Source organism: Patagioenas fasciata, chromosome 21 (genome assembly GCF_037038585.1).
Source record: "Patagioenas fasciata isolate bPatFas1 chromosome 21, bPatFas1.hap1, whole genome shotgun sequence".
Classification (NCBI taxonomy): Eukaryota; Metazoa; Chordata; class Aves; order Columbiformes; family Columbidae; genus Patagioenas; species Patagioenas fasciata.
Genome location: NC_092540.1, coordinates 8032461 through 8175365, shown reverse-complemented (window position 1 = coordinate 8175365; position 142905 = coordinate 8032461). Strand labels below are relative to the sequence as shown.

The 142905-nt window shown below is 53.1% G+C and overlaps 3 protein-coding genes across 9 annotated transcripts; all 3 read right to left on the bottom strand.

Annotated features, from left to right (window-relative positions):
• Nucleotides 1-22185: 22185 nt before the first annotated feature.
• Nucleotides 22186-40513, bottom strand: LOC136110852 (dynein axonemal heavy chain 9-like). The gene is made up of 7 exons (XM_065854544.2): nucleotides 40214-40513; nucleotides 38771-38945; nucleotides 35640-35813; nucleotides 34049-34256; nucleotides 29265-29430; nucleotides 25132-25234; nucleotides 22186-23888 (listed from the first exon to the last, which is right to left on the bottom strand). The coding sequence occupies exons 1-7, from the start codon at nucleotides 40399-40401 to the stop codon at nucleotides 23433-23435; spliced, it is 1470 nt and encodes a 489-aa protein (XP_065710616.2). The 5' UTR covers nucleotides 40402-40513; the 3' UTR covers nucleotides 22186-23432.
• A 298-nt stretch (nucleotides 40514-40811) lies between these two features.
• Nucleotides 40812-46871, bottom strand: LOC136110904 (dynein axonemal heavy chain 9-like). 2 transcript variants are annotated; one of them, XM_071817849.1, is made up of 6 exons: nucleotides 46650-46871; nucleotides 46207-46345; nucleotides 44029-45002; nucleotides 43151-43274; nucleotides 41630-41757; nucleotides 40812-41151 (listed from the first exon to the last, which is right to left on the bottom strand). In XM_071817849.1, exons 1-3 carry the CDS (start codon nucleotides 46706-46708, stop codon nucleotides 44487-44489), a joined length of 714 nt encoding a protein of 237 aa, XP_071673950.1. In that variant the 5' UTR covers nucleotides 46709-46871; the 3' UTR covers nucleotides 40812-41151; nucleotides 41630-41757; nucleotides 43151-43274; nucleotides 44029-44486. The 2 variants fall into 2 exon arrangements, with proteins under 2 accessions (XP_071673950.1, XP_065710693.2); XM_065854621.2 differs by lacking the exon at nucleotides 43151-43274.
• A 2250-nt stretch (nucleotides 46872-49121) lies between these two features.
• On the bottom strand, nucleotides 49122-105905 carry LOC136110874 (dynein axonemal heavy chain 9-like). Of its 6 annotated transcripts, XM_071817703.1 has the most exons (29): nucleotides 105714-105904; nucleotides 99528-99724; nucleotides 98716-98874; nucleotides 97844-97924; nucleotides 97103-97233; nucleotides 95259-95470; nucleotides 94832-95065; nucleotides 92156-92323; nucleotides 90159-90275; nucleotides 89284-89434; nucleotides 88190-88304; nucleotides 86294-86362; nucleotides 85220-85346; nucleotides 83076-83331; nucleotides 80994-81235; nucleotides 78106-78241; nucleotides 76883-77079; nucleotides 76364-76788; nucleotides 74148-74370; nucleotides 64784-64950; nucleotides 63547-64417; nucleotides 60391-60521; nucleotides 59157-59283; nucleotides 55612-55763; nucleotides 54275-54400; nucleotides 53404-53643; nucleotides 52153-52313; nucleotides 50964-51120; nucleotides 49122-49561 (listed from the first exon to the last, which is right to left on the bottom strand). In XM_071817703.1, exons 1-25 carry the CDS (start codon nucleotides 105864-105866, stop codon nucleotides 54373-54375), a joined length of 4869 nt encoding a protein of 1622 aa, XP_071673804.1. In that variant the 5' UTR covers nucleotides 105867-105904; the 3' UTR covers nucleotides 49122-49561; nucleotides 50964-51120; nucleotides 52153-52313; nucleotides 53404-53643; nucleotides 54275-54372. The 6 variants fall into 6 exon arrangements, with proteins under 6 accessions (XP_071673804.1, XP_071673803.1, XP_071673805.1 ...); XM_071817702.1 differs by lacking the exon at nucleotides 54275-54400 and having other exon boundaries at nucleotides 49123-49561; nucleotides 105714-105903; XM_071817704.1 differs by lacking the exons at nucleotides 54275-54400; nucleotides 97844-97924 and having other exon boundaries at nucleotides 49123-49561; nucleotides 105714-105902.
• Nucleotides 105906-142905: the final 37000 nt, after the last annotated feature.

Here is a 142905-nt window from a genome sequence, read left to right as displayed (position 1 = left end):
GGAACCCTTTGTCCCCAGGGTCCATTGTGAAATCCTGGGGACCCCTCTTTGTCCCCACGGCCCACTGTGAGATCCTGGGGACCCCCTTGTCCCCAGGGCCCATTTTGAAACCGTGGGTATCCCCCTAGTCCCCAGGGCCCACTGTGACATCCTGAGGACCCCCTTTGTCCCTAGGGCCCATTGTGACACCGTGGGGACCCCCTTTGTCCCCAGGGCCCATTGTGACAACCTGGGGACCCCCTTTGTCCCCAGGGCTCATTGTGACATCCCAAGACCCCCCATTGTCCCCAGGGCCCATTGTGACGTCCCAGGACCCCCCGTCATCCCCAGGGCCCATTGTGACATCCTGGGGACCCCCTTGTCCCCAGTGCCTATTGTGAAATCCTGGGGACCCCCTTTGTCCCCAGGGCCCATTGTGACATTCCAGGACCCCCCTTGTCCCCATGGCCCATTGTGAAATCCTGGGGACCTCCTTTGTCCCCAGGGCCCATTGTGACGTCCCAGGACCCCCCTTTGTCCCCAGGGTCCATTGTGACATCCTGGGGACCCTCTTTGTCCCCAGGGCCCATTGTGACAGGGTGGGGACTCCCTTTGTCCCCAGGGGCCATTGTGACGTCCCAGAATCCCCCTTTGTCCCCAGGGCCCATTGTGACATCTCAGGACACCCCAATTGTTTCCAGGGCCCATTGTGACGTCCTGGGGACCGCCCAGTTGTCCCCAGGGCCCATTGTGGCGTCCTGGGGACCCCCCTTTTTCCCCAGGGCCCATTGTGACATTCAGGGAACATTGTTTTATCCCCAGGGCACATTGCGACATCTCAGGACCCCCCAATCTTCCCCAGGGCCCATTGTGGCATCCTGGGTACCCCTTTTATCCCCGGGGCCCATTGTGACATCCTGGGGACTCCCCTTGTCACTGGTGACCCATTGTGACACCATGGGGACCACCCCTTTCTCCCCAGTGCCCATTGTGACATCCTGGGGACCCCTTTGTCCCCAGAGCCCATTGTGACATTCTGGTGAGCCCCCTTTGTCCCCAGGGCCCATTGTGACATCCCAGGACCCCCTTTGTCACCAGGGCCCATTGTGACGTCCCAGGACCCCTCTTTGTCCCCAGGGCCCATTGTGACATCCCCGGACCCCCCATTGTCCCCAGAGCCCATTGTGACATCCTTGGGACCCCCATTGTCCCCAGGGCCCATTGTGACATTCAGGGGACAGCCTTTTTCCCAAGGGCCCATTGTGACACCATCGGGACCCCCGTTGTCCCCAGGGCCAATTGTGACACCATGGGGACCCTCCTCGTCACTGCGGACCCATTGTGACACCATGGGGACCTGCCCTTGTCCTCAGGGCCCATTGTGACATCCTGGGGACCCTCTTGTCCCCAGGGCCCATAGTTGCACCCTGGGGACCCCCTCTTTATTCCCAGGGCCCATTGTGACATCCCAGGACCCCCCTATGTCCCCAGGGCCCATTGTGACACCATGGGGACACCCCTTTGACTCCAGGGCCCATTGTCACATCCCAGGACCCCCCAATTGTCCCCAGGGCCCATTGTGACATCCTGGGGACCCGCCCTTGTCCGCAGGGCCCATTGTGAAGTCCCAGGACCCCCTTTGTCCCCAGGGCCCATTGTGACATCCTGGGGACCCCCCTTGTCACTGGGGACCCATTGTATACACCATGGGGACCCTTCTTTGTCCCCAGGGCCCATTGTGACATCCTGGGGACCCCCGTTTGTCCCCAGGGCTCATTGTGACATCCCAGGACCTCCCATTGTCCCCAGGGCCCATTGTGACATCATGGGGACCGCCTTGTCCCTCTGGCCCGTTGTGGCACCGTGGGGACCTCCTTTGTCCCCAGGGCCCGTTGTGACACCATGGGGACCCCTTTTGTCACTGTGGCCCAATGTGACATCCCAGGACCCCACTTTGTACCCAAGGCCCATTGTGACACCGTGGGGACCCCCCTTGTCCCCAGAGCCCATTGTGACATCCTGGGGACCCCCCTTGTCTCCAGGGCCCACCGTGGCACCGTGGGGACCACCCTTGTCACTGGGCCCCATTGTAACACTATGGGGACCCCCCCTTGTCCCCAGAGCCCATTGTGACATCCTGGGGACCCCCTTGTTCCCCAGGGCCCACTGTGATGTCCCAGGACCCCCCCTTGTCCCCAGAGCCCATTGTGACATCCTGGGGACGCCCTTTTTCCCCAGGACCCATTGTGGCACCATTGGGACCCCCTTTGTCACTGGGGCCCATTGTGACTTCCCAGGACCTCACTTTGTCCCCAGGGCCCATTGTGACTTCCGGGGGACCCCCTTTGTCACCAGGGCCCATAGTGAAGTCCCAGGACCCCCTTTGTCCCCAGGGCCCATTGTGACATCCTGGGGACCCCCCTTGTCACTGGGGACCCATTGTAACACTATGGGGACCTCCTCTTGTCCCCAGAGCCCATTGTGACATCCTGGGGACCCCCTTTTTCCCCAGGACCCATTGTGGCACCATTGGGACCCCCTTTGTCACTGGGGCCCATTGTGACGTCCTGGGGACCCCCTTTGTCCCCAGGGCCCATTGTGACGTCCCCGGATCCCCCATTGTCCCCAGAGCCCATTGTGACATCCTGGGGACCCCCATTGTCCACAGGGCCCATTGTGACATTCAGGGGACAGCCTTTGTCCCTAGGGCCCATTGTGACACCGTTGGGACCCCCGTTGTCCCCAGGGGGCCCATTGTGACATTCCAGGACCCCGCATTGTCCCCAGGGCCCATTGTGACATACTGGGGACTCCCCTTTGTCCCCAGAGCCCATTGTGACACCGTGGGGACCCCCTTTGTCCCCAGGGCCCATTGTGGCATCTAAGGACCCCCCAATTGTGCCCAGGGTTCATTGTAACATATCAGGACGCCCCATTGTCCCCAGGGCCCATTGTGACGTCCCAGGACCCCCCTTGTCCCCAGGGCCCATTGTGACATCCTGGGGAACCCTTTGTCCCCAGGGTCCATTGTGAAATCCTGGGGACCCCTCTTTGTCCCCACGGCCCACTGTGAGATCCTGGGGACCCCCTTGTCCCCAGGGCCCATTTTGAAACCGTGGGTATCCCCCTAGTCCCCAGGGCCCACTGTGACATCCTGAGGACCCCCTTTGTCCCCAGGGCCCATTGTGACACCGTGGGGACCCCCTTTGTCCCCAGGGCCCATTGTGACAACCTGGGGACCCCCTTTGTCCCCAGGGCTCATTGTGACATCCCAAGACCCCCCATTGTCCCCAGGGCCCATTGTGACGTCCCAGGACCCCCCGTCATCCCCAGGGCCCATTGTGACATCCTGGGGACCCCCTTGTCCCCAGTGCCTATTGTGAAATCCTGGGGACCCCCTTTGTCCCCAGGGCCCATTGTGACATTCCAGGACCCCCCTTGTCCCCATGGCCCATTGTGAAATCCTGGGGACCTCCTTTGTCCCCAGGGCCCATTGTGACGTCCCAGGACCCCCCTTTGTCCCCAGGGTCCATTGTGACATCCTGGGGACCCTCTTTGTCCCCAGGGCCCATTGTGACAGGGTGGGGACTCCCTTTGTCCCCAGGGGCCATTGTGACGTCCCAGAATCCCCCTTTGTCCCCAGGGCCCATTGTGACATCTCAGGACACCCCAATTGTTTCCAGGGCCCATTGTGACGTCCTGGGGACCGCCCAGTTGTCCCCAGGGCCCATTGTGGCGTCCTGGGGACCCCCCTTTTTCCCCAGGGCCCATTGTGACATTCAGGGAACATTGTTTTATCCCCAGGGCACATTGCGACATCTCAGGACCCCCCAATCTTCCCCAGGGCCCATTGTGGCATCCTGGGTACCCCTTTTATCCCCGGGGCCCATTGTGACATCCTGGGGACTCCCCTTGTCACTGGTGACCCATTGTGACACCATGGGGACCACCCCTTTCTCCCCAGTGCCCATTGTGACATCCTGGGGACCCCTTTGTCCCCAGAGCCCATTGTGACATTCTGGTGAGCCCCCTTTGTCCCCAGGGCCCATTGTGACATCCCAGGACCCCCTTTGTCACCAGGGCCCATTGTGACGTCCCAGGACCCCTCTTTGTCCCCAGGGCCCATTGTGACATCCCCGGACCCCCCATTGTCCCCAGAGCCCATTGTGACATCCTTGGGACCCCCATTGTCCCCAGGGCCCATTGTGACATTCAGGGGACAGCCTTTTTCCCAAGGGCCCATTGTGACACCATCGGGACCCCCGTTGTCCCCAGGGCCAATTGTGACACCATGGGGACCCTCCTCGTCACTGCGGACCCATTGTGACACCATGGGGACCTGCCCTTGTCCTCAGGGCCCATTGTGACATCCTGGGGACCCTCTTGTCCCCAGGGCCCATAGTTGCACCCTGGGGACCCCCTCTTTATTCCCAGGGCCCATTGTGACATCCCAGGACCCCCCTATGTCCCCAGGGCCCATTGTGACACCATGGGGACACCCCTTTGACTCCAGGGCCCATTGTCACATCCCAGGACCCCCCAATTGTCCCCAGGGCCCATTGTGACATCCTGGGGACCCGCCCTTGTCCGCAGGGCCCATTGTGAAGTCCCAGGACCCCCTTTGTCCCCAGGGCCCATTGTGACATTCTGGGGACCCCCCTTGTCACTGGGGACCCATTGTATACACCATGGGGACCCTTCTTTGTCCCCAGGGCCCATTGTGACATCCTGGGGACCCCCGTTTGTCCCCAGGGCTCATTGTGACATCCCAGGACCTCCCATTGTCCCCAGGGCCCATTGTGACATCATGGGGACCGCCTTGTCCCTCTGGCCCGTTGTGGCACCGTGGGGACCTCCTTTGTCCCCAGGGCCCGTTGTGACACCATGGGGACCCCTTTTGTCACTGTGGCCCAATGTGACATCCCAGGACCCCACTTTGTACCCAAGGCCCATTGTGACACCGTGGGGACCCCCCTTGTCCCCAGAGCCCATTGTGACATCCTGGGGACCCCCCTTGTCTCCAGGGCCCACCGTGGCACCGTGGGGACCACCCTTGTCACTGGGCCCCATTGTAACACTATGGGGACCCCCCCTTGTCCCCAGAGCCCATTGTGACATCCTGGGGACCCCCTTGTTCCCCAGGGCCCACTGTGATGTCCCAGGACCCCCCCTTGTCCCCAGAGCCCATTGTGACATCCTGGGGACGCCCTTTTTCCCCAGGACCCATTGTGGCACCATTGGGACCCCCTTTGTCACTGGGGCCCATTGTGACTTCCCAGGACCTCACTTTGTCCCCAGGGCCCATTGTGACTTCCGGGGGACCCCCTTTGTCACCAGGGCCCATTGTGACGTCCCAGGACCCCCCTTTGTCCCCAGGGCCCATTTTGATGTCCCCGGACCTCCCATTGTCCCCAGAGCCCATTATGACATCCTGGGGACCCCCTTTGTCCCCAGGGCCCATTGTGACATTCAGGGGACAGCCTTTGTCCCAAGGGCCCATTGTGACACCGTTGGAATCCCCGTTGTCCCCAGAGTCCATTGTGACATCCTGGGAACCCCCTTTGTGCCCAGGGCCCATTGTGACATTTCAGGACCCCACTTTGTCCCCAGGGCCCATTGTGACATCCTGGAGACGCCCTTTGTCCCCAGAGCCCGTTGTGACATCTAAGGACCCCCCAATTGTGCCCAGGGCTCATTGTGACATCCCAGGACCCCCCATTGTCCCCAGGGCCAATTGTGACGTCCCAGGCCCCCCCCTTGTCCCCAGGGTCCATTTTGAGATCCTGGGGACCCCCTTGTCTCCAGGGCCCATTGTGACATCCTGGGGACCCCGTTTGTCACTAGGGTCCATTGTGGCACCATGGGGATGCCCTTTGTCCCCAGGACCCATTGTGACATCCTGGGCACCCCCTTTGTCCCCAGGGCCTATTGTGACAGGGTGGGGACTCCCTTTGTCCCTAGGGCCCATTGTGACATCCTGGGGACCTCGTTTGTCCCCAGGGTCCATTGTGGCACCATGGGGACCCCCTTTGTCCCCAGGGCCCATTGTGACATCACAGGACCCCCTTTGTCCCCAGGACCCATTGTGACATCCTGGGCACCCCCTGTGTCCCCAGGGCCTATTGTGACAGGGTGGGGACTCCCTTTGTCCCCAGGGGCCATTGTGATGTCCCAGGATCCCCCTTTGTCCCCAGGGCCCATTGTGACATCTCAGGACACCCCAATTGTTTCCAGGGCCCATTGTGACATCCTGGGGACCGCCCAGTTGTCCCCAGGGCCCATTGTGGCATCCTGGGTACTCCTTTTATCCCCGGGGCCCATTGTGACATCCTGGGGACCCCTTTGTCCCCAGAGCCCATTGTGACATCCTGGTGAGCCCCCTTTGTCCCCAGGGCCCATTGTGACATCCCAGGACCCCCCTTTGTCACCAGGGCCCATTGTGACGTCCCAGGACCCCTCTTTGTCCCCAGGGCCCATTGTGACATCCCCGGACCCCCCATTGTCCCCAGAGCCCATTGTGACATCCTGGTGACTCCCTTTGTCCCCAGGGCCCATTGTGGCACCATGGGGACCCTCTTTGTCACTGGGGCCCATTGTGACATCCCAGGACCCCACTTTGTCTTAGAAGGTCACTGATCGGACTACTGGTACATCCTGACTCTGCTTTCTCAATAAACATTGAAGAACACCTGGGGTTTGTTTGCTCCAAGGGAAAACTTCCCTCCCACGGTTCCTGGTTCCCGGTCCTGTTTCCCGGTCCGGTTTGGCTTCGCTATCAGAACAGCTGCTGCCTCCACAGCCGCGCTCAAAGTCCCCGTTGTGACACCGGGATGGCGGGAGAAGGGGGGTGGCGGGGGCGGCAGCGGCGGCGATTGGGGGGGGCAGTCGGGGCTGGGCGGACAAGCGGCGGCTGCTGCGGCTCCTCAGGCAGCGACAGCAGCAGCGATCGGGGGGACGTGGGGGGCGGACAAGCGGCGGCTGCTGCGGCTCCTCAGGCAGCGACAGCAGCAGCGATCGGGGGGACGTGGGGGGCGGACAAGCGGCGGCTGCTGCGGCTCCTCAGGCAGCGACAGCAGCAGCGATCGGGGAGACGTGGGGGGCGGACAAGCGGCGGCTGCTGCGGCTCCTCAGGCAGCGACAGCAGCAGCGATCGGGGGGACGTGGGGGGGCGGACAAGCGGCGGCTGCTGCGGCTCCTCAGGCAGCGACAGCAGCAGCGATCGGGGGGACGTGGGGGGGCGGACAAGCGGCGGCTGCTGCGGCTCCTCAGGCAGCGACAGCAGCAGCGATCGGGGGGACGTGGGGGGCGGACAAGCGGCGGCTGCTGCGGCTCCTCAGGCAGCGACAGCAGCAGCGATCGGGGGGACGTGGGGGGCGGACAAGCGGCGGCTGCTGCGGCTCCTCAGGCAGCGACAGCAGCAGCGATCGGGGGGACGTGGGGGGCGGACAAGCGGCGGCTGCTGCGGCTCCTCAGGCAGCGACAGCAGCAGCGATCGGGGGGACGTGGGGGGCGGACAAGCGGCGGCTCCTCCGGCCGCGGCCAGGACGTGACTTCGCCGGCACCGGGGCCCGAGACCGCGCGCTGTGGGGCTGCGGGGCGGGTGTGGGGCCGGGGGTCTCCGGGGGTCCCGCAGCGGCCGCTGTGGGGCGGGATGGGGCGGCTGTGGAATTACCTGTGGGGCACTCATGGGGCTGCTGTAGGGGTCTTAAGAGGCATGTCTGGAGCACTTACGGGGCGACTATGGGGCAGGTGCTGGGCTGCTACAGCGGGACCTGTGGGGCACCCAGGTATGTGCACCCAGCACCGCGTGCACGCACACGCAGCTACACACTGATGTGTAAGCAAACACGTGGCCACACACACGCACACTTCCACAAGCGTGCCCAGTCCCATCTATTGACAGAAAGGCGTACGTGAAATGTACTGACATGCTTGAGGGTAAACACGTGCGTGGATGTTTGGCACACTGCACACACGCACACGTCTGAACGATGATGCTCCAGCTTTAGCATAAATGGAGCTGACATCAAGGCACTCACATGTGGACAGACCAACGTTTATAGGCACTAAGGCTTTCGCGCACAGGTTCGTCCAAGAACAGGCACATACCTGCAGGCACCTCCGAATGTGTGTTCTGTGCATTCTCTTAAGGGACGCTAGATGGCAGCAAAGACCATGAAATTATTAACCTCAGTCTAACCCTAGGTTTATGACATTTTTTCTTACTATAGATGCGTTTGATGCTAAAAATTCCCCCAAATTGTAATGAATATGCGATAATTGTGTGAATACAAGCATCGCAAGAGCATCCAGTTTTTGGAGCACTTATGGAACATGATAAAGCCAGGCAGAGCCTGACAAAGCGCGACAGAGCCCATCAGGGCTTGACAGAGCCTGATAGAACTCAACAGGGGCCGACAAATCCCGACAGCGCCTGACAGCGAACAGTGGAGTCTGGCAGGGCCTGACAGAGGCTGTCACAGCACGACAGAGCCAGAGGAGCCTGACAGAGCCCAGCAAACCCGACAGGAATAGACAAGGCCTGGGTGCACAGACCTGGGTGCGTGTGGAAAGGTTTCTGCCTGTTTTCCAGTGAGGAATGGTGTGTGTGCACGTGGACAAACAGAAGGCGAAGCAACTCGGTTCCAACACTGAAGAAGGCTGTACAGTCACGTAGACACGGGGGCTGCTCCGCTCCTGCTCTCCTGCTCTCTTGCAGGACACAGAGGCCTCAGACCCTGTTCAGTTCAGTTCAGTTCCATACAATGTTCACTGACTGCAAGAAAATCCCTCAAATCCCCCACAATGTGGGGCTCAAAAGGGAGTCCCCCTGAAAAGAGGGGGTCACAGTCCAAAAATGCCTGAAAATTCCTGGGGGAGGATAAAACTTATTAAACCCTGTAAATATGAGCGTGAGAATTTCAAACAGAGAGAAGTCTGTCGTTTGTATTTATATATTGCAGAATGGTATTCATGTAGATATAAAATGATTTTAAAATAAAACCCCTTTTCTACTCTGTTATATAAAGGATTTTAGAATGTAAAAAATTTCTGTTGATGGTTTTAAGAATACAAACATCTTATCTATTTGTAGATTAAAAAGTGAAGGACTTGAAAAAGAAAAAAATATCTAGATAGGAACTTAAAATAGAAAAAAGTGTGAGTAGGCAGAGCTATGTATAATTACTACGTGTTACATAGTCTAAATAGGTAATAAATATCATCTATATATATCCACTCACACCCGTATACATACCTTTAATTTATTAATAAATGTAAATCGATATCCCAGTCTAAATATATATAATTGTAAATATGTCAAAATCTGTAAATTTGAAAAGATACCTGAGTGTTAAAATGGAAGTTTAAATGTATTTAAGTGTAAATAGACACTGGATCAGAGCGCAGCGCGGGACAAACGGGGACGGGTGATGATAGGCGGAGAGAATGGAAATTGACGTGCTTAGCTGGCCAATCAGATTGCGGAGAGGGAAGAGAAGGGGCGGGCCGCGGGGGAAGGGTTGTCTCGAGGGCTTCCCAATGCGCATGCGCAGAAATGGGCGCTGCGAGGTGCACGGGGCGCTCTCGGCGGCCACGTGCGCGCACCGTTGGAGCCCGGAGCGGACTCGCTGCGCCGCTGTTTCTGCGAGGCCCCGGGGAGTGCCCGGCCCGGCCCCGCCCGGCCCGCTCCGCTCCGTCTCAGAGCCGCCTGGAGAGCCGGGTCGGGCAGCCCCTTCTCGGCTCCACCTCTTCCCGAGCTAAGCCACGCCCCCTTGGGGCCGTGCCATGTTGACCGCACCCTCTCCCTACCCCAAGAAGCTCCTCCCATGGGGGCGTGCCCCAGAGAATGCCCGCCCCCAGACCACCTCCCATGGGGCGTGACACAGAGGCTCCGCCCCCCCGAGGGGCTCCCCGTGGGCGTGCCCTCTCAGTACCCGCCCCTCGGCACTGACCCCACCCCATGTAGGCGGGGCCACAACCAGCTGCCCCCTCCCATCTGTGACCCATAACCAACCCCATAGCAGCCCTATGGCTGCCCCACAGGTCCCGCTGTAGTAGCCCAGCACCTGCCCCATAGTCGCCCCATAAGTGCTCCAGACATGCCTCTTAAGACCCCTACAGCAGCCCCATGAGTGCCCCACAGGTAATTCCACACCCGCCCCATCCCGCCCCACAGCGGCCGCTGCGGGACCCCCGGAGACCCCCGGCCCCACACCCGCCCCGCAGCCCCACAGCGCGCGGTCTCGGGCCCCGGTGCCGGCGAAGCCACGTCCTGGCCGCGGCCGGAGGAGCCGCCGCTTGTCCGCCCCCCACGTCCCCCCGATCGCTGCTGCTGTCGCTGCCTGAGGAGCCGCAGGAGCCGCCGCTTGTCCGCCCCCCACGTCCCCCCGATCGCTGCTGCTGTCGCTGCCTGAGGAGCCGCAGGAGCCGCCGCTTGTCCGCCCCCCACGTCCCCCCGATCGCTGCTGCTGTCGCTGCCTGAGGAGCCGCAGCAGCCGCCGCTTGTCCGCCCCCCACGTCCCCCCGATCGCTGCTGCTGTCGCTGCCTGAGGAGCCGCAGCAGCCGCCGCTTGTCCGCCCCCCACGTCCCCCCGATCGCTGCTGCTGTCGCTGCCTGAGGAGCCGCAGCAGCCGCCGCTTGTCCGCCCCCCCACGTCCCCCCGATCGCTGCTGCTGTCGCTGCCTGAGGAGCCGCAGCAGCCGCCGCTTGTCCGCCCCCCCACGTCCCCCCGATCGCTGCTGCTGTCGCTGCCTGAGGAGCCGCAGCAGCCGCCGCTTGTCCGCCCCCCCACGTCCCCCCGATCGCTGCTGCTGTCGCTGCCTGAGGAGCCGCAGCAGCCGCCGCTTGTCCGCCCCCCCACGTCCCCCCGATCGCTGCTGCTGTCGCTGCCTGAGGAGCCGCAGCAGCCGCCGCTTGTCCGCCCCCCACGTCCCCCCGATCGCTGCTGCTGTCGCTGCCTGAGGAGCCGCAGCAGCCCCCGCTTGTCCGCCCCCCACGTCCCCCCGATCGCTGCTGCTGTCGCTGCCTGAGGAGCCGCAGCAGCCCCCGCTTGTCCGCCCCCCACGTCCCCCCGATCGCTGCTGCTGTCGCTGCCTGAGGAGCCGCAGCAGCCGCCGCTTGTCCGCCCAGCCCCGACTGCCCCCCCCCAATCGCCGCCGCTGCCGCCCCCGCCACCCCCCTTCTCCCGCCATCCCGGTGTCACAACGGGGACTTTGAGCGCGGCTGTGGAGGCAGCAGCTGTTCTGATAGCGAAGCCAAACCGGACCGGGAAACAGGACCGGGAACCAGGAACCGTGGGAGGGAAGTTTTCCCTTGGATCAAACAAACCCCAGGTGTTCTTCAATGTTTATTGAGAAAGCAGAGTCAGGATGTACCAGTAGTCCGATCAGTGACCTTCTAAGACAAAGTGGGGTCCTGGGATGTCACAATGGGCCCCAGTGACAAAGAGGGTCCCCATGGTGCCACAATGGGCCCTGGGGACAAAGGGAGTCACCAGGATGTCACAATGGGCTCTGGGGACAATGGGGGTCCGGGGATGTCACAATGGGCCCTGGGGACAAAGAGGGGTCCTGGGACGTCACAATGGGCCCTGGTGACAAAGGGGGGTCCTGGGATGTCACAATGGGCCCTGGGGACAAAGGGGGCTCACCAGGATGTCACAATGGGCTCTGGGGACAAAGGGGTCCCCAGGATGTCACAATGGGCCCCGGGGATAAAAGGAGTACCCAGGATGCCACAATGGGCCCTGGGGACAACTGGGCAGTCCCCAGGATGTCACAATGGGCCCTGGAAACAATTGGGGTGTCCTGAGATGTCACAATGGGCCCTGGGGACAAAGGGAGTCCCCACCCTGTCACAATGGGCCCTGGGGACAAAGGGGGGTCCTGGGACGTCACAATGGGCCCTGGGGACAAAGGAGGTCCCCAGGATTTCACAATGGGCCATGGGGACAAGGGGTGTCCTAGAATGTCACAATGGGCCCTGGGGACAAAGGGGGTGCCCAGGATTTCACAATGGGCCCTGGGGATGACAGGGGGTCCTGGGACGTCACAATGGGCCCTGGGGACAATGGGTGGTCTTGGGATGTCACAATGAGCCCTGGGCACAACTGGGAGGTCCCTAAATGTCACAATGGGCCCTGGGGACAAAGAGGGTCCCCACGGTGTCACAATGGGCCCAGGGGACAGAGGGGAGTCCCCAGGATGTCACAATGGGCTCTGGGGACCAGGGGCGTCCCGAGGATGTCACAATGGGCCCTGGGGACAAAGTGGGGTCCTGGGAGGTCAGAATGGGCCCTGGGGACAAAGGGGGTTTCCAGGATGTCACAATGGGCTCTGGGGACAACAGGGGTCCCGACGGTGTCACAATGGGCCCTTGGGACAAAGGCTGTCCCCTGAATGTCACAATGGGCCCTGGGGACAATGGGGGTCCCCAGGATGTCACAATGGACCCTGGGGACAATGGGGGGTCCGGGGACGTCACAATGGGCCCTGGGGACAAAGGGGGTCCCCAGGATGTCACAATGGGCCTTCAGTATAAAGTGGGGTCCTGGGATGTCACAATGGGCCCTGGGGATTAAGGATGGTGCCCTGGATATCACAATGGGCTCTGGGGACAATGGGGGGTCCTGGAATGTCACAATGGTCCCTAGGGACAAAGGGGGGTCCCTTGGATGTCACAATGGGGCTGGGGACAAAGGGGGTCCTGGGATGTCACAATGGGCCCTGGGGACAAAGGGGGTCCCCAGGTTGTCACAATGGGCCCTGGGGACAAAGGGGGTCCCCACGGTGTCACAATGGGCCCTGAGGACAAAGGGGGTCCCCAGGTTGTCACAATGGGCCCTGGGGACAAAGGGGGTCCCCATGGTGTCACAATGGGCCCTGGGGACAAGGGGGTCCTCAGGATGTCACATTGGGCCGTGGGGACAAAGAGGGGTCCCCAGGATTTCACAATGGACCCTGGGGACAAAGGGGGGTCCTGGGACGTCACAATGGGCCCTGGGGACAAAGGGTTCCCCAGGATGTCACAATGGGCTCTGGGGACAAAGGAGGTCCCCAGGATGACACAATGGGCCCTGGGGATGACGGGGGGTCCTGGGACGTCACAATGGGCCCTGGGGACAATGGGACGTCCTGATATGTTACAATGAACCCTGGGCACAATTGGGGGGTCCTTAGATACCACAATGGGCCCTGTGGACAAAGGGGGTCCCCACGGTGTCACAATGGGCTCTGGGGACAAAGGGGAGTCCCCAGTATGTCACAATGGGCCCTGGAGACAATGGGGGGTCCTGGGATGTCACAATGGGCCCTGGGGACAACGGGGGTCCCGACGGTGTCACAATGGGCCCTAGGGACAAAGGCTGTCCCCTGAATGTCACAATGGGCCCTGTGGACAATGGGGGTCCCCAGGATGTCACAATGGGCTCTGGGGACAATGGGGGATCCGGGGACGTCACAATGGGCCCTGGGGACAAAGGGGGTCCCCAGGACGTCACAATGGGCCCCAGTGACAAAGGGGGTCCCAATGGTGCCACAATGGGTCCTGGGGAAAAAGGGGGTCCCCAGGATGTCACAATGGGCTCTGGGGACAAGGGGGGGTCCCCATAGTGTTACAATGGGTCCCCAGTGACAAGGGTGGTCCCCAGGATGTCACAATGGGCCCTGGGGACAAAGGGGGTCCTGGGACTTCACTATGGGCCCTGGGGACAAGGGGGGGGTCCCAAGATGTCACAATGGGTCCTGGGGACAAGGGGGTCCCCAGGATGTCACAATGGGCCCTTAGGACAAGCGGGGTCCCCAAGGTGTCACAATGGGCCCTGGGGACAATGGGGAGTCCTGGGACATCACAACAGGCCTGGGGACAAGGGGGATCTCCACCCTGTCACAATGGGCCCTGGGGACAAAGGGGGGTCCTGGGATGTCACAATTGGCCCTGGGGACAAAGGGGGTCCCCATGGTGCCACAATGGGCCCTGGGGACAAAGGGGAGTCCCCAGGATGTCACAATGGGCCCTGAGGACAAGGGGAGGTCCCCATGGTGTCACAATGGGTCCTCAGTGAGAAGGGGGTCCCCCATGGTGTCACAATGGGCCCTGGGGACAAGGGGGATCCCCAGGGTGTCACAATGGACCCTGGGGACAAGGGGTTAGGGGGTTGTGTTAGGGGGTTGGAGGATTAGGTGGTGCAGGATTTGGGGGTGCAAGGATTTTGCGGGGCCTGATTTGTGGCTGCAGAGTCTGGGGTTGCAGGTTCCAGGGGTGCAGGATTTGGGGGTTCAGGGTTTAGGGCAGTAGGATATTTGGGTGCAGGAGTTTGGGGTGCCGGGTTTGGGGGCCAGGATTTGGGGTTGCAGGATTTAGGGGTGCAGTGGTTTGGAGTGCAGTGTTTTGGGGTGCAGGGTTTGGGGAAGGAGGATATGGGGGTGCAGGGTATAGGAGAGCAGGATCTTGGGGTGCAGGGGTTTGGGGTGGGGGGCTTGGTAGGGCAGGATTTGGGGGTGGAAAGTTTAAGCGGTAGGGCTGGGGGTGCAGGATTTGGGGGTGAAGGGGTTGTGGGGTGCAGGGTTGTGGGGTGCAGGGTTTGGGAGATCGGTACGTGGGGCTGGAGGATTTGGGGGTGCAGGGTTTGGAGCAGCAGGATCTGGGGGTGCAAGATTGGGGGTAGCAGGGTTTTGGGGAGCAGGGTTTCGGGGTCAGGCTTTAGGGGGACAGGGTTTGGGGGGCAGGGTTGGGAGGGATGATTTTGGGGTGCAGGGTTTAGGGCAGCAGGATCTTGGGGTGAAGGGGTTTGGGGTGAAGGGTTGGGTAGGACAGGATTTGGGGTGCAGGTTTTTAGGGTGCAACTTGTGGGGGTCAGGATTTGGGGTACAGGGTTTGGGGGTGCAGGGTTTAGTGGTGCAGGGTTTGGGGGTGCAGGTCTTGGGGAGGCAGAATTAGGGTGCAAGACTTGAGGGTGCAGGGTTTGGGGGTTTGGGACATGGGGCTGGAGGATTTGGGGGTGCAGGATTTGGGGTGCAGTGTGTGGGGGTGTGTCCTGGTTTTGTTAAAAACAAGTTTCTTTTTTAGTGAATTTGCCTGTCAGCCAAAGCCTTCATGTCAGCTGCATTTTCCTGGAGAACCCAACACATGTTTTGGTTAAACCCAGCAAGGGAATGCAAACTTATTGATAAGCACGGATGGACATCTCGCGAGAGGGGCAACGAGAAAACTGATGTCCGAGAGACTGACCAACGGTGAATAACATTCCATTCACGTGAATACTTCATAGAAAAGTGGGAGATCACGAGGATCTCGCCCCTTTTCCCTTTTTTTCCTCATGGCCGACATTAGGAGAGGACCTTGCTGGTCGTCCCTGCGAACGGAGGCCAGTGAGAGACTGAATCCAGCTCCGGTTGGCTGCAGAGTCTGATCCAGGACTTTGGGTGCTGGCTCTGCAGTTGCTGAGACTTACAAGATTGGTTTTGTATATTTTGTATTATTTTCTCTATTCTTATCGGTAGCATTAGTAAAACATCTTTAACTTTTCCAACTCTCTTCTCTCTGTCCTTCTTTCCCTCCCGATCGCCTGTGCTGAGTGGGAAGGGGGGAGAGGGAGGGGCAAAAGGGGGAAGTGGGGGGGAGAGGAGGTTGACAACACATCTGCCAGGGTTTGATTGTCACCCCGCAATCCTAACCCTCGACAGATAATTGGCACCCAACGTGGGGCCAGAGAACGGGGTAAATTTGGAGATTTTTGGCTTTTCTACTGCTCTGACGTACCTTTCAATTTTCTTGGCACGGTGCTAGCTCATAGAGTTGTGATACTCGCGCGTCTGTTTGATTCGGATATTATTTAGTCGTGATGAGGATCCTGTGTGGTTTGGCACTGGTTTATTTCATTATACTGCAGCCGCTAATGTATTTTTACTCGTTTTTGCTTTACCTTGAAAAACCTCCAGGAGAGATTAAAGAGCAGAATGGCTCTACATTTGCTAATTGGTCAAGCGAATCTTTAGAAAGGCTGACTAACAATACTTTTGTGATTTCGCTGGGACAGTTTGCAAATGTTTTAGAGAACTTTGAATACCCTTGGAGCTTTGATAGAACTGTGATGGTGTTATCTGGTTTGCTGAATGTGTGTCAGTTTGTGTTACTGTTAAGAGAAATGAGGTTCAATAGGAGGTTTGCGTCTCTTCTTAGTCCTGAGATTTGCGGTGCGCCTTCGGAAGCTTTAGCAAAAAGCACTCCTGGCCGCTCGAGAAAAGGCAAAACAGCCAAAGCTGCTGCTGCAGCCACTGCCCCCCCAACCGCGGCTTCGCAGGCTGAAGCTCCAGCTCCTCCGCATTGCTCCTCTGCCAAGGGCGCTGCAGATAACGTTACTTCTCCAGCCTCAAAGGCTGACAAGGCAGCCCCCCCGCCTTCACACACTGGGCACTGTTGCTGCTGTAACCACAGCAATCACTGTGACAGTCATTCAGACTCTGGAAATGAATCAAATGATGGTGAACCCATATCAGCATCAGTTGCTGGTTGTAAGAAAGTCACTAGAAAGACCACCCGTGCAGCAGGTGATGGCACAGGGCCAACATCAACCCAAGGGGCATCATCAGGACAGGGAGGAGATGAAGTGACCACCACTCGGTCCTTTTCTCCAGGTGAGCTGAGAGACCTGCGAAAAGACTTCAGTCGTCGTGAAGGCGAGAATATTTTAACCTGGCTGCTGCGATGCTGGGACAACAGGGCAGAAACAATTGAATTGGAAGGTGGTGAAGCCAGGCAGCTGGGATCTCTGTCAAAAGATTCCACCATTGATAGGGCAATTTCAAGAGAGTCTAATGCCGCTACTCTCTGGACCCGACTCCTGGCAGCTATGAAAGTCAGATTTCCCTACAAGGAAGATTGTATATCCAAGTTAGGGAAATGGAATACTATGGAGAGAGGTATCCAGTTCCTGAGAGAATGAGCTGTGCGAGAGATCATCTATCTAGGACCAAACAGCCAAGAGGGGACAGACCCAGATAGAATCAATTGTACACGATCTATGTGGCGCAGATTTGTACAAAGTGCACCACCTGCATATGCTAAGTCATTGGCAGGAATGGTCTGGTCAGCTAGAGGTGCACAAGAAATTAATGAAGTGATTGAGCAGCTCCGGAACTTTGAGGACAGCCTTGCTGGTTCTCTACGGGCTTGTGTCTCCGCTGTGGAGAAACTGTGTGAAAAATCTGATGACCGGTTTGAAAAGCTGTTGCAAGAAATCCAAGAGCTCAGAGCAGACTCGTACCGTTCACGACCTGCACAAACCTATGTTTCAGCTGTTAGGAGAAGGCGTTTCCAATCTCGAGAGAGAGGGCAGAGACAGCCCACAAAAAGAGGTTCACTGTGGTTCTTCCTACATGAGCAGGGAGAAAACATGAACAAGTGGCATGGAAGGCCGACCTCAGAACTTCAGGAACGAGTACGTGAGATAAAAGGAAAAACTCCTAGGAAGGTGGCTGCTCCAGTTTACAAAAGGAGCAGAAGAGATTCTGATGCTCTTGAAGGAACCTCTAATTCACACCCAGAAACTGTGCAAAACAGGAATTAGAGGTGCCCTGCCTCCAACCAGGTGGAGGAAAGGGATAACAGAGTTTATTGGACTGTACAAATACTATGGCCTGGTACAACACAACCCCAGGAGTACAAAGCTTTAGTGGACACTGGTGCTCAGTGCACAATAATTCCTTCTAATTATAAAGGAACGCAATCCATCAATATTGTTGGAGTGACTGGGGGATCCCAGGAACTGACTGTTGTAGAGGCTGAAATGAGCCTAACTGGAAAGAACTGGCAAAAGCATCCCATTGTGACTGGTCCAGATGCTCCGTGCATCCTTGGCATAGACCACCTCAGGAGAGGGTATTTTAAGGACCCAAAAGGGTATAGGTGGGCATTTGGTATAGCAGCTGTGGACACTGAGAAAATTGAACAACTGTCTCATTTACCGGGTCTTTCAGATGACCCCTCTGTTGTAGGACTGCTGATGGTTGACGATCAGCAGGTGCCAACTGCTACCACGACGGTGCATCGCCGGCAATATCGCACCAATCGAGACTCTGTGATTCCTATCCAGAAGCTGATCCGTCAATTGGAAAGCCAGGGTGTGATCAGTAAGACTCGCTCACCTTTTAACAGCCCAATCTGGCCAGTGCGTTAGTCTGGTGACGAGTGGAGACCAACTGTAGGCTATCGTGGCCTGAATGAAGTTACAGCACACTGAATGCTGCTGTGCCTGACATGCTAGAACTGCAATTTGAACTGGAGTCAAAGGCAGTGAAGTGCGATGCTACAATTGACATTGCTCATGCATTTTTCTCTATTCCTGTAGCAGCAGAGTGCAGGCCGCAGTTTGCTTTCACCTGGAGGGGCATCCAGTATACATGGAATCGCTTGCCCCAGGGGTGGAAACACAGTGCTACCATCTGCCATGGACTGATCCAGACCACGCTGGAGCAAGGTGAAGCTCCAGAACACTTGCAATACATTGATGACATCATCGTATGGGGCGACACAGCGAAAGAAGTCTTCAAAAAAGGTGAGAGAATAATTCAGATTATTTGGGATGCTGGTTTTGCCATAAAACGAAGCAAGGTCAAGGGACCTGCACGAGAGATCCAGTTTTTAGGAATAAAATGGCAAGATGGCCGTCGTCAGATCCCAATGGAGGTGATTAACAAAATTGCAGCAATGTCTCCACCTACTAATAAAAAGGAGACACAGACTTTCTTGGGCGTTGTAGGTTTTTGGAGAATGCACATTCCTGACTACAGCCACATTGTGAGCCTCTCTATCGAGTGACTCGTAAAAAGAACCAATTTGAGTGGGGCCCTGAACAACGCCAAGCCTTTGAACAAATGAAGCGTGAGATAACTCATGCGGTGGCCCTGGGACCAGTCCGAACTGGACTAGGTGTTAAAAATGTGCTCTACACCGCAGCCGGAGATAATGGACTTACCTGGAGCCTCTGGCACAAAGCACCAGGAGAAACCCGAGGTCGACCCTTAGGTTTTTGGAGTCGAGGATACAAAGGATCTGAGACCAACTATACTCCAACTGAAAAGGAGAGACTGGCAGCATATGAAGGAGTTCGAGCTGCTTCAGAAGTGATCGGCACTGAAGCACAGCTCCTCCTGCACCTCGACTGCCGGTGCTGAGCTGGGTGTTCAAAGGGACGGTTCCCTCTCCACATCATGGCACCGAAGTTACATGGAGTAAATGGACTGCACTGATCACGCAACGAGCTCGAATTGGGAGTCCCAACCGTCCAGGGATATTAGAAGTGATTACAGACTGGCCAGAAAGCAAAGACTTTGGGATGTCTGCAGATGAGGAGGAAGTAAAACGTGCTGAAGAAGCACCACCATATAATCCGCTTTCAGAGACTGATAAGCAGTGTGCACTGTTCACAGATGGATCCTGTCGTCTGTAGGAAAACATCGAAGGTGAAAGCTGCTGTGTGGAGTCCCACACGACAAGTTACAGAAGCCACTGAAGGACAAGGTGAATCCAGTCAGTTTGCAGCAGTGAAAGCCATCCAGCTGGCTTTGGACATTGCCGAACGAGAGAAGTGGCCAATGCTTTACCTCTATACTGACTCATGGATGGGAGCAAATGCCTTGTGGGGGTGGCTACGGCAATGGAAGAAAAGCAACTGGCAGCGCAGAGGTGAAACCATTGGGAACCACGCTGTGGGAAGACATTGCTGCTCGGCTGGAGAGCCTGCCTGGGGAAGTTGGTCATGTAGATGCTCATGTGCCTAAAAGTCAAGCCACCGAGGAACATCGAAACAACCAACAAGCGGATCAAGCTGCTAAGATTAAAGTAGCTGAGGTGGACTTGGACTGGCAACATAAAGGTGAACTTTTCCTAGCTCGGTGGGCCCATGGTGCTTCAGGGCATCAAGGTAGAGATGCAACATACAAATGGGCTCGTGATCGAGGGGTGGATTTAACTATGGACACTGTTTCACAGGTTATTCATGAATGTGAAACTTGCGCCGAAATCAAACAAGCGAAACGGTTAAAACCTGTATGGTATGGGGGGCGATGGTTAAAGTGTAAGTATGGAGAAGCTTGGCAGATTGATTATATTACACTTCCACAAACACGTCAAGGTAAGCGTTATGTACTTACAATGGTGGAAGCAACCACTGGATGGTTGGAAACATCTGCCGTACCTCATGCTACAGCCCGAAATACCATCTTGGGCCTTGAGAAGCAAGTCCTTTGGTGGCCGGGTACGCCAGAAAGAATTGAATCAGACAATGGTACTCATTTCAAAAACAGTATTATAGACAATTGGGCCAAAGAACATGGTATTGAGTGGGTATATCATATTCCATATCATGCACCAGCCTCTGGGAAAACTGAAAGGTGCAATGGTTTGTTAAAAACTACACTAAAGGCACTGGGTGGTGGGGCCTTTAAAAACTGGGATTCACATTTAGCAAAAGCCACTTGGTTGGTCAACACCAGGGGATCAACCAATCGAGCCGGGCCTGCCCAATCAGAAATTCTACGGACTGTAGAAGGAGATAAAGTCCCTGTAGTACACATGAAAAATATCTTAGGAAAGGCAGTCTGGGTTCCTCCTGCCTCAGGCACAGGCAAACCTATTCGTGGGATTGTTTTTGCCCAGGGACCTGGCAGCACCTGGTGGGTGATGCTTAAGGATGGAGAAGTTCGGTGTGCACCTCAAGGGGATTTGATTTTAGGTGAAAATATGCAATGCTGAACTGTACGATGTGAATTGCCGCACTAACAATGTTTAATAAGTGTCTTTCAGATCAAGACAATGGTGATGAAACCAGCGCTGGCTTCTTCGAGTGGCGCCCGACACCTTCTTGGAAGTTGGTGTCCTTAACCCACCAACAGGGGTCATGAGATGCACTTGGACCATTTTCCCTGCCCTGGGAGACTGTGGTGACAAAATGAACTTAATGAACTTTTCAAAGGATGGTCCACTGATTAATTACTCCTGTGTATATATGTACATATGTATATATATATATATATATATATAGTAGTAGTGATTAATTAGATTGTATTGATAGATTGTATTGATAAGGTTTAAGTATTCAGTGAATGTCATATGATAAGGGGTGGAATGTCCTGGTTTTGTTAAAAACAAGTTTCTCTTTTAGCGAATTTTTGCCTGTCAGCTAAAGCCTTCATGTCAGCTGCATTTTCCTGGAGAACCAGACACATGTTTTGGTTAAACCCAGCAAGGGAATGCAAACTTATTGATAAGCACGGATGGACATCTCGCGAGAGGGGCAACGAGAAACTGGTGATCGAGAGACTGACCAACGGTGAATAACATTCCGTTCACGTGAATACTTCATATAAAAGTGGGAGATCACGAGGATCTCGTCCCTTTTGTCTCTTTTCCCTTTTTTTTTTTTCCTCATGGCTGACATCAGGAGAGGACCTTGCTGGTCGTCCCTGCGAACGGAGGCCAGTGAGAGACTGAATCCAGCTCCGGTTGGCTGCAGAGTCTGATCCAGGACTTTGGGTGCTGGCTCTGCAGTTGCTCAGACTTACAAGATGGGTTTTGTATATTTTGTATTATTTTCTCTATTCTTATCAGTAGCATCAGTAAAACATCTTGAACTTTTCCAACTCTCTCCCCTCTGTGCTTCTTCCCCTCCCGATCGCCTGTGCTGAGTGGGAAGGGGGGAGAGGGAGGGGCAAAAGGGGGAAGTGGGGGGGAGAAGAGGTTAACAATACATCTGCCAGGGTTTGATTGTCACCCCGCAATCCTAACCCTCGACACTCTGTCTACAACTACCTAATAGGGAGTTATAGAGAAGACTGAGCCAATTTTTTTTGGAGGTGTATAGCAAAAGGACAAGAGGTAACAAACTGCAGGAAGGGAAATTCCAACTGAAATAAAAATATATCAGCTTCACCGTGGAGTGGGTTTAGTGGTGTGACAAGGGTCGGAGAGGTTATGGGAACTCCAGTCATGGAAACATTCAAAACTTGGCTGATCAGCCTGACCTGACTTTGAAGCTAGCACTGCACAAGAAGGGTTTGGACAAGAGAGTGTGAGCTAAATTATGAGTTTATGAAGATTGAATGAAAGTAACACATGGAAATGCATTCCCGGAGTCCAGAGCTTCTTTCACACTCAATTTCAGGAAGAAAATTGTGTTCCCGTAGGGACAAACAGGATATCAGGAGATCTCAAAAACTCAAGAATATTTAATGTGAAGGAATAATCAAGAATGAATCCAAAAGGTAAGGAAGGATTTCAAGAAAAATTGGACCACTATTTCAATAAACATTATGAAGCCCAGGAGCCAGACTCCCCCACTCCTGAAGCCACGTGATAAACAAAACAACACCTGAGCTCAGTCGCTGCTCCTGCCCCAGCATCCAGACCTGGCAGGACATTTCCTAATATCCCACAACCTGAGCACCTTTCAAGCAGGTTACAGTTAAAATTAAAGCTTCCCATGGAAATGCTGCTTTTCTCTCTCTGCCTTTCAAAGCACAGATTAACTAGAAGTCAGGAGTTAACACGACCCACATCTAACATCAAAAGCTGCTGATGTTTAGCTGAGCGTAAGTGACAGGTCTGATTCTTTCTTGGCACAAAAGAGTTATTAACTTTTTCAAGGCCCTGTTTTTGCATTTCCCACTACGTCATTACTTCAGTTCTTGTGTGATGGACCAGACCACAAGGCACCAAACTTTCAGTACGTACTTAGGAGAACAGGTGTTAAGAAGGACAGCAACAAGTTACAAACCGGGGTTCTACAAGAGTTTATGGTGTTCCAAACCTCTCGATTCGGCTGCTGAGAACCTTCTCAAATTTTACTAATCAGCCTTAAACTCTGAAAGGCTCTTTGAGCAGTAATATCTACTGCTTCAAAGTATGAGATTTCAGGGGAAAAAAAAGTCTCTCCGTTGTTGGAAGAAAATATTTCTAAATCTGAACAACTTCCCCTTGGTACAGAACTGGCTCTGGTGGAAATTCAGTTTTAGCAATTAAGTCAAAGCTGGGTTTGATTCAATTATCACCTTTTTAAATGCCACCCTTCATGCACATACTGAGCATCTGACCATCAAGAAGCTAAGAGGACATGCCAGTACAGGCCAACAAGCTAAGCTGGATCTAACTTCAGGGCCAGTAACCCACTAACTATCCACCACCTGCTTCAGTACAATAAAATAATTTGCCTGTGTGGTGGAACAGTGCCATTAATCCCCACATTTACACGTGTGGAACTGAGGCTCCCAAAGATGAGCGCAGCTCCATCGCACTCACCATCAGTCATTTAAGTGCTGAAGTCGGAAGCCCAAAGCTCCCTTCAGCTGGTCCCTTCTACAGCCAGAGGGCGTTTCAACCCACCCCAAACCTGCACATCCATCTGGAACTACTCATCCCTCCCCGCTGACCACAAGAGGCTGGAAAGTAACTAAGCTTCTCAAAGCCATGGGCAATGGTTCTGGAATCCATCCAAAACTAACAAGGAATTAAGGAATGGCCTAAGGTCACCCACTTTACTCAGGGCACACACGTGCTGTGTCATTTTTAGGTAGGAGACTGCATTCTGCCCACCAGAGCTAGAGGAACACAGCTCCGCAGCCTCTTGTAGCATCGGGACAAGCTTCAAGTCCCACAGGACAGCAACTGCACTTACTTGGAAGATATTGGAGAAGTCTCTCAAGTTGAAAATGTAGTGGAACTTGATGGCTGTTGGAAGGAATGTAGCGGCTACTTTCTGGTGCAGTCCCAGGGCAAGGGCAATCAGCTGCTGAGCTGATTTTTGCACAGCCCCCGAGAAATTTCCACTTGTCAGGTGCTGCGTTAAAATGGTGCTATAGATCCTGGACAAGGCATCCTGCCCAGGGATGGACAGCGCGAAGACACAGAAGTGACGCTGAGGGAGAGAAAGGAAGGCATGGAAAGGTCAGAGAGGTAGAAAAACACCTTTCAAGCAAAATGCCCTTGGGGATTTGCTGTGATAATCTCATCTAGGCTCCCTTTCCCATGAAATGCTGGACCAGATGATCTTTTGAGGTCCCTTCCAACCTGGGTTGTTCTATGATTCTCTGATTTGCAGTCCACCTGAACAAGGTTATTTCCCTCTCCCAGTTTGCCAGCAGAGCTCAGGTGGGAAGTGACATCACTCTGCTCACTAAACCAGGGATTTTCAACTGCATCTCACCAATGCTACACTGGAAGTGCAGTCCACTGAAGAGCCAAAGGGCTCTGAAGGTCCCACCGACCTCTGACAAAGCCCAGTCACTGTCTCTATTAAGAGCAGCCCCTGGAAGGTGCCATCTCCCAGAGGACCTCTTTACTAATTTGGAACTTGCAAAGTTGCCCATGGGACACTTCATTTTAACTCCACACCTTGCTGAAGAGGAGCCAGGGTCCAAGCTGACTCTGGTCATTAGGTTTCTCCATGATGAAATGAATTTTGCTCACTGCTACCCAGTCCCTCCATCGGTTGGCAGCTCCCAAAAATCAAAGTCTAATGTTTAAGATCTCTTCCCAAATCTTCTGTTATCAGCAGCGCTTGAACTGCTTTTTGTTTGGCTTGGGGTTTTTTTGTTCGGTTAGGTTTTTGGGGGGATTTGGTTGGTTGGTTGGTTTTGGTGTTCTTTGTTTTGTTGGTTTTGTTTGGTTGCTTGGTTTGGGGTTTGTTGGGGTTTTTGTTGTTGTTGTGTTTTGGTGTGGCTTGGGTTTTTTTTTAGTTTTGTCTGTTTTCTTCGTTTGGGTTTCTCCCCCACACCTCTTTTTACTGACAGCTGCATCAGACAATTCTGGAAAGCAGGCGGCGTTAATGCACCATGCTTCAGAGCTAAATACGAGCTAAATGAAGGCAAAATCTGCCTGTATGGACCAGAAGGTTGTCCTGAAAGTAGGTGTTAAGCTGGCTGGCAACTTTTGACTTCCTCCTCTGACGGAGCTGCAGAATGCGAGGAAAAACAAACAAGGGAATAAGGGACCCAGTTCGGTGCTTCACTATTAGGAATCACAGTCACTCGACAGATTCGTGCCATTTGTACTGATAAAACAACAGCAGGATCTGCCAGTGGTTGTCCTCTAACCTCACGTTTAAATGATCCACCCCAAAATAAACCCAGCGATGCACCTGCCGTTGTGCAGGGCTTTACCTGCAGCCGAGGGTTGATGGTGAAGCTCCCCGCCGTCGGGTTCACGCACGACACATACTGCACGTTCGTGATCTCCTTCAGCGACAGCTTGGTCCGGTCGTACCTTCGGGCAAAACACAAGCAGCAGCACAGTGACCACGGCCACTGCCTCTCTCAGTACGTGTCCCTGGGCTGCCAGAGGCCGCTTGTCTTCAGGGGGTCAAATTCTGCGTCTTGCCAAGATGAGGCCCAGGCCCAGGTTGCCGGCCTATCTGTACACGGCCTGGCACACGCGAGTCCTGCTCCTGGTGGAAATCCTTCAGCTTCAACAACCTGTAGCTAATATTTCTATCAGTAATAAGCACTGAGCAAAGCCCCTGGGCCATACTCTTCACTTGCATGGAAATGGCAGAAAACAGCAGGAGTGTCTCTGGTTTGATCCCAACCCGGGACAGGGTGTGAGAGACTACAAGGGTGACTCTCAAACACTGTGGCAAACCCAGCCCTGCAACACCCAGTCATGGGAGACGGGCCATCGTGAGCAGGTGAATGGTGATTTACATGTCAAGGCCGAGGTGACAGCCACAGACAAAGGCTGGGTGACACAGGCAGTGCTGTGTTGAAGGACACGCAGCCTGTGCGCTGACAGGCCCGACACGGTGTCAAGGCCCAGGCTGAGAGACCCTCCGGGCCTCCCCCATCTTCCACAATCACCCCCAGTGACGCCTGCACAAAAGCCCAGGTGATCCCGAGGGCTATAAACCCTATAAAACCTGTGCCAGCACGGGCAGGGTGCCACCCTGGGGACCCTTCCACCCACCGGGCTGACCACGGGAACCGAACCACACACCACAGGGTGCTGAACCCTGACTACAGACCCAAGCATTCCTGCATAGGAACTGGACCTGAGACTACAAACCCCTCAAACACACCACGGAGCCCTAAGGGTGGTGAGACCTTTCCTTTCCCTTTCCTTTTCCTTCCCTTCCCATTTCCTTCCCCCTTCCTTTCCCCTTCTTTTCTTCCTCTCTCTTTCCTTCCTATATTCCTATTTCTTTGCCTTCCTTTTTGTGAGTAATACAGTAACATAAGGTTTAGAGCCCCACTTGTGCCACAAAACTCTTTCATGTGAATCTTTTCGCTGCTAAACTGTTTATCGATTGAGCTTAAGTAACATAAATCCTTCTGCCACTGAGTCATTTGCCAATTGGACCAAGCTACAAAAAATAAAGGTCTTTTGTTTGTGGACCTTCAGGATTGTATGTACTTTTTTCCAACCCAGGGGACTGACAAATCTCAGTCACACTTCCCCCAACCATAGCGCCAGGTGGGACATGACAAGGGTCAGCAGGCGGCTGCTGCCGGGGGAGGACAGGGAGTCCTGGGCTCCCTGGTTTAAGAAGGACAAGGAATTACTGGAGAGAGTCCAGCGGTGGCTACAAAGATGCTAAGGGATCTGGAGCACCTTTCTTGTGACAAGAAACTGAGAGAGCTGGGGCTGTTGAGCTGGAGAAGAGAAGCTGAGAGGGATCTGATCAATGGGATCAATATCTCAGGGTGGGTGTCAGAGGATGGACCAGACTCTGTTCAGTGGTGCCCAACGCCAGGGTGAGGGGCAGCGGGCACAGACTGAAACAGAGGAGGCTCCATCTGAACATGAGCAGAAACTTGTTTGCTGGGAGGTGCCAGAGCCTGGCCCAGGCTGCCCAGAGCGGGTGTGGAGGAATTGAAAACCATTCCAGTGGTTAAAATTCAGACAGTCAAGAAAACACACCTTCAATGAAAATAAAGAAATAATGGGAAGGGTTATTAGAATGGAGTCGTGAGACAGGTAAACTGAGCCTTGGCAGCTAGGAAGTGTCAGGTAGTCTGTAAACCCTGCCGTACCCAACCAACGGGGAACTGGGGAGGGAATTTGCAGTTGGGATTAGGGGTGGATATAAGCAGTGGCTTTTTGCCCTGTTTTGTGTGCCTACCTTTAGGTGGAACACCCGACCTTGCAAAATCGTTAATAAAATATGCTTTGCTGAGAGATCCTACCTGAGCCTATTATATTGGTGAGATGATAACTTCCTGCATGCAATACAGTGCCCAGTGGGCACTGCTGAGCACATGGGCAGAAGGCCTCGATGTGTCTGGGAGGGGACCCATGGCATGCTGCATCCGCCCGCACCTCGCTGCATCCCCTGTACGTTGCTGCATCCGCCCGCACCTCGCTGCATCCCCTGTACGTTGCTGCATCCGCCCGCACCTCGCTGCATCCCCTGTACGTTGCTGCATCCGCCCGCACCTCGCTGCATCCCCTGTACGTTGCTGCATTCGCCCGCACCTCGCTGCATCCCCTGTACGTTGCTGCATCCGCCCGCACCTCGCTGCATCCCCTGTACGTTGCTGCATCCGCCCGCACCTCGCTGCATCCCCTGTACGTTGCTGCATCCCCCCGCACCTCGCTGCATCCCCTGTACGTTGCTGCATCCGCCCGCACCTCGCTGCATCCCCTGTACGTTGCTGCATCCCACCGCACCTCGCTGCATCCCCTGTACGTTGCTGCATCCGCCCGCACCTCGCTGCATCCCCTGTACGTTGCTGCATCCGCCCGCACCTCGCTGCATCCCCTGTACGTTGCTGCATCCCACCGCACCTCGCTGCATCCCCTGTACGTTGCTGCATCCGCCCGCACCTCGCTGCATCCCCTGTACGTTGCTGCATCCGCCCGCACCTCGCTGCATCCCCTGTACGTTGCTGCATCCGCCCGCACCTCGCTGCATCCCCTGTACGTTGCTGCATCCGCCCGCACCTCGCTGCATCCCCTGTACGTTGCTGCATCCGCCCGCACCTCGCTGCATCCCCTGTACGTTGCTGCATCCGCCCGCACCTCGCTGCATCCCCTGTACGTTGCTGCATCCGCCCGCACCTCGCTGCATCCCCTGTACGTTGCTGCATCCCACCGCACCTCGCTGCATCCCCTGTACGTTGCTGCATCCGCCCGCACCTCGCTGCATCCCCTGTACGTTGCTGCATCCCACCGCACCTCGCTGCATCCCCTGTACGTTGCTGCATCCGCCCGCACCTCGCTGCATCCCCTGTACGTTGCTGCATCCGCCCGCACCTCGCTGCATCCCCTGTACGTTGCTGCATCCGCCCGCACCTCGCTGCATCCCCTGCACGTTGCTGCATCCCCCCGCACCTCGCTGCATCCCCTGTACGTTGCTGCATCCCCCTATGCCTCACTCCATCCCCCACACCTCGTTGCATCCCTCTGCGCCTCACTGCATCCCCCTACTCCTCGCTGCAGCCCCTTGTGCCTCCAACGCTCCCTCGCAGCTCCCTCACCCTCTATCTGCCTGACTTCCCTGACACCCACAGCCCAAGATTTCTGCCTCCGCTCCACTGTCTCTGTTCCTCGGAAGCTTTTGGCAGAGCTCAGGCATGCACACAGCTGAGGAGAGTGGAAATTGCAACGCGTCCCTGCCCTGTATTCCCTGTGGAGAGATGCAAATATTCATGTCCCACACAGAGCTGCTGGCTAAAGTGTAAAACACACCAATCTCCTTCCAAAACAGTCACTGCTTTTCCTTCAAATCACCTCTGCCTAGATAACGGTTGTTTGCTGCTGCCTGACAGAAGACAATGTTAGGTGCTCACAGCAGGGGGGTTCACCCCAGCTGAGGCCAAATCCACAGCCGCCTCTGCTCTCAGCGTCGCGGGGCAGCAAGGCCGAGCATCGCGCTCCCCTCGCAGGCTTTGCACTGGGACCACAGTCACAAGCCACAGCAAGAGCAGAGCAAAGCTCCTCTCAACCCAGCTATGAGTAAGCAATCAAGCGGTATTAAAGAAGCGATGGACAACGTCCTCGGACACACGGTGTGAACTGTGGGGTTGTCCTGTGCAGGGACAGGAGCTGGACTCGATGATCCTTGCGGGTCCCTTCCAGCTCAGGACGTTTTGTGATTCTAAGTGAATTTGTTTGCTGGGGACAGGGGAAGCCCTGAGGGTGCTCAACTCTCAGTTCACCCAGAGCCTCCCAACCAGCTCTAGCCCAGCAGTATGCAATGGGAAGAGGGACCCACGCTTTGAGATTCTCTCAAACCCACTCCCCAGCACTGGAGCTGAACAAAAAGGTCTCCGACAACCAAGCCCAAGCAGGCTCCTACCAGTGGCCGTAGTCCAGGTGCTGCCGGATCAGCGTATGGGGCTGCACTGTCCCGTAAGCGTCCACCTCGGGCATGTTGAGATCATCAATGAAGTACACGAGCTTTTTGGTACCTGGAGGGCCATAATTCCTACCAGCCTTTTTCTCCAGAGGTTTCTCAAGCATACCTGTAGGGAGGCAGAAGTGCAAAGCTCATCTACTGGGAGAGCAACTGCTGCAAAATAAAAATGATTTCTCAGCCCAGCTCAATGCTGTGCTGTGTGTAGCTACAGCGGCCCCTCAAGGAGCTGAGATGTCCCCCAGCTGCAGCTGTATGAGGAGCAGCTGAGGGGCCTGGGGGTTCAGCTGGAGAACAGGAGCTGAGGGGAGACCTTCTGATCTCTGAACTGCCTGAAAGGAGCTTGGAGCCGGGGGGGTCGGGCTCTGCTCCCCAGGAACAAGCGCCAGGAGCAGAGGAAATGGTCTCAAGTTGCACCAGGGGAGGCTGAGGCTGGATCTGGGGAACAATTTCTTCCCCAAAGGGCTGTGGGGCATTGGAACAGGCTGCCCAGGGCAGTGCTGGAGTCACCAGCCCTGGAGGGTTGGACAGACGTGGAGATGAGGTTCTCAGGGACTAGAGTGCTAGAGCTGGGTTACGGTTGGACTCGATGATCCTGAAGGTCTCTTCCAACCAAACTGATTCTATGATTCTACAGTGCAGCTGGGAGCCCTGCAGGGACCCTTGGTCAGCACTTTGGTTTGACTTAAATCAGAAAGCTCTCAACTCTTCCTTCCAAACAAAAATACAACAAACTTCGTCTGCTACAAAACATGTCTACCTCAGAGCAAACAAGAGCTTTTCATGCAAGATAAAGCCTTTTGAATCTCTTCTGCATAATTTTTTAAACGAAATCTTGCTTGCAGAGGTGGCTGTGCCAGAGCAGTGAGCATCCCCTGCTGCCTGCCCCGGCGATGCGGCAACTGCAGCGTGGCCAGGGCAGCAGGCACTGGGCGCTGCGATGGAGAAAGGGAGACGGATGCTGTGGGCACAGAAGCCCACGAGCAAAGCTGCTGGTTTTGTGAATATATGCATCTTTTACCCTGTTAGACAAAAATAGGCGATCTCAGGGCCAAATTCCTGGACATCTTCAGAACAACCAACATGACACTTTTATTTAAATGCATCAAATAATCATAAGTTCCCTGATCTTCTCACCAGCGTTACCCAACCCTCCAGATAATGTGACAAGACTTAATTCCAACACGAGCTGTCAAATTACCACCTGGTTTCAAGTAGGGTCACGCACACGCAAAGGAAAGCACGGAGAGAACAGTTTCGCATTTCAAAGCCTTGGAAGACTTTAATTTGTTTTAGCAGAAGGCTGGGGTCATATGTTGCTCTAGCTCATAAAACGTGGGGAATATTTATAATCCTGGGCTGATATTTAATAAAAATCTCCCCACGTCGCTGCACATCATGTTCTATAGGTTATTGATTCCTCTGATTGCAGCCCAGGCAACCTTTACTGTCTCAGTAAGTGGAAAAGCAAACGGAAGCAACGCTCCTCTGCCCAGACCCCGGGTGGGTTTTCTGCCCTGTGCTTACTCGAAGAATTTGTTTCATTAGCAGTTTTGGGTTGGCAACAGACCTATAAGGTGCTATAAAGCAGCACACGGTAAGTAGCAATTCTTTGTAATTAGGGAAGACTGGCAAATGTAAACGGGACTGGGAGTTTTTTTAAGCCATTTATTATCACGTGCAAAAGTTGTTAAGGAAGATTTATATTCCGTTGGTTTGTTTCAGATCACAGACCTTTCAAAACGCTGGGTTTTTCCTGCTTGGGTGCACTGCAGACAGCTCGCCTTGCTCACCACTCAAAACGCAGCTGATTTCTTGTCACAGACAGGTGCTGCACAAAGGAATGGATTGTGCTACGAAAAATGATGAATCTTTCCTCAGCGGAGCCTCTCTCCCCGTTCAATAAAACCACGATATTTGAAATTTCTGGTAGCAAGTTAAATTAAGTGTTTCAAATAAGCATTTAATTTAAATTTAATTAGTCCCTAATTAACATATAAAATCAGCCCTTTTTGAGGTTAAACAAGTATGCAAGAGATTCATCACACTGAAATGCAATTACTGGGGATCAAGTGACATGTTCGTGGAAGTGGTATTTTAATTCAAAGCCGTATCTCACAATAATAATAAGGGGCGGTGTGTCTGTGTGAGATCCTGACACATACTCAAACCAGCACCTCAAAGAAACAGTCTGGACACCTCGTACCTTCTGGTTGGTGAGCAAGGGAGAGGGAAAAAAAGAACCCAAACAAAAAAACCCACAAGATTTATTGCAATTTCTCTGAATGACAGAAGTCAGGGCTACATCTGATGGAGGGGCAGAGGCCCAAGAGGGCACGAAGCAGAGCGAGGCCCAGGGCAAATGCCACAGAATGTGGTATTTAGTCACAATAAACTACAGAAAATCCCCAAACTGGCCCCAGGTTCAGGCAGAGAGAGTGTTGGGCTCCTTTTAACCCCTGTGCACACGGCGCTTCTGGAAGCCACAGGATGCAGGGATGGGTTGAACAACAACTCTGCTTCCCCTAAGGGCTGCATCTTATACATCTCTGCAGCAACAGGCACCTTGTCTAAGGAACTACTGGAACTCAGGTTAGGATCTTTTTTAAGTAAGAAAAAATCCAAAATTACTTTGTGCCCATGTTTTACAAATTTAAAGATGTGCCTGCTGGGGAAAAGAATAAAGCAGCCAAGTGACAAACTACACAAAAAGGGACAAATTAACTCTAAAAAATGAGCAGCAGGGATCCAGGCCAAGCAGTATAAATCATGCTTCTCAATGCAAATCTCACCACCACATCTTCATCCACACACAAGACAACTTGCTCCTCTGTGCAGGGGAAGAAAATCACTGACTCAGCCCACAGCTCATGACCAGGGACACGGTGCCAGGTCTGCCTGTACAAATAACACCTGCACACACTCGCCCATCCAGCTGGAGACAAACGGCTGCACATTCACAGAATCACAGGATCCCAGGCTGGTGGGGCTGAAGGGCCCTCTGCAGATCCCCCAGTCCAAGCCCTGCTCACGCAGGGTCACAGAGCAGATCACACAGGTGGGTCCAGGCGGGTTTCAATGTCTCAGAGAAGGAGACTCCACACCCGCTCTGGGCAGCCTGGGCCAGGCTCTGGCACCTCCCAGCAAACAAGTTTCTGCTCATGTTCAGATGGAGCCTCCTGTGTTTCAGTCTGTGCCCGCTGCCCCTCACCCTGGCGTTGGGCACCACTGAACAGACTCTGGTCCATCCTCTGACACCCACCCTGAGATATTGATCCCATTGATCAGATCCCTCTCAGCTTCTCTTCTCCAGCTCAACAGCCCCAGAGCTCTCAGTCTCTCCCCATAAGAAAGAATCTCTAGGTCCCTCAGCATCTTTGTCCCCCACCCAGGCAGCTGGACAGAGAGACAGACAGACAGACAGACAGCCAGACAGCTCAGCCCATTTAGCAGCTCAAGGGCATTTTGCAGAGACCCCAACACAGGGAAAAAAGCAAAGGGGCACCTGGGAGGGAGGAGGGAGACTGCAGCCATCACACACTAGCAAGACCCAAAACCCTTCAGACCTGCCCCAGAAAGCTGCCGTGACTCCACGACACAGCCCCAGGTGACACAGCGTGGGCTGAGCCTGTGCTGTCACCTCTGCGAGTGGATCAGTCCCACAGGGCAACTTTAAACTCTGACACCTTCCTTAAAACATCTGCAGTGTCGGGAGCCCAGCAGAGCACAGACAGGGGCTGTGATGCTCATGGCCGTGAGCGTGTTCGCCCCAGGGCCACCTGGCCAGGAAAAACCCACATGGTGAAGGTTAAAACCTTGGTCTCACTGGTGCTGGTCCTGTAGAGGGAGTAAAGGGATTTCAGGACACTTGGGTCAGACCAAACTCCATAAAGGAAGTTATTTTGGTTTACAGTGACCCACAGCTGTTGTTCAACTCAAAACAAGCAAGGTTGTTTCATTCCTGATTAATAAATACATGTAGAAAATTATCCTCTCTCTTTAGGTCAACTGAAAGTGAAAATACCATTCCAAAATGAGTCACTTTTCAACAATTCCCTCTTTCTCTTCATCTGTGAAAAGACTACACAGCAGAACTGACCTTATCCTGGTCTCAAACTTCATCTTTCACTGATGTGCCAAAATCCTCATCAAAGATATTCTCATGGGCTTCCCCAGGTCAGAGCCTCCCAGGGTCAGCAGCCGTGTCCCCTGGGGCGGTGGGATGTGGCACCCGCTCCGTGGGAGCACACGGGGCTGCATCAGGATGCGGGGGACAGCCCAGGAACCAGCAGCACCTGCACATCCCCATTAGCACTGTCCTCACTGACAACTGGGATGCAATTCCCATCATTGCACTCTGAGGACAGCTTAGATCCCAGCCAAGCAACCCATTCTATTCAGCACGGGCTTAAATTCAAGCGTATTAAAGACACACCTCAAGTCAAGTACGAGCTGTGTGCTGTAGAGAACAGCAGCAGATTGAAGTGTGTGCTTTGCACAGCCCTGAACCAGAGTCGTGGTGTTCAGAATTCAATCCCTCATGTTGGGAAATGCCATTTTCCATAAAACCAGGAGTCTGCGGACCAGTGAGTTTCACAGTGGGATTTAAGAGGCAGTGGGTGCCAGTGCAGTGCCCACAGTGCACACCCAGCTCCAAACCCCGACGGACACCCCAGGAATTTGGTGACCTGCCAGGCAGAAGTCCCACATCTCAGCCATTGTCTTACCTTGCAGCATGGCAGAGGCGGTGTAGTAGTTAAACGGGACCTTCTTCACCACATAGGCGTCTGTATCCAGTGAGCAGAGCTTGTCCCCCACCAGCACAGACTTCCCCGTGCCGGCGTTGCCCACCAGCATCACGGGGCGCCGGCGCTCCAGGAGCCTGTCCATGAAGTACCGCACACGGACCGTCTCGGTGGTGGGCACCAGGCAAGCCTGAGAGGGGCAAAACGAGCCGGTAAGTGCACCCATCTGTGGCACCACCCCACTGCCATGTTCTGAGGAGACATCAAACTGGGAGAGCCAGGAATGAGTGCGGTGACCTGAGTTTCTAGATGGCGCTAGGAAGGGAACAATACACTGCTACCAACCATTCAAGTCAAACTATCTGTACAGACGAAACAATGACAGCGGGATGCTGAGAGCAACATCTGGATCTCCCCGCAAACACACATTTTGCTAAAATGGTAACAATTTTTACAAGTCATCTGCTCACTGTGGCACCTCTAAAAGGAAAGAAAGGCATAGCTGGCAAACGCAATTCACTACCTGCAGCAACTCTCATTTTTCGTCCAAATCATATAAACAACCCTATTTTCAGCCACGCAGAATGACGAGATGGTGTCTCAGGGACTTTGTCACTACGTTGTCCCACATCCTGCTTCTCTCTGCAGGCCAAACGCACCTCCATCCCGCACCCTGGGCACACCAGCCCTGGCTCATAGGTGTCTCTGAGCCTGCGCCTCATGTACATCACTCAGCTCTGGAAGATGGATGGAGGATGAGTCTTCACAGTCAAAGTACAGTAAAGAAAGATGGGTAATTGAGTTGTACTTCATAAAGAATGTGTCAAGGGTTTTGATTGTGGGGTGACAATACAACCATGGCAGATGTGTTGTTAGCCCCCTCTCCCCCACCTTCAGCCCCTCTCTCTCCCCCATTCCCACTCAGGACAGGTGATTGGGAGGGAAAGAAGGATAGATAGAAGAGAATTGGAAAAATTAAAGATGTTTTACTAATGCTACTACTAAGAATAGAGAAAATAATACAAAATATACAAAACCAATCTTGAAAGCCCCAGCAACTGCAGAGCTGGCACCTGAAGTCCTGGACTGGACTGTGCAGCCAACCGGAGCTGGATTCAGTCTGTCATGAGGCCTCAGTTCGCAGGGACGACCAGCAAGGTCCTCTCCTAATCTTGGCCATAAGCAAAATGGACGAGATCCTCGTGATCTCCCACTTTTATATGAAGTGTTCACGTGAATGGGATGTTATACTCTGTTTGTCAGTTTCTTGGTCACCTGTTTCTCATTGCCCCTCTCGCGAGATGCGAATCTGTCCTTATCAATAACCTCACATTCCATTGCTATGTTTACCAAAACATGGATCTGGTTCTCCAGGAAAACGCAGCTGATACGAAGGTTTTACCTGACAGGCAAATTCACTAAAAGAGAAACTTGTTTTTAACAAAACCAGGACGGAATGCCATTCTTATTATGAAGTGCTTGACCTCGAATGAGACTTCAATTGAAATGCCTGCATACAGTCACTAAAATGCATGTGCTCTTCCCAGACAAAACACGTGCAAGGTTCACATACCTGTAAGGGCATTTCTGGATCAAATTCAAACTGAGGAATAAGTTTAGACCAAGGTTCAAACTTCTTCGTTTCTGGATCAATGTAGAAGTCAAAGACTGTGCCCTGAGAGGGAAACTTGATAGTCTTGAATTCTGCCACCCACCACTTGCTGAACTCCACTCTGCAGTCCACAAGCTATAAGACAAAAAGTGGAGAAAATACACTAATCTGGATCAATTAATTAGTAATGGAGAATGTTATCTATCCCAGTCCACCAGAGCGGGATTAGTCCTTAAAATATATTCCACAGCATAAAGTTCTTATCATTTTTCCTGCTATTAAGCCTAATTTTTCATTTTCTTCATTTCTGCTCATCAGTCCTATTTATTCATCTAAATAATTCATCCTCTGTGTTGATCACTCTTGGTATGTCTGAGACTAGATAGATGGATCAATTTGAAAAAGAGAAATACGTGCCTATGACTAAACAGACCGCTTGATTGATTCTTGGTGCCTACTTCTTCCAACAGACAAGGACACAACATCCGTCTACATCTGTGCTCATGGTCAGTCACAGCATGCATACCAAAGCCTTTCCTCACCAATCACACCACTCTATTTAGAGTGAGTTGTTGTCTTCTGGCTTCTTTTCAAGCCACAACGTTTCAGACAAGCAGGACTGCAGACACCAGCGTACCAAAGCAGCAGCGAGGGTCTGCCCCTTTGACCCCGCCGTGATTCTGCGCTGCCACATTCCCCTCAAAGCACCCGTTTCCTTGCTTTTCCCCATTGTATCTTTCTACACATGGAGATTTTGGAGCATCTGAATTTTTTCAACTGGGGTGACAGTTTTGCTTTAGATGCTGGGTCAGGACTCACAAAATGTGCTTAGTCCCCTCCTCTGCCCTAGGTCTCCTGTATGACATTGGGCCAGCCATTCTGCCCAAACACCTTCCCATGTGGACAATGGGAACTGGAGAGAGGTGGAGGGGAGGAGGAGAGGAAAATTGCTGTGAGAAAGATGTTTGTGAAATACCGGACACATCATTCAGCCCGTTTTAACAGCACAGTTTGTTCCTGGGGTGTCTGCGGGTCTCTCCTCCCCATAGCCATACAATGTGGGGTCACCAACACATTGTCCATAGGCTGCTCGGCCTCCATAAGGAAACCTGGGTTTGTTGCTGAACTGAACCAAGTGTCCTCCATAAAGCCTCCTGAGCCACAGTCCCTCAAAAGACCAGTGGATTTGAAAAACACATTAACAGTATCCACGATTTTGCAGACTCATGCTATTCAGAGAGGCAGAATCCCTGTAATTCTCCGTTCTCCTGTTGTTCTAACTCCTCAGCAGCGGCAGCAGAGTAGCCCGCAGTGGAGCGGGACGTGCGTGGCTGCTAAAAGCTTTCCCACAAGGGTGCCCTTACCCCGCACAGCCAGACCGCCTGCAAGCGCGCTGTGCCGCGCTGCCCGCCCTCCCTGACCCCGCGGTTCAATGGAGCCACTCCAGCCCCAGCTCTATTGCCAGAACGGTGTGGAATTCAAACCACTTCCTTAATAAAAACCCCATATGGATTACCGCTAATTTCAGAGCCAGGAAATGGCAAATCTATCATCTGTTTTTATACAGGGGCCCCGCTACCCACCAACAAGCACCGAGTAGTGGGAAGCCTCCCAGACTGTTTCTCCTGACATTTCGGCCGCGAAAGGTCAGCGCGAAGGGCACCTTCGGTGGAAAGCAATAAACAGATTTTATATTGGATCATTTTTCATCAGGCTCCCCATTGCTCGGACTGCTGTATCCTCGCACTCTCAGCTCTGACATTTACAGAGCATCGCGGGCAGTAACGCACAGCCAGGCTCCCGGCGGAGCCTCCCGGAGGGTCGCTGTGCCTGCAGCTGCTCCTGCAGCCCACCCAGAGCCACTACCGCAGGCAGGAGCCCGGCCTGATGCACCCGAGACTGACTGTGCGGCACGGGGAACACAGCGGCCAGCTGCCACAGCACCGCACACCAGCATACTTGCGCTTGTACTGCTGAAGCAAAGACAAGTAGTGCTTCCCAGGCTTTATTGTGCTTTGTTTTGTTTCTTTAAGTCATCCTAGACTGGCAACACTAAGGCTGAGTATTTCCCAGCTGGCACATGGGAAATGGAGGCTCCACAAGGACCAAGGAAGCTGGTCTCGCACAGGTCATTCAATGGTCACAAGGTGCGATGGCACCAAGTGAGCACCCAGCTGAGCTTGAGCTGTGTTGTTCAGCACTTCCTGAAGCATCTGATCCTTGGCATGGAGCAAATCTGAAGAGACCAGCAGACACTCTAGGTCTGGCGTTAAGGTACATGAAAACACACAAAGAGACCCCTGGGAGCACTTGAGCAGCCATCAAGAACGGCAGTGCCTCCACCCGAGCTGGGGAGGGGTGTCTGGTGTTACATTCGTGGAGAGACCTCCCGCATAGTCCAGACAACACAGAGTTTGACACAAGCCCAGCGGAGATCAGACGTGGATCTCCAAGCCCTTGACAGCAGTGCAGTGTGGGCAGACCCAGACATCAGGACTACACACTTTAGATCTGAGGATAAGGCGTCCTCTGACTAGGGGATGCAACCACCCAAGAGTAGGTGTGCCCCTGTGGCCACGAAAGTCAATGGCACCTGGGGTGCGTTAGGAAAAGTATGACCAGCAGGTCAAGGGAGGTTGTTCCTCCGGCTCTGCTCTGCCCTGGTGACAAAACACCGGCTGGTTTGTGTTATGTAGCACGTCTACCTGTGCAGTCAGAAGGCTGAAAGACTGCTCCACTGATACATCCATCTGATAAATCGGTCTTAATTTGATCACATTATGCACATCCACAGGCTTCTATAAGTTAACCTTATGCTTCTCCCCAGTGAAATGCATCTGCATAAGCAAACATCCCTCCACCTTTACCACTGACCCCTCAGCTGTTCTCCGGTGGTGTTACACCCTGGATAACGAGGCCTTTCGTAAAAGGAATTGTAGTGTTTCTAGTTTATTATCACCTATATGAGAGCCCCAGGAAAACAGCATTACTGGCATAGCACTATGTTTCAGAAAGTATGAAGAAATCAAAACAACACAAAACCACACAAACAAACTGTGTGAAAGATGCTGAAGAGGCATCTTCCGTCTTACCTGATCTCGAAACATTGATCCACCAAAGGCCCAGACGGCAGCAAAGACAAAGTAAAGTTCATAAAGCTCCTTGGGACAGTCAGGAGGTGTGTTCTCCTCTGCCAGGAGACATTCAAGGAGGTAGCACAACATCTGAACCATACTCTGTTCAGGAAGGGGAATAATCTTCTTAAATCTAAGGGATGGAAATTAGAAAGCAATACGTCCATCACAACCCAGGAAGACTAGAAATGCTCTTTCAGAATACTGGCATTCTGCTTGTCAGCGGTACGTGTCCTATTCCCAGGTACAATAAAGAGAACACCCATTCTCACACTCAGACCCGCTGGCACCGGCACATATACAAGTAATAACAATAATCAGAAGTTTCAAGCATTTTAAAACTTTGATCTTCTTGAAAGAAGCAGAATGGAAGACTTGCTAAAGGCAATGATTTCCTGCGAGCACGATGAGTTCAAAAGCGGTCAAATAGAGGAGTAATAAAATAAACCCTTTCATCTTGCCATTTTACATTCATTTAAGCTACACTTACAGAATTCCAAACTAATATTGTAGCTGCACTGAAGTCCTCCATAAAGTAATTATAGCTATTTGAAAGGTTGGTTCTACGATTTCTGAATTAAGCAAGCTACCAAAACACTCAGCTCAGGGTTGCCTGCAGCTAATCCCGTGGATTTCACGCTCTGAGACAATGTTCAGCAAACAGAATGGGAAACGTCCGATTGACTTTGCTACCAACAGTCAAAACCAACTTGGTCCCACAGAGAGAAGTTCCCTAGCACAATGTTTAAGTCCTGATTCCAGACCCTTCTGACACATCCCCCTTTTGGCTGACATCTCCCATGCTCACTGATTTTTCTTTTGTTTTTAAAGGAAAGTGCAACTATAGGAAGCAAGTAGAGGATGGGAGATGCTCCCTTAAGTTTTCTGGGACTCTACTTTGGCCAGTCCTCACCACAGTATGAGAAAGAGAATGGTTTCACATGATGATAAGCAAGAACCACATGACTTCCCTGTGGACACTGCTTTAAAGCCAAATCAAGCCAAGAAGCACTAGGACCCTTCCAAATACCCAAGTTCTTAATGAAAAATAACTTGTGGAGTGGGCTCAGGTCTAGCCTGACACATCAGGAGGCTGAAAAGCTTTCTCTTTGGGATCTGCCGGAATTATTTTCCAAGAGATAGAGAGTTGATACAGGAAATACAATAAAAATCAAATCAAAATCAGATGAAAACCAGATCTGACCAACACGATACAGGCAGGAGCGTCACTTTGCCCACCTCGCCCTGCTGGTTCTCTGAGCTTAAGCCAATGACGCTCAGGGCTTCCAGGGGCAAGGAGGATCATGTGCAGCACAACCCAGCGCAGCACAGCTGGGCTGGACAGTGGCAGGTGTCCCCATGCCCTCACCACGGGTGACACAATCACTCATCAGATGGTACCTTGTTCTGAGGGTGTCCAGGCAAATGGGCAGGTACTTATCAAACAAAATGGTCAGGTTGGCTCTTTCGGACTGGATCTCTCGCCTGTCGATCCAGCTGCTCACTGGAGGATTCCAGCCCAGATCCGACGGGTTGATGTACAGGATCCCTTTAGGCCCAGGGTAAGAGAGAACATATAGTAAAGACATAGCAGAAACTGTTCCTTTCTTCCAGCAGAGTTTACCAGGTACTTTCACACAACTAAAACCCTATCAAATATGACGGGACGTCCCATTACCTGCCCCCTTTTCCTGCCCCACTGCAGAGTAGAGACATGAACAGTGAAGAAACTTCACCCTTGAAACCACGGCGCTTTTCATGACCTTGCCCTAAATTCAGAACATTGTCTTGTCTGAGCAGTTTCATTGCCCTGGGCCCCATTTCCCCATGTGTAAAACTAGGGGACACCTCCATTCCCTTCTCCCATACTTCATGCACTTCTTCAGAAGATCAAGAACTCTTTGAGACAGATACTGTCCTTCTCCTCATAAAGTCCATCCAAAGGGCTTTGCACAACAGGAGCACTCAGCAACGCTGAAGCCATGATCACCCACCAACAGTCAGAGTGCTCTGGGTAAATCTCCAGGATGATGACAGCTCCACATGTGCATTTGGGGTCAGGATCCTCAGTTTGTCTGTCAGAAACCTGCCCTGTCCACCCACGGCCGCTGTGATCTCAGGTTGGGTACTTGCAACAGGAGTCAAGTTGGCCAACAGAAGACTGGTTAATGGCACTAGATCCTCCTGGGTTCACGGCAAATCCCAGTGCGGAGCTCAGGCCAGGACTCACCCGCTCGGGACACGGTTGCTGGGGTGGCTGTGCGCAGGTGGCTGATCTCAAACACCAACCGCATCGTTGGGTTCAGAGGGATTCTCTCATTGCTCGCCAGGGTCAGCACCTGCATTGGGCAGACAGACAGACAGACAGAATGACATCTTCCCCAGGAACAGGAACGAAAAGCATTCAGCACTTTGCACTAAAAAGCTTGGTTGCTGCCAGCACAGTTCCTTGAGGGAATGCAGCTGATTTCCAGCAGGTAGTAGAACTGTCTTCCATGACTCAAAGGAACAGCACTCCCTTCGAGCGGCGGAAAAAGGTGTGGAATTATGACCCCACCCTATTTTTGAAGGGCCTGGAGTTACAATCAGGACATCTGTGATTATCCATGAGCCCAGTTCCAGGAAGGGAAATTACAATGAAACCATGATTTGAGCTATTTCCCCTCATGCACCATTTTCTATATGTGATATTGTTTGGTGTATCTGAAGAAACACAACCGCATTATTCTAGGAGGTGTTATTTCAGCATCTGCATTTTTAGGCTGAACCATGCCATGCAGTCAAAGAATATCTCCTTCTTTAACTTATATTCATTACCTTATTATCATCCATCACAGTATTAAGAGACTCAATCCACATTGGATCAATATCTCCATCTAGTACCATCCACTTGGGACCGTCATGCGTGACGTTGGCCAGCTCTCGCATGATTGATGAAAACAGGCCTGGGAGGGTGACAGGAAGATGGTGATGAACACTGAACTTGACACCTGCTCTAACGGTTTTCTCCAGCAACACAGTAAAAATTACTCTAATTAATGCTTTCCTCTCAAACATGCAAAACTCTATGTGCCTATACGTAAATATTACTATATCACAATACGGTTCTAGTTTGCTTTAAAGTGAAAAAAGGGTTCTCAGTTATCACTACTGAAAATGATTGCAGACCTACGCACGAGCTTCATTCCCACCGAGAATCATAAGGGATAAGAAAAATGTAGAGTAGCTACTCAAAGGCAAAAGGCGGCATGAGTTATACAATGCAGAGAAAACCACCTGAATATGCCTAGGAAATCCTTATAAATATTTTTTTGTGGCTCAAAGTATATCAGGGCAATCAAGATGCATTAAACGCTGGGTCATGGCTTTAGTGAGACTGAGGGGAGAACAAGCACAGAATGACATTGAATGACAGAACAAAATGTTGGTAAAATCAAGGAGAGAGAGGATACAGAGTCTCAAGGGGAGTAAATAATGAATGTTAAGAAGACCACGAAGGCTGGGAATAGAGCAGCAGCACTGCAGAGCAAATGAAAACTCCACAAAACTATTGCTCTCCTCTACATGTGAAAATACCTCGGGAGATGCTGGTCTTCATGAGAAAACATCAGGCAAACATTAAAAAAAAGCCTCTCTTCCAGTGAATTGTGACAAGAACTCTTTTTTTTTTTCTTTTTTTCTCCAGGACAAGCTATTTCTTTGTGATCCAGATCAGGAACAGCTGGTGGCACCATCTGACTGAAGACAAAGCTTGTGCTCAGCAAATGCAGAACGGCTCACCTGGAACAGGTGTGTGATCCCGAGACCGGGTCAACAAAAATAACGCTTCAGCGCCTCTGCCTCCAGCCAGTTCCTTACGTGTTGGACACACGCCTTGGGAACCACTCCGACATTATTAGCATCAGAAACAGTTGCTGTCTCAGGGCACCAGGGCTTCCCTCGGATACACCGCGGCAGCGGGGAGAGGAAAGCGCCTCTGTCCTGACCTTGTGCATCCACAGCACACGGCTCTCTTGGGGTTTAAAAGAAGAGTTTTGTTCTGCAAAGAACACTTTCGGGATTCCCATATGGGACCTTTTACCACCTAACATGTAGGACCTTTTCAACTTCTGATAATGTGACAGGATAAAACTGGGGAGTGGAAAAGCAGGGGCTGATCTGTAAGGGAACAGGTCACCTCTTGCTAGGCTGTGGTGAAGATTGCCTTGCTGGTCTTTGACAACATGAAACAACATTTTCAGGAATGGTTACTGCAGAAAATATCTGCCTTGAAAGCTCAGGGAGGAGTGCCACTATTTCATTTAAACCATCGCAGGCCAGAAACCACTGGACAGTCACCTGTAAAATGTCCCTCCTGCTGTTCGGTGTCACCGCTGCCCTCGATCTGCAGCCACTGCTGCAGCCAGTCTGCACAGTTCAGGCTGTACCCTGCACGTCCCTCTGCCACTTTGATTTAGGCTCCCTAATTACAATTAGAAAGAAATTAACCTGGCATTGGAGCAAAGCAGGGGGTCGGGAAGGGTCCATGGCGGGGCCAGGGGAGGTGGGTGGCAGCTCATCTGCTGCTGTGGATGATTCATGGTCATGTCTTCCCTCACCTCCCCCACACCTCCCCAACCCGCCGCACACGTAAATCGAAGCTGCCTTTATGTATCAGTCACAACCCAACATTTCCACTCCAGATTTTCTGTAATCTTCCAGCAAGTTTGAAATGTTCCTCAGGAGTAAGCAGGATCAACAGCTTGGCAAACGCTGGTGTGCTACAGAGATCGGGCAGCCATACTGAGTGGAAAAACTGACGTTAAGGCTGCTGTGCGTGCTATCAGCAATGAAAACCTGGGGATGGGACATTTTTTGGGGTCCCAGTGCACACCACAGTGCAGGAGGGACATCTCTTCCATCACTGGTCCAGCCAACTCCCAAAAACTGCCTGCCCCACTTAGGAACTGGTAAGTGTTGGTATTAATGGGCATTAAAATTATTCTTAGGGCAATAGGATCAAGTAGGCTTATGCTATATTTCCCATTTGAAGATCAAAGAGCTAAAACATCCTGTGTATCCTTTCAACAACAAACTGTCATGTGGCTGTAGGCAGCAGACAAGCACCTGGGCTCTCAGACCTGCACATGAAGAACCAGTCACCCTGCTGCTGCTCGGGAAATTCATTAAAAATACCCGTCTTTATCTACACATTTCAGACATGAAATGACATTTACCGTCTTTCCATTCTCTTGTTGCTGGGTTAATGATGCCAAAGAGCTCATCATTGGTGACTGCCTTGGGGTTGAGGTCTGTCCAGACAGGACGTCGCTTCATTATCTGGTAAGTCCTGTTCAGGGATCTCATCACCTGAGACTTGCCCGTGCCCGCGTTACCCACCACGAAGACAGAGTGCCGGACCGTCAGCAACTCCTCCAGCTGCACCACCTGAGAAAAACACTCCCAAATTTTAGACAAAGATGCCAAACTGAAGTTCAGGTCTATAAAATAGGTCCCACTGGGCCACCTCTTTAGAAAGACGTGACCCTGAGACACAAGCAGATTTGACAATTGAGTTTGGTCCAGCCACTCTAATCACAATGGGTGAAATCCTCAGCCTGCAGATAAACTTTCAGCGCTGTTTATACTTGACAACCACCACCTGATGAGGCCCTGCTCTCCAGGGGCTACACTTTCATGAGCCTACAAAAGTTGGCCCCTTTGGAAGCCCAGAGACTGATCCAGTGCTGACTTCAGGAGCAGGTGCAACTGCCTCAGACCCAGCACAGCTGACTGCCCTCCAGCGAGATCTGCCTGCAAGGACAATGCTGTGCAGAGCTCTCTTTGTAGAAGCAAAGCTGTTTGAGAAAACCCAAATGATTTGATGGCGACGTGGGTGTAGCAGAAGATCTCTTGGTCTTACTTTGAGCACAAAGTTGTCCTCAGCCTGCAGCCGGAGGTCCAGCACAGCCTGCCTCACAAACGACTCAAAATTCAGGTCACGCTTCCGAGGCACATCCAGTGCAGGGAATAGATCCCCAATCAGCCCCATAAACACCGGCACATCATCCGTCACAATCTTGGGGATGTTGAAGTCACGAAGAGAGCGCATCAGAACCTGGTCTTCGGGTCGCTCTGGGTCATCTCGCTTGAGGGAGCCAGCAACAACTAGCACTGACTTAATGGCACGCAAGCCCCAGTCGTAGTGATCCTACACCAGAGGAAGGAAAAAAAAGAGGCATGAGTTTATGCTTAGACAGCACCATGTAGGGTGAAGAACCACCATTCCCAAACTGCCAGACTAGTAAGCAATGAAAATACATCTAAATCTGTTATTTGCATTGTGGCCAGAGACCTTCTCCAGCCTGAGCGACCTGGTTTCCATCTCAGTAGGTGAGATTCCCGTCAGGGACAGTATTAAAGAGTCAAATAATTCAGCTGTTCAGACCATCACATGGGCTCACAGTTGGCAGTAAGACAGCAGCAGGATTTGCACTCCAGAGACCAAAGCAATTTGTTTCACCTAAATCATAAAGCACCTATAGCAAGGCCAGCCAGCCCCCTGCATCTGCAGGAGCCACCAAGGTGAAAGGCTTGTGAGTCCATTATGAGGCCCCAAAGACCCAAGTTTCTCCACCCTGCCCATCACAAGATGACAAGCCTGTTTGGTCTCAGAGGAGGTCCAGGAATAAGGGGTCAGTAAAGACATTGCTGAAAAAGTACCACAAAACGGCATGAGAAGAACTCTCAAGCCAACAAACAACTGTTCATATTTCTGTCCTGTTAACACCCTCCAGAGCACAGCTCGACAGCTGACTGCTCTGTGTGGGAGGCCATGGCTTCCACCAGGCCCCTCAAGGCACAGCACCAAGTTTCTGCGACAGAGCATATCCCACCCAGCCTCATGCTGGCACAGCCAAGATCAGGTTTGTATCATCAGGAATCCTGATTCAGGTCTCCTCTGGACCCAGCTTCGATCTACACAAATAATGACAAGGAAAAATCTGATTTGCTTTGCACTGACGGTAACTCTAACAAGACCTGGAACCAGCCTAAGGCTGAACTCAGAGAGGGACACCATAAACCCTTTGCAGGCAGGAGAATCAATAGGAAGAGACTGGAAAGCAAAAGGTCACTGAATACTACCCCAAACATGGTGTCATTTAAACTCACTGAAAGGTCTCCCATTAATGCAGCTGGTCAAATGCTTTTGTCCCTGCAGATGCTCCAGTAAAGCAGTCTGAAAATTTTATTGCTCCGATGATCACCAACCCTCTCCTCCCCCAGCAGCCAGTGCAAATGCAGTCATTAAATAAAAGCTGTGAAACGTTAGCCATGGAGCTGAGCAGCACAGTGCCATGTTTCTGCTGATTTTGGAGATTCATCATACCACTCAGCCACAGAACCAGGCTCACCTGCTTGGACAGGAGCTCTTTGCAGAGTTGGTAGAGAGCAATGAACTTCCTGGCTAACACCCGGGCCTCGATGAATCCCTCAGCCACCAACATAATTTCACAGATCAGCTCAAAGTCTGGCACAACCATCGCACACGGCCTAAAATGACAGGTGAGGAGGCATTGCAGAACAAGTATTTCTTGACTACAGGTCTTACAGGCAGCGCATTTGCAGCTTCATCTTCTAGGCCTTCTTTTACGAGCCAGGTCACCCTCTGCCTTCCCCACGACAAGGGACAGAGCTCCTTTGCCCTGCCTGTGCGTGCCCAGACCCAGGCCTGTTGTGCAAGGCTTAAACTACCTGCGAATGCCCTATGCAAGTGAATTCCCCAAGGACATGAGGTCGAGCCTGGATGTTCCAAAAGACAGTTTCTGCCAGGTCACAAACCCTGACCTGGACTCACCTGAAGAGAGCTTTTAAATTCTCAGGTAGCTCTGTTCGCCCTGCGTAACCAGGGTTCATGGTGATGAAAATGCCTACTGATGGTACTAAGTTGATGTCTTCTCCAAGAAAATGGAAGGATTTCTTCTTCTCCCGTATTGCATCCTGCACGCTCTTCACCTAGAAATCAAGACAGTACTATAGTATCAGCGTTCACTTATGAAAAACACATCAGACAACGGTGCTTCCTTCGTTACTCTTGGCCTCGTGACAAATGGGGCTAATCACTGTTTTATTTTTTACCGGCAGCATAAAGCTTTATACACTGTTTGGAGTACATCAGCATGGCAATATCAATTTCCCATCTCAGTCAAACTCTGGCAAAGCAGAAAAAAGAGCTGAAGAGAGTGGAAAGTCAAAATGCAAAGGAGTTGCAAGACTTCACACCTTTGCTCCATGAGACAATGATGAACGTGGGTCAGGAAGAGCAACTCAGGAGCGGGAAATGTCCCCAGCACTGCCTGCATTCACCTTGGCTTTTGACATCACCTGTGGGACACTGCTCAGCACATCTCACAGCAAAAACACCACCAAAGGCTCCACCATCTCTGAACCAGCCAGCCCAGCAGAGGTCTGATGTGTGAGAGAGACACAGGGCAGTACAGGTATCCACAACACAGCCAACACCCAAACGCACTCCCCAAAGTCTATCACAATATGGGCCCATTATTCCCTCTACCCATCTCACCTCTCCCCACACAGCGTTGCTCTTCAGGACATCCCAAAACCCTCCTGTGCCTGCTCCGTTCCCTGACCAGGCCCAGAGAAGGGGTAGCACCTCCCAATAAGCTTGGCCTCAGCTCAGTTGTAAACTGACCACTTGATATCACTTTTAAAGATTTTGGGACATCAGATGTTTGATTTAAAACCAAAACCAGAAGGCAGAAGCTGTAAAACCTCTCCTAACACCTTCACTCACTAATATTATATTGTTTTTTATATTTGCCTGATTGCAGCTTTGTTCTGCTCATTCCTCTCCTTCCGAAGAGTTCACCTCTCTGCAAACAGCACCTCAGCGAGGGGCAAATCTCTCTCTATTCACCGCTCTAACCTCACTACTGTTTGCCATCTCAAAGTAAAGCAATTAATCGAATTTTTCCCTGTAAGGAACCATATCGACATCAGCTGCATGAGTAAGACAGCCAATTAAACATCGCCATGGTAACACTCCTAACAGCAGCCAGGAGACACCATGATGGAATGACGGCCGTGCCACTTTCTTCAGCTGCCACGCTCCAGCCAGGAGCGAGGGAACCATTAGCAGCTGAGTCATTCCTGGGCTTCTTTTGTTCAGCTTCCCTTTTTATTTCAAGATCCTCAAAGACTTTTTTTCAATGACAACTTTAAACTAGGACCTGACGGAAGAGAAATTGAGAGGGAATGATACATAAACTCTTGTACCTGCCTGGGGCTTCTCTGGGATGCCACATAAGGTACCAATTATGAGTGAAACAGATGAGAAGAATGAGGAGTTCATGGAGGGGTTAAGAACAATGTCTTTGACCGAAACATTTACAGAAGTGTAGAAACTTCTGAGCTTTATATCTTTCTATAACACTGAGCCCAAAAGGGAGTCCAGGAACAATTCAGCACCTCAATCAGATATTAGGATCCTAAAACACGCACTCAGCTGACAGTTGGATCCTGAAGAACTTGGGCACTTTGGCACCTCAGTTTTCTGCACTGAAGCCCCCCAAGGCTTCCCCTGTATAAAATAATGCCAGGTTTCCTCATGGGCTGGTAAGAGGAGGGGAAGGAGGACGCGAAGTGACAGATTATATATATAAGCACGAGAGCACAGGACTTTCTGGCACGATGGGGAGGCCAGTCTCCCTTCCAGCCCTTCTCCAGGGATGCTGCTGCGCTTCACACGAGACTCACCAACACAATGCACTGAGCAGCTAAACTACAGAGGAGATGAGAAACCATTCGCCAGGGGAAACACCCATGCCCAGCTGGGCACCCCTCCAATAGCTCTGTCCCAGGTTTAATCCCACGGTGTCAGGGTACCCTGGGCAAGCGCGTCAGCAAGGGCCGCAGATCTGCCCCAGATTCCAGCTCCCGAGTGTCACCAGCTGACACTGGCTTTTGGGAGCACCACGGGGCTGCACACATTCCTCCAAGGAATGGTGCCAGTTGGCCAGGAATACCTTCCAAAGCCACTTGGCAGAGCTGTCGTTACAGACACCAGAACTAAATCCACAGCCATACAGTTTTGGAGACAGGTTAAGAAAATTAATCCTGAATGTATTCCCATTTCCTGAGTATGACACACAACCTGTGCCTGACCAGGGGTGATAAGGAACCCCCAGAAGTCCAGCGGATCTGCCCCAAACACCCCTCTTCCCCTCTGTGAAAATTATTCCCTACATTGCAGACTGAGCAGCCGCAAGTCAAGGCAGCTTCTCTGTCTTGAAACGATGTGCTGCAATTATCTCACAGCAGATTAATGACACGAGTGCTTTCCTGAGGAGGAACAGGTACAGAGCCATGGTGCGTAGTGGTCTGGGAAAAGATGCTACAAAGAATTGTCTTGGCACAAATGCTGTAACTGGGGCAAGAAAAGTGACAAATATCTTTGCAGCACGTAACTGCGACATCTTGGCAGTGCTGTGATATTCATGTGATTAATCTTGAGATCTAATCCCACACCTGCCTATACACAGAACTGAAACCGGCAATATGCAATTGCCGTTTTTACCCTTGCTCCAAAGACTGCAGAATGGCTCTGCTCTGTTTGTATTTATTTATGAGTGTTTCTCCACTCACCTGTACAGCAACCACAGAAAGGACCTCAACTGAGATCCTGTTAAATTCATCAAAACAGCCCCAGGCTCCCGTCTGGGAAAGGCCTTTGTAAATATTCCCACAAGACTGGAAAAACAAAACAAAAACAAAGATTACAAGAGTGAAATCATAAATGGAATCAACTCCAGCAAAAAATTGATTTTATTTCCCAGCCTGTTTATTTATAGCAATTTACAGTCTATTGTGGGTATTTAGAAAAGTGCATGGAAACAGCAGGCACAACTCAATTATAATATTTATAGCTCTGCGCAGCTTGCCACTTTATCTGCTAATTGCACTTTCTCGATATATCTGTGCACCAGTTTCATTTAAAGGTCACTTGTGCTGAATTACTGATGGTCCCGTTTCCTGGGAGAGCCCATAAGCTAAATGAAATATGATCCGAGGCTACCAAAATCACTGTACCGTGCCAGACTGGCAGAGAGCAAGACTCAGCCTAATGATTCAGTGCTCTGTAGCGGCTGAAGGTTCACTATGTTTTGGGTTTATTCTGGGAGAGGATCCTGAGAAAACCAGGACAGGTCCCTCCCCGTGCCAGGGGCTGCCAGGTCGCGAGCACGCCGAGAAGAAACGACCAGGGTCCAACTATCAGCACAGCCTTGGTCTCAACTGAACAGACCAACGTTTTTGAAGAATTACACATGAAATCTAACTCCAGAAAGGAAGGGAAATGCATAATGAGGCAGAGAAGATAGTTCGGGTCTCTGCCTCCTGAAGAACCTTGTGCAAATCTTAGAGAAGGAACGGGAGGAGAAGGAAAAGGCATTCAGCTTAAAGAAGTGTAGCAGGGATTTGGAGAGAGGTGATCACAGAATCCCAGCCTGGTTGGGCTGAAGGGACCTCTGGAGATCCCCCAGTCCAAGCCCTGCTCACGCAGGGTCACAGAGCAGATCACACAGGTGGGTCCAGGCGGGTTTCAATGTCTCAGAGAAGGAGACTCCACACCCGCTCTGGGCAGCCTGGGCCAGGCTCTGGCACCTCCCAGCAAACAAGTTTCTGCTCATGTTCAGATGGAGCCTCCTGTGTTTCAGTCTGTGCCCGTTGCCCCTCACCCTGGCGTTGGGCACCACTGAACAGAGTCTGGTCCATCCTCTGACAGCCACCCTGAGATATTGATCCCATTGATCAGATCCCTCTCAGCTTCTCTTCTCCAGCTCAACAGCTCCAGCTCTCTCAGTCTCTCCTCACAAGAAAGAAGCTCCAGACCCCTCAGCATCTTTGTAGCCCACTGCTGGACTCTGTGCAGTTATTCCTTCTTAAACTGGGGAGCCCAGAACTGGACACAACTCCAGATGTGGCATCACCAGGGCAGAGCAGAGCGGAAGGAACAACCTCCCTTGACCTGCTGGTCATACCTCTCCTAATGCACCCCAGGTACCATTGGATTACTCTCATCCTTCAGGTTTGCTCGGGCCCTGAGCATCCCCAGCCCCATGTGACCGCACTGCAGCCGAGGTGGGAGCCATACCTTGTAGTCCATCTGCTCGGAGCAGTTAAACACGTACACCATGATGCCCAGGGCTCGCCCCAAATCTTTCGTAGTCTCCGTCTTGCCAGTGGCCGCAGGGCCTGCAGGTGCTCCGCTCATGGTCAGGTGCAGTGACTGGGTCAGGGTGATGTAACATCTTTCACAGTGAATGATGAATGAAAAAAGGAAATATGTCCAATAGGTCAACTGTGGGCTGCAGGGCAATAGCACTAGAGCATTGCACTCAGCAGAGCCTCTCCTCTGAAAAGCTGTACGTGAGCAGGGGTCATGTCTGAGCTGAAAGCCTTCTTGGCATTAATTACCACCTCTGCTCAGCTCTGTTTTCTCCAAGAGATACTCATCTTCCACCAAGGTCTGCCCAAACCTCTTCATGTCCAGCTTGTGTTCTCTCTGGATCCTCATACAACTCATGGATATTGGGCACATCTCAGGCAGTATGAGAAAAGGACAGCTTTTCTGGAAGACCTGTCACTGACAGAAACCTGCTCAGGTGGCCTATGAGTGAACCCAACTCAAAGCTGCAGCAAGTCCCAAAGTTTCTCCATCATGTTGATGATGGACACTGGGGTGGTGTCCACATGTGAGTATCTATACTACCTGTATAAGCCACAGAGGTGTAGTCAATATAGCCAACAAAACCTGATGATACCTGGGGGCTTGACGCAGCTGACTAACACAGGTGACTAGAGCCACCTGAGATGCTCTTGGTTGCTGAAATGTCACATAGGGTGGAGAGATATGACAAGGGGTCCATAGGAGACTTTTACACTTCTGGATTGGCAGCTGGAAGCCAGGTGGGACAACACAGAGTATCTCAAGTAACCCTAGGTGTCCCCACTGAGGCAACCAGGTAGATGTCTGCTTCAAGATGGGATGAAAGCTCTCTAGACTCACCAGCTTTATGGACTGTGGACATCTTGTGCACAGGAAGACAACCACAAGTGATTTAATGTGTGAGCTGAATCCCACCCAGGGATCTGATGTACAAATTCCCCAGAGGGTACCACCAAAAACCAGATAAGAGTTAGAGCTCGACCACTGGAGTGCTGGGACATGGAGACAGAACAAGAGGGATACAGGTGTCTGAACTAAATCCATCTTTGGTTGGCATCTCTCTCTCTACCTGTGTGGCAAAGCCCAGCTATGACATTGTGTCCCAGGGACTTACCTGTCGGTCAGCGGAGTGATCACAAGCCGAGGGGTATTGCCAAGGTATTCATAGGAGTACAGGAACTGGGCGTCACAGATGTTGGCAAAGCAGTGCCGTTCCTCATCTGACCATCTGTGCCGGAGCTGTGACAGCCAAATGAAGGCCTGGGCATTGTCCACCTGCAACACACCCACAAACACCATCACAGGAAGGCCGGGGATGCCAGACACATGCAGCTCGGGGGCCAAAATAGGGACTGCTATAAAATTTTCATGGGGGATGACTGGTCCTCACTGCAAGGCAGGTGCGGTGAGGAAGGCCGCCTCCTTGCAATGCGGTGAGAAATGTCACCTCCCCATCTCCCATCAGTAAAGGGGAGGAACCAAATTAGTGACCGCATTGGTGGGAGAGGAAAAAATTAATGGCCAAGAGAAAGAGCCTTACAAAAAGACTCCTGAATAGATTTAAGAAGCAGCAAGTCATGAAGAAGGTCTCATAACGCAACCAGAGTGAGAGAAGGAGCAGAGGCCATCTAGACAAGGAAGAGGTTGCAGACAGCACCAAGGAAACAGACTGGGGACAGGTGGACAAAGACAGGCATGGCCAGCGCTCTCTGCACAACCAGCAGGCAGGTCCAGATGCATCACTTCACCCCAGGCTGGACCGAGGCACCACTGAGCCCAGCTGAGCCTTGAAGACAGAAACCCTGTGAGCAGCCTGGCTGCCTCTGAGATGACACAGATGAGGGAAGAGCCACAACCCAATACATTCAGGGCATCTTCCCACCCACCTGCAAGGCTAAACACTTGGCATGGTGTCAGGGACAGGGGAGTAGTGTGGGAGAGGTGTTGCAGGAGAAGGGAGTCCCACATAAGTCCCTGTGGCCCCACACCAGACAAAGGACGCTACAAAGAACAAAGCTTGAATGCTTTTTCTTACTTTCTAAAGTCAAAACTGAGACTGAGTCCAGCAGCCTCCCAACACACCACCATCATCCACCAGCACATGTCTTGGCACCAGGACGCAGTGCCGCGCTCTCACTCCTCGTGTGAATCTGCAGCAACTACAAGTTGGTGTTGCAGGGCCATGACACAGCACAGCTCTGCAGGCTTACAGGGGCTTTCTGCACACTTACTACAAACATTGTAGAAATAAATTTAGTCATACGTCTCCCACTGAGACCGGCAGTGATCTGAATGGCCAGTGGTTGGGCCCCCTGAAGCCCCCTCTCCAGCACCCACAGAACTGTGCTGAACTGCCAACACCAACCTTCTGTGCTATCATCTTTGCCACCACATCCCGAGCATGCACGTCGATGGTGCAAATGGTCATGATTTTCTGTCTGTCGCCCTTGGAGAGCTGCCCGATCAGCATGGTAACGAGGGTGTTCAGCTGGGTCACTTGCTTCTTGTGCTATTCCTTCATCGCATTCTCGTAGCCTTCCTCCACCCTGGCAAAGGCAATCCCAACCTCGGTTGTCCACCAGATCTGGGTGCAGCAAAGCGCCACCTAGGGAAATAGGCTGGTTCAGTATCAGGGAAAATACCAAAGCTTCCTTATGTTCAAGAGTGTCGGATCCACAGGGAGATCAAGGATGAAACATCCGTGACATGAAATTAAGTATTTTTTCATACAGTAGTCACAGCAGACAGTACAACAAGGATCTGCTCCATGACATTCATTTAAAACACCGTATCAGTGATAGACACATTTAGCAGCTAGTTATAAGTAAATCAGCACCTTTCACATGCCTGACACAGCAGAGGAGGAAGAGTTGGAGACCACGAGGTTGTCAGAGGTGCATCTGAGGGGCTCTTCACTCTTATCAGGCCTCACCACTTTGCCTTCCTGCTGCACCTCTCACTGCTCTGGCTGTACAGACTGCACTGCCCAAGCCCCCGGGCTCTGTCACCCAACCAAGAGCCCCAACCAGAGCATGGAGCTCAGCCTGAAAACTCCATCAGGAGACCGCCAGGATAAAGGACAACTCATCCTCCCTCTCTCCTGGATAGCAAGGTGGAGGCCAGAAACATGCCTGTCCACAGCTGCTGAAAGAAGGGAAGGGCAGGACTGATGGGGAACCCAAGAGCTGCCTTTCCACGAGCCAGCCTGAGTGGTGATAAGAAGCAGTGGCAGATACCTGGGCAGGATAGTCAAAGAGCCATTGTTCCCTTGGTTTTTCCTCATAAGCCATGACGGCTTCTGTCATCTCATCTCTCACAGTAGCCCTCATGCTGTCTAGTACATGACTGAGCCAGACTTCAACCTGGAAAAGAGATTAAATCCCAGTAACACATTTGCTCTTCTTAAGTGCCTTTGGTAATTAGTGAAGATAGGAAATGAGGCAAGCATCTCAGTTCTCTTTAGACTGGACATGAGGGAAAGGTTCTTCACCCAGAGGTGCTGGACACTGAACAGGCTCCCAGGGAGGTGTCACAGCCCCAACCTGACAGTGTTCAAGGAGAGACTGGACAACGTCCTCAGACACACGGGGTGACCTGTGGGGTTGTCACTGCAGGGACAGGACTTGGACTCCATGATCCTGGTGGGTCCCTTCCAGCTCAGGACATTCTATGAGTTAACCAAACCTCACAGCCTCCTTCAGACTGGGTAGATTTGGCTAATTCTGGTACTGTAGGATTAGCATCTACTTCCAGACACCAAGAACAGAAGACAGATTTTTTTCTTGAACTCTAGCTACAGGAGGAACCAAAATGAACTCCGTCAATGAATAATTTGGCCAGGTGTGTTCCACCTCCAGGCCATGACAGAATCCCTGGTGGGATGTGGGCAGTCTGCCAGCAGCAGAAGAAAGATGCTGCCAAACTTGGGAACACAATTCCTGCTGAATTTCATATTTCACAGGCAAAGCCCTCAACAAGAAGACAGACTGAACGCAGCAAGCTCCATTGCTGGGGAGCTCAGTAGCCGGTATTACGTACTTTAGCTTCCTGTAATAGACCGTGCAGAAAGGTGAAACTACCAGGATAGATAAGCTGAGCAGTAGCTTGATTCTTACATTTCATACTTTCACTCGTGGTATGAAATAATGAAGACTTGAGAAACAGGTAAAAGGCCTTCTCCTGCCAAACACACCCGTGCAGAGGTACTATGGAATAGCTTAGTCTCTTTTCAGTCTGCATCCCCTCCCTCACCGAGGATATTTGTAGCAAGCTTTAAGACTAACCTTCAAAAGGTCTTAGAAAAAATCAAATTAAAAACCTAGTCAGAAAAATGGCACAGCTCTTTCTCTCACAGTGGACTGCGACATCCACGTCCCCCCTTAGTGAGGACCTATCCAGAGTGACACGAAAGGTTGCGGTGTAAGGAGGTACTAAATCACCACCTCTTCCAGCTTTGCTCATGCACCAAGGGAGAGCAGTGAAGCTCTATGACGTCTTGGCAAGGGATCTCACACGAGGGGCAGGGGAGCAGACTCCACCGGACAGTTTTGATAGACAAGGACTTCCCTCTCACCTGCCCACTGCAGTCACAGGCTCGCTGAAGCTGACGTACTCCTCCTCTCTACTGTACATTCCCAGGCCAACCTTGGTTGGCTTTTGCTCAGAGTCCAGCTGGAATTTCATCCTGGCCAAGCTGTCAAAGAGTTTGGAAAGATGACGTTGCACCTGCAAAACGGGTTGTATAAATAAAGCAACCGAGATAGGACGAGCGGAATGAAGATCACTATACATGTCACAAGCAAAATCATGTTAACAAAATATCTTGGATATTTAGGTAGCACCACATCTTCTCAAATGTGGCCAACATACTGCCAACAAAAGCCTCTTGCTGTCTCTTGTAATACTTCCACCTATTTCTACGTAATTTAGAAAACAGACATGCCTTAATAAATCATGTTTCTCCATTGGGAAATCTTCCATACAGAGCAAAAGCATAGAAAACATTGAAACACCTCATGACTCCTACCCCAAATTTCCCTACATGTAGTGATGAGAAGTCTGTAGCCATTTCTCCACCTCATCCTATTCTCAGCACAACGTGGAGTTTTCTTCACTATGAACTTTCCTGTTTTTCCACTACTAGAAACTGATTTTGTGCTAGTGAAATATCCTAAATTCTCTTTCATGGAGAAGAAAGATCTTTATTTCTGCCTAAGACCTATGATAAACAGCCCAGACCTCCTATAGAACAACCATGTTCACCAAAAGCACTCTTCCAGAAGGAAAAGAATAATTCAGTTCTTTCCTGTTCACCTCCATCTGAGTCTGCAAAGCCAACAGGGAGATGCTGTGGGCTCTCAACATCAGCATCTGCCTGCTGGGAGCTGAGCAGGTCACCAGCACTTCTTCCAGACCACTGCGTAACACACAACTGCATCACTGCGCGCCCCACGCCAACGAAGGTGAGATTCTCCTAGGATTGACGTCCCCACAGAAAGGGGAAGCTCCCAAAGCAGTCCCAGACAGGAGCTGCCTCTCTCAATTACAGCAGAGAGGTAGAAAAACTCCCATAGGGGAGATGAGAAATGAGGGAAAGGGACCTGGGGGTCCTGGGGACAGCAGGGTGACCATGAGCCAGCACTGGGCCCTTGTGGCCAGGAAGGCCAATGGTACCTGGGGTGGGTCAGAAGGGGGTGGTCAGTAGGTCAGAGAGGTTCTCCTGCCCCTCTGCTCTGCCCTGGGGAGACCACACCTGGAATATTGTGACCAGTTGTGGCCCCTCAGCTCCAGAAGGACAGGGAACTGCTGGAGAGAGTCCAGCGCAGCCACCAAGATGCTGAAGGGAGTGGAGCATCTCCCGTGTGAGGAAAGGCTGAGGGAGCTGGGGCTCTGGAGCTGGAGGAGAGGAGACTGAGGGGGGACTCATTCATGTTTACAGATATATAAAGGGGGAGTGTCAGGAGAATGGAGCCAGGCTCTCCTCAGTGACAACCAGTGATAGGACAAGGGGGAATGGGTTCAAACTGGAACACAGGAGGTTTCACTTAAATTTGAGAAGAAACTTCTTCTCAGTGAGGGTGTCAGAGCCTGGCCCAGGCTGCCCAGGGAGGTTGTGGAGTCTCCTTCTCTGCAGACATTCAAACCCCCTGGACCCCTTCCTGTGGAACCTCAGCTGGGTGTTCCTGCTCCATGGGGGGATTGCACTGGATGAGCTTTCCAGGTCCCTTCCAACCCTGACATTCTGGGATTCTGCGTGAGATGCCCAATGCTCTGATGCTTTCAGAGAAGGAAGGGTGGAGGTGGATTTGTCCATCTAATTCTGACTCACTGACTCACAAAGAACTACAACCCTCCCTCTCATGAGCTGTGCTGCAAGTGGACGCAGCTTCTCACACACATACAAGCAGGGCCAAACCCTGGGAGGTGCTAAGTGACTCTGAGAAGCACAGGGCACTCAGCATCCCCCCAGATCACAGAATCATTTTGGGTGGAAGAAACCCTCAGGATCAAGTCCAGCCATACCCTAGCTCTGGCACTAATCCATGTCCCTAAGAACCTCGTCTAAATGTCTTTTAAACCCCTCCAGGGATGGTGACTCCAGCACTGCCCTGGGCAGCCTGTTCCCATGCCCCACAGCCCTTTCTGGGAAGAATTTTTTTACAATATCCAATCTGAACCTCCCCTGGCACAACTTGAGGCCATTAAGCGTATCTTGAGGCCATAAGCTTATCTCTTTTCAAACCGTAAGTAAACCGTAGAAACTTTTTCTTACATGTAGAAGCTTCTGGTCACAAATCCCCAGCTGCCCCTTCCCAGACCCTGTCCAGTCTGGAGGGTTTGGACACAACCCCAGCACTTGCTGCGATCCTGCTGCCAGAGCCCGAACGCACCTGAATCTGCACGAGTTCAGCACCCAGTTCACGAGGATAATGTCATTGTGTATTTAATCCTCCTTTAGGAATCATCAGACTTTGAAACTACATTGGGAAGGCTGAGAGTGTATCTATGTATGATACTGCTTGACATTTACTTTGATTTTACTGCAAATACTTTTGAATAACAGAAAACACCAGGAATTTCTTCTTACTCAACAGAGCATTTCAACACAGTATCTTTGCTTCCTGTGTTTTTCTTTTCCTCTTCATTTTAAATATCAATCAACTATGTATTTATGATACTCTGTGGGCTGAAATCACCCAGCAGCAGACACAGATAGAAGCAGCGTTAAAGGTTAGAGGTAAACAACAGCATTTCCAAATACACATGCAAACCTGCTCCATTCCTGTGCTCACATCAATACTGAAAATGGTGGAAAGCCTGAAGAAAGTGAAAATACTCGCTACCAAAAGACAGAATTAGGACTTTGTTCATCATCCAACACTCGCCTTTTGCTGTGAACGTTTTGACTGGTTTTACGCACCAACCTCTGAATAAAAGATGCGTCCCAAACAAGGCCAAGCAGAGCTGTGCAGGGGTGGGTGGCAACCCAAGGAAGTCCTGCCTTGGCCACAGCCACTGTCTGACCACCAGCTGTCTTACCTCTTCCAGGCTGTGTTCTGCTCTTCCCCTGTGAACAGGCCATCCCAAAGACCTTTGCATGGGGGAAGGAAGAAGTGGCTGACTAGCAGATGTCTCCTCTGCCTAAAAACAGAGACGTCTCCAAGCCCTCGGTTGTCAACACTGTCACATTTGAATGATCGGTCTGTGGCTCTTTCAACAACAGATGCTGTTTGCTGGCATCCCAGCTTGGGGAACCAAGCTCAGCAACAAGTTTTGGCTGAGATCCTCACGAAATGGTTTCCCCCAACCTCACTGTATCCCAGCAGAAACAAACCCACTGTTTTTATGGTATCAAGAACATAGCTCTGCTCTGTGCAGTGCTTTCAGAACCATCTGCAAGCATCACCAGGGACAGATGGGACAACATACAGTGTGCGCACTGCCTTTCAGAGACGACAGATGAAGGCCAGCAGTGAAAGAGTTATTGTTAATCCAAGTGAGGGTGGGAGAAAAGGCACTCAAGAAAGGATAAGCTACAGCTGAGTCCCTAGACAGCATCTTCCACCCTGACATTACTGACAGCTGGAAAATGTGAAGGTGACATAGTGCAAGGCTTACCAGCTGTGGGTTGGTGCCATTGGAAAGAATATCCAATAAATCTGCTGAAGAAACAAAGTAAAATCTGGGAAAGGCCAATCTTTTCATGTCCAAATATTCAGCCAAAGCCTTCTCACACAGGGACAACCTGGGGAGAAGAGCAGAAAAATAGAGCCCAGGACAGGCGGGTGAATATCCTTTAATGTGTCGTGCTACAGTTTGGGTTATCGAGCAGATTCTCCCCTCCCATGGGGAAATGCCAGACATGAGCTGAGCCTGCAGGCTGGTCCTTTACAGCATTTTCCAAATAGATAACAAAGCACATAGTAACTCATAGATCTCTCTCCACTCCCAAGGGTCAAACAAAGAGTCAGAGAATCCTCACCAAAAAGCAGAAACACAGGTGGAAGAAGAGGCTAGAAAGGCTTTGCAGTCTGACTTACTGTTTTAGACAAGCTCTCAACTGCCACAGGTGATTTCACACTAGGATGAAAGTTTCCAAAACTGCTTTTATTCTAATGAGCACATTTTAAAGTCTGATTCAAACCTACTCAGCTTTTTGTGCTTGTGAAGCCTGAAAAGAAACTTGTTTGCTCCGTTCTAAAATGAATCTCTCAGTGTTTACATGTTAAACTGCTGCTGAGCTTTCAAAGTTCATAAATAACACGCAGTTAGTCCTCTGTGGGGAACACGGGCCTTATCTGTTTAGGAAGTAAAATTAGATCTCTATTTTAAATGGATAGTTATTACTGACACAACAGCTATCACGTTAACTTGTTAGGTGTGTTCCAGGTAGAGTAGCTCATATGTTAGGTGAGAACTGTATCCATCTCTGGACATGAAGGTCTTTCTCAGGGAGTTTAGTTATACCATCTGTGAAGGGTACACACACAAAGATAATTTTGTTAATTAAAGCACATGGGATCAGCTCTGCTGCAGATATCCCTGCTTGGACTGCTAAATAGATATTTAAGACACCAAATTTGGGGTGGCAGTGAGGCCACATGTTATTAAAACCAACTGAGTGCCTAGCTTTGTATGTGTGCAAATCAATATTCAAGATAAGAGTTTGCACATACGCAAAGCCAGAATCCACCTTGGGGGCTTCAGGGTGATGGATCATGAATAAAAAGACTCAATGTGTGAATGCAAAGAACGCACAGTCCAGAAGGAAAGCCTTGGAGCACAGGTTAAACCAACTTATTAGAGCTGATCCCAGTCTCTGACAAAATCCTGGGACTGAAGTTGTACCTACCTACTCTGAATGTCCTCCAGTTGTTGGGACAGACCTGGTTTATTGGTGGCCTCAACCACATTTGGGGTTTTCTGAGTTTCATAGGCCAGTTCTTTAAAGTCCACATCAATCCCTTCAAAGCGTTTGGAGTCCTAAAAAGCAACACAAACATGTTCATGGTAAAACATGGATTTTGTGCTAAAGGTCTCCATCCTCTGGGTGCTGTCTCTGGGTTGAGGGGAAAACCTTCTGTCCAGTGCAGACAGGGACCCCTCCACCATTCCAGAATGGCTCTTCCACTGACTTGCCTGAAACTAGTCTGCAAACAGGCACTTGCCTTCTTGTCACTGTATCCCAAAGGGGTTGTGGATAAAGTGCTCCATGCAGGAGGCAATGTCTAGGACCAACCATTTTCATGGGATTTAATTCCCCTTGGAAAACCTCATAAATCTCTCTCTCCCATGTCCAGGTGAAGTACCAAGTTTCCCTGGCTGCAGCAGCAGGAGATGCTCCCACACCGTGGAAAGGCTCCCAGCCTCATGTGAGTGCACTCCTCCCCTCCTGCTACAGCACAGGAATCCCAACACCCATCCACAAAACGGGTATGATGACTCTTGTAGAGGAGAGCCCTTCCTTGCTTTCAATGAGGGTATGGAAACCCCATGTCAGCACCGGAGGCCCACGTCAACAATTATGCTCCATATCTAACAGGGACTCTGAATTTCTGGAGCTAAACACTGAAGAATAAAGCAAGCTATGTTCAAAACATCTCTGCTCCTCCCTTCTTCCCAGGTCAGGCCTCCTAAGTGAGGCGGGACACTGAACAAGTGTTCCAAGCAGTCCAGGTAACACTTCCACGCTACCCTGTGTTCAGCCCCAGGAGCAAGGCTCCATCTGGAAGGTTGAGCCCTCCCTACACTCACGCCACAGATCCAGCTCCAGGTGAGCATCCCACAGCCTGTCAGCACATCCCCCCAGCCCTGGATGCATCCTGAGGGTGCTCAGCTACAGAGACTTTGAGCTTCAGTCTTTCTTTTACGGAAGAGAAGCTGCTGACTGAGCCACCTGTGTCCCTGGAGCCAAGAGGGCCCCGTGTCCTGGTGCATCCAGCACAGCACGGCCAGCCGGGCAGGGAGGGGATTGTCCCGCTCTGCTCTGTGCTGGGGCGGCCTCACCTGCAGCATTCACTGTGTGCAGGGCTGGGGACACAGGAGAAAAGGAGATAAAGCTACTGGAGGGTGTCCAGAGGGACATGAACTTGGTGAAGGGTTCGGAGGGGAAACCGTATGAGGAGCGGCTGAAGTCCCTGGGTTTGCTCAGCTGGAGCAGAGGAGACTGAGGGCAGAGCTCATGGGCTGCAGGTTCCTCAGCAGGAGCAGGAGGGGCAGGGCTGAGCTCTGCTCTGTGACAGTGACAGAACCCAGGGAATGGCAGAAGATGTGCCAGGGAGGGCAGTGGGACATGAGGAAAAGGTTCTTCACCCAGAGGTGCTGGACACTGAACAGGCTCCCAGGGAGGGGTCACAGCCCCAACCTGACAGTGTTCAAGGAGAGACTGGACAACGTCCTCAGACACATGGGGTGAATTGTGGGGTGTCCTGTGCAGGGACAGGAGTTGGACTTGACAATCCTGATGGGTCCTTCCAAGTCAGGACATCCTATGGTTCTATGGTTCATACCACTGCCAGACAGCTACTGAGATGCAGACAGCTGCCCAGCAGGATGCAAATGTAAATCACGATGCAATTTCATACATGACATTAGATAGCTCCTGGATATTAAGAGCTTGCTGGCACATGGTACAGCCTCAGGGCACTGGTTATCAGCACCTGTATATATTGCCCAGTGAGCGAGGTGTGCCCAGAATCATAGAATCATTTAGCTGGAGGAGACCATTGAGATCACTGAGTCCAACCATAACCTAAATCTAGTACTAAACCATGTTCCTCATCTATACATCTTCCAGGGATGGTGACTCCAGCACTGCCCTGGGCAGCCTGTTCCAATGCCCCACAGCCCTTTGGGGAAGAAATTGTTCCCCAGATCCAGCCTCAGCCTCCCCTGGTGCAACTTGAGGCCGTTTCCTCTGCTCCTGGCGCTTGTTCCTGGGGAGCAGAGCCCGACCCCCCCGGCTCCAAGCTCCCTTCAGGCAGTTCAGAGATCAGAAGGTCTCCCCTCACCTCCTGTTCTCCAGCTGAACCCCCCAGGTCCCTCAGCCGCTCCCATCACACTTGTGCTCCAGCCCCTCACCAGCTCCATTCCCTTCTCTCAACTTGCTCCAGCACCACAAGGGCTTTCTTGGTGTGAGGGGCCAAAAACTGCCCCCAGGACACTCAGCACAGCGTGCTCTCTGAAGCAGATGGAGGAACAGTCCAAGCAGAGCAGAGTGCAGGGTTGGAGACAGAACAGTGTGTTGTCCAGGGGTCAATGGGCTGCGCACATCCCCTCGTGGGTGTTCGTCCCACAGTGGTGCTGTCAGCGATGCTGCTCGTGAACAGGGACGGGGGTCACACAGCCAACTGTGGGTCACTCGTGAGTGAAAGGCAGGTTCCTCCACAGGGCTGCGAGTGCTCCAGCGGGGCCAGGAACAAGCTTGGAAGATTTTCTAAATAATCAAGAGAATAGGGAATAAGACTGGAAGCTGGACTCAAAGACAGCCCTGAGGAGGTCACAACCCTGAGGAGGGCATCAGTGACAACTCTGCTCAATTTTCTGAAGCTGAAGTGGGAGAAGAGCTGCTCTCCTGCTGCACCAGCACTGGAGGCAGGGAAGCGGATACTGCAAAGCTGCCTGGTCCAGCTCTGATTTGACAATTTGCACCATCTGAGTAATTATCTCCGTCTTCTCCCCTCCAAGGAAAGAGGGAACATGCCTGTACCACTGAAGGAAGCCAGCAGCCTCCTGCTCAGCCTCCAGGAACTCTGCATCTGCTGTGCAATGGTGGAGGGGAGGAAAAACAGTTTCTCAGCAGGGTTCAGGCACAACCAACAGTACAAAAACATCCTGGGGCAACACTGGGGAAACTGCTGTAGCATTAAGGGAGCCTCCAAGAAAGCAATGCAGCAAGAGAACAGTCCTGCTTGGGGGAACACGGCAATATAGACAACCTTCTTCTGTGTAATGGAGGCTCCTCTTCAACGCTTTCCACACAGGAAAAATAGGATTTGGGATTTCATACCTTAGGAAGCTGTGCCCGTATATCTTCTGAGCCTATGAATATGCTCTCCAAGTGAGACCACGTACGCTGCACTTCGAACCAGAGAGAAATGACGGAATCTGTTGTGGACAGCTTCCTCTGCCATATGGACACTTCCTCCAAGAAGAAAGCAATACATTTGGATGTCATTAAATTCTGCAGCTGCACCTGGTTGTCTTCTAAAGTTTCTATGAGTTCCTCGTCTGACTTCAGCAACGGGATGTTCGTCCGGGGGTGAGGCTCATACTGAAACTCCATGGTGCTCCAAGTCATTTTTAGCTCCTTCAGGACTTTCTCCATACTCATTTCTCGTACCGCTTTGTCCACAATGCCACGAACCTCATCCTCAAAGTTATGGCGGTTGAGCTTCAGGAGGTCAGCCAGCGCGGTGTCCGAGTCCATCACAAACCTCACACCCGTCACCTGCATCAGCTGATTCCAGTGCCTTTCCCTAATGGCGGGATTTTGAAGTTCTGCCACAGCTTTCAGGGCCGTCAGCATGTTCTTCACCTTGCTGTCCAGCCCAGTGAAAGCATCCCACGCCCCCACCTCCTTATCCAAATTCCGAATCTCTCTTGCAAACTTTTTACACTCCAGATCCATGTTTTCCACGTTAATATCCGCCCATTTGGTGGTCTGCCAGTCATCAAGGCAAGTGCCCACAAGGGAGATCATAGCCCAGAGCTCTTTGAGAAGACACAGCTCCTTTCGGCACTGCTTCAGTTGTTTATAGTCTGGCACTATGACTTCAAACAGACCAGCTGATTCATAAATCGAGGTCATGGCTGACTCCATTTGTTTAATCTCAATGTGCTTTGTATCCAGCAGTTGATAAGGCTTTTTGGTGTCAAACCTAGAAAGAAATGTTCATTCTTCATAAGTGATATTGTAACAACTTCTAAAGAAAACATAAAACAAATGGTGCCTCTGAGACACAAAGCAGACATGATACATCTATAGTACCCATTGATGGTGCAGCCACATGGCACTGCTGACAACCCCTTTAAGCAATATTGTGCACTCAGCATCCAGATTGAATCTCTTGCTAACACCTTACAGTGTTTGCAGGGACAAAACACCCAGGGCATAACAGATACAACACCGTGAGCAGGTAGGAAATGTATGCAAGGGTTCAAGAACACATCCTCAGGACACTCCGAGATGATCCCATGAAGCTTTTCTTCCTCAGGGCTTCTCTGATGTTATAATTTCACTGTACCTGAATGGTGCTTCTTTCCGAAATCGCTCTCTGAATCTGTGTTGCTCAACATCAAACGCCGCACAGCTCTTGCGCACAACTGTCATTTCGTTCGCCTGCAGAGGAGCCACATGCTGCTTCACAGCTATCGCCAGCTTCTTTATATTGTTCCATTTTTCTGGCAGCTCCTGCAAGCAAAATTTAAATGACGGTAGGCGGTATTTGCTATTTGATATAAGATGTGACTGATCTGTTTATGGACAATCACAGAACAGGAAAAGCAACAGATTCCATGCCTAAAACTGCAAGGAAGTTTTGTTGTGATGCAAAAGCTAAACACAATTTGGGATAAAACTTATCAGTTATCCACAATTTTGAAGACGAACGAAGACTGAGACTTTAAAACTGACTGCTCTGATTGCAAAAACATGTTAAATAACTTCAGAAGAAGGGTCCCAGACCAGATCCTGGGCTCCCAGGATGGCTCGGTGGTTGAGAGAGCACAGTTCTCCTGACACCGAGCCCAGCGGGACCCAGAGCTGGCTGGGGGCAGGAGGGTGGGCTGAGGATGCAAGTTCATCAGATCGTCCGGCTTCCCAGAGCTAATTAAGAAACAGAGCCTGGGAAATTTCCAGCCAGCTCTTAGAGCAGAAGATATTATGCCAGAAGGACTTCTACAGAGCTTTCTGGGGCAAATCCCTCCAGCCTGCCTGTATAATATTAGTACTAAATAAGACAGTTTCTTTCTCAGGACTGCATCCAAGCTGCTGGTGCACAGCACTGCTAACAATCCACCCTTTGCACCTGGGATTTCATTTAGAAAGAGATTTGATTTCTTCTCTTCTCACTAGACTTCTCGAGCCAAATCCTCACCCCAGACAGTGACACCAGCCAGGGCTCTGCTGTCCTCAAGTCCCACAGCTTTGCTCTCCCACTTCCCCAGGTACTGTGCCAGCCTACAGGAAAGACTTTGGGCTTCTTTTCATCCCAGTGCACATAGTTGAGAAGACTAATGGAGATGCACCAACACTATGCAAAGAAGCGAAATAATCTGGAGGCAGCAGAGGCGGCCAGAGCAGGGCCAGTCCCTCCTGAGGGGTCTCTTTCTGGCACTTCATGTTCCAGTCTCTGTAGAAATCACTATCCATGACCATAGCAGGGCACACATGGAGCTGCTTCCTTGTCCTTCTCATACAAACTATCAGCTCCAGCCCATCCATCTTCATGGCCATGGAGGGAGCGGTACCTGGAGGAACTTACTTTGGTTTTCCTACTGTGTACAGCAGTGAATGAATTATTCAACTATGTGTTGCTGTCACTTGCCAGAAAGAACGAAACTGTTTTGTGATCTCCTACATCTGAATGGCTGCCCTGCATACCTCATTTCTTCTGTCAGAAAAATAAATCAGTTGTTCAAATCTACACGCACAAACAGGCACCAAGCAAGCAGCTCTTGGGCAGAGGAATCAGCAGAGCTGGGTTCCCCATAGCACCATTTTTTATGCTGAACTGAAGCTGCTGTAGCAGCCAAAACATTCATTTAATGCAGCTCTTCTGTTTTTCAGGGTGTCTGTAGGAATCCAGTTATCTTTAGGACCCTTACCCGTGTCAGATTTGGTGATACAACCATCCGTGGATCACGGCTGCACCAGCAGAAAACTGGGGGATTGCTAAACCCCGCTCAGGTCCCATCCAAGCCTGCAGCAGAGGGAGGAACTTCTCCCCAAAAAGCTCTGCCTTAAACCTGGTGTCCTACACAGAGCCCTCTGCACACAACGCCCCGTGACTAAGGGGTATCCATCAGTACGCAGCCACACGCTCCTCCACCGTAACATGGTGACTGCTGCCAGTTCCCCAAGGCTGGCTGGGCATCCCACAGGCTTTTCCAACCTTCACCTCTGTCCTGGTTTTGTTAAAAACAAGTTTCTCTTTTAGTGAATTTGCCTGTCAGCTAAAGCCTTCATGTTAGCTGTATTTTCCTGGAGAACCCAACACATGTTTTGGTTAAACCTAGCAATGGAATGCAAACTTATTGATAAGCACGGATGGACATCTCGCGAGAGGGGCAACGAGAAAACTGGTGATCGAGAGACTGACCAACGGTGTATAACATTCCATTCACGTGAATACTTCATATAAAAGTGGGAGATCACGAGGATCTCGGCCCTTTTCCCTTTTGCCTTTTTCCCTTTTTTCCTCATGGCTGACATTAGGAGAGGACCTTGCTGGTCGTCCCTGCGAACTGAGGCCTAGTGAGAGACTGAATCCAGCTCCGGTTGGCTACAGAGCCTAATCCAGGACTTTGGGTGCTGGCTCTGCAGTTGCTGAGACTTACAAGATTGGTTTTGTATATTTTGTATTATTTTCTCTATTCTTATTAGTAGCGTTAGTAAAACATCTTTAACTTTTCCAACTCTCTTCTCTCCGTCCTTCTTTCCCTCCCGATCGCCTGTCCTGAGTGGGAAGGGGGGAGAGGGAGGGGCAAAAGGGGGAAGTGGTGGGGAGAGGAGGTTAACAATACATCTGCCAGGGTTTGATTGTCACCCCGCAATCCTAACCCTCGACAGATAATTGGCGCCCAACGTGGGGCTCGAGAAAGGGGTAAATTTGGAGATTTTTGGCTTTTCTACTGCTCTGACGTACCTTTCCATTTTCTTGGCACGGTGCCAGCTCATAGAGTTGTGATACTCGCGCGTCTGTTTGCTTCGGATATTATTTAGTGGTATTAAGGCAAAGTGAATTACATTGATTTAAAGATGTTATGGCAAAAGTCGTATCAGTTATTTTCTACATTGTGCTCGCTGATCCCATATCTGTGTTGGTGTTTCTTTCTGAATCGAAGTATTCACTATATAACAACAAGAAACTGGACAGCGGTCATGATGATTCTGTGTGGTTTGGCACTGGTTTATTTCATTATACTGCAGCCGCTAATGAATTTCTACTCGCTTCTGCTTTACCTTGAAAAACCTCCAGGAGAGATTAAAGAGCAGAATGGCTCTATATTTGCTAATTGGTCAAGCGAATCTTTAGAAAGGCTGACTAACAATACTTTTGTGATTTCGCTGGGACAGTTTGCAAATGTGTTAGAGAACTTTGAATATCCTTGGAGCTTTGATAGAACTGTGATGGTGTTATTTGGTTTGCTGAATGTGTGTCAGTTTGTGTTACTGTTAAGAGAAATGAGGTTCAATAGGAGGTTTGCGTCTCTTCTTAGTCCTGAGATTTGCGGTGCGTCTTCAGAAGCTTTAGCAAAAAGCACTCCTAGCCGCTCGAGAAAAGGCAAAACAGCCAAAGCTGCTGCTGCAGCCACTGCCCCCCCAACCGTGGCTTCACAGGCTGAAGCTACAGCTCCTCCGCAGAGCTCCTCTGCCAAGGTCGCTGCAGATAACGTTACTTCTCCAGCCTCAAAGGCTGACAAGGCAGCCCCCCCGTCTTCACACACTGGGCACTGTTGCTGCTGTAACCACAGCAATCACTGTGACAGTCATTCAGACTCTGAAAATGAATCAAATGATGGTGAACCCATATCAGCATCAGTTGCTGGTTGTAAGAAAGTCACTAGAAAGACTACCCGTGCAGCAGGTGATGGCACAGGGCCAACATCAACCCAAGACGCATCATCGGGACAGGGTGGAGATGAAGTGACCACCACTCGGTCCTTTTCTCCAGGTGAGCTGAGAGATCTGCGAAAAGACTTTAGTCGTCGTGAAGGCGAGAATATTTTAACCTGGCTGCTGCGATGCTGGGACAATGGGGCAGAAACAATTGAATTAGAAGGTGGTGAAGCCAGGCAGCTGGGATCTCTGTCAAAAGATTCCACCATTGATAGGGCAATTTCAAGAGAGTCTAATGCCGCTACTCTCTGGACCCGACTCCTGGCAGCTATGAAAGTCAGATTTCCCTACAAGGAAGATTGTATATCCAAGTTAGGGAAATGGAATACTATGGAGAGAGGTATCCAGTTCCTGAGAGAATTAGCTGTGCGAGAGATCATCTATCTAGGACCAAACAGCCAAGAGGGGACAGACCCAGATAGAATCAATTGTACAAAATCTATGTGGCGCAGATTTGTACAAAGTGCACCACCTGCATATGCTAAGTCATTGGCAGGAATGGTCTGGTCAGCTAGAGGTGTACAAGAAATTAATGAAGTGATTGAGCAGCTCCGATACTTTGAGGACAGCCTTGCTGGTTCTCTACGGGCTTGTGTATCCGCTGTGGAGAAACTGTGTGAAAAATCTGATGATCGGTTTGAAAAGCTGTTGCAAGAAATCAAAGAGCTCAGAGAAGACTCGTACCGTTCACGACCTGCACAAACCTATGTTTCAGCTGTTAGGAGAAGGCGTTTCCAATCTCGAGAGAGAAGGCAGAGACAGCCCACAAAAAGAGGTTCACTGTGGTTCTTCCTACATGAGCAGGGAGAAAACATGAATAAGTGGCATGGAAGGCCTACCTCAGAACTTCAAGAACGAGTACGTGAGATAAAAGGAAAAACTCCTAGGAAAGTGGCTGCTCCAGTTTACAAAAGGAGCAGAAGAGATTCTGATGCTCTTGGAGGAACCTCTAATTCACACTCAGAGACTGTGCAAAACAGGAATTAGAGGTGCCCTGCCTCCAACCAGGTGGAGGAAAGGGATAACAGAGTCTATTGGACTGTACAAATATTATGGCCTGGTAAAACACAACCCCAGGAGTATAAAGCTTTAGTGGACACTGGTGCTCAGTGCACAATAATTCCTTCTAATTATAAAGGAACGCAATCCATCAACATTGTTGGAGTGACTGGGGGATCCCAGGAACTGACTGTTGTAGAGGCTGAAATGAGCCTAACTGGAAAAAACTGGCAAAAGCATCCCATTGTGACTGGTCCAGATGCTCCGTGCATCCTTGGCATAGACTACCTCAGGAGAGGGTATTTTAAGGACCCAAAAGGGTATAGGTGGGCATTTGGTATAGCAGCTGTGGACACTGAGAAAATTGAACAGCTGTCTGATTTGCCTGGTCTTTCAGATGACCCTTCTGTTGTAGGACTGCTGAGGGTTGACGATCAGCAGGTGCCAATTGCTACCACGACGGTGCATCGCCGGCAATATCGCACCAATCGAGACTCTTTGATTCCTATCCAGAAGCTGATCCGTCAATTGGAAAGCCAGGGTGTGATCAGTAAGACTCGCTCACCTTTTAACAGCCCAATCTGGCCAGTGCGTAAGTCTAGTGACGAGTGGAGACTAACTGTAGACTATCGTGGCCTGAATGAAGTTACACCACCACTGAGTGCTGCTGTGCCTGACATGCTAGAACTGCAATTCGAACTGGAGTCAAAGGCAGCCAAGTGGTATGCTACAATTGACATTGCTAATGCATTTTTCTCTATTCCTGTAGCAGCAGAGTGCAGGCCGCAGTTTGCTTTCACCTGGAGGGGCATCCAGTACACATGGAATCGTTTGCCCCAGGGGTGGAAACACAGTCCTACCATCTGCCATGGGCTGATGCAGACCACGCTGGAGCAAGGTGAAGCTCCAGAACACTTGCAATATATTGATGACATCATCGTATGGGGCGACACAGCGAAAGAAGTCTTCGAGAAAGGTGAGAGAATAATTCATATTCTTTTGGATGCTGGTTTTGCCATAAAACGAAGTAAGGTCAAGGGACCTGCACGAGAGATCCAGTTTTTAGGAATAAAATGGCAAGAGGGCCGTCGTCAGATCCCAATGGATGTGATCAACAAAATTGCAGCAATGTCTCCACCTACTAATAAGAAGGAGACACAGACTTTCTTGGGCGTTGTAGGTTTTTGGAGAATGCATATTCCTGACTACAGCCACATTGTGAGCCCTCTCTATCGAGTGACTCGTAAAAAGAACCAATTCGAGTGGGGCCCTGAACAACGACAAGCCTTTGAACAAATTAAGCGTGAGATAACTCATGCGGTGGCCCTTGGACCAGTCCGAACTGGACTAGATGTTAAAAATGTGCTCTACACCGCAGCCGGAGATAATGGACTTACCTGGAGCCTCTGGCAGAAAGCACCAGGAGAAACCCGAGGTCGACCCTTAGGTTTTTGGAGTCGAGGATACAAAGGATCTGAGACCAACTATACTCCAACTGAAAAGGAGATACTAGCAGCATATGAAGGAGTTCGAGCTGCTTCAGAAGTGATCGGCACTGAAGCACAGCTCCTCCTGGCACCTCGACTGCCGGTGCTGAACTGGATGTTCAAAGGGACGGTTCCCTCTCCACATCATGCAACCGAAGTTACATGGAGTAAATGGATTGCACTGATCACGCAACGAGCTCGAATTGGAAGTCCCAACCGTCCAGGGATATTAGAAGTTATTACAGACTGGCCAGAAAGCAAAGACTTTGGGATGTCTGCAGATGAGGAGGAAGTAAAACGTGCTGAAGAAGCACCACCATATAATACGCTTTCAGAGACTGATAAGCAGTGTGCACTGTTCACAGGTGGATCCTGTCGTCTGTAGGAAAACATCGAAGGTGAAAGCTGCTGTGTGGAGTCCCACACGACAAGTTACAGAAGCCACTGAAGGACAAGGTGAATCCAGTCAGTTTGCAGAAGTGAAAGCCATCCAGCTGGCTTTGGACATTGCTGAACGAGAGAAGTGGCCAATACTTTATCTCTATACTGACTCATGGATGGTAGCAAATGCCTTGTGGGGGTGGCTACAGCAATGGAAGAAAAGCAACTGGCAACGCAGAGGTAAACCCATTTGGGCTGCCACACTGTGGCAAGACATTGCTGCTCGGCTAGAGAGCCTGCCTGTGAAAGTTCGTCATGTAGATGCTCATGTGCCTAAAAGTCGAGCCACCGAGGAACATCTAAACAACCAACAAGCGGATCAAGCGGCTAAGATCAAAGTAGCTGAGGTGGACTTGGATTGGCAACATAAAGGTGAACTTTTCCTAGCTCGGTGGGTCCATGATGCTTCAGGGCATCAAGGTAGAGATGCAACATACAAATGGGCTCGTGATCGAGGGGTGGATTTAACTATGGACACTATTTCACAGGTTATTCATGAATGTGAAACTTGCGCCGAAATCAAACAAGCAAAACGGTTAAAACCTGTATGGTATGGGGGGCGATGGTTAAAGTATAAGTATGGAGAAGCTTGGCAGATTGATTATATTACACTTCCACAAACACGTCAAGGTAAGCGCTATGTACTTACAATGGTGGAAGCAACCACTGGATGGTTGGAAACATATGCCGTACCTCATGCTACAGCCCGAAATACTATCTTGGGCCTTGAGAAGCAAGTCCTCTGGCGGCACGGTACGCCAGAAAGAATTGAATCAGACAATGGTACTCATTTCAAAAACAGTATTATAGACAATTGGGCCAAAGAACATGGTATTGAGTGGGTGTATCATATTCCATATCATGCACCAGCCTCTGGGAAAATTGAAAGGTACAATGGTTTGTTAAAAACTACACTAAAGGCACTTGGTGGTGGAACCTTTAAAAACTGGGATTCACATTTAGCAAAAGCCACTTGGTTGGTCAACACTAGGGGATCAACCAATCGAGCCGGGCCTGCCCAATCAGAAATTCTACGGACTGTAGAAGGAGATAAAGTCCCTGTAGTACACATGAAAAATATCTTAGGAAAGGCAGTATGGGTTACTCCTGCCTCAGGCAAAGGCAAACCTAGTCGTGGGATTGTTTTTGCCCAGGGACCTGGCAGCACCTGGTGGGTGATGCTTAAGGATGGAGAAGTTCGGTGTGTACCTCAAGGGGATTTGATTTCAGGTGAAAATATGCAATGCTGAACTGTATGATGTGAATTGCTGCACTAACAATGTTTAATAAGTGTCTTTCAGATCAAGACAATGGTGATGAAACTAGAGCTAGCTTCTTCGAGTGGCGCCCGACACCTTCTTGGAAGTTGGTGTCCTTAACCCACAAACAGTGGTCATGAGATGCACTTGGACCATTTTCCCTGCCCTGGGAGACTGTTGTGACAAAATGAGCTTAATGAACTTTTCAAAGGATGGTCCACTGATTAATTACTCCTGTGTATATATGTACATATGTATATATATATATAGTAGTAGTGATTAATTAGATTGTATTGATAGATTGTATTGATAAGGTTTAAGTATTCAGTGAATGTCATATTATAAGGGGTGGAATGTCCTGGTTTTGTTAAAAACAAGTTTCTCTTTTAGTGAATTTGCCTGTCAGCTAAAGCCTTCATGTTAGCTGTATTTTCCTGGAGAACCCAACACATGTTTTGGTTAAACCTAGCAATGGAATGCAAACTTATTGATAAGCACGGATGGACATCTCGCGAGAGGGGCAACGAGAAAACTGGTGATCAAGAGACTGACCAACGGTGTATAACATTCCATTCACGTGAATACTTCATATAAAAGTGGGAGATCACGAGGATCTCGGCCCTTTTCCCTTTTGCCTTTTTCCCTTTTTTCCTCATGGCTGACATTAGGAGAGGACCTTGCTGGTCGTCCCTGCGAACTGAGGCCTAGTGAGAGACTGAATCCAGCTCCGGTTGGCTACAGAGTCTAATCCAGGACTTTGGGTGCTGGCTCTGCAGTTGCTGAGACTTACAAGATTGGTTTTGTATATTTTGTATTATTTTCTCTATTCTTATTAGTAGCGTTAGTAAAACATCTTTAACTTTTCCAACTCTCTTCTCTCCGTCCTTCTTTCCCTCCCGATCGCCTGTCCTGAGTGGGAAGGGGGGAGAGGGAGGGGCAAAAGGGGGAAGTGGTGGGGAGAGGAGGTTAACAATACATCTGCCAGGGTTTGATTGTCACCCCGCAATCCTAACCCTCGACAACCTCATGGTCCCCTGTCCAGAAATGAGAAGAATTCCCCAAAGAAAAATTGATTCATCAGGGCCAGATGTGGAAAGGTGCTGAAATACTTTCATAACGTGCTCCCAGTGATGTCCTTTGGGTCAAGCAGATTGGGTGTTATAGACCTGGTGGAGGACTGAAGTCCTATGAGAAGGCGACTCCTCTGCCAACATTATCCTTCCCATCTCCACAGTTGCCAAGAACTGGCTTATTTAAAAATAATTATAATTCAAACTAATTAACAGATGTATTTGAAAATGCATTAATTTTTTTCAAGAGTAATCGCTGAGAGTTGGAGCAGGCAATTCTATGTTTTTCACACATAACAAAAGGCTTAATCTCTGCTTTAAAAGAAAAATCTCAATATAACTCCAAAATTTAGAGCTATTAAGGCACATCCCACAATAGTAAAATACTATCCACTGAGGCCCTCTAATGACAGGGAGTGGGGCTTTAAATATTCCTGCAATGCTCTTAAGCTCATACTCTTTGACGCTGGCTACTTGGCAAACCGCCGTGTCCACCGCAGCTTTTCACCCACCTCCAGTTGCTTATAGACTTCCTCCGGCAGCTCTTGCTCATACGTCTTCAGCAGTTCGACTGTTTGCTTCAGGGGCTCGAACATGGCATCGGTGACACTGTGCCTTTCCTTAACGGCCAGGAGATGCCCCATGATCTCCACCAAACCATCATAATCGCCTTTTTCAACCTTTTTGCTCAAACCTTTGTCAGCAGTTTTTATGAACTCGTCCAGGTCAGACAAGCTGTAGAACACAAAACAGGAAAGCACCAAATGAGAGCAGTTCCTACCGGAATCATCCAGGCAGCTGGACTGGCACGGAGAGGGAAAGGCCTGGCTAACTCTGCCCATCACATGGCAACATGCTGAGGGCATCAGAACCACAGTTCATGCTCACAGGGATCCATAGATGTGGTACAGCTTCCTGTGAGGAACGGATAAATGGGTTGGGACTTCACAGCTTGGAGAAAAGGCATTTGAGGAGCACAAGTCTTACGAGGAGCAGCTGAGGGAGCTGGGGCTGTTCAGCCTGGAGAACAGGAGATGAGGGGAGACCTGATCTCTGCAACTGTCTGAAAGGAGGTTGGAGCATGGAGGGGGTTGGTCTCTTCTCTCAGGTAGCAAGTGATAAGATAAAATGGCCTCAAATTTCTCCAGGGGAGGTTCAGATTGGGTATTAGGAAAAAAATTATCCACAGAAATGGCTGTCAGGCCTTGGAACAGGCTGCCCTGGGCAGTGGTGGAGTCACCATCCCTGGAGGGGTTGGATAGACATATAGATGAGGTTCTCAGGGACATGGGGTAGCGCCAGAGTTAGGTTATGGTTGGACTCTGTGATCTTGATGGTCTCTTCCAACCAAACAGATTCTATGACTCTATCCTATGACTCTATAAGGGAGACCTGTGAGCTCGGGTCTGTGGTCTGAAGAGAGTGAATTTGAAAGGACAGTTTTCATGTCATCTCTTCCAATACAAGAATTCAACAAATGAACCTGGTAGGTTGTAACGCTACAACAAACAGGGATTCTTCTTCGCACGCTGCCTTATTTCAGAGGGTAAGTCTCTGCTGCAGAAGGATGCAGATGTTAAAAATTCACAGCGGTTCAGAAAAGCAACCGAACATTTGTGGGAGAAAAAAAAATCCATCCAGGTCTTTAGATACAAAGGTACAACCCATGACTCTCAAAGTCCTCAGGTATGAATGGTTAGAGACAAGGAGACTATTTGGGGGAAGTTTCCCTACCTGCTTCTTGATCTCACCAGCTGCTGGACACTGTTAGCAGAGCTTGATGGGCTCCTGGATCTTTGGTCCTTTCCATTCTTCCCTTCTCAAAACGCTTACTTTTGAAGTGCCCGCTTAAATTCTGTGGATGCTGCTGGACCAAAACAGAGCCCTAAACACTTCACCTATTAAAGACTAAACTGCTGAGTCAGGAGCTCTTAAGAAGAACTCCTAAATGCCTGTTCTAACCTATGCAAAAACCTCTTTGCACAGGAATTATCGTGCTGAAAAGAACACAAGAGATCACAGCAGCCACCACACGCAGCAGCCTTCACTAGTACATATGGCTGTAAATATTTCTTCGTAAGCATCCAAGCCCTGTGGCATCCTTCAGCTGCTACTACTCAAATAAATCACCTAACACATCATCCTGCAGAGACCAGGCGGCTGAGCAGCTATTCAGAGCAGGGAACACATGTTAATGCAAAACTTACATCCAAAGCTCCTCCTTTTTTATCCTTGAAACTGCCTCCCCATGACTGCTCATGCCAGGCAACCCAAATTACTTTTTTTACAAAGAGTGCACTCAAAAGAGCACTGCATTTAGAAACGGAGCAAGTATCTCATGGCATTAATGCAGCTTTACTGATGGCAAATTCAACAAAATAAGCATAGAGCCCTAGAAGAGATTAGATTAGTTGGACCAGGATGAACAGACAAACAGACATCCTGTCCAACACCACACAGTAGGTCGTAGGAGCATCAGCTCGCAGGATGTCGATGGTACCGAGTTCGTGGAACTGTTTGCACTTTACACACTCAGCTGGACCAGCTGCTCCCAGCAGAGACGAGGGGATGAAAGTTAGCAGAGATGCGATGGAGCTGGCAGGGGGTGTGTGCCCCCTCCTCTTGCTCCTGTATTAGCCTTTTGCTTATCAGTGTGAAATGATAAAGCCCAGCCAACACAAGAGAAACCCACTTTGGTTCTGGGAAGAAGAGGTAGAACGGTTCCTACCTGTGCATGACGTGGTCCATGAGATGCTGCTTGAACACCAAGCTCCACCGTTTAATCACATTCAGCAGAGACGCTTTGAAAGGCCGAGCATCAACTTTCATCCAACTCTGGAAAATGCTGATGGGCTCGATGCGATTCACCTCCTCATAGATCTTCTCGGAGGAGTCAATCTGCTCTCGGAACTGCTGCAGCGTGGGAGGTGACTCAGGGACCCCGTTCTCTGCATGGGCCTCGATTTCTGCCGCAGTGAGAATGTGCCCGTAGAGGAGGAACTGGCAGAAGAACTCCTTTCTGTCCTCCCCGTACAGGCCGGAGTAGTGGTCGAAGGCACTGCGGTAATCACAGCAGGCCGCCATCACGGCCTGCACACGCCCCATCAGCTCATGGCGCATGTCGGCCAGGTCAGCCATGTCCTCCATGTCAGCCTGGAGAGAAGAGGAGAGGAGCTCGCAGTGATGCGGGGGCAGCGTGGCACCTCCTCACTGCCACACAGCGTGAGGGAGCTCCACAGCCACGGACCTGGTAGTGGAGGAAGCCGCTGTGCTCAGCCAGCCTGGGCACCAGCGATGAGATCCGGTAGATGTCGTTGAGAAGACCTTCCACCACGTCGTAGAAGCCGTCGTTTGTGCCAGGGTCCAAGGAGGGTTGAAATATCAAATCTGGGATCACCAAATCCAGCTGCACCTCAAACAGGGGAGGAAGCCCTGCCTTGGGATCTGGTAGGGAAGAACAGAGGTGCCAGGTTATTTTTGAAGGGGAGAAAAGTGATCTAGAGCCACCACTAACATCCCACCACAAGACACACACATGCCCCACAGGGACACCAGGCAGGTGGGACACCCACTCGCTGGGTCCAGTGACATTGTGTCTGCATACAACGCAGAGGGGAGGCTGCCAAACCAGCTGGTGTTCTGGTACCCACAGGAGATACTGGAGAACAGATGAGACACAAGTGATTTAAGGACCGGAAAAATGCTGTGGAGGGAAGCCTTAAAGAGACCAGGCTCTTCAGCTAATCAAAAGGGAGTCTGAGAGCTGAACAATTACAGCGCATAAGTACTTAAAGAGGAGAAAAACAACAGGAACCAAGAGGCTCTTTAATTTAGTGGAGAAAGGCATGAAAAAATAAAACACCAACTGGTTTCACAAATGTGAAATTCTGTGCTTGCTTTTAACAAGATGGTGAGGAACTGGATGCAATTCTCCAGCTCAGTGTGCCTCCACATCCAGGAGGGAAGCGTTCTGAAGATGTGCTTTAGCTGGACACGGCTGCTCTCAGCAGAGTGACCCTCCGTGGCAGCCTTAGGCAGGAGCTCTGCTTTGGTGACCCCTCTCCTCACTCCTCAGTGATGGAGGTTTTTCTTTCATGTCTTTCATCCACAGAACCAACTCTTGAGACTCTCCACAAACGAAAGGTTGTGTCACCTTGATGCTTTGTGCATGGGAGGTCAGGAGATGGCTGATGCCCAAGAACAGACTGGGAATGATGCCTCAATTTTGTCTGTTCACAAATCCCAGCAAATGGTGCACAGTCATCTCTGTCCCTTCCCTTGAGCAAGGCTTTGCTCCAGTGACCAGGGGACAGAGTTACCCTCTGAGTCTGGAGGCTCCTCCAGCACTTGCTGTAGACAATGCAAGAGGCAGAGTAGAAAGACCACCACAAGTCAAAGCACAAAACAGAAACTTCCTTTTGGTGAGACTGAAGATGGTATCACGGCCAGAGCTGAGGAACCAGCAGTTACCTGTGTTTTCGAGGAGGTACTTGAGTGAGCACTCAATGGCAGTGAAGAATCCATCCAGAACTATCTCATCCACGTCATCCACATAGGCCTTCCAGATGTCAGATGCTGGGTCTGCAAGTAAGAGGCTCTGGTTTTCCTGGAAGAAAAAGACGACACTTTGAAATACAGCGGGGCTGAGTCTGTCCTACAAGAGCTGCCCACAGCTGAGGACTCATGGCAATGAGCACACAGGTACCAGCCCTGCGGGGGGAGAGAAACCAGACAGACGGATGTTGCTGCTGGTAGCATGGCCACAATTTTCTCCTTCTGTCAAGGGCTGCTTTGTCATCTGAAGCAACTCAAAATAATCACAAGGTAAAAATGGAGTGCGTGAGAGACTTAGCAGCCCTGCAACCTTCTCCTCCCTCTTCTCTGAGGCCAAAGGGCTCAAGGGTGCTTTGCAGACCTGGGCCAAAGGCTCATCCCAATGCACGAAGCCTCAGTCCTTGTGGCCTGTATAATGTTACCTTGGGTGGATGAGTCCTTCCAAGTGGACTGCTTACACCTCTGCCCTACAAATGGTCATCTCAAAACAAGAGAACTTTAAAATTCAGAAAAGGGTTTTTAAATAAACCAAGTGAAAATAGTTAAAGATTGGGATCAGAAGACAAAGGGTTGGCTTACAGCCTCCCTTCTCAGCTTATTGCGTTCCTTACCTCCAGGCAAGTTCACAGTCAGGAAATTCACGGTTTTCTAGGCCACAGAATGGCCCCATCCTTCTTGCGTCTCCTCTTCCACACCCACAAGACCAGCCTGGGTATCCATCCCCTGCACCTCCCAGGCTCTGCCGTGATCCTGTTCCGGCCTTGCTATGCCCTCTGAGGGCTCTTTCTCCTAAGCCTGCCAGGGGCTCTCAACACAGGCACGGGCTCAAAAAAAACGTAAGGTCCAGCTTGCAGTCTGCTGCCAGGGGTTCAAAGCCGGCTGTATTTCATCTCTGGGGACACAGGAGAGGGTGCCATTCCCAGTGGCATGGCAGCTTGGCACACATGAGATCATAGAATCATTCTGGTTGGAAGAGACCCTCAAGATCATCGAATCCAACCATAACCTAACTCCACCACTAACCCATGTCCCTAAGAACCCCATCTGTCCATTTGTTAACACCTCCAGGGATGTGACTCCACCACTGCTCTGGGCAGCCTATTCCAAAGCTTCACAATCCTCTCTGTGAATTATTTTTTCCTAATATCCAATCTGAACTTTCCTTGGTGCAACTTGAGGCCACTTCCTCTCATCCTATCTCTTACTACTTGGGAGAAGAGACCAACCCCCTCCATGCTCCAACCTCCTTTCAGACAGTTGCAGAGAGCAAGAAGGTCTGGCCTCAGCCTCCTCAAGATAGAGTGGCATTGCCAGTTGGGCTTGAGTCAACCCAGAGTTGCTGCTCCCCAACTTTACACATCAACGCTGAGTGATTAAACTGTTAACAGAGCAAGCCAGGGCTCTGGTGCCTTGCAGACTCACCTCCACATTTTGCTGACACAAGAGAAAGGGGAACTTCACAGGACTGAACACTATGGGAATGCCCATTTGAAAGCACCACCCCCTCTTCACCGTCCCATGCCCTTGTATTTGACAATGCCCCCTTGTCACTGGTGTTCTACTGAACCTTTACTCCAGAGGCCTCATCCTGGTGCAAAAGGGCAATGCAAGCCAGCATCTCACTGTCCTGCCTGTGCTTGTGGGTGCACGTACCCAAACTCTCTGTGCTCTTCTCTCAGCAGCCTCAAGACTCACCTGCTCAAAAGAAGACCTGAACACCCAAGGGAAACACAGCAGACCAGCTCTTGGCCCCTTTGCTGCTGTTCCTCCAGGTTTGACCAGCACAGCAGGACAGAGGCATGGGGACATCCTATTTTGGGCCACGGTGCCTTTCCCTCCCCAGGACCTTCATGCTGCTTTGCAGTTGGTCCTGCCCTGTGAGCCACCAGAGCAGCGGTGCCAGCCCTTCTGCCTTGGCCACAGCCCCATGTTCTCTCCGGTCAATTTAGGAAGTGTTCCCATCTTTTGGGTGTAGCTGGAGGTGGTTGAGCCTGTCACAGCTGTAGCAGCAGGACAACGTGGGCATAGTAAAATCCTCGCCGTGGGTTCAGAGGGTACAGAAGTGGGTCAGAAGCCCAAGGCTGAGTGCAGACAGTGAAGTAAGGTGAGCAACAAGGGCTCAGTGTCCCAGAGAGGGTCAGCCCAGTCTCTCCAGAGTCCAAGGCCAGATGGTGACCCTCAGGAGTGGGCTGGACCTAAAATCCATCTGCCTTCCAGCCAAGGTGCTGTCCCTGACACGCTAAAACCTCTGGGCAGGTGAGGCGCAGAGATTTGGGCTTTCTCCTGCTCTGCAAAGAGGACTCTCAGCTCTGGCAAAGCCACTGGAAAAAACCCAGGGTTCAGACAGCAGCTTTTTTCTTGTTACTCAGCTTCTCCCTGGACTGACAGCGTCACCTCCTGCTCCCACAGAGGAACAACAAGCCTAAAGCAGAAAGGTCAGCCACAGCCAGCTGCCTCTCCATTTTAAGGTGAATATTTCGGAGGAGTTTTTCCTCTGAGCAGGATCCCAAAGCCTGATGCACGACTCCCCTCTAGTGGCTTCACAAGAACCAGGACTGGGAGCCAGACTGGGCTGCATCGGCTCCCGCTCCTGCTCCAAACTCGGTGCCTGGTCAGCAGCCCCGCACACTCAGCTGTACCAGCTCACCCATCAAAGTATTCCTTAATCAACAACAGGTAAGTTTTTCAAATGAGTTAAGGGAGTTAATTTTAAGGTGAAGCAGCCCTGGACATTTTCACCAGAGCGGAGAGACACCCAGAGCCTATGAAGAGTCAACAAACCCCTGGAGAAGGTCCCCCCTCACCTTCACCAGCAGATGAATCCTCTGCCCTGACTCTCGGACAAGGCTGTAACGCCGTTCCAGGCGGTCCTGACAGTCCTCCAGGCTCAGCAGCGATTCTCTTTTACAATCTCTTCTCACAAATACGGGCGACGCCCACGATCCCACGATGGTCTGGATCTCCTCAACATTGTTTTTGGCTTTCTGTATCCTCTGCTCGAGGTCATGGACATCATCCATCACCATGGAGATGTGATCCCAGACACCTGGTAAAAAATGAGATGATTGACTACTTTTTTTCAGAGCTGCATGGCCAAGCTCTTGTGCACTCTCCATAAGACTTTTCCCCCACGGTTTCATGTATTTCTCACCCATCATTAACACAAGAGACTTACCACCTCAACCAAAAGAGTCACTTCTAGCTCCCTCCTACCCCAACAATCCATGGTACAGCTGCAGCCTCTGTTTTCTGCCAGGAGCACCAGCACCGTGGGGACGTCTGACACTTCCCCCTTTCCCGTACCCAGATTTAATCTGCTACCAGAGAGAGAACAAGGACAACAGGCTGAGTGTTCCTGCCACTGTCACTAGAGCAGGGACCCACAGCCCCACAAACACAGGCTGTGACAGCCCAAGGTACCAGCGAGGGCTGCATTTAGATTCAGGGAACTTCATCTGCAGGAAAGTCCCTTCATCTTTGTTGTGCAATGGAGAAAGAGTTTTTCAGCATGAGGAATTCTGCTTTGCAAGTTCCCAAGGGAGGACACTTGTTCCTGTTCATACCACAAGCCTGATGACAGAAATATATATTCCAACAGCGAGCAGTTTGCTTTCACCAAGAGGAAACAAATTGTCTTCCTCCATTCTGCTTTGCAGTTAAAACTGATCAAGCAAGAACACTGGTTAAATCATCCCAAAGTCACGGTGCACAAACCTCACCACTAACCACAGTATTTCATCTGGCTGGAAAGGATAACGAGGTGGCCCTGGCCCCCACCGGGAGAAGTCTGTCCCAAGCCAGATGGCTGGGCCAAGGGGTCCCAGTCCCTGCACAACTCAGGGAGAAAGCAGTGCCTTGGGGACACAGGGACATGACCACACAGTGGGTCACTTGGGCTGGCACGGGCAGGGAGCAGACTCTTCAACCCCAGCCTTGCCAGCTCTCACAAACCCCAATCTTGCCGTTTCCCCAGCATCACTGCTTACAGGGCAGCCTCTCTTCCCCAAAAGCCCAGAGGGAAGCTGAAGGGATCAGGATCCTGTCCCCAGCCCAAGCAGATCAAGGTAAGATGGGAAGGAGCAGGCAGGCTGGGGGCTGCCCTTTGTCTCCCCAGGGCTGGCTCTGCTGGAGAGTCCCCTGCCCTGCTGTGAACTGTCACTGGGAACCAGGTGATGGAGGCTGGGGACATGGGAGGAATCTGATGAGACCCAAGTGAGCAGGTTAACCATGAGCAATGTGCCCTGTGGCCAAGAAGGTTGATGGTACCTGGGCTGCGTGAGTAGGAGTGTGGCCAGCAGGTCGAGGGAGGTGAATCCTCCCCCTCTGCTCTGCACTCGTGAGGCCCCATCTGAGCGGTGTGTCCAGTTCTGGGCACCCCAGTTTAAGAAGGACAAGGAATTACTGGGGAGAGCCCAGCGGTGGCTACCAAGATGCTGAGGGGTCTAGAGCATTTTTCTTCTGAGGAAAGGCTGAGAGAGCTGGGGCTGTTGAGCTGGAGAAGAGAAGCTGAGAGGGATCTGATCAATGGGATCAATATCTCAGGGTGGCTGTCAGAGGATGGACCAGACTCTGTTCAGTGGTGCCCAACGCCAGGGTGAGGGGCAGCGGGCACAGACTGAAACACAGGAGGCTCCATCTGAACATGAGCAGAAACTTGTTTGCTGGGAGGTGCCAGAGCCTGGCCCAGGCTGCCCAGAGCGGGTGTGGAGTCTCCTTCTCTGAGACATTGAAACCCGCCTGGACCCACCTGTGTGATCTGCTCTGTGACCCTGCGTGAGCAGGGGGGTTGGACTGGGAGATCTCCAGAGGTCTCTTCAGCCCTCACCAGTCTGGGATTCTGTGAAATCCTGTACGGCCTCTTTTGCCCTAACACAGAGCTAGCTCACCCTCCATCTTCCAGTTGAGTGTTTCTTCTGCCTTCTTCAGCTTCAAGTTAATATCCCACAGCTGCTCCTGTATGAGAGGGTATTCGACCTCCAGGACTGTCTTCAGGACCTTGTTGTATCTGTTCACCATCAGCTCCAAGTTGGCCGCCAGCTGCCGGTATGACTCCTTGGAGGAACAGATTTCTGCTGCCGTGGGTGGGATGGCTCCCAGGCGGCTGCCAGACAGGTAGCTCAGCTCCCTCAGCACCGACACCAGCTGCAGAAACAAGGCAGAGAGCTGAATGTGAGACAATCCTCCCCATTCACCTGGTAGACACCCTCCCATCAATTCTGGGGATCTTAGGGGGTTCCTGCTGTTTTATTCACAAAGCAGTACGCTCTGAGAAGGGCCTGGACACCTCCTAGTCCAGACCATCTCCCTCCCATTGATCTTTGCCTCTGATTTGCTTCCCAATCAAAGACATATAGCTCTGTTAACTACCCAGCCAGCAAACCCTGTGCAGCCTCTAAAAGCCATGATGATCTCTGGTCTTCTCAGCTATCCTCATCAATACAGTCTTTCAGCAATACTGTGCCTGCAGGAGGAGGCACAACCAAAAGCATCTTTGAGTTGTGATGGAACGGGATTGAGTGGGTTATTAAACTATAAACCCAAGTAGAAGTGAGTCCCTGCAACAAACGGAGCAGCAAGGTCTTCCAACGCAATATATCACTTCTAAGACAAAAAAAAAAAATCTTTGCTCAGTTTAGTGGCTTGTGAGAGGGAAAATGCTCCTGAAACGGCACATTTTGGCTGGGTGACAGAAATTCAGTATATTGTATGGGCAATGGCAGGGGTGAGGAGTATCTACAATACTAAAGTGACTATGTCCACAATGACAAGAAGAGGAAAGAAAGACGGAGCGCAGAAGGGTGAAGGGAGCAGTTTGAGGAGGTGGATGGAAGAGGATGGGATGGGAGGAAGGGAAAAGCAGGGGATTGAGGGAGCAGGAGGCCAAGTGAGATAGAACCAAACTCCCCTCCCTTTTATGCACTGGAATGTCTGAGACATCCCCACCATGGTGTCAAGGATGTCTTACCCTCTTTCCCTCTCCTCCATGGAAGGTGAGCTCTGGAAGATTCTTTAATGTTGAAGGGTTGCAAATACATCCTCCCTTTAGGCAAAATGAGGTGCTCCTATCTGCTCTGAAGGGCATGAAGGGGCTGCTAAGCAGGCACCTGAGGACATGAGGCAGTCCTCAGTACGGAAAGCTGAGAGCAGCGCAGAAGCACTCAGAGACTGGAGCTGAGAACATGCTCAGCACGTCACAGGCTCCAAACCCTGGCACCAGGGTGAAGGGTGGAAAACATCCCCTGGGGCCATTTGCTTCCCACCTTAGCAAGGAGATTCCAAGGAGCTGGACAAATCCTTTGTCTGAGAGCCAAGCTGGAATGAGCTCTGGAACCTCAACACTTTTCTCTAACAGCAGCAAGTCCCAGGGAAAGGGGGAAGTGTTTGATGTTTTCCCAGGCCCCTGAGATTCAGCACCTCCGCAGCAAATGGCATTTCACATTTGAGAGGCCCCAGCTCTCATCAGGCCCCAGAACCTTTGAATCCACCTCTGCACTCTGCTGGCTTGGACCCTGCCTCTGCTTTGGGCAGGGGGATGGTCAGGCCTCCCTGTGCTGGAGAGGGCAGCCCTAGGGAACAGAGACCTACTGGAAGCCTCCTGCACCACAATTAAGGAAATCCAACAGCCACAACACTGAAGTAACAAAACAAACCTTTCCTGGGATTTTTATACCCTTTCAGGAAGCTCAGATTTCAGGTAAACATAACACGAACCCACGTCTGTAGGATGATGCTCCTACGCTCCCCACACCAGCGTCAAACCAACCTGCTCTGGAGATGTTGACACCAGTTAACATCTGGCTACTCACAGACTTTCTGGCTTTAATTACAATCTGCGCTGCTTAAACTGTAATCCTGATATTTTACCAGGAGACAGAGCCCACAAAGGGGATGGTTAATTCATGTCACCCATAACAGATGCTCCAGGGACCTCAGCAGAACAGATCTAGTAGCGATCCCACCAGACTTGCCATGCACGGTGGGGCACAGCTTGGAGACGTGCCCTCCAGCAGACAGGAAAGCTAGTTCTTACCTGGGGATCAAAAGTAACTGTGATCAGTTTGGTTTCTGGATCTCGCCGGATAAGCGGTTGAGTAAGGTTGTACTGTGATTTTTCAGAGACTGTCTGGGACCAGTCTGCATAGAGCTTCTCCTGATACCTGCCGAAAAACAAACAAACAAATTAAAACATCCACCACGTAGCTGCCAAGCCCGCACACCAAGACATAGAACCAAATAAAAGCCAAGTCCACTTCTGAGGGCTGAAGAACATCAAGGAATATTTAAAACCCACCCACACCACCTCCATAAAGATCTTGGCTTCAAAGACAAACACCTGAAAACCAGTGACAGCATCAAGTCAGGAAAACAAAGATCCCCCAAGTACCATTCTTAGCAGAGGATTCAAATTTGGGGACAAACATTCAAAAGCTCAGAGCAATCAGTTCAGTTTTAGCATCAAACATTAAGATATTAAGTGAGGTGCAACGAATCCCACTCCCACTTGTGGAATACACACATTACAGCCACGGTAAGTACACTGTGAATGGGCACAAGTGGATTGAGACTTCTGGTCAGCTCAGGTTTTCTACCACAGCATCTCCTACATCCAAAAGAATCTCGTTCCAACATTTCTGCTGGGCTGCACAGCCCCTGTCCCTCCCATGCAAACTCCTCATTTCAAGATATCACAGAAAGACTGTGGTGTGTAGCAAAGGATTCCTCCTCCTCTCTCATCACAAAATTCCTTCTGGCTTAGAAAGAGACATTCTCAGGCCCTGGGCTTGCAAATGTGCTGAAAGGTGGTTTAGAGAAGGAGAAGGAAATGGCCTCAAGTTGCACCAGGGGAGGTTCAGACTGGATATTAGGAAACATTTCTTCCCCAAAGGGCTGTCGGGCATTGGAACAGGCTGCGAGGGCAGTGGTGGAGTCATCATCCCTGGAGGGGTGGACAGACGTGGAGACGAGGTTCTCAGGGACACGGGGCAGTGCCAGGGTTGTGTTAATGGATGGACATGAGGGTCTCTTCCAACCAAAACAATTCTATGATTCTATAAGGTTTGGCTTTTTTTCATATAGTTACAGTCATGCCTGAGCCACCACTTACCTGTTGAACAGCTGGATCATTTCTTCATACTTCTCTATCACCCTTCTTCCTCCAGCAGAGTCCAAGCAGCTGGTGGCACAACAGACAAGCTCAGCGTTACATTTAGCCCTGTGAGGCTGCAGTCTCTATTTACCCCTTCCCAAAACCACCCACCACCTTGCAGGCAGAGCCTGGCTGGGGATCTTACATTCCAACCCCACCATATCGCCCAAAACCATTTCACTGCACAAAAGCTCTCCAAGCCCCAGTGCGCCCTTTTGCGGGTGTTTGCATGGCAACTGGCAAATGAGAACCACGTCCTGGGGGAAGAACAAGGGCCCAGAGCTGCTGGAGGAACACTGGTCTCCGTAACATACTCAATGCTCCGGTGTTTGCACAGAGCAGGGCAACCTCTGCTCACCAGCCACCACTTTCTGAGGTCAAAGAGGCACAGAAAGAAGCAGAGTGTGGCTCCCGGCAGACGAAGCTCTTGGCGGTGCCCAATTCATGCCCCTCAAACCGAAGAGCAAAGGTGTCCCAGAGTGCGGGAGGCAGAGCCCTGGCCACGCTGCCAGGGCTGTACAGCCCAGGGAACAGCAGGCCAGAGGAATTCTTATCATGCTGTCTTTTCCCCACTGTTTCATCTACAATATCCAAGTTTTCCTCAAGATGGTTGTTGATTTTGGAGGACATATTGACAAAACTTGAATTAACTTCACCAAAAGCTGGAAAAAAGGAGCGCCTGAGCAGTCACCGCTGGGCAAGTGCTGAGAAACCTGCTGGAAGTAAACAAGTCCTCTGAGCAAATCCAAGTAAATCCCAGCAAAACCACTTTTGTTTCTCCTTTTTAATCCTTTTTCCCTTTCAACAGCATCATGTCACCACCGTTGCAGAGCATGTTATTAACTACTCTAAACAGAGGACAGAAAATCAGTGTGAAATGCAGATCTGGGTCCTTCATGGTGGACAAAAATTTGCCATTTAGGTTCAAATCAGACATGATAACTTGGGCTCTGTGCTGGGAACAGCCCAAGAGTTTGTTTCATTGCACCAATGTCTTTGCTGCTGCAGAATAACTGTGCACTTAAAGACACTTAATGGCAAGATACAGTGAGAGAAGGTTACGAACATGGTACAGTGACGGTCAAGTTATTTTGGTCAAGTACATTAAAAAAGTGGATCCATTTACACAGAATCCTGACCAGCACACGTGAAGCCATTCCTGTGAGCTACCAGGTGCAGTCCCTGGAACATCCTCAGTTGTCATAAGTCCAACACTGCCTTGCTTACAGAGCTCTTAAATGTTGTCTCATGTGGTGCCAGCTGTGAGTATGAGGCCATACTTCCCTGACACCATCCGTTATAACAAGCATTTGGGTGATAAATATACCAGCATTGGTTTCTTTCCTTGATCTTGGGAGATGGCTCCTTTGTTTAACGCTGAGAAAGTTTTCTTCTGCCCAACAAAATGCTCGTCTGCTCCCCAACATGCAAACCCAGCTCCATCGATCCATCTCAGCTGAGTCCAGCCCAGCACTTCTCTGCTATTCACAGTTTGGATGATGCCAGAACCAGGACTTGCAGCTGAGGAGGTCCTGGAGAACATGCTGAGTGGGATTGCAGCAGGAAAGGTTCTGATACCTCTTTCAATTGCAACCCGGGAACTATGTCTGAAAGCTGAATAGCCCACTGTGCCTCTTAATCGCTTCAAAACAAATCCAGTTAATGAGTTTCTTAAAAAAAATAATGATCACAAGGAAGCTGAAAAGCACCAGTGCAACCACTTCACACCTCTTTGACTAAGAATTATTTCAGCTATAACCATGGGATAATGTTCACCACAGAAAGAAAATCAGATTGATTACAGAGAAGATAGCAAGGTGGTCATAAAGCAACTTAGCTGGAACAGACACGCACAGATGTGGGATGTGCCTGAAGTGATCAAACGGCACCTGGATTCGCGCTCGCAGCTCCTGCGCCCAGCGCAGCGCTCCAGCCACCGGCGGCACGTTCTTGTGCACAGGGGGGGATCCTGGGGAGGGCACATTGGAACAGCATTTGACTGAACACTGCACTTGTAACCCCAAAGATGCAACAACAGAACCGCATTTGCAGAAAACTGCTCTGATTTCCCAGCTTCCTTCCTTAAATCCAACATCTGCCACACTGATGTAGGTCTGTGACCAAGGCAAGTGCCTCTGGATCTTGAATAAGGAGCTGAGATCGAACGAGAAGCCCAGACTATGTCCAAACCTGAGCTGATGTGAGGTGTCCCTTGCCTGGGACACATTCCCCGCCCCTCACAAACACTGACATAGGGATTTCTGACCAGGAGTTACTTCTGTCCGTCTTATCTAACAGCCACAGAACAATAACCACAAATTCACAGCAAATGATTCTCTCCATGATTCTCTCCAGTCCAGGACTTGTCTCGTTCCAGTATGATCTTTCTGAGGCAAGTAAATAGGTTATTGTTCAAAATGACACACTTGAATCCTCATAATCTGATAGAAATCCACCCATTCCCCCCTGTGCCAACAGTCACGGGGAATAATAAACTTGGAAAAGGCTGATTAAACCCTTGGTTACAAAGTCCCACTCGCATACTTTGCATTTTAAGCATTGTAAGGGAAACAAAATAAATTCATTCTGAGGAGCACATGAGTGGGTTTGCAGGTCCCATGGGGTGTTGGAGGCAGCACACAAATGTGGAGAGAAACCTCCTGTCACAGCCTCGCTGGGAGAAAAGCTCAGCATGTGTCTCCATTCCCAGTCACATATCATGCATACACATTTGAAAAAGGGTATTTTTACTCCTAACCAATTATTTGCTTTAATACTAAGAACAGAGCTTTCCCAGGCATTTCCATTGCCACTAGGAGCTACGGAGGCTGAAAACATCTGCAATTTGTAAAGTTTTGGGTTCCTTAGAAAAATAAATCATTTCCCCCCCAAATTAATCTCAATCAAACTCCCTGTAAAACCCATTTTACTCAGCACGTTCTACCTACCGAGCTTCAGCTCTGCCTGGATGTGCCGGGAGCAGATCAGCCTGGCGTGGTCCAGGGCCCTGCTGAACATGCTGATGAGGACGGAGTATTTCCCAGCAGCATCTGCAGCGACTACCGGTCGCTCCAAAAGGCTCCCGAACATGTCCAGCAGCTGTTGGGGTGAACACGCAGGAAAAGAAGAGGGGAAAAATTTACAACCCCGACTCCTGCAGAGAGATCAGCTGGGACCTTCCTCCCCAGCCCAGATGCTTCAATACTGTCCGCACCGATGGGCACTTTGGAAAAAGGAAATTTGCTCCCTTTGTTACGGGGCCTCTCAGACTTTCTCTGGGGTTGGACCACATTCCAACTGTTGTTCTTCAAATGCTTCAAGATTTTCTATTTTTTTCAAAAAACTCACAAAGATAAACACTGTCACTTGCTAAAGTCTTTTCTACAAATGCTTATATTGATTTTTTTAAAAAAATACCATTTATTATTTCTGCAAGATAGATTAATTGATAAATAAACCAGCTTTGTTTCTAGAAAACCTGTTTCCAAAACTGAAACAGATCCATGTATTAATAATATTAACAAATTGATACTAACAATATCAATTCTCACCAGGAAATCCTAGAAAAAGCATGATTTCCCCCAACTTGCAGAGAGAGACACAAATATATCTCCTGGCATCCAAAAGCTTTGTGAGGGACCCACCAGCCTGAGCATCCCAAACCAAGAGCAGCCCAAAAGCTACAAGTCCCACTGTCCCACCAGCAAACACCAGCCCCATGTGCCTGTGGCTCCAGCACTGCCTGGTCTCCTCAGCGTGATTCTCACCGAGCCGGGTGCCCTGATTTCCCTTTTAGGGAAGAGCAAGGGAGCGATAAACAAACCTTGAAGGCGTGGTCCAAGTTGGAGGCGTCATCAAAAGCCTGGATGAAAATGGTGCCCAGCCGACGGTCCATGTCTTCTACTTTCTGCTGGAAACCAAAGGCATCCTGCTCAAAGTCCTGCACAAAGGCAAAACACAAGCTGTGAGGCTGCAAGATGGCACTAGGAAGGTACCTGTAACTCCTCGATCCAGAGATGCCCTCTCTTATTCACCGTGAACTAAGCCACTCCTCTGGCCAATCTTCAGCCATCGCAACGTGGCAAAGTCCTCACGAAGCTTGAGAACATTTCTGTGCTGTCCCATGGCTGAGATGTTGGCCCTTTCTCTGGGAGGGACCCTTTGGTCCTGAGGGCTTTCCACAGCCCACATGGCACTATCTTCAGCCTACAGGCAAGATGGACTATTTCCACACCCTCTCCCCCACCACTTGGCCTGAAGACCACACCATCATCCAGAAAACCCACGGACGCACCTGCTGAGTCCCAAATCCAACCTACTTTCAAGTCAAAACAAGCCTGTGGTTCCATGGTGAGCTGGTTGTGAGTGAGGCAGTTTCAAAACACTCGCACAGGTTGCCCAGAGAGGCTGTGGAGTCTCCACACTTGGACATAGGTAATCTTGGAGATATTTCACCTGACCAGTCACAGTCCTGCTCTAGCTGAGCCTGCTTTGAGCAGGGAAGGTGGACTGGGTGATCTCCAGAGGTCCTTTTCAAACTCAACAGTACTGGGTTTCTGTAATTTCCATCATCTTCTTGCACTGCTTTTCTTGCTTCAATTGTAATAAATCCTTTGAACTTCAAGAGTAACATCTATATTTGTTTTCCTACACGTAAAAGAGTCCAAATCAAAGACTGAACTTGACAGTCCGTGACAGTCCTTCTGTTCTAGCTTGGACAAAACCACTAAAAATGAGGTCATGTGTCTCTTTTCCAAAGGACAAAGTGCAAGGAAATAGCTTTTACTATTGCTACTGCTGAGCTCCAGCAGATCCAGATGCCATGTTTTAGCTAAAAAAAACGGCTCCAGCAGTGGCAGAGGGTGCAAAACTAGAGCACTGAAAGAACAAACATGACTCAGAGTCACACAAATGGCCATGGGGTCACCAAACCCAAGCCACCTCCTGCAGAGCCACTGTCACCTCTCCTCTGTGCCTGCCCTGCTGAAGGAGGGGTGCTATGGAGCAAGCAGCTTTCCAGCAAGAAACACTGGGGACGTGCCACCCCCTGCAGAGATGTACTGGGAGCTGCAGGAAGCAAAGCACGAGCCACCCATCCCCACACCAGGCAGGTCCCAGAGGGCTGGGAATATTCCTTTAATTAAAGCACTACTGATAATAAAATGGAGCATCCTTGAATTCTGAGAGCCCCAGATGCCATGTGTTCATCTAGGCAGGAGCGAACACATCCCAGAGATGATCTGAGTTGGCCCTCATCAGGCAAACTACCTTGTTTTTCCAAAACTAAGACAGAGTCTTATATTAATTTTTGCTGCAAAAGATGCTTACTTTTTTACATGTATAGCTGCCTGGACCCTATTTAAATTGACTTTTTTATGAACTGTAACTAGGGCTAATTTTTTGAATAGGGTTCATATTTCAAGCATCCTGAAAAATCATGCTATAGCTTGTTTTTGGGGTAGGTCTTATTTTTGGGGAAACATGGTAAATACCAAGAGCAGGAAAGCAAAGAGATGTGGGTGTTGGTATAGCTCTTATACCTCAGCAAGCACCATGTACAGCAAAAGCTTGTGCATAACTCATGGAAATCCCAGTTTCCCAGCTGCACTGATCTAAGGTGCTGATCTAGCAAGATATGTTAGATATAGACGTGCAAGAAGTCCCAAATCTCTGCAGGAAAGGCCAGCGGCTCCCTGTTCCCTCCAGTACCAGATCAGATCATAATGAAAGGAGGAAAGAGCTGGGAAGAAGATAGCAGGAAACTGCTGCTTTGGAAACATGCACATGTTCCTGATGTTCCCGCAAACTGGTCCCACCTACCGTGTTGGTCAGGTCAAGACAGTCATAGGTTCGCTCTGAAAACACCTTGTATGCCTCCTGGAATTCCTCATACATGTCCAGGACCTGCTGGCCCAGGGTCTTCCCTTTAATCCCACTGAATTCAATTTTCTCCAGCTTCATCAAGTCCAAGGAAGTTGCCAGGAGATCCTTCAAAGTCAACGGAGGGAGACACAGGTCATGATGTTGACAAAAGAAGATGACAACAGTTGTCACGACAGAGTTGCACTTGCTGAGGGACCTTCCCAAGCACAGCGCTGGTGCTCAGGCTGGGTGGCAGGGATGGGAAGGGGGGAGCCTGATCTGCCTGTCCTGAGCATCAGTGGCTGCTCATAACACGTCCCTGCCCAGTGAGACCTGCTGCAGCCACTAGAAATACCATGACAACTGTAAAATCGCTTTTAAGGGTATTTAAAGGACAGATCCAAAGCAGGATATGAGACTCTTATATGTCATCCAGCATAGCTAAGAATCCCAATTTTATAGGTATTAACCAAGGACAGATTTCTAATATTTACAGGTACCCAAACTGTCCAAAGCTCCTGCGCAGTCAAACCTCCACGTGTCCAAGTGGCTGTTGCAGCACCTGCCCCGCTGGCCCTCTCTGCTGAGGTGGCACACGGGTCCTTCCCTTCCCTTCCCATCCTCTGCAGCCTGGCAGTGTCACCTCTTGGGAAAATGTCCCGCTCCCCCAGTGGTGGTGGCAGCACTGGGCAGCTCTGCTGCCATCCCACCTCATCTGTCTCCCTAGGTAGGGCCAAGTAAGGGCTGGTTGAACATCCATTGTCTCAGAGGACCAGGAGAAATGTGCACAGGAATGTACTGGTGGCCACTCTCTGCTTGCACTTGTCCTGGGGCCACCCGAGCAGGGCAGCAGGTTTTACCACAGACACGTAATATGAAACAGTGCAACGAACCAAAGGAAAGGGATCCTTCCCTCTTCACGTGCTCATGGGCTACCCATGCACCAGTGTAACTGCAGCTTTTATGAAAATTCGAAAACAAATGCACATATGCATTCATATTCACTTCGACACACCAGCACATCCGCTTGAACAAATACCTAGTAAGGCAAAAAAATAATGTGGAAATACCAGTTGTCCCTTGCTTTGTCTTGCAAGGTTGCTTGAAATGAAGTGATGAGGGGAAATTGAGACGGAGAGAGATGCAGCAGTTTTCCTCATTAACAGGCTGGTGTGCACTATGCTTTTAATTATTGTTTTACAGCTCACTCCGCAGGCTCTCCCTCTGACTCCAGATACTGCAGCTTCTACTGTCCCTGGAGTGTGGGACAGCCACGGAAGGAGGAAACAGACACTGGTCAAAACGCACAGTGCCCCAGCTCAAAACCTCCCCACTGGCTTTTGTCTGCAGCCCATATCCACAGTGTGCCCATGGCATCCATGGAATCCCAGCAGTCAGTGCCCCAGAGCCTTTACAGGGTCCCAGTAAACCTGTCACCAACACTGTCCTCATGATAACCTGCAGTTATTCCTGTGTCTATTTATATTCCTCTCTACACCGACCAGCATAATTTGGTTTATTTCACATCAAACCCTACTGGAAACCATCATTATGAATACTTTTAAAATAGGCACCAGTCATGACAGTTTTCAACATAGTTAATTAAGGAACACATAAAAGTATATGGCACATTTAAAGCAGTAAAACTGCAAACACCAGCAACCTGTACACTGGCCATCCAACCCTACACACTGAGAACGCAGCAACAATCAACAAAGAAATTCATTTGGGATGTGTGTGGAGAGCAGATGAATGTGTGTGGTTAGCCACGTGAGAGATAACAGGTACATGCAAGGTCTGTACAAGAGGTACATACAGTATCTGTATAAGAGGTATATACAGTGTCTGTATAACAGGTACATATGGTGTCTGTATGTCTGTGGTCTCCGGACACAGCCATGTGGTAAGGAGAGCATAGGGAGCTCCCACATTCACACTCAGACCTGCTCTCTGCAGAACATCTCCTGTGGCTCAAGGAGCCCTTGGCCACACTGGGAGCTCAGGGATGACACCCCAATGTCCCTGCCTCAGGTGACAGATCTGGCAAACAGGGACACCCCTGAGCCACAGCACCCCAGTTTGATGGACTATGAGGATGCGAAGGGACAACCTGGTGAGGAACGTGTCCCTGCTCCTCCCCAGGCCCACATGGCACAGCCAAGGGGATCCTGCCATCTGGCCTCTCCAAGACAGGCAGGACCCAGCTCTAGGGTGTCATAGAATCATAGAACCATTTCAGTTGCAAGAGACCCTTAAGATCATTGAGTCCAACCATAACCTAAATCTGTCTCTGATGGCACCAGGAGACCTGGGAGATTACATTGCTTTATTTACAGCTGTGCAAACCACACCTCCAGTAATCCTCCTTTTCTTGCCCCAACAGGAGCAAGGAGTCCAACGGGACTCCTGAGAGCAAAAAACACACCTATCAACCTGACCAGCTTACATATGCACTGAGCAGGACATAGTAAAACACAGTCTGAGACTCGCTGTAACAGGAGACCTAACAGCAAAAGAGTGGCCCCATTCCCTGGTATCAGGTGAAGCTATAGAAAGGAAAGATGCCAGCAAGTGATCTCCTGGCTACAGAGTTCTCCTGACGCTTTGCAATGTTTTTCAAGACCAGAGTCTCACCTCCACCATCTCCAGCCTCTTCAGGAAGGTGTCCAGCCTCACAAACACCATCGTGGAGCTGACGTCCCACTCCCTCACTTCTTGGCCTGCTTCATAATACATGTGCAGTTTTTCCCTTCTCTCCTCAAATGCCTCTTTGAACATGTTCAGGATACCGAGCACCATGCGCACCTTGCCCAGGCTCTCCTCCATGTCCCCTTTCAGAAGGTCTTCTGGAGACAGGTACACCAGGGCCTGGAAGAGCAAAATCACACCTGAGAGGTCACTTCTGCCATCATGGAAAACAAGGACTTCTTGTGTTGAACACATTTGAACCTGTTTATTAAGTTAAATGTTGCCTAAAGAATCACTTTTCCAGGGAAGGACAATAGGAAGAAGGGGAGAGGGGACACAGGGGACTGCAAACACAGGCATCACAGCCACAGACCTGCTCAATGAGAAGGTTGCAGATCTCCTGGAGCAGCACCACTATCCGCACGGGCATGTTGTAGTGCTTGGAGGTGACCCAGATCAAACACACCACGTGGAGCAGGGGGAGCAGGAAAGGCTTCACCTCGCTGAACTCAACCCTCTCTACGTCTTCCAAGCGGCGCTTGAGGGCTGTCAGGTGCAGGTGAACGTCCTGAGCTTCAGTCAAAGCTGTGTTGAGAGACGTGAGAAGCGGTAAGAACCACCCAGCTGCGGTGTGCTGGGTTCCCAGCTAGGTGCTGGCCTCACCACATGGAAAAGTGCCTGGGAAAAGAAACTGTCCTGACAAGCACTGAGCACCCTCAGCCACCTGTGTGCTGCAGGTCACTCACTCGTGAACATCACTCACCTGCGGCAGTAACCAGAACAGAAATAAGCTGATGTGATGGCAGGGGACAGGGAGCTGGGACAGGGCTTCGTGGAGAGCCTGAGTCCACAACTGCTAAAAAGTCACACGGAATTTGCCCAACAGCACCAAAAATACAGTGCTGCCATGGCTGTGAGCCATGGCCTTGCTGTACAGCACGACAGGCTGTACAGCCTTGGCCTGAGCCCTTTTTAGCTCAGTTTTGGCTCAAGCAACTCCTTGTCCAGTGGGCAGATGACGACGGCCCCACTAGTCCTGACTGTAATAGAAAACCTGTCAACAGTAAAGCAACTGATGTCTGACTCGTCGAAAGCTTTAGCTTAGCTCTGTACAGCTGTGTGGTTTTACCCTGAAGAATTACCCCAGAGCGCAAGCATTAATAAAACCAGATCGTTGTGCAATTAAACCTGCGGACCAACAAGAAGTGACAGAAGTGCTTGAATGCATGCAAAAATAACCCCTAAGGCCCAAGACCAAGGAAGAAGAGACTCCCACTATCAGCATCACCCTCCCAGCAAATCCACCAACAGCAGCCACACCAGTACAATGCCAGGGAAAGGGGCAGAGACTTAAAAGCAGGTGCACACAAATCTGAACTGCGCTGTAATGGAAATTAACAATTATAGTCCAAATTATCCAATTAGGGTTAGTATCGCTGTAGCCGGATTAAAACCAAATATTTGTTGTATTTTGATTAAACCCTTAAAGTATTAATTAGTTTAACAATGAACCCTTGGCTCCTTATATAAGGGGTGTTTCTCCAGCCCATTTAAACTGCACAATGCAGAGTGTGACACAGATCCTTAAGAGATTCAATGTTTGCACGTGAAGTGGTGAAGAACAGTGTTTTCTGCCAGCACGTGCACAGCTAACACAGTCTAGATGGTTTCATTGTGCCAGAGAGCAGCTGGGTTGGACATGGATGTCCAGCTGTGTTGGTCTGCAGGGACAGACCAGCAGGACTACACTGTTTTTCACTACAGACAGGGATTTGCAATATTTCCTTGGGCTGCGCTCAACTCCCCTAAGCAAAGCAAAGCAAGGAAATTCGGGCTGCAGTGGCCAAAGCCTGAGAAGCAGCGCTCTAACAAAGCAGTCTTAGGTACAAGATCTGTCCTCTTAGTCTGAACTCCCGTTCCTGCATAATAACACCAGAGGAGCTGGTGGAAGTTGAGGTGAGTCCTGTTAGAGTAATGCAAACACTTTATTACAGCAGAATAAATTCCCAAACCCATTCACCCTGAACTTTGGCAAGAGTCTGGCTCAACAGACCAGCGATGGAGCTTGTCCCAGCCTGGAAACAAAAGCCTAGACTCAAGCACAAGCAGCCCAGTCTCAATTCACAAACTAGAAAGATTTGGCTTGAAATCAGTCACACCAGGCCATGAAGAAAGGCCAGAAGCCAGCACTGTGGTAAAGTTGCCCCAGCATCTCACCTGCCTCAACATCCATTAGCATGGTTTTGAAGGCTGGGATGTAGCTGCTCTCAACTCTCTCCAGCAGCTCCATCATGTTCCTGACCTTCCTCGTTGTCAGCTGGTTGTAAATGCATTCCAGGTCATCACACCTACAGCAACCGAGACACAGAATCACAGAATCAGTTGGTTGGAAGAGACCCTCAAGATCATCGAGTCCAACCATAACCTAACCCCTGGCACTGCCCCGTGTCCCTGAGAATGTCATCTCTGTGACTGTTCAACCCCTCCAGGAATGGTGACTCCACCACTGCCCTGGGCAGCCTGTTCCAATGCTTCACAACCCCTTCTAGGAAGAAATGTTTCCTAATATCCAACCTCAGCCTCCCCTGGCGCAACTTGAGGCCGTTTCCTCTCATCCTGGCGCTTGTTCCTGGGGAGCAGAGCCCGACCCCCCCTGGCTCCAAGCTCCTTTCAGGCAGTGCAGAGATCAGAAGGTCTCCCCTCAGCTCCTGTTCTCCAGCTGAACCCCCCAGGTCCCTCAGCCACTCCCATCACACTTGTGCTCCAGCCCCTCACCAGCTCTATTCCCTTCTCTCAACTCACTCCACTACCTCAAGGTCTTTCTTGGCCTGAGGGGCCCAAAACTGATTTGAGGTTTGGCTTCCCCAGCGCTGAGTACAGTGGGACAGTCATTGCCCTGGGCCTGCTGGCCACACTGTTCTTGATGCACACCAGGATGCTGGTGGCCATGTTACCCACCTACACTGGGCCATCAGCTGTCCCCCAACATCATCTGTTTCCCCTGGGCCTGATTCAGGGCTTCCTCCAGCTACACATGGACTGTGGAAATGGGAGAAAGCTGCATGAGGCACAGACAAACCCTACAGGACAGAAAGTGCTGAGTTCAGCATGACAGCAGCTCTGCTACTGACAGAACATCGCTGAAAAAAAGCCATCGTGTTTCTGCAGGCATTAGCAACAGCTCTCCAGCCAGCAGGGCTTTGCCCCGAGTCAGCCTGAACCAGTACAGCACAAAGGTTTTCAAAGGGCAGGAGGAAATACCACTCCCAGGCTCCTGAGCATCTAAAGCCCCTCTGGCCCTGACAGATGAACAGCAGCCAGCTGAGATGCACCATTTCCAGACAGCCCCCAGCAGGTGTCCATCAGCAATTACTCCTGTGGATGGCTCCTAGTGAACAGTGACGAAAGAGTGCCCAGAGCGGGTGTGGAGTCTCCTTCTCTGAGACATTCGAACCCGCCTGGACCCACCTGTGTGATCTGCTCTGTGACCCTGCGTGAGCAGGGCTTGGACTGGGGGATCTGCAGAGGTCCCTTCAGCCCAACCAGCCTGGGATCCTGTAAAGGGCATTTCTGAAAAAAGTCCCTTGAGGTGTAGCCCCTGTGGTGGGGCTAAGTTAAAACACAGCCAGCTGCCCAGTGACCTCCCAGGCACTTTGCAGATCATGATGATTTTCTGTGCGGGAGCAATTTTCCTTAGTTGAAGCCTACATGAACCCCAAGTGGCCTGTTCTTCTCAACTCATGGAATTAGCAGCTCCACCACCAGCACTCTCCCTCTACACAAAACCAGCACCACAGGGCACCATGCACTGGCCAGGCTGCTCTGGGTACCTGTTCTTCCAGAACTCCAGCTCCACCTTCGGGTTCGGATTGCTGCCTTGCAGGAGAGGCTCTGAAGACTCTTTCTTCAGTGCCTCCTGGATCTGGTGGCTCCAGTCTATGATGGCCGACTCCATGGCATACACCAGAGATTTATCTATCCGTTCCATGCTGTAGTAAACAGAGTACGTGATTAACTTTGTTGATGTGCATTGCTCAGTTGGATCTACTTCCAATGGCCGTGTGGGCAGCTGGATTTTACAGGGTTTCACATTTCAAAACCACAAAACAATCAAACCCCATAAGATTTTGTCACTGGTTTAATATAGGAATTACACTCTGGAGAAAATGGCTGAATGTCTGCAGCAGTGTGGGCAACAACACTGTTCATAAAGTGAATGGTAGAAATGAAGAGCCAGTCGCCACCTCTCTGCACAGCCAGTCATTGTCACATCAGATCCATTCAGGTTCAGGATCTGACCTGGAGACTCACACATCCAGCAAGATTCTCTCTCCCCATACCATTCTCCCTCAAAATATTCTACATCCCTGCAGTCATTAACTCACTTAATTCAGCAAGAAACACCACCAAGTGGGCTGGGAAGCTGAGGACAGGTCACCCCACTGCCTTGGAAGCAGTAACTTCTCACAAAATCCCACCCGCACCACGTCCTGTCTGAGGAGTGATTCATTCCACTGCACCCACACATCTCCTGGGGTTCCACAGGGGCACGCACGCAGCCCAGACACGATGACAACTTGATGTACAAACGCATCTGCTTCTCTGGACCTTCCAGAACCTGTTATTTTGGGGTGGTACTCACGATTTCTCATTTTCCAGATCAATGTCCTCAATTCCCTCTGAGCCAGCTGGGAGAGGCAGCAAGGTCTTGCCGTCTACTTGGCCAACAACTGTGAAAATGGTACTTTTGAGGTTGTGGACATGACGCACGATGTCTTGTGACACCACTTCTGGCCAGCCCTGATGGTTCTTCTTGTTCGTTAGGATGGGCACGATCACCTACAGCGGGAGTCACGGAAGACCAATGGAGAAAAAAGTGCAGCAGGAGACGGACGGGCCACCAGGCTCTGAGGTCTGTGCTTGGCCAAGCCTGGAGACCCATATTCATTGCTGTCTCAAGCAGTTCCCATGTGAAATAGAGGCAGCTGATGATGAATGGGCATCTCTACAGGCCCACTTTATACAGCAGAACACCCTTTTCCCCAAATCCAAGCAGCCAAGGAGGGTGGAAGCCAGTAGGCAAAGTGAGCAGCCCCATCCCCAGGCTCTCCCAGCCTTTCAAGCCCGCAACTGGAGATGGCCCCATGGGCTGCTGTCCCTTGCCCTCACAACTGTCCCCGGTGCTTGGTCCCCATGTCCCTGCCCATGGGCACAGCCGTCAGGCTGCCCTTTGAGCCTGCCAGGGCTGGGCTGAGCTCAGTGTGCTGCAAGGGAAGGTCTGCTGGTACCCCCTGGGATACACTGGTGCTGAGGGTCCCCCAGGTCCCAGCTGCAGCCCACCAAACAGGAGCTTTGCCTTTATCAGCACTTTTACTGACCCGGCAGCATGGGGTTGTGGGGCTGGTCGGGGTTTGCCCAGATTTGAGCTGCTTTTGGCTTGTTTGAGCTGTGACAGCAACACCGTGTCTGTCACCTATCCTGGCTGGCTCTGCACTGGGACCAGCCTGTGGCAACAGCCTAACAAAGCCAGGTTGTCCCTAGTGACAAACAACAGCCTTTTGTGTTACTGGACTCAGGGTGGGGGTAGGGGAGGGGGGGGAGGTGACTAAAGGCATAAAAATAGCTGCAAATGGACATAAAATTGAAACGGAATAAAGCAGCTCAGCACCTCCATGGTGCTGTCCCAGGATGCTGAAGACTCTTTGGAACTGTGGCTGGCTCTGTAGACCCGAAGAAGACCCGACCAGCCACCTTCGTGCCCAGGGAGCCGTGGGAAGGGGGAGCACAACCCCAGGGAACACACGGGCAGGTGCTGACGAGTTCACCTTCAGCAGTTTTAGCTGCATTATTAGCAAGATGTGTCTCTATTACTTAAAGCATGTGGACTGCTAATGCCAGTGATGTTGTAACCAGGCAAATGATAGCCGTTCATTTTCTTTCTGACTGTTAAAATGATAACTGGACTCAGGACGAAGCCCCAGCCCACAGAGCAGGTGTGTTCCCTTCGGCACCGCAGGAGTGAAGCAACAAGTGGACAAGGTCACCAGCTGTGACCCCTCACTGAATAAAGACAAAGTGTGGGCAGAGGAACACACGACCCCAACCCCAGGAAATTCAAGACCTTTTTCACCTTCACGCAGACCCACCCCATCTGCCTGACCCAGCACCACCGCTGCTTTTGCCTTCAAGTGAAGCTTGAGAGGAAAATAGGATGAAAACCAGGCACAATCTGCTCCCTGCAGAAATACTGCATGTCTGCACAGGGGAGAGCAAAGCCTGCAAACACGCAGCTGGGACGCACAATCCCGGCTCCCAAAGGCATTCAGAAAACAGGATTTAACAGGATCTGCCAAAGTGTTCCTACCCCACCATCTACCCATAGCAGACGGTGCTTGCAATGCTATTGGCCAGCCGTGATGCAAAACCACTGTTTGTGCAGACTTCGCAAGACCACGGGGCTCATCAAAACAAAAGCTCCCCGTATAAATAATGTGTTTTCTCACAAAACCAGGATAACCAGTCTGGCAGCCTGCTCTTGGGAATCCAATCTATCAGTCACCATCTTAATATACCAAACATCATGATCAGAGCTTCTCAAATCCAGCAGCTCCTCTGCTTTCCCATTACAGCCTCATTCCTGAGACTTCTCCAGGTGAGGAGCCATCAGGAATAAACCGAAACAACATTGTCTAGTTCAGGCTAATAACACAGCAAAGCAAAAGCACTCGAACCTCTTGACGATCTCTTTAAGAAAACATCAGCCCACCTGAGATAACCCGACACTGAGCTACAGGAGGCTCCTGAACATCACAAAACACTTTTTCACTAGGAGAGTAATCGAGCACTGGCCCAGGTTGCTCAAAGAGGTTGTGAAGTCTCCATCCTTAGAGATAATGAAGAGCTACCTGGACATGGCCCTGGGCAACTGGCTCTGGATGGCCCTGCTTGAGCAGGGGTTTGGAGTAGGTGACCTGCAGATGTCCCCTCCAGCACCTGTGGGTACATCAGTCCCACAAGGACCCCACTGATAGACAGAGCTGATGTGGATCAGCATTCAGGTGGTTTATATGAGTTCTAAAGCCGTCCATGGTACTGCAAAGGGCAGAGTTAAGGGTACAAGTGCATCAGCAGAGAAGGGAGGGAGGCCAAGGAGCCTGTCTGTAGGAGGGGACACCTTCCCCGCTGCCATGTACGAGGGGCACCCGGTACTCATGGGTGCCAGGGCTCCCTCTGCACCTCCGGGGCTGCCCAGGCCTCACAGGATCCCAGCCTGGTTAGGTTGAAGGGATCTCTGCAGATCCCCCAGTCCAAGCCCTGCTCACGCAGGGTCACAGAGCAGATCACACAGGTGGGTCCAGGCGGGTTTCAATGTCTCAGAGAAGGAGACTCCACACCCGCCCTGGGCAGCCTGGGCCAGGCTCTGCCATCTCCCAGCAAACAAATTTCTCCTCATGTTGAGCCTGCCCCCGTGGCCCCTCATCCTCACCTCCTCCACGAGGGCGGCAAAGTGCCGCAGGGCATCGGTGGGCAGGTCCCCGCAGAGCAGCTCCCCGGGGCCGGCGCCGGGGGCCCGCAGGAAGAACAGCCCCTTGCGGCGGGCGGCGGGGGGCGGCGGGGGCGGCCCCAGCTCCAGCTCCCCGGCCGGGCCCCGCCAGAGCAGCAGCGCCGGCCCCGCCGGCCCCGCCAGGAAGCTCCGCAGCAGCGGCCCCGCCGCCTCCCCGCCTGCCCAGCGCTCCCAGCGCTCCGCCGGCACCCCCAGCCCCCGCGCCGCGCACCGGCACAGCCGCTCGGCGCCGGGCACCGGCTCCACCGCCTGCTCCATCCGGCCGGCACCGGCGGGTGTTTGCGGGGAAGAGCCGCGTTGCCCGGGGGAAGGGACACTGCGAGGAGCCGGGGGCGGGCCGGGGCGGGACACTGCGAGGAGCCGGGGGCGGGCCGGGGCGGGACCCAGCTCGCCTGGGAGACGCAGCTGCCCCGGGCAACCACGGGTATCAACACAAGCTGGGGATGGAGGGCCTGAGAGCAGCCCTGCGAAGGACTTGGGGGTGCTGGGGGATGCTCCCTCTGGGGGGGGTCTGGATACCACTGGATCCACCTGGGCACCCCCAAAGTGGCTTTTTAGCACTTATTTTTCTCCTGAAAAAGCAAACACAGTGGGGCTTTCTCCCACCTGGTTTGGCCTTTAGGAAGGGAAGAGCAGAAGAAGGGGCCTTGGGGACTAGAACCACTACGCAAACATTTGATTAGGGAGACAGGAGCTAGAGATTTGTCTGTCACTGTGGAAGAGGTGACAGCGGTGTGATCTTTGCCTCCAGACTAATCCCAAAAATATGCCCAAGCTAGAAATGGGTCAAATGGGGAAAGGGAATGGGCCTGGACCACAATGGCAAACTGATTGTTCAGAACTCCCAGGAAAAGGGGGGTACCGATATTTGTTGGTATTAACTGATGTTTTTTCAGGTTGGCCAGAAGCGTTCCCTACCAGGACAGCAAAAGCTTAGGAGGTGACTACAACACTGATACACAAAATAATACCAAGGCTTGGAGGCCCAGCTGTTAGATCCTCTGATTGAGGGCCACATTTTACTGACGAGTATGTGAAGTCTTTTGCAGAAAACTTTGAAACCATAACAGGAAGGTCCATTTCAAGACCCCCTGACTGCTACCAATATCAGAGAACAGAATGCCTGGATTCGCCATTCTAGAGTGAAGAAAGCCTGCGAAACACCACGGAGGGTAACCCGGGCGCAACCTGGAAAACTCTGTTTTTCACAGTCACCTTTTGGTCCTTCTGGGGGACCAGCCTGGGTGGTGCTTCCCGCTTTGGGAAGAAGAAACCCAAAAGAACAAACAAGTAGAATTTTTGGTAGATATGGGGGCAACACTAATGAAAACCTGGATAGAAGAAACTTCAACCCCATGACGGGAGGGGCCTTTTTCGTGTTTTGTTAACTACAGAACCAGCCGCTGCCCCCACCCTGAAGCACACGGGCTGTTGTCCCACACTGCCAGCACCACCCCCCTTCTTTTAGCAGGATCATTTTATCTGAGCATGGCAGTGGCCCTAAAGGCACTTGCTTTGATAGAGCTGTCCAATAAGGTGTTGAACAAGTCCTCGCAGACACGGAATGATGTAGCATGCTATAGAAATCAGTGCTTCTGTTACTTCGATTAAAGAAGTAATTTCTCTCAATATTCCAAACCAAGATTCTAACAATCCCATGAGTGGACTATCTACACCTGAATTCTCAGCCAATTCTTCTGCTGAAGCTGTGGTTAGACATATATCACCTTTTTCTGCCAACATCGTATCGGGGACCATGTTATTTTCCCATGCCATTCTACTAGTAGCATCTAATTGCTTGGTGATTCATTTAACTGCTTGTCTAGTATAACTTATAAATAAATGTTATTTATCCCGTCTACATTCTTGTTTGTAGTTACCTACCAAAACAAAAAGGACTCAGAACCCGCAGCTAACTTGACTTCTTGCTTTGTGTTCCTTGGGGACTCCTCTGGGGACCCCAATCTAATTGAAATAAACCCTGTCATCAGAGGAAAGCCCTCAACTCCTTTTTCTGTTGCCCTGATGGATCACAGTGTTCAAATGCCAGGGTAAAAGGAATTTCCAATTGTACGACGTCACAGGTACCTTCCCAGTGGGGGATAAAATGGAATGAAGTGTCATCTTCCCACAGTACCACCAAAGATCCACTCAAGAAGCATTTGAGGACATATGAGGACCAACTTCCTGTGTCTCTGCACACCTACTCATGTTCCTAGGAACTTGGTATCATTCCTGCCGCGTCGTGAGAGACAGGCAGTATGATTTCCAATTATTCCTGAAAATGCCAGGGGGATTTTGATATTTTTCCCTGCAAAGCTGGAAACAGTAGGGAGAGAGTATGACACGACTTATTTCTCCATGCCGTAGAGTCTTGGCATAAGGCTAAGATGCACTCCATCCCCTGTCAATCTTCGCTCCACCCCAGAGGGAAGGGTACCACTTGGGCCACAGGCCTTCCTGCCGCACAGGCATAGCAATTGCTCGTTTAGGCTTTGCACCATATATTTGATCCATTCTACCCAGGCATTTGTACCTCCATATATGTTGAACCTTCCCAGGGCATCTTTTCTACTAATGTCTATTTGTGATCCATAAACCCCACTTACTGAATCATCTGCTCTCTGCCTTGCAATTAGCAAAGGGTTGCACTGCAGAGACTCACATCCTGGGAGAGACTGTCCTTTAGATAGGGTCATTTTTCTTTGCAACTCTATAACCGTTCATTGCTCACTGTCCATCCCCTAAACTCTGTGCTCCAAATAACACTGTACCAGGAGGGGCAATGAGAGCACAGGCGGCGGCTTTCCCCGGCCCCAACCACCGCCTGCCCGCCCCAGTCCGCCGCAGCGAGCCCGGCCGCCCATCCCCGCCCAGAGTTCCTCCCCAGCCCCCGCCCCGGCCTTTCGCCAGCGAGTTCGCCTCCCCCCCGGGAAGCCGGGGCGTCCCTGCCGGCTCCGTGCCCGGGGTGGACGGGGGTGGACGGCGGGGGGGGTGGACGGGGGCGGGGGGGGCACGCGGGCGTCCCGCGGTTTCTCAGCCCCGCTGTCGGAGGCCTAACCCCCTCACCTGCCCGTGCTGCCGCCTCCCGCGCTTCTTCCTCGGTGGCTCGCTCGCTCGGTCCCTCGGCCCGCTGCCCGCCCCGGCCGCGGGCTGAAGAAGAAACCGACCCCGCCAGCGGCTTTGCCTCCCCCCGGGGAGGCATAGAGACACCGCGTCCCCGTCCCCGTCTCCCCGTCCCGGCCCGCCTGCCTCCCTGCCTACCCGCGCGCGGGGTTCCTCGGCCGATCGGCAAGACGCTCCCGCGCTGGCCTCCCCGCGACCGCCCGCCCGACGGGCTTGACTCCGAGCGACTGACCGTTGGGCGCCTGGCGGGGGGCAGGGGGCCGGTTGCCGGGCGGCGGGGAGAGCGCGCATGCGCGGCGCGCGCAGTTGCCGACCCCCTCCGGCCCTTCCCGCGGGTGGGCCGGAGGGGGCGGGGGGCAAGGCGAGGGCGGGAGAGACCGCGCTTTGGGGTGCGGGCGGGGGGGGGGGTGTTTGTGCTCGCCGTGCAGTCTGAGCCGGAACACGAAGTGAAATTATACGGCGGCGGCGGCGGCGGCAGGTGCGGGTGGGGGGCACGACGACACCACCACGACCCCGCCGCCCCTGCCGAAATAAACCCCCACCAAAAAAAAAAAAAAACCACCGCCACGAAACCCGCATCCCCACGCCACGCGCGAGCCCCGAAACTCCAGACACGGACTCGCCGAGCGTGTGCACGGATCGCGAGGGTCGAAAAGCTCGACTCGTAGAGTCACGTACACTGTCCCGCAGCCACCCGCGAGAGGCTCGCTCGGTCGCGTCCAGATCCTGTCCCTGCGTAGGACCAACCGCCCCGCCGTTCCGGTTCAGTCCTTGCCCGCCGGTCCCACTTACTTAGACTAAGCCTAAAATGCAAAGATCTCTCCATAAGGATGGGTTTTATACTCTACTTCCACAATCTGCTGGCAGTACAAAAGAATAAGCGGCAGATCTACTTAGGCTGAGTCACGGTGCTTTGCTCCTAAGACCATGCATACCATGGGAATATTTCAGCTGCATGTCCCACCCCAACCCCAGAGAGCAAGAGCTCCAGGAACAGGTGGAGAAACAGGGAAGAACACTGCAGTGCTTCTGAGAAATAAAGCAAGGACAGAAAGGCAGACGGGCATGCTGTGGAACCTTCTCCTTACCCGACTGTGCTGCTGCCACTCATGAAATGACACTGTAGAGCAAGTACTTTTAGCACCTTTTTTGTGTTTCACGTTCCAGGAACCCTTCCCCTGGAGGTCCAGCTGCTGAGGTGGAGACTCAGGACCTGGACCCCATTGCTTCGGGGCAGAGGCTCTGATGGAGAGGAGAGGAGACCAGGGGTTGCACTGGGAAATGTGTCTGCACTGCAGGGGATGTGAGAGAGGTTCCTAAATCCCATCTCCAGCATTTCTGGTAGCAGTTAACTCTTCCTGCCCATGGCTGTGCTGCCTGCAGCTGTGTCTCTGTCCCTGGGTCTGCTCCCTGTCAGTGTCACAGATCCCGTCCCACCCGCTGTGTGCTCAGCTCTGTCCTGCTCACACCGCCTGGCACTGCCCAGGTGTTGCTTTATCCATGCGAGCCACGGAACCTGACACACCAATATGATGTTCACAGAGTTCGCTTTATTGTCGGACCGGGCTGGCTTTATAGCAAAGCTGCCCTGTCCACGCGCCTTACAACAACGTGATTGGTTGTAACTCGTGCTATACAATAACATGATAGGCTGCATGTACTGTCCACGCGCTCTGCACGCATGTGTCCGGCGATTGCTCACTCATTATTACCTTCTAATGGTGCTCCTTTAGTCTCTTTTGTCTCTGGCTTCACCTCTCAGCCAGGCTGGGGACAACCCCATCCCCCTGGGGCGGGGGGGGCTCTGCCACTACATCTCCCCCTCTTTTATTTAATATTAACAATACGCCATATCATGCTTTAAATACAGTGTGAAATACAGGGTAAGAACATTAAGGCTAATACAATTACAATTAACAAGAACAAACCTGTTTTCAATATTCCTTTTAACCAAACAAGGCATTCACCCCAAAAAACCCAGTATCTTCTGTTATTTTCTTGTTCTGCAAATCTTCTATCTTTTTAACTTTTAAGTTCAAACAACACATACAATCAAACTCTTCATAACTGTGAACATGTCCAATAACAAAAAATTAATTGCTGCTCTGTTTTACAAAGTGGTATTCTCAACATTGGCTACATTCATTGCTTAAAGCGATAACATGTCTGAGGTTAAGGGTTGTCATCACTGCAACCGGTTTCTTCTCTGTTAGCTAGCCAAGGTCTCACCCACTTTGCTGGGATCCATGAATTTTTGTGGTTACCTGTAGAAACACAAGCATATCCCCTTCCCCAGGTTATTAGTGACATAGGACCTTCCCATTGTTGTGTTGTCGGATTAAACACACTAACCTTAGGCACATTTTCGGAAAAATCTTTGACATTTTTGATTTGGTGCATAACAACCGGTTCCATTTCAGTTTCACTTTTAGGATTAAGCCAGTTCAGCACATACAATGCCTTCATCAATACCTCTTCTGGGCTCACACCAATTCCCCCTTGTTTTTTCAAAACAGACAAGAGATTTTTAATGCACGGTGTGCACGCTCAATAATTGCTTGGCCAGTAGAATTATAAGGGATTCCAAACAGGTGCTGTACCTTCCACTGGGTGAGGAAGGCTGCAAGTCTGTCAGAGTGGTATGCAGGACCATTATCTGTTTTGATTTGTGTAGGGACACCCATGACAGCAAAAGCTTGTAGTAAATGACGTTTTACTGCCTTTGCATTTGCTGAGGTCAAGGCTGTAGCCCACAGCAGTCCTGAACAGGTATCTATGGAGACATGAATGTACTTTTGTCTGCCAAATGGTGCAAATTCAGTAATATCAGTTTGCCATAACTGACCTGGCTGCAAGCCCCGAGGATTTACTCCCTTTTGTTGGAGAGGGACTATGCGGGCACAATCAGGACAAGCTGCGATAATGGCTCGAGCTTGTTCCTTTGTAATTGTAAACTGCTTTCGGAGTGCTGCTGAGGATTGATGAAAGAATTCGTGAGCTTGTCTGGCTTGTTCAAAAGGGGATATATCTGCTACTGCCACAAGTTTGTCTATGGTGCTGTTTCCCTCTACTAGACCACCTGGTATGTTAGTATGGCTTTTTATATGCATGATAAATACTGGTGCTGTCCTATAATCTAATACGTTCCACAAATCTAACAATGCTTCAAACAATAAGGAATTGGAAACTCGCTGCAAAAGTGCTCTATGTATTCTTTGTACAATTCCCACAACATAAAGAGAATCTGTTACCAGATTAACTGGAGAGTTATGCCATTTTTGCAATGCTGCTGTCACCGCTCGCAATTCTAAAATTTGAACCGATCCTTCAGCTATGACAATCTGTGAATGCCACTGACCATTCTCAAACCATACAAAGCCTCCTTTGCATGAGCGACTACTCGCATCTGTGAAAATGGTTATAGCATCTAGTGGATGCTCACTAAAAATTGACATAGGCTCTAAGGGGAGGTTGGTCTTAAATATAGGATGTGGTGGATAATGATTGTCCACCTGCACCGGAATCCGGGCAAGAGCTGAGGCAAGATCGTCATGTTTGAGAAGGATCTGTTCAAACAAATTGAGGGAAATAGGGATCACAATTTTAGCAACATATAGTCCAGACAATGTCAGAAATCTGCTTAGTCCTTTCACTATCACTTGGGCAATGGCTTCCCACCTCTGAATGATGGTTTTTTGTTTTTGGCTGTTTAAAAATATCCATTCTAATATTACCAATGGATCCTTTTCTTCCGTGCTCCACTGGGCCAAAAGTCCTGCCACTTCCTTATTGGTATTATAGACATAGAGAGTAACAGGCAATTCTGATCTTACCCGCTGAGCAGTATTCTGTGAAACTTTTCTTGCAATCTGCTCAAGCGCTTTCTGTGCTTCTGGTGTGAGGCACCGTGGTTCTTGGGGGTCTCGTCCCCCACGGAGGAGACTAAACAGCGGTTGCAAATCTGTATTTGTAATACCCACAACATTTCTTATCCACTGTAAGTCCCCTACTAACTTCATTGCATCGTGAAGGGTTGCTATCTTTGCTTTCACAGTAAGCTTCTGAGGTCTAATCATGGCCTGAGTTAGTTCATATCCTAAATATTTCCATGGTGCGGTTTGCTGTACCTTTTCTGGTGCCACAACCAGACCCCATTGACCTAATTGCTTTGTCAACTGAGTTATTATGTCCTTACTAATTTTCTCTTTATTGCACAAAAGGATATCATCCATATAATGATAGATGATCATCTGAGGGTGTTGTTGCCTGAATGATTTTAAAGCCAAATCTACATACCATTGGCAAATAGTAGGAGAATTTTTCATTCCCTGAGGTAGCACTACCCAATGATATCTTTTTGTGGGAGCTTGATGATTAAGCACTGGAACAGTAAAGGCAAATTTTTCACAATCCTCTGGGTGTAAAGGAATCGTGAAAAAACAATCCTTCAGATCAATGACAGTTATATCCCAATCTTTTGGAAGCATGGTTGGGGTAGGAAGACCTGGTTGTAGTGCCCCCATATCTTTCATTACTGCATTAATTGCCCTGAGGTCCTGTAACAAACGCCACTTCCCTGATTTCTTCTGGATAGTAAAAACAGGTGTATTCCACGGGCTGGTGGAAGGGACCAAATGTCCGAGACTGAGTTGCTCTTCAACCAGCTCCTCTAAATGTGCGAGCTTTTCTTTTGGTAATGGCCATTGATCCACCCAGACAGGATCATTTGTTTCCCAACTCAGCTTCATACATGGCCGGGTGTCGCTCGCTGCAATGGCCATTATTAAAAAGGTGACTGCATAACTATTCCCCACTGAGACATCACATCCCTTCCCAATAATGCAATTGTTGTGTTTAGAACATAAGGTCGTACCCATGCCTCTAAGCCCTCGCCCTCCTCCCTTATCTTAACCATATGTGTGCTGATGTGGGTGGGAGTGGCCCCCCCTATCCCCACTACCATGGTATTTACTGCTTCTAAAGGCCAACACAAAGGCCAGTCAGTGCGAGGGATAATCGTCACATCTGCGCCTGAATCTAAAAGCATTCTTTTCCTCTTAATCTCACTGCCAGGCCCAATAATGGAAACTACCCTAGATGGTTTGTCCAAAGTCAGTTTTTCCGTGAAAGCAACCACAGGGGCTCCAGTAGAACCAAAACCTTTCTGACCTCTTTCTGTATTTAAAGCCTTTGGAACACATGCTTTAAAAGGTACCAATTGTGCTATACGGGTCCCCTGTTTAATAGTCACAGGGGGTGTTAAGACTTGCAACATAATACCTATGGGTCCAACATAATCAGAGTCTATTAATCCTGGCAAAACAAACAACCCCTGTCTTGAAGCAGAAGAACGACCTATTAAAAGTGCACTCAATCCATACCCTAGGGGCCCTGTTGCTGTAGATGGAACTACATGTACAGACCGGTCTGTTATTGTGACATCTGTTCCCACGGCCAGATCGACGCCTGCGCTTCCTGAGGTTGCTGCCCTGAGCTCGGACAAGCAACCATGGCTGTTCCCCCTCTCGGCTGGTATTGTGGTGTCATCGCGCCCCAGCCCCTGGCGCTGGTCCTCCCGTTTCCCGGCAGCGGTGTCCCATCTTTTTTAAATCTTGATCGACACTCCACTACTCGGTGTCCATACTTATCACACCGACTGCACGTGCCATCAAAGCGCAAATTATTGAGAGGGGCTGGTGACTGACTAGTGCCATTACTAGGTCCCCCTCTCCGAGTATACTGAGGGCAATTTCTTCTAATATGTCCTGTTTGTCCACAAGTAAAACATGCTAGGCCGCGAGAAGAAGGGCTTCAACCTTTCATTGCAGGCTTAAGTGCTGCAGCCAAGGCCGCAGCGTGGGCTTGAGCATGTATTTTTGCTTTTTCTACCTCCTGTTGCATAATTGGTACCCGTGTGCAAGCTTCCACCATCTCTGCTAAAGAAGCACTTTTTCCCAAACCGGCTAGTATCTGTTGGCATTGGGTGTTTGCATTCATCATAGCCAAATCTTTCCCCACAGCAGCTTTTGCCTCTGGAGTCAAGTTAGGACAGGCATCTATAGCTTCTTTCAAACGATCTACAAACTTCATATATGGTTCCCCAGGATCCTGCTTTATTGTAGAATAGGGTGGCACAGGGTTACCTATATTTGGCAATTCTTTCACTGCCGCCAAGGCAAGCCCTTGCGTTTGCTGCAAAATCCTTGGATGAAGTGCTGCCTGAGTAGCACCATCCGCATATTGCCCACGACCCAGTAACTGGTCCATGCTCGCTAACCACAACGGATCATCAGCTGGTAAACGAACATTTTCTAATACTGCCAATTCCACTTTCCCCTGCCACGTGTCCAAGAACAGCAAATACCCCGTTGGAGGAAGCAATAACTCCATCAATGCCCTAATATCTGTTTGAGTTAGTACTTGCCCCTTGAAAAATGAATTGATTAGCTGCATCACATGCTTATTATCCATACCATATTGCATAACTGCACTTTGCAATTGCTTAACCGTTTTCCAATCAAAAGGCGACCACTGCCTTTGTCCTCTATTATCTATGTGCACTGGCATTGCTGTAATACTACCAGGTAACATGATCCCTTCAATAGTTGCATCTCTGATTACCCCTTGCCAACGTTGCCCTGCATTATAAGAATGATCTCGAGGAATATCTCTACCCTGATGCACAGGGGCAGCACCCAAATTATCATTATTATCACTGCTATACAATTCCCTTGTGTTTCCCTGTGGATCAGTAAGTCGACGCATATTTGCAAACCGATCTGCTAACCCAGTCTCCAGCCCTTTTCCATATCGCGCTCTCAAATATTCATCTGCTTCTCTTACAGACCACATCCCATCTTCAACACATTGTCTAGCCCATTTTTGTATTCGCTCCCTTTTGATACGGAGCTCCTCCGGAGTGAGGTCTAATTCCACCCCCTCCCTTTCCTGTTTTCCCCGTTTTTCACATTCCCTGCCAATTGCCTCCAGCCCGTCCTTAATTGCATCTGACGCCTTTTTATATGCTATTAACCGCGAAGTTTTACTGTTACCGCCATCTAGTCGTTTCATAGCTTCTAGAACTTCTTGCATCTGGCTGTCCTGCCGTCTCAGTAAGTCCTTCAGGCTCTGCACGTGGCTCTCCTCCTGGCAGTCAGGGCGATTCTGCGGGGCTCCGTCCCGGTGTTCCATCGGGTCCTCCGGCAAAGGCACGTCGGCTGGATTAACTTGTCCTGGCTTGTTGAAACTTGCCGGTTGCTGCCATTCGTTGTCGGAGCCAGGCAATGGCTCAACGGGCGCAGAGGGTATAATTTGCTCTCCGCCCCAGAACTCCAGATCTGATACGGGACATACCAGCGGTGTTGATTCTTCGGAGTTCTCGGAGGGTGGGCAGCTCGCGGCGGGCGGCTCCGAGGGGACGGCACACAGCTCCGGCTCCTCTGAGACTTCCTGCATTAGCTGCCTGACCTCCCGCCAGGGTCCGGCGAGATCGCAAGCCTCGCGGCTCCCCCTTGTAACCGCTTCCCATAGTTCGGTCCCTATGTCCTCCCATGTACCGGGAAAAAAAAATTCGTCCGTCGAACGAACACAGCCCTTACGCTGGGCGAATAGTAAAAGGCGCTCCACCGCGTCTTTTTCCAAAATTCTTCCTGTTCTTGCAGCCAGCTGCAGAATACTTCTCACTATTATTTTTTCTTCCACGGATGCCGTGTTTCCCATGCCACCTGCTTCTTCGTAGGCCTACTTTCCGCTATGATTGAGCGCTGGGCTGGTGTCGCCCCCAGGTGGCGTCCTCGCGTCTTCACTTCCGGCGATCTTGCTTCGATACGAAGGATCACGTCGGGGTCACCAAAGTGTTGCTTTATCCATGCGAGCCACGGAACCTGACACACCAATATGATGTTCACAGAGTTCGCTTTATTGTCGGACCGGGCTGGCTTTATAGCAAAGCTGCCCTGTCCACGCGCCTTACAACAACGTGATTGGTTGTAACTCGTGTTATACAATAACACGATAGGCTGCATGTGCTGTCCACGCGCTCTGCACGCATGTGTCCGGCGATTGCTCACTCATTATTACATTCTAATGGTGCTCCTTTAGTCTCTTTTGTCTCTGGCTTCACCTCTAAGCCAGGCTGGCGACAACCCCATCCCCCTGGGGCGGGGGGGGGCTCTGCCACTACACCCTTTGTCCCCAGGGCCCATTGTGACATCGCAGGACCACCCTGGTCCCCAGGGCCCATTGTGACATCCTGGGCACCCCTTTTGTCCCCACGGCCCATTGTGGCACTATGGGGACCCCCTTTGTCACTGGGGCCCATTGTGACATCCCAGGACCCCACTTTGTCCCCAGAGCTGATTGTGACGTCCCAGGGCCACTCTGTGTCCCCAGGGCCCATTGTGACTCTTTAGGGACCCCTCTTTGTCCCCAGGGCCCATTGTGACATCCTGGAGACCCCCCCTTGTCCCCAGGGCCCATTGTGATGTCCTGGGGAGCCCCCTCTGTTCCCAGGGCTCATTGTGACTTTCAGGGGACCCCCCCTTGTCCCCAGGGCTGATTGTGACGTCCTAGGGCCCCTCTGTGTCCCCAAGGCCCATTGTGACATCCCATGACCCCCCTTTGTCCCCAGTGCTATTGCGAAATCCTGGGGACCCCTTTTGTCCCCAGGGCCCATTGTGACACCATGGGGAACCCCTTTGTCACTGGGGGCCATTGTGACATCCCAGGATTCCACTTTGTCCCCAGGGCTCGTTCTGACACCTTGGGGACTCCCATTGTCCCCAGGGCCCATTGTGACGTCTTAGGACCCCCCATTTTCCCCAGGCCCCATTGTGACATTCAGGGCACCCCCTTGTCCCCAGGGCCCATTGTGACATTCCGGGGACGCCTCTTTGTACCCAGGGCACACTGTGACATCCTGGGGACCCCCCCTTGTCACTGGGGCCCATTGTGACGTCCCAGGACCCCCCATTGTCCCCGGGGCCCATTGTGACATCCTGGGGATCCCTCCTTATCCCCAGGGCCCATTGTGACGTCCCAGGACCCACCATTGTCCCCAGGACCCATTGTGACATTCAGGGGGCCCCTTTGTCCCCAGGGCCCATTGTGACATCCCAGGACCCCCCATTGTCCCCAGGGCCCATTGTGACGTCCCAGGACCCCCCATTGTCCCTAGGGCCCATTGTGACATCCTCAGCACCCCCTTGTCCCCAGGGCCCATTGTGACATTCAGGGGACCCCTCTTTTTCCCCAGGGCCCATTGTGACATCCTGGGGACCCCCCCTTGTCCCCAGGGCCCATTGTGACGTCCCAGGACCCGCCATTGTCCCCAGGGCCCATTGTGACATCCTGGGGATCCCTGCTTGTCCCCAGGGCCCATTGGGACGTCCCAGGACCCGCCATTGTCCCCAGGGCCCATTGTGACATTCTGGGGATCCCTCCTTGTCCCCAGGGCCAATTGGGACGTCCCAGGACCCCCATTGTCCCCAGGGCCCATTGTGACATTCAGGGGCCCCCGTTTGTCACTGGGGCCCATTGTGACATCCCAGGACCCCACATTGTCCCCAGGGCCCTTGTGACATCCTGGGGACACCCCCTTATCTCCAGGGCCCATTGTGACATCCTGGGAATCCCTCCTTGTCACTGGGGCCCATTTTGACATTCAGGGGACCCCCTTTGTCCCCAGGGCCCATTGTGGCACCATAGGGACCCTTTTTGTCACTAGGGCCCATTGTGACATCCCAGGACCCCCCCTAGTCCCCAGGGCCCGTTGTGACATTCAGGGGACCCCCCTTTGTCCCCAGGGCCCATTCTGATACCGTGGGGACCCCCTTTGTCCCCAGGGCCCATTGTGACATGCTGGGGACGCTCTTTGTCCACAGGGCCCATTGTGACATCCTGGGGACCCTCCTTGTCCCCAGAGCCCATTGTGACATCCAGGGGACCCCCTTTGTCCCCAGGGCCCATTGTGGCACCATAGGGACCCCCTTTGTCACTGGGGCCCATTGTGACATCCCAGGACCCGCCCTGGTCCCCAGGCCCCATTGTGACATCCTGGGGACCCCCCTTGTCCTCAGGGTCCATTGTGACAGCCCAGGACCTTACATTGTCCCCAGGGCCCATTGTGACATCCTGGGCACCCCCCATTTTCCCCAGGACCCATTGTGACATCCTGGGGCCACCCCCTTGCTCCCAGGGCCCGTTGTGGCACCGTGGGGACACCCCGTTTGTCCCCAGGGCCCATTGTGACATCCCAGGACCCCCCTTTGTACCCAGGGCCATTGTAGCACCATGGGGTCCCCTTTGACCCCATGGCCCATTGTGGCACCATGGCAACCCCTTTTGTGCCCAGGGCCCATTGTGACATTCTTGGACCCCACTTTGTCCCCAGGGCCTATTGTGACACCATGGGGACCCCTCCTTGTCACTGGGGACCCATTGTGACACCATGGGGACCCCCCCTTGTCCTCAGGACTCATTCTCACATCCTGGACACCCCCCATTGTCCCCAGGGCCCATTGTGACATCCACTGCACCCCCTTGTCCCCAGGGCCCATTGTGACATTCAGGGGACCCCTCTTTGTCCCCAGGGCCCATTGTGACATCCTGGGGACCCCCCTTGTCCCCAGGGCCCATTGTGACGTCCCAGGACCCCCCACTGTCCCCAGGGCCCATTGTGACATTCAGGGGACCCCCCTTTGTCCCCAGGGCCCATTCTGATACCGTGGGGACCCCCTTTGTCCCCAGGGCCCATTGTGACATGCTGGGGACGCTCTTTGTCCCCAGGGCCCATTGTGACATCCTGGGGACCCTCCTTGTCCCCAGAGCCCATTGTGACATCCTGGGGACCCCCTTTGTCCCCAGGGCCCATTGTGACATCCCAGGACCACACTTTGTCCCCAGGGCTTATTGTGACACCATGGGGATCTCCCTTGTCCCCAGGGCCCATTGTGACATCCCATGACCCCCCTTTGTCCCCAGTGCTATTGTGAAATCCTGGGGACCCCTTTTGTCCCCAGGGCCCATTGTGACACCATGGGGAACCCCTTTGTCACTGGGGGCCATTGTGACATTCCAGGATTCCACTTTGTCCCCAGGGCTCGTTCTGACACCTTGGGGACTCCCATTGTCCCCAGGGCCCATTGTGACATCCTGGGCAACCCCATTGTCCCCAGGGCCCATTGTCACATCCTGGGGACCCCCATTGTCCCCAGGGCCCATTGTGACATTCCAGGACCCCCCATTGTCCCCAGGGCCCATTGTGACATCCACTGCACCCCCTTGTCCCCAGGGCCCATTGTGACATTCAGGGGACCCCTCTTTGTCCCCAGGGCCCATTGTGACATTCAGGGGACCCCCCCTTGTCACTGGGGCCCATTGTGACGTCCCAGGACCCCCCATTGTCCCCAGGGCCCATTGTGACATCCTGGGGATCCCTGCTTGTCCCCAGGGCCCGTTGTGACGTCCCAGGACCCCCCATTGTCCCTAGGACCCATTGTGACATTCAGGGGGCCCCTTTGTCACTGGGGCCCATTGTGACATCCCAGGACCCCACATTGTCCCCAGGACACATTGTCACATCCTGGGGTCCCCACTTGTCCCCAGGACCCATTGTGACACTATGGGGACCCCCCCTTGTTCCCAGGGCCCATTGTGACACCGTGGGTACCACCCTTGTCCGCAGGGCTCATTGTGACATCCCAGGACCCCCCTTTGTCCCCAGGGTCCATTCTGATACCGTGGGGATCCCCTTTGTCCCCAGAGTCCATTGTGACATCCAGGGGACTCCCTTTGTCCCCAGGGCCCATTGTGACATCGCAGGACCCCCCTGGGCCCCAGGGCGCATTTTGACATCCTGGGGATGCCCCCTTGTCAACGGGGCCCATTGTGATGTCCCAGGACCCCCCATTGTGTCCAGGGCCCATTGTGACATCCTGGGGATCCCTGCTTGGCCCCAGGGCCCATTGTGACGTCTTAGGACCCCCCGTTGTCCCCAGGGCCCATTGTGACATCCTGGGGATCCCTCCTTGTCCCCAGAGCCCATTGTGACGTCCCAGGACCCCCCACTGTCCTCAGGACCTATTGTAACATTCAGGGGATCCCCTTTGTCACTGGGGCCCATTGTGACATCCCAGGACCCCACATTGTCCCCAGGGCCCATTGTGACATCCTGGGGACCCCATTTTCCCCAGGACCCATTGTGACACTATGGGTACCCCCCCTTGTCCCCAGGGCCAATTGTGACGTCCCAGGACCCCCCATTGTTCCCAGGGCCCATTGTGATGTCCTTGGGAGCCCCCTCTCTTCCCAGGGCTCATTGTGACTCTCAGGGGACCCCTCCTTGTCCCCAGGACTGATTGTGACGTCCTAGGGCCCCTCTGTGTCCCCAGGGCCCATTGTGACGTCCCAGGACCCCCATTGTCCCCAGGGCCCATTGTGACATCCTCGGCACCCCCTTGTCCCCAGGGCCCATTGTGACATTCAGGGGACCCCTCTTTGTCCCCAGGGCCCATTGTGACATTCTGGGGATCCCTCCTTGTCCCCAGGGCCAATTGGGACGTCCCAGGACCCCCATTGTCCCCAGGGCCCATTGTGACATTCAGGGGCCCCCGTTTGTCACGGGGGCCCATTGTGACATCCCAGGACCCCACATTGTCCCCAGGGCCCTTGTGACATCCTGGGGACACCCCCTTATCTCCAGGGCCCATTGTGACATCCTGGGAATCCCTCCTTGTCACTGGGGCCCATTTTGACATTCAGGGGACCCCCCATTGTCCCCAGGGCCCATTGTGACATCCTCTGCACCCCCTTGTCCCCAGGGCCCATTGTGACATTCAGGGGACCCCTCTTAGTCCCCAGGGCCCATTGTGACATCCTGGGGACCCCACTTGTCCCCAGGACCCATTGTGGCACCATAGGGACCCTTTTTGTCACTAGGGCCCATTGTGACATCCCAGGACCCCCCCTAGTCCCCAGGGCCCGTTGTGACATTCAGGGGACCCCCCTTTGTCCCCAGGGCCCATTCTGATACCGTGGGGACCCCCTTTGTCCCCAGGGCCCATTGTGACATGCTGGGGACGCTCTTTGTCCACAGGGCCCATTGTGACATCCTGGGGACCCTCCTTGTCCCCAGAGCCCATTGTGACATCCAGGGGACCCCCTTTGTCCCCAGGGCCCATTGTGGCACCATAGGGACCCCCTTTGTCACTGGGGCCCATTGTGACATCCCAGGACCCGCCCTGGTCCCCAGGCCCCATTGTGACATCCTGGGGACCCCCCTTGCTCCCAGGGCCCATTGTGGCACCGTGGGGACACCCCATTTGTCCCCAGGGCCCATTGTGACATCCCAGGACCCCCCTTTGTACCCAGGGCCATTGTAGCACCATGGGGTCCCCTTTGACCCCATGGCCCATTGTGGCACCATGGCAACCCCTTTTCTCCCCAGGGCCCATTGTGACATTCTTGGACCCCACTTTGTCCCCAGGGCCTATTGTGACACCATGGGGACCCCTCCTTGTCACTGGGGACCCATTGTGACACCATGGGGACCCCCCCTTGTCCTCAGGACTCATTCTCACATCCTGGACACCCCCCATTGTCCCCAGGGCCCATTGTGACATCCACTGCACCCCCTTGTCCCCAGGGCCCATTGTGACATTCAGGGGACCCCTCTTTGTCCCCAGGGCCCATTGTGACATCCTGGGGACCCCCCTTTGTCCCCAGGGCCCATTGTGACGTCCCAGGACCCCCCACTGTCCCCAGGGCCCATTGTGACATTCAGGGGACCCCCCTTTGTCCCCAGGGCCCATTCTGATACCGTGGGGACCCCCTTTGTCCCCAGGGCCCATTGTGACATGCTGGGGACGCTCTTTGTCCACAGGGCCCATTGTGACATCCTGGGGACCCTCCTTGTCCCCAGAGCCCATTGTGACATCCTGGGGACCCCCTTTGTCCCCAGGGCCCATTGTGGCATCCCAGGACCACACTTTGTCCCCAGGGCTTATTGTGACACCATGGGGATCTCCCTTGTCCCCAGGGCCCATTGTGACATCCCATGACCCCCCTTTGTCCCCAGTGCTATTGTGAAATCCTGGGGACCCCTTTTGTCCCCAGGGCCCATTATGACACCATGGGGAACCCCTTTGTCACTGGGGGCCATTGTGACATTCCAGGATTCCACTTTGTCCCCAGGGCTCGTTCTGACACCTTGGGGACTCCCATTGTCCCCAGGGCCCATTGTGACATCCTGGGCAACCCCATTGTCCCCAGGGCCCATTGTCACATCCTGGGGACCCCCATTGTCCCCAGAGCCCATTGTGACATCCAGGGGACCCCCTTTGTCCCCAGGGCCCATTGTGGCACCATAGGGACCCCCTTTGTCACTGGGGCCCATTGTGACATCCCAGGACCCGCCCTGGTCCCCAGGCCCCATTGTGACATCCTGGGGACCCCCCTTGTCCTCAGGGTCCATTGTGACAGCCCAGGACCTTACATTGTCCCCAGGGCCCATTGTGACATCCTGGGCACCCCCCATTTTCCCCAGGACCCATTGTGACATCCTGGGGCCACCCCCTTGCTCCCAGGGCCCGTTGTGGCACCGTGGGGACACCCCGTTTGTCCCCAGGGCCCATTGTGACATCCCAGGACCCCCCTTTGTACCCAGGGCCATTGTAGCACCATGGGGTCCCCTTTGACCCCATGGCCCATTGTGGCACCATGGCAACCCCTTTTGTGCCCAGGGCCCATTGTGACATTCTTGGACCCCACTTTGTCCCCAGGGCCTATTGTGACACCATGGGGACCCCTCCTTGTCACTGGGGACCCATTGTGACACCATGGGGACCCCCCCTTGTCCTCAGGACTCATTCTCACATCCTGGACACCCCCCATTGTCCCCAGGGCCCATTGTGACATCCACTGCACCCCCTTGTCCCCAGGGCCCATTGTGACATTCAGGGGACCCCTCTTTGTCCCCAGGGCCCATTGTGACATCCTGGGGACCCCCCTTGTCCCCAGGGCCCATTGTGACGTCCCAGGACCCCCCACTGTCCCCAGGGCCCATTGTGACATTCAGGGGACCCCCCTTTGTCCCCAGGGCCCATTCTGATACCGTGGGGACCCCCTTTGTCCCCAGGGCCCATTGTGACATGCTGGGGACCCTCCTTGTCCCCAGAGCCCATTGTGACATCCTGGGGACCCCCTTTGTCCCCAGGGCCCATTGTGACATCCCAGGACCACACTTTGTCCCCAGGGCTTATTGTGACACCATGGGGATCTCCCTTGTCCCCAGGGCCCATTGTGACATCCCATGACCCCCCTTTGTCCCCAGTGCTATTGTGAAATCCTGGGGACCCCTTTTGTCCCCAGGGCCCATTGTGACACCATGGGGAACCCCTTTGTCACTGGGGGCCATTGTGACATTCCAGGATTCCACTTTGTCCCCAGGGCTCGTTCTGACACCTTGGGGACTCCCATTGTCCCCAGGGCCCATTGTGACATCCTGGGCAACCCCATTGTCCCCAGGGCCCATTGTCACATCCTGGGGACCCCCATTGTCCCCAGGGCCCATTGTGACATTCCAGGACCCCCCATTGTCCCCAGGGCCCATTGTGACATCCACTGCACCCCCTTGTCCCCAGGGCCCATTGTGACATTCAGGGGACCCCTCTTTGTCCCCAGGGCCCATTGTGACATTCAGGGGACCCCCCCTTGTCACTGGGGCCCATTGTGACGTCCCAGGACCCCCCATTGTCCCCAGGGCCCATTGTGACATCCTGGGGATCCCTGCTTGTCCCCAGGGCCCGTTGTGACGTCCCAGGACCCCCCATTGTCCCTAGGACCCATTGTGACATTCAGGGGGCCCCTTTGTCACTGGGGCCCATTGTGACATCCCAGGACCCCACATTGTCCCCAGGACACATTGTCACATCCTGGGGTCCCCACTTGTCCCCAGGACCCATTGTGACACTATGGGGACCCCCCCTTGTTCCCAGGGCCCATTGTGACACCGTGGGTACCACCCTTGTCCGCAGGGCTCATTGTGACATCCCAGGACCCCCCTTTGTCCCCAGGGTCCATTCTGATACCGTGGGGATCCCCTTTGTCCCCAGAGTCCATTGTGACATCCAGGGGACTCCCTTTGTCCCCAGGGCCCATTGTGACATCGCAGGACCCCCCTGGGCCCCAGGGCGCATTTTGACATCCTGGGGATGCCCCCTTGTCAACGGGGCCCATTGTGATGTCCCAGGACCCCCCATTGTGTCCAGGGCCCATTGTGACATCCTGGGGATCCCTGCTTGGCCCCAGGGCCCATTGTGACGTCTTAGGACCCCCCGTTGTCCCCAGGGCCCATTGTGACATCCTGGGGATCCCTCCTTGTCCCCAGAGCCCATTGTGACGTCCCAGGACCCCCCACTGTCCTCAGGACCTATTGTAACATTCAGGGGATCCCCTTTGTCACTGGGGCCCATTGTGACATCCCAGGACCCCACATTGTCCCCAGGGCCCATTGTGACATCCTGGGGACCCCATTTTCCCCAGGACCCATTGTGACACTATGGGTACCCCCCCTTGTCCCCAGGGCCAATTGTGACGTCCCAGGACCCCCCATTGTTCCCAGGGCCCATTGTGATGTCCTTGGGAGCCCCCTCTCTTCCCAGGGCTCATTGTGACTCTCAGGGGACCCCTCCTTGTCCCCAGGACTGATTGTGACGTCCTAGGGCCCCTCTGTGTCCCCAGGGCCCATTGTGACGTCCCAGGACCCCCATTGTCCCCAGGGCCCATTGTGACATCCTCGGCACCCCCTTGTCCCCAGGGCCCATTGTGACATTCAGGGGACCCCTCTTTGTCCCCAGGGCCCATTGTGACATTCTGGGGATCCCTCCTTGTCCCCAGGGCCAATTGGGACGTCCCAGGACCCCCATTGTCCCCAGGGCCCATTGTGACATTCAGGGGCCCCCGTTTGTCACGGGGGCCCATTGTGACATCCCAGGACCCCACATTGTCCCCAGGGCCCTTGTGACATCCTGGGGACACCCCCTTATCTCCAGGGCCCATTGTGACATCCTGGGAATCCCTCCTTGTCACTGGGGCCCATTTTGACATTCAGGGGACCCCCCATTGTCCCCAGGGCCCATTGTGACATCCTCTGCACCCCCTTGTCCCCAGGGCCCATTGTGACATTCAGGGGACCCCTCTTAGTCCCCAGGGCCCATTGTGACATCCTGGGGACCCCACTTGTCCCCAGGACCCATTGTGGCACCATAGGGACCCTTTTTGTCACTAGGGCCCATTGTGACATCCCAGGACCCCCCCTAGTCCCCAGGGCCCGTTGTGACATTCAGGGGACCCCCCTTTGTCCCCAGGGCCCATTCTGATACCGTGGGGACCCCCTTTGTCCCCAGGGCCCATTGTGACATGCTGGGGACGCTCTTTGTCCACAGGGCCCATTGTGACATCCTGGGGACCCTCCTTGTCCCCAGAGCCCATTGTGACATCCAGGGGACCCCCTTTGTCCCCAGGGCCCATTGTGGCACCATAGGGACCCCCTTTGTCACTGGGGCCCATTGTGACATCCCAGGACCCGCCCTGGTCCCCAGGCCCCATTGTGACATCCTGGCGACCCCCCTTGCTCCCAGGGCCCGTTGTGGCACCGTGGGGACACCCCATTTGTCCCCAGGGCCCATTGTGACATCCCAGGACCCCCCTTTGTACCCAGGGCCATTGTAGCACCATGGGGTCCCCTTTGACCCCATGGCCCATTGTGGCACCATGGCAACCCCTTTTGTCCCCAGGGCCCATTGTGACATTCTTGGACCCCACTTTGTCCCCAGGGCCTATTGTGACACCATGGGGACCCCTCCTTGTCACTGGGGACCCATTGTGACACCATGGGGACCCCCCCTTGTCCTCAGGACTCATTCTCACATCCTGGACACCCCCCATTGTCCCCAGGGCCCATTGTGACATCCACTGCACCCCCTTGTCCCCAGGGCCCATTGTGACATTCAGGGGACCCCTCTTTGTCCCCAGGGCCCATTGTGACATGCTGGGGACCCCCCTTTGTCCCCAGGGCCCATTGTGACGTCCCAGGACCCCCCACTGTCCCCAGGGCCCATTGTGACATTCAGGGGACCCCCCTTTGTCCCCAGGGCCCATTCTGATACCGTGGGGACCCCCTTTGTCCCCAGGGCCCATTGTGACATGCTGGGGACCCTCCTTGTCCCCAGAGCCCATTGTGACATCCTGGGGACCCCCTTTGTCTCCAGGGCCCATTGTGGCATCCCAGGACCACACTTTGTCCCCAGGGCTTATTGTGACACCATGGGGATCTCCCTTGTCCCCAGGGCCCATTGTGACATCCCATGACCCCCCTTTGTCCCCAGTGCTATTGTGAAATCCTGGGGACCCCTTTTGTCCCCAGGGCCCATTATGACACCATGGGGAACCCCTTTGTCACTGGGGGCCATTGTGACATTCCAGGATTCCACTTTGTCCCCAGGGCTCGTTCTGACACCTTGGGGACTCCCATTGTCCCCAGGGCCCATTGTGACATCCTGGGCAACCCCATTGTCCCCAGGGCCCATTGTCACATCCTGGGGACCCCCATTGTCCCCAGGGCCCATTGTGACATTCCAGGACCCCCCATTGTCCCCAGGACCCATTGTGACATTCAGGGGACCCCCTTTGTCACTGGGGCCCATTGTGAAATCCCAGGACCCCACATTGTCCCCAGGGCCCATTGTGACATCCTGGGGACCCCCCCTTTGTCCCCAGTGCCCATTGTGACATCCTGCGGACCCCCCTTTGTCCCCAGGGCCCATTTTGACATTCAGGGGACCCACCATTGTCCTCAGGGCCCATTGTGACATCCTCGGCACCCCCTTGTCCCCAGAGCCCATTGTGACATCCCAGGACCCCCCATTGTCCCCAGGGCCCATTGTGACATCCTCGGCACCCCCTTGTCCCCAGAGCCCATTGTGACATCCCAGAACCCCCCATTGTCCCCAGGGCCCATTGTGACATCCTGGGGACCCCACTTGTCCCGAGGACCCATTGTGACACTAAGGGGACCCCCCCTTGTGCCCAGGGCCCATTGTGAAACCGTGGGTACCACCCTTGTCTGCAGGGCTGATTGTGACATCCCAGGACCCCCCATTGTCCCCAGGGCCCATTGTGACATTCAGGGGACCCCCCTTTGTCCCCAGGGCCCATTCTGATACCGTGGGGACCCCCTTTGTCCCCAGGGCCCATTGTGACATGCTGGGGACGCTCTTTGTCCCCAGGGCCCATTGTGACATCCTGGGGACCCTCCTTGTCCCCAGAGCCCATTGTGACATCCAGGGGACCCCCTTTGTCACTGGGGCCCATTGTGACATCCTGGGGACCCTCCTTGTCCCCAGAGCACATTGTGACATCCAGGGGACCCCCTTTGTCCCCAGGGCCCATTGTGGCACCATAGGGACCCCCTTTGTCACTGGGGCCCATTGTGACATCCAAGGACCCCCCATTGTCCCCAGGGCCCATTGTGATATCTGGGGGACCCCCTTGTTCCCAAGGCCCATTGTGACATCCTGGGGCCCCCCCCTTGTCCCCAGGGCCCATTGTGACATCCTGGGGACCCTCCTTGTCCCCAGACCACATTGTGACATCCAGGGGACCCCCTTTGTCCCCAGGGCCCATTGTGGCACCATAGGGACCCCCTTTGTCACTGGGGCCCATTGTGACATCCAAGGACCCCCCATTGTCCCCAGGGCCCATTGTGATATCTGGGGGACCCCCTTGTTCCCAAGGCCCATTGTGACATCCTGGGGACCCCCCTTTGTCCCCAGGGCCCATTGTGACATCCCAGGACCCCCCATTGTCCCCAGGGCCCATTGTGATATCCTCGGCACCCCCTTGGTACCAGGGCCCATTGTGACATCCTGGGGACCCCCCCTTGTCCCCAGGGCCCCTTGTGACGTCCCAGGACCCCCCATTGTCCCCAGGGCCCATTGTGACATTCTTGGACCCCACTTTGTCCCCAGGGCCCATTGTGGCACCATAGGGACCCCTCTTTGTCCCCAGGGCCCATTGTGACATCCCAGGACCCCCCCTGGTCCCCAGGCCCCATTGTGACATCCTGGGGACCCCCTTTGTCCCAAGACTTCATTGTGACATCCTGGGGACCCCCCTTGTCCTCAGAGTCCATTGTGACAACCCAGGACCTTACATTGTCCCCAGGGCCCATTGTGATATCTGGGGGACCCCCTTGTCCCCAGGGCCCATTGTGACATCCCAGGACCCCCCATTGTCCCCAGGGCCCATTGTGACATCCTCGGCACCCCCTTGTCCCCAGGGCCCATTGTGACATTCAGGGGACCCCTCTTTGTCCCCAGGGCCCATTGTGACGTCTCAGGACCCCCCATTGTCCCCAGGGCCCATTGTGACATCCTGGGGATCCCTCCTTGTCCCCAGGGCCCATTGTGATGTCCCAGGACCCCCCATTGTCCCCAGGGCCCATTGTGACATGCTCTGCACCCCCTTGTCCCCAGGGCCCATTGTGACATTCAGGGGACCCCTCTTTGTCCCCAGGGCCCATTCTGACATCCTGGGGATCCCTCCTTGTCCCCAGGGCCCATTGTGACGTCCCAGGACCCCCCATTGTCCCCAGGACCTATTGTGACATTCAGGGGACCCCCTTTGTCACTGGGGCCCATTGTGACACCATGGAGACCCCCGCTTGTCCTCAGGGTCCATTGTGACATCCTGGGCATCCCCCATTTTCCCCAGGACCCATTGTGACATCCTGGCCATCCCCTTGCTCCCAGGGCCCGTTGTGGCACCATGGGGACACCCCCTTTGTCCCCAGGGCCCATTTTGACATCCCAGGACCCCCCTTTGTCCCCAGGGCCCATTGTAGCACCATGCGGACCCCCTTTTACCCCAGGGCCATTGTGACATTCAGGGGACCCCTCTTTGTCCCCAGGGCCCATTGTGACATCCTGGGGACCCCCCCTTTTCCTCAGGGCCCATTGTGACGTCCCAGGACCCGACATTGTCCCCAGGGCCCATTGTGACATCCTTTGCACCCCCTTGTCCCCAGGGCCCATTGTGACGTCCCAGGACCCCCCATTGTCCCCACGGCCCATTGTGACATTCAGGGGATCCCACTTTGTCCCCAGGGCCCATTGTGACATCCTGGGGACCCCCTTTGTCGCCAGGGCCCATTGTGGCACCATGGGGACCCTCTTTGTCACTGGAGCCCATTGTGACATCCCATGACCCCCCTTTGTCCCCAGTGCTATTGTGAAATCCTGGGGACCCCTTTTGTCCCCAGGGCCCATTGTGACACCATGGGGAACCCCTTTGTCACTGGGGGCCATTGTGACATTCCAGGATTCCACTTTGTCCCCAGGGCTCGTTCTGAACACCTTGGGGCCTCCCATTGTCCGCAGGGCCCATTGTGACATCCTGGGCAACCCCATTGTCCCCAGGGCCCATTGTGACATCTGGGGGACGCCCTTGTCCCCAGGACCCATCGTGGCACCGTGGGGACCCTCCTTGTCACTTGGGCCCATTGTGACACCATGGGGACCCCCCCTTTATCCCCAGTGCCCATTGTGACATCCCGCGGACCCCTCTTTGTCCCCAGGGCCCATTTTGACATTCAGGGGACCCACCATTGTCCTCAGGGCCCATTGTGAGGTCCCAGGACCCCCCATTGTCCCCAGGGCCCATCGTGACATCCTCGGCACCCCCTTGTCCCCAGGGTCCATTGTGACATCCAAGGACCCCCCATTGTCCCCAGGGCCCATTGTGACATTCAGGGGACCCCCCTTTGTCCCCAGGGCCCATTGTGACATCGTGGGGACCCCCTTTGTCCCAAGACTTCATTGTGACATCCTGGGGTCCCCCCTTGTCCTCAGGGTCCATTGTGACAGCCCAGGACCTTACATTGTCCCCAGGGCCCATTGTGATATCTTGGGGACCCCCTTGTTCCCAAGGCCCATTGTGACATCCTGGGGACCCCACCTTGTCCCCAGGGCCCATTGTGACATCCCAGGACCCCCCATTGTCCCCAGGGCCCATTGTGACATCCTCGGCACGCCCTTGTCCCCAGGGCCCATTGTGACATCCTGGGGACCCCCCCTTGTCCCCAGGGCCCATTGTGACGTCCCAGGACCCCCCATTGTCCCCAGGGCCCATTGTGACATCCTGGGGATCCCTCCTTGTCCCCAGGGCCCATTGTGATGTCCCAGGACCCCCCATTGTCCCCAGGGCCCATTGTGACATCCTCTGCACCCCCTTGTCCCCAGGGCCTATTGTGACATTCAGGGGACCCCCCTTTGTCCCCAGGGCCCATTGTGACATCCTGGGGACCCCCCCTTGTCCCCAGTGCCCATTGTGACATCCTGGGGACCCCCCCTTGTCCCCAGGGCCCATTGTGACGTCCCAGGTCCCCCCATTGTCCCCAGGGCCCATTGTGACATCCTGGGGATCCCTCCTTGTCCCCAGGGCCCATTGTGACATCCCAGGACCCCCCATTGTCCCCAGGACCTATTGTGACATTCAGGGGACCCCCTTTGTCACTGGGGCCCATTGTGACACCATGGAGACCCCCGCTTGTCCTCAGGCTCCATTGTGACATCCTGGGCACCCCCCATTTTCCCCAGGACCCATTGTGACATCCTGGCCACCCCCTTGCTTCCAGGGCCCGTTGTGGCACCATGGGGACACCCCCTTTGTCCCCAGGACCCATTGTGACATCCCAGGACCCCCCTTTGTCCCCAGGGCCCATTGTAGCACCATGGGGAGCCCCTTTGACCCCAGGGCCCATTGTGGTACTATGGCAACCCCTTTTGTCCCCAGGGCCCATTGTGACATTCTTGGACCCCACTTTGTCCCCAGGGCCTATTGTGGCACCATGGGGACCCCTCCTTGCCACTGGGGACCCATTGTGACACCATGGGGACTCCCCCTTGTCCTCAGGAGTCATTCTGACATCCTAGACACCCCCCATTGTCCCCAGGGCCCATTGTGACATCCACTGCACCCCCCTGTCCCCAGGGCCCATTGTGACATCCTGGGGACCCCCCCTTGTCCCCAGGGCCCATTGTGACGTCCCAGGACCCCCCATTGTCCCCAGGGCCAATTGTGACATCATGGGGATCCCTCCTTGTCGCCAGGGCCCATTGTGACGTCCCAGGACACCCCATTGTCCCCAGGACCTATTGTGACATTCAGGGGACCCCCTTTGTCACTGGGGCCCATTGTGACACCATGGGGACCCCTCCTTGTCACTGGGGACCCATTATGACACCATGGGGACCCCCCTTGTCCTCAGGACTCATTCTCACATCCTGGACACCCCGCATTGTCCCCAGGGCCCATTGTGACATCCACTGCAACCCCTTGTCCCCAGGGCCCATTGTGACATTCAGGGGACCCCTCTTTGTCCCCAGGGCCCATTGTGACATCCTGGGGACCCCCCCTTGTCCCCAGAGCCCTTTGTGACATCCCAGGACCCCCCATTGTCCCCAGGACACATTGTGACACTATGGGGACCCCCCCTTTTGCCCAGGGCCCATTGTGACCCCGTGGGTACCACCCTTGTCCTCAGGGCCCATTGTGACATCCTCTGCACCCCCTTGTCCCCAGGGCCCATTGTGACATTCAGGGGACCCCTCTTTGTCCCCAGGGCCCATTGTGACATCCTGGGGACCCTCTTTGTCACTGGGGCCTATTGTGACATCCCAGGACCCCCCTTTGTCCCCAGGGCCCATTGTAGCACCATGGGGACCCCCTTTGACCCCAGGGCCCATTGTGGCACCATGGCAACCGCTTTTGTCCCCAGGGCCCATTGTGACATTCTTGGACCCCACTTTGTCCCTAGGGCCTATTGTGACACCATGGGGACCCCTCCTTGTCACTGGGGACCCATTGTGATACCATGGGGACCCCGCCTTGTCCTCAGGACTCATTCTCACATCCTGGACGCCCCCCATTGTCCCCAGAGCCCATTGTGACATCCACTGCACCCCCTTGTCCCCAGGGCCCATTGTGACATTCAGGGGACCCCTCTTTGTCCCCAGGGCCCATTGTGACATCCTGGGGACCCCCCCTTGTCCCCAGGGCCCATTGTGACGTCCCAGGACCCCCCATTGTCCCCAGGGCCCATTGTGACATCCTGTGGATCCCTCCTTGTCCCCAGGGCCCATTGTGACGTCCCAGGACCCCCCATTGTCCCCAGGGCCCATTGTGATATGTTGGGGAGCCCTCTTTGTCCCCAGGGCCCATTGTGAAATTCAGGGGACCCCAACTTGTCCTCAGGGCCCATTCTGATATCCTGGGGACACTCTTTGTCCCCAGGGCCCATTGTGACATCCTGGGGACCCCATTGTCACCAAAGCCCATTGTGATATCCTGGCGACCACCTTTTGTCCCCAGGGCCCATTGTGATATCCTGAGGACCGCCCTTTGTCCCCAGGGCCCATTGTGACGTCCCAGGACCCCCCATTGTCCCCAGGGCCCATTGTGACGTCCCAGGACCCCCCATTGTCCCCAGGGCCCATTGTGACATCCTGGGGATCCCTCCTTGTCCCCAGGGCCCATTGTGATGTCCCAGGACCCCCCATTGTCCCCAGGGCCCATTGTGACATCCTCTGCACCCCCTTGTCCCCAGGGCCCATTGTGACATTCAGGGGACCCCCCCTTGTCCCCAGTGCCCATTGTGACATCCTGGGGACCCCCCCTTGTCCCCAGTGCCCATTGTGACATCCTGGGGACCCCCCCTTGTCCCCAGGGCCCATTGTGACGTCCCAGGTCCCCCCATTGTCCCCAGGGCCCATTGTGACATCCTGGGGATCCCTCCTTGTCCCCAGGGCCCATTGTGACATCCCAGGACCCCCCATTGTCCCCAGGACCTATTGTGACATTCAGGGGACCCCCTTTGTCACTGGGGCCCATTGTGACACCATGGAGACCCCCGCTTGTCCTCAGACTCCATTGTGACATCCTGGGCACCCCCCATTTTCCCCAGGACCCATTGTGACATCCTGGCCACCCCCTTGCTTCCAGGGCCCGTTGTGGCAGCATGGGGACACCCCCTTTGTCCCCAGGACCCATTGTGACATCCCAGGACCCCCCTTTGTCCCCAGGGCCCATTGTGACATCCCAGGACCCCCCTTTGTCCCCAGGGCCCATTGTAGCACCATGGGGAGCCCCTTTGACCCCAGGGCCCATTGTGGTACTATGGCAACCCCTTTTGTCCCCAGGGCCCATTGTGACATTCTTGGACCCCACTTTGTCCCCAGGGCCTATTGTGGCACCATGGGGACCCCTCCTTGCCACTGGGGACCCATTGTGACACCATGGGGACTCCCCCTTGTCCTCAGGAGTCATTCTGACATCCTAGACACCCCCCATTGTCCCCAGGGCCCATTGTGACATCCACTGCACCCCCCTGTCCCCAGGGCCCATTGTGACATCCTGGGGACCCCCCCTTGTCCCCAGGGCCCATTGTGACGTCCCAGGACCCCCCATTGTCCCCAGGGCCAATTGTGACATCATGGGGATCCCTCCTTGTCGCCAGGGCCCATTGTGACGTCCCAGGACACCCCATTGTCCCCAGGACCTATTGTGACATTCAGGGGACCCCCTTTGTCACTGGGGCCCATTGTGACACCATGGGGACCCCTCCTTGTCACTGGGGACCCATTATGACACCATGGGGACCCCCCTTGTCCTCAGGACTCATTCTCACATCCTGGACACCCCGCATTGTCCCCAGGGCCCATTGTGACATCCACTGCAACCCCTTGTCCCCAGGGCCCATTGTGACATTCAGGGGACCCCTCTTTGTCCCCAGGGCCCATTGTGACATCCTGGGGACCCCCCCTTGTCCCCAGAGCCCATTGTGACGTCCCAGGACCCCCCATTGTCCCCAGGACACATTGTGACACTATGGGGACCCCCCCTTTTGCCCAGGGCCCATTGTGACCCCGTGGGTACCACCCTTGTCCCCAGGGCCCATTGTGACATCCTCTGCACCCCCTTGTCCCCAGGGCCCATTGTGACATTCAGGGGACCCCTCTTTGTCCCCAGGGCCCATTGTGACATCCTGGGGACCCTCTTTGTCACTGGGGCCTATTGTGACATCCCAGGACCCCCCTTTGTCCCCAGGGCCCATTGTAGCACCATGGGGACCCCCTTTGACCCCAGGGCCCATTGTGGCACCATGGCAACCGCTTTTGTCCCCAGGGCCCATTGTGACATTCATGGACCCCACTTTGTCCCCAGGGCCTATTGTGACACCATGGGGACCCCTCCTTGTCACTGGGGACCCATTGTGATACCATGGGGACCCCGCCTTGTCCTCAGGACTCATTCTCACATCCTGGACGCCCCCCATTGTCCCCAGAGCCCATTGTGACATCCACTGCACCCCCTTGTCCCCAGGGCCCATTGTGACATTCAGGGGACCCCTCTTTGTCCCCAGGGCCCATTGTGACATCCTGGGGACCCCCCCTTGTCCCCAGGGCCCATTGTGACGTCCCAGGACCCCCCATTCTCCCCAGGGCCCATTGTGACATCCTGTGGATCCCTCCTTGTCCCCAGGGCCCATTGTGACGTCCCAGGACCCCCCATTGTCCCCAGGGCCCATTGTGATATGTTGGGGAGCCCTCTTTGTCCCCAGGGCCCATTGTGAAATTCAGGGGACCCCAACTTGTCCTCAGGGCCCATTCTGATATCCTGGGGACACTCTTTGTCCCCAGGGCCCATTGTGACATCCTGGGGACCCCATTGTCACCAAAGCCCATTGTGATATCCTGGCGACCACCTTTTGTCCCCAGGGCCCATTGTGATATCCTGAGGACCGCCCTTTGTCCCCAGGGCCCATTGTGACGTCCCAGGACCCCCCATTGTCCCCAGGGCCCATTGTGACATTCAGGGGCCCCCGTTTGTCATTGGGGCCCATTGTGAGATCCCAGGACCCCACATTGTCCCAAGGGCCCATTGTGACTTTTAGGGGACTACACTTGTCCCCAGGACCCATTGTGACACTATAGGGACCCCCCCTTGTGCCGAGTGCCCATTGTGACACCGTGGGTACCACCCTTGTCCGCAGGGCCCATTGTGACATCCTGGGGACCCCCCCTTGTCCCCAGTGCCCATTGTGACATCCTGGGGACCCCCCCTTGTCCCCAGGGCCCATTGTGACGTCCCAGGTCCCCCCATTGTCCCCAGGGCCCATTGTGACATCCTGGGGATCCCTCCTTGTCCCCAGGGCCCATTGTGACATCCCAGGACCCCCCATTGTCCCCAGGACCTATTGTGACATTCAGGGGACCCCCTTTGTCACTGGGGCCCATTGTGACACCATGGAGACCCCCGCTTGTCCTCAGACTCCATTGTGACATCCTGGGCACCCCCCATTTTCCCCAGGACCCATTGTGACATCCTGGCCACCCCCTTGCTTCCAGGGCCCGTTGTGGCAGCATGGGGACACCCCCTTTGTCCCCAGGACCCATTGTGACATCCCAGGACCCCCCTTTGTCCCCAGGGCCCATTGTGACATCCCAGGACCCCCCTTTGTCCCCAGGGCCCATTGTAGCACCATGGGGAGCCCCTTTGACCCCAGGGCCCATTGTGGTACTATGGCAACCCCTTTTGTCCCCAGGGCCCATTGTGACATTCTTGGACCCCACTTTGTCCCCAGGGCCTATTGTGGCACCATGGGGACCCCTCCTTGCCACTGGGGACCCATTGTGACACCATGGGGACTCCCCCTTGTCCTCAGGAGTCATTCTGACATCCTAGACACCCCCCATTGTCCCCAGGGCCCATTGTGACATCCACTGCACCCCCCTGTCCCCAGGGCCCATTGTGACATCCTGGGGACCCCCCCTTGTCCCCAGGGCCCATTGTGACGTCCCAGGACCCCCCATTGTCTCCAGGGCCAATTGTGACATCATGGGGATCCCTCCTTGTCGCCAGGGCCCATTGTGACGTCCCAGGACACCCCATTGTCCCCAGGACCTATTGTGACATTCAGGGGACCCCCTTTGTCACTGGGGCCCATTGTGACACCATGGGGACCCCTCCTTGTCACTGGGGACCCATTATGACACCATGGGGACCCCCCTTGTCCTCAGGACTCATTCTCACATCCTGGACACCCCGCATTGTCCCCAGGGCCCATTGTGACATCCACTGCAACCCCTTGTCCCCAGGGCCCATTGTGACATTCAGGGGACCCCTCTTTGTCCCCAGGGCCCATTGTGACATCCTGGGGACCCCCCCTTGTCCCCAGAGCCCATTGTGACGTCCCAGGACCCCCCATTGTCCCCAGGACACATTGTGACACTATGGGGACCCCCCCTTTTGCCCAGGGCCCATTGTGACCCCGTGGGTACCACCCTTGTCCCCAGGGCCCATTGTGACATCCTCTGCACCCCCTTGTCCCCAGGGCCCATTGTGACATTCAGGGGACCCCTCTTTGTCCCCAGGGCCCATTGTGACATCCTGGGGACCCTCTTTGTCACTGGGGCCTATTGTGACATCCCAGGACCCCCCTTTGTCCCCAGGGCCCATTGTAGCACCATGGGGACCCCCTTTGACCCCAGGGCCCATTGTGGCACCATGGCAACCGCTTTTGTCCCCAGGGCCCATTGTGACATTCATGGACCCCACTTTGTCCCTAGGGCCTATTGTGACACCATGGGGACCCCTCCTTGTCACTGGGGACCCATTGTGATACCATGGGGACCCCGCCTTGTCCTCAGGACTCATTCTCACATCCTGGACGCCCCCCATTGTCCCCAGAGCCCATTGTGACATCCACTGCACCCCCTTGTCCCCAGGGCCCATTGTGACATTCAGGGGACCCCTCTTTGTCCCCAGGGCCCATTGTGACATCCTGGGGACCCCCCCTTGTCCCCAGGGCCCATTGTGACGTCCCAGGACCCCCCATTCTCCCCAGGGCCCATTGTGACATCCTGTGGATCCCTCCTTGTCCCCAGGGCCCATTGTGACGTCCCAGGACCCCCCATTGTCCCCAGGGCCCATTGTGATATGTTGGGGAGCCCTCTTTGTCCCCAGGGCCCATTGTGAAATTCAGGGGACCCCAACTTGTCCTCAGGGCCCATTCTGATATCCTGGGGACACTCTTTGTCCCCAGGGCCCATTGTGACATCCTGGGGACCCCATTGTCACCAAAGCCCATTGTGATATCCTGGCGACCACCTTTTGTCCCCAGGGCCCATTGTGATATCCTGAGGACCGCCCTTTGTCCCCAGGGCCCATTGTGACGTCCCAGGACCCCCCATTGTCCCCAGGGCCCATTGTGACATTCAGGGGCCCCCGTTTGTCATTGGGGCCCATTGTGAGATCCCAGGACCCCACATTGTCCCAAGGGCCCATTGTGACTTTTAGGGGACTACACTTGTCCCCAGGACCCATTGTGACACTATAGGGACCCCCCCTTGTGCCGAGTGCCCATTGTGACACCGTGGGTACCACCCTTGTCCGCAGGGCCCATTGTGACATCCTGGGGACACCCCCTTGTCCCCAGGGCCCATTGTGACATTTTGGGAATCCCTCCTTGTCCCCAGGGCCCATTGTGACGTCCCAGGAGCCCCCATTGTCCCCAGGACCCATTGTGACATTCAGGGGACCCCCTTTGTCACTGGGGCCCATTGTGAAATCCCAGGACCCCACACTGTCCCCAGGGCCCATTGTGACATCCTGGGGACCCCCCCTTTGTCCCCAGTGCCCATTGTGACATCCTGCGGACCCCCCTTTGTCCCCAGGGCCCATTTTGACATTCAGGGGACCCACCATTGTCCTCAGGGCCCATTGTGAGGTCCCAGGACCCCCCATTGTCCCCAGGGCCCATTGTGACATCCTCGGCACCCCCTTGTCCCCAGGGTCCATTGTGACACTATGGGGACCCCCCCTTGTGCCCAGGGCCCATTGTGACACTGTGGGTACCACCCTTGTCTGCAGGGCTCATTGTGACATCCCAGGACCCCCCATTGTCCCCAGGGCCTATTGTGACATTCAGGGGACCCCCCTTGTCCCCAGGGCCCATTCTGATACCGTGGGGACCCCCTTTGTCCCCAGGGCCCATTGTGACATGCTGGGGATCCTCTTTGTCCCCAGGGCCCATTGTGACATCCTGGGGACCCTCCTTGTCCCCAGAGCCCATTGTGACATCCAGGGGACCCCCATTGTCCCCAGGGCCCATTGTGATATGTTGGGGAGCCCTCTTTGTCCCCAGGGCCCATTGTGAAATTCAGGGGACCCCAACTTGTCCTCAGGGCCCATTCTGATATCCTGGGGACACTCTTTGTCCCCAGGGCCCATTGTGACATCCTGGGGACCCCATTGTCACCAAAGCCCATTGTGATATCCTGGCGACCACCTTTTGTCCCCAGGGCCCATTGTGATATCCTGAGGACCGCCCTTTGTCCCCAGGGCCCATTGTGACGTCCCAGGACCCCCCATTGTCCCCAGGGCCCATTGTGACATTCAGGGGCCCCCGTTTGTCATTGGGGCCCATTGTGAGATCCCAGGACCCCACATTGTCCCAAGGGCCCATTGTGACTTTTAGGGGACTACACTTGTCCCCAGGACCCATTGTGACACTATAGGGACCCCCCCTTGTGGCGAGTGCCCATTGTGACACCGTGGGTACCACCCTTGTCCGCAGGGCCCATTGTGACATCCTGGGGACCCCCCCTTGTCCCCAGTGCCCATTGTGACATCCTGGGGACCCCCCCTTGTCCCCAGGGCCCATTGTGACGTCCCAGGTCCCCCCATTGTCCCCAGGGCCCATTGTGACATCCTGGGGATCCCTCCTTGTCCCCAGGGCCCATTGTGACATCCCAGGACCCCCCATTGTCCCCAGGACCTATTGTGACATTCAGGGGACCCCCTTTGTCACTGGGGCCCATTGTGACACCATGGAGACCCCCGCTTGTCCTCAGACTCCATTGTGACATCCTGGGCACCCCCCATTTTCCCCAGGACCCATTGTGACATCCTGGCCACCCCCTTGCTTCCAGGGCCCGTTGTGGCAGCATGGGGACACCCCCTTTGTCCCCAGGACCCATTGTGACATCCCAGGACCCCCCTTTGTCCCCAGGGCCCATTGTGACATCCCAGGACCCCCCTTTGTCCCCAGGGCCCATTGTAGCACCATGGGGAGCCCCTTTGACCCCAGGGCCCATTGTGGTACTATGGCAACCCCTTTTGTCCCCAGGGCCCATTGTGACATTCTTGGACCCCACTTTGTCCCCAGGGCCTATTGTGGCACCATGGGGACCCCTCCTTGCCACTGGGGACCCATTGTGACACCATGGGGACTCCCCCTTGTCCTCAGGAGTCATTCTGACATCCTAGACACCCCCCATTGTCCCCAGGGCCCATTGTGACATCCACTGCACCCCCCTGTCCCCAGGGCCCATTGTGACATCCTGGGGACCCCCCCTTGTCCCCAGGGCCCATTGTGACGTCCCAGGACCCCCCATTGTCTCCAGGGCCAATTGTGACATCATGGGGATCCCTCCTTGTCGCCAGGGCCCATTGTGACGTCCCAGGACACCCCATTGTCCCCAGGACCTATTGTGACATTCAGGGGACCCCCTTTGTCACTGGGGCCCATTGTGACACCATGGGGACCCCTCCTTGTCACTGGGGACCCATTATGACACCATGGGGACCCCCCTTGTCCTCAGGACTCATTCTCACATCCTGGACACCCCGCATTGTCCCCAGGGCCCATTGTGACATCCACTGCAACCCCTTGTCCCCAGGGCCCATTGTGACATTCAGGGGACCCCTCTTTGTCCCCAGGGCCCATTGTGACATCCTGGGGACCCCCCCTTGTCCCCAGAGCCCATTGTGACGTCCCAGGACCCCCCATTGTCCCCAGGACACATTGTGACACTATGGGGACCCCCCCTTTTGCCCAGGGCCCATTGTGACCCCGTGGGTACCACCCTTGTCCCCAGGGCCCATTGTGACATCCTCTGCACCCCCTTGTCCCCAGGGCCCATTGTGACATTCAGGGGACCCCTCTTTGTCCCCAGGGCCCATTGTGACATCCTGGGGACCCTCTTTGTCACTGGGGCCTATTGTGACATCCCAGGACCCCCCTTTGTCCCCAGGGCCCATTGTAGCACCATGGGGACCCCCTTTGACCCCAGGGCCCATTGTGGCACCATGGCAACCGCTTTTGTCCCCAGGGCCCATTGTGACATTCATGGACCCCACTTTGTCCCTAGGGCCTATTGTGACACCATGGGGACCCCTCCTTGTCACTGGGGACCCATTGTGATACCATGGGGACCCCGCCTTGTCCTCAGGACTCATTCTCACATCCTGGACGCCCCCCATTGTCCCCAGAGCCCATTGTGACATCCACTGCACCCCCTTGTCCCCAGGGCCCATTGTGACATTCAGGGGACCCCTCTTTGTCCCCAGGGCCCATTGTGACATCCTGGGGACCCCCCCTTGTCCCCAGGGCCCATTGTGACGTCCCAGGACCCCCCATTCTCCCCAGGGCCCATTGTGACATCCTGTGGATCCCTCCTTGTCCCCAGGGCCCATTGTGACGTCCCAGGACCCCCCATTGTCCCCAGGGCCCATTGTGATATGTTGGGGAGCCCTCTTTGTCCCCAGGGCCCATTGTGAAATTCAGGGGACCCCAACTTGTCCTCAGGGCCCATTCTGATATCCTGGGGACACTCTTTGTCCCCAGGGCCCATTGTGACATCCTGGGGACCCCATTGTCACCAAAGCCCATTGTGATATCCTGGCGACCACCTTTTGTCCCCAGGGCCCATTGTGATATCCTGAGGACCGCCCTTTGTCCCCAGGGCCCATTGTGACGTCCCAGGACCCCCCATTGTCCCCAGGGCCCATTGTGACATTCAGGGGCCCCCGTTTGTCATTGGGGCCCATTGTGAGATCCCAGGACCCCACATTGTCCCAAGGGCCCATTGTGACTTTTAGGGGACTACACTTGTCCCCAGGACCCATTGTGACACTATAGGGACCCCCCCTTGTGCCGAGTGCCCATTGTGACACCGTGGGTACCACCCTTGTCCGCAGGGCCCATTGTGACATCCTGGGGACACCCCCTTGTCCCCAGGGCCCATTGTGACATTTTGGGAATCCCTCCTTGTCCCCAGGGCCCATTGTGACGTCCCAGGAGCCCCCATTGTCCCCAGGACCCATTGTGACATTCAGGGGACCCCCTTTGTCACTGGGGCCCATTGTGAAATCCCAGGACCCCACACTGTCCCCAGGGCCCATTGTGACATCCTGGGGACCCCCCCTTTGTCCCCAGTGCCCATTGTGACATCCTGCGGACCCCCCTTTGTCCCCAGGGCCCATTTTGACATTCAGGGGACCCACCATTGTCCTCAGGGCCCATTGTGAGGTCCCAGGACCCCCCATTGTCCCCAGGGCCCATTGTGACATCCTCGGCACCCCCTTGTCCCCAGGGTCCATTGTGACACTATGGGGACCCCCCCTTGTGCCCAGGGCCCATTGTGACACTGTGGGTACCACCCTTGTCTGCAGGGCTCATTGTGACATCCCAGGACCCCCCATTGTCCCCAGGGCCTATTGTGACATTCAGGGGACCCCCCTTGTCCCCAGGGCCCATTCTGATACCGTGGGGACCCCCTTTGTCCCCAGGGCCCATTGTGACATGCTGGGGATCCTCTTTGTCCCCAGGGCCCATTGTGACATCCTGGGGACCCTCCTTGTCCCCAGAGCCCATTGTGACATCCAGGGGACCCCCTTTGTCCCCAGGGCCCATTGTGGCACCATAGGGACCCCCTTTGTCACTGGGGCCCATTGTGACATCCTAGGACCCCCCCTGGTCCCCAGGGCCCATTGTGAACATCCTGGGGACCCCCTTTGTCCCAAGACTTCATTGTGACATCCTGGGGACCCCCCTTGTCCTCAGGGTCCATTGTGACAGCCCAGGACCTTACATTGTCCCCAGGGCCCATTGTGATATCTGGGGGACCCCTTTGTTCCCAAGGCCCATTGTGACATCCTGGGGACCCCCCCTTGTCCCCAGGGCCCATTGTGACATCCCAGGACCTTACTTTGTCCCCAGGGCCCATTGTGACATCCTGGCGACCCCCCCTTGTCCCCAGGGCCCATTGTGACATCCTGGGGATCCCTCCTTGTCCCCAGGGCCCATTGTGACGTCCCAGGACCCCCCATTGTCCCCAGGGCCCATTGTGACATTCAGGGGACCCCCTTTGTCACTGGGGCCCATTGTGACATCCCAGGACCCCACATTGTCCCCAGGGCCCATTGTGACATCCTGGGGACCCCCATGTCACTGGGACCCATTGTGACGTCCCAGGACCCCCCATTGTCCCCAGGGTCCATTGTTACATCCTGGGGACCCCCTTGTCCCCAGGACCCATCGTGACACCATGGGGACCCTCCTTGTCACTGGGGACCCATTGTGACACCATGGGGACCCCCCCTTGTCCTCAGGGCCCATTGTGACATCCTGGGCATCCCCCTTTGTCCCCCGGGACCATTGTAACACCGTGCGGACCCCCTTTGTCCCCAGGGCCCATTGTGACACTGTGGGGAACCCCCTTGTCCCCAGGGCCTATTGTTACGTCCCAGGACCCCCCATTGTCCCCAGGGCCCATTGTGACACCTTGGGGACCCCCTTGTCACTGGAGACCCATTGTGACAGCATGGGGACCACCCCTTGTCCTCAGGGCCTATTGTGAACATCCTGGGGAACCTCCATTGTCCCCAGAGCCCATTGTGAGTTCCTGGAGACCCCCTTGTCCCCAGGTCCCATTGTGACATCCTGGGGAGCCTCTTTGTCCCCACGGCCCATTGTGACATCCTGGGGACCTCCTTGTCCCCAGGACCCATCCTGGCACCGTGGAGACCTCCCTTGTCACTGGGGACCCATTGTGACACCATGGGGACCTCCCATTGTCCTCAGGGCCCATTGAGACATCCTGGGGACCCCCTTTGTCACTGGGGACCCATTGTGACATCCCAGGAACCCCATTGTCCCAAGGGCCCATTGTGACATCCTGGGGACCCCTCTTTGTCTCCAGGACATATTGTGACACCGTGGGGACCACATTTGTCCCCAGGGCCCATTGTGACATCCTAGGAATCCCCTCTTGTCCCCAGGGCCCATTGTGACATCCCAGGACCCCCCTTTATCCCCAGGGCTCATTGTGACATTCTAGGACCCCACTTTGTCCCCAGGGCCTATTGTGACACCATGGGGAACCCTCCTTGTCACTGGGGACCCATTGTGACACCATGGGGACCCCCCCTTTGTCCCCAGGGTCCATTGTGACATCCTGGGCAACCCCATTGTCCCCAGGGCCCATTGTGACATCTAGGGGGACGCCCTTGTCCCCAGGACCCATCGTGGCACCGTGGGGACCCCCATTGTCCCCAGGGCCCATTGTGACGTCCCAGGACCCACATTGTCCCCAGGGCCCATTGTGACATCCCAGGACCCCACTTTGTCCCCAGGGCTTATTGTGACACCATGGGGATCTCCCTTGTCCCCAGGGCCCATTGTGACATCCTCGGAACCCCTTGTCCCCAGGGCCCATTGTGACATCCTGGGGACACCCCCTTGTCCCCAGGGCCCATTGTGACGTCCTGGGAATCCCTCCTTGTCCCCAGGGCCCATTGTGACATCCTGGGGATCCCTCCTTGTCCCCAGGGCCCATTGTGACGTCCCGGGACCCCCCATTGTCCCCAGGTCCCATTGTTACATTCAGGGGCCCCCGTTTGTCACTGGCGCCCATTGTGACATCCCAGGACCCCACATTGTCCCCAGGGCCCATTGTGACTTTCAGGGGACCCCACTTGTCCCCAGGACCCGTTGTGACACTATAGGGACCCCACCTTGTGCCCAGTGCCCATTGTGACACCGTGGGTACCACCCTTGTCCGCAGGGCCCATTGTGACATCCTGGGGACACCCCCTTGTCCCCAGGGCCCATTGTGACGTCCTGGGAATCCCTCCTTGTCCCCAGGGCCCATTGTGACATCCAGGGGACCCCCCCTTGTCCCCAGGGCCCATTGTGACGTCCCAGGACCCGCCATTGTCCCCAGGGCCCATTGTGACATCCTGGGGATCCCTCCTTGACCCCAAGGCCCATTGTGACGTCCCGGGACCCCCCATTGTCCCCAGGGCCCATTGTGACATTCAGGGGCCCCCCTTTGTCACTGGGGCCCATTGTGAAATCCCAGGACCCCACATTGTCCCCAGGGCCCATTGTGACATCCTGCGGACCCCCCTTTGTCCCCAGGGCCCATTTTGAAATTCAGGGGACCCACCATTGTCCTCAGGGCCCATTGTGAGGTCCCAGGACCCCCCATTGTCCCCAGGGCCCATTGTGACATTCAGGGGACCCCACATTGTCCCCAGGGCCCATTGTGACATCCTGGGGACCCCACTTGTCCCCAGGACCCATTGTGACACTATGGGGACCCCCCCTTGTGCCCAGGGCCCATTGTGACACCGTGGGTACCACACTTGTCTGCAGGGCTCATTGTGACATCCCAGGACCCCCCATTGTCCCCAGGGCCCATTGTGACATTCAGGGGACCCCCCTTTGTCCCCAGGGCCCATTCTGATACCATGGGGACCCCCTTTGTCCCCAGGGCCCATTGTGACATGCTAGGGACGCTCTTTGTCCCCAGGGCCCATTGTGACATCCTGGGGACCCTCCTTATCCCCAGAGCCCATTGTGACATCCAGGGGACCCCCTTTGTCCCCAGGGCCCATTGTGGCACCATAGGGACCCCCTTTGTCACTAGGGCCCATTGTGACATCCCAGGACCCCCCCTAGTCCCCAGGGCCCATTGTGGTACCATGAGGACCCTCTTTGTCACTGGAGCCCATTGTGACATCCCATGACCCCCCTTTGTCCCCAGTGCTGTTGTGAAATCCTGGGGACCCCTTTTGTCCCCACGGCCCATTGTGACACCATGGGGAACCCCTTTGTCACTGGGGGCCATTGTGACATTCCAGGATTCCACTTTGTCCCCAGGGCTCGTTCTGACACCTTGGGGACTCCCATTGTCCCCAGGGCCCATTGTGACATCCTGCCCACCCCCCTTTGTCCCCAGGGCCCATTGTGACATCTGGGGGACGCCCTTGTCCCCAGGACCCATCGTGGCACCGTGGGGACCCTCCTTGTCACTTGGGCCCATTGTGACACCATGGGGACGCCCCCCTTTGTCCCCAGTGCCCATTGTGACATCCTGCGGACCCCCCTTTGTCCCCAGGGCCCATTGTGACATTCAGGGGACCCACC

Coding starts and splice junctions, on each gene's coding strand:
- LOC136110852 (XM_065854544.2), bottom strand. CDS start 40,401: ATGTCTTTACTATATGTTCTCTCTTACCCTGGGCCTAAAGGGATCCTG. Junction 25,235..29,264: donor CACCTGGACTACGGCCACTG/GTAGGAGCCTGC, acceptor TTTTGCCCGAAG/GTACGACCGGACCAAGCTGT. Junction 23,889..25,131: donor CCATCAACCCTCGGCTGCAG/GTAAAGCCCTGC, acceptor TCTCTCCCTCAG/CGTCACTTCTGTGTCTTCGC.
- LOC136110904 (XM_071817849.1), bottom strand. CDS start 46,708: ATGAACCCTGGTTACGCAGGGCGAACAGAGCTACCTGAGAATTTAAAA. Junction 46,346..46,649: donor AATTTAAAAGCTCTCTTCAG/GTGAGTCCAGGT, acceptor CTGTCATTTTAG/GCCGTGTGCGATGGTTGTGC. Junction 45,003..46,206: donor AAGAGCTCCTGTCCAAGCAG/GTGAGCCTGGTT, acceptor CCTCTGGTGTAG/GATCACTACGACTGGGGCTT.
- LOC136110874 (XM_071817702.1), bottom strand. CDS start 105,866: ATGCGCGCTCTCCCCGCCGCCCGGCAACCGGCCCCCTGCCCCCCGCCA. Junction 98,875..99,527: donor GATCTGGAAAATGAGAAATC/GTGAGTACCACC, acceptor TGTTTACTACAG/CATGGAACGGATAGATAAAT. Junction 83,332..85,219: donor CAGTTACTTTTGATCCCCAG/GTAAGAACTAGC, acceptor TTGTTTCTGCAG/CTGGTGTCGGTGCTGAGGGA.